We start from the raw sequence: 144,179 nt of genomic DNA on the forward strand, positions 1-144,179 counted from the left end.
CAATTTCCCAATAAAATCACACATGCTATTATGAGCATGAGGGAATTTGGAATGATACAGGGAGGTATAAAAATCTTGAAATGATTTGTTTATCTCATAATGGTTAACTGACAGATCCCCATTCTGTTGACGGATCTTAGTAATTTGACGTTTAACCAAAGCATTCTTCAATTGACTAGCTAACAGTTTACCCAATTTATCACTATGTATATAAAAATCAGATCTGGTTTTCATTAATTGATTTTCAATCGAAGATGTAAGTAATAAACGATGTTCCGTTTGAAGTTCAACTTTGTTTGTAAAGCTCCTTACTAGGAGTAATCGAATATTTCTTGTCAATCTCTTTAATTTTATCAACCAATAAAAGTTTCCTTCTTAATGCATTTTCTCAGACCAACAGAGTAGGAGATAATCTGTCCATGTATATATGCTTTAAAAGTGTCCCAGTGTTCCGCAAGAAATATCATCTGTGGAATTAGTTGAAAAGAAGAAATTGATCTGTTCCTTCATAAATTTAATAAAATCCAGATCTTGCAGTAAGGTAGAATCAAATCGCCATTGTCTAGCACTAGAAGCTGTATCCGTAAATTTAATAGAACGTTTTAATGGAGCATGGTCAGAGATGGCTATAATATCATAATTACAACCAATTACCGATGGAATAAAACAAGAGTCAATAAAAAAATAATCAATTCTCGAGTAGGAATGATAAACATGTGAGAAAAATGAAAACTCTTTGTCCTTAGAATGCCAAAATCTCCAAATATCAAAAATTCCATTATCAAACAAAAAAGAGTTAATACAAGTGGCTGACTTATTAGGTAAAGTCTGAGTAGATACAGATTTGTCCAACAAAGGATTTAAACAACAATTAAAGTCACCACCCATTATTAACTTATATTAATTTAGATTAGGTAGAGAAGTAAATTAGGACTTTAAAAAATCGGGACAATCCACATTTGGAGCATAAACATTAACCATAGCAAACTTTTTGTTAAAAGGTAAGCCAGTAATTAACAAAAATCTACCATTTGGATCCGAAAAGATATCATGTTGGACAAATGCAATAGAGGAGTCAATAAAAATTGAAACTCCCTTTACTTTAGCATTCGAATTCGAATGGTACTGTTGATCTCTCCAAAACCGAAAAAAATGATAATTATCCTCTTTTTTCACATGAGTTTCTTGTACAAAAATAATATGAGCATTAAGTCTTTGGAATACTTTGAAAATCTTTTTCCTTTTAATCGGATGGTTTAAGCCATTAGTATTCCAAGAGACAAAATTAATGGTCTGAGCTATATTTCTGAAATCATCCCTTTGGTATATAAAGGGTTAACCAAATTATGAACTCATGCACCTGGAAGAGGAACAAAAATAAGGGGTGGACCCGGAAGTGACAACATCATGGACATTTTGGTAGTTTAAAATCAGCGCAAATGAAGAAACTAAAAAAAAAACTGATGTAAGGAACATAAGATCTAGAAAAAAAACCCACCCTCCACCCAAGAGGAGAAAAGACCAGTCCAGCCAGGAAAAGGAGAAATAAAACTAAATCTACCCCCATATCAGCAGAAGACAACTCCGTATATAAAGGATAAAAAAAAAGATCCACCCAAACTCTAAAGAAATAATAATCACTATACTAAAACCAAACTTCTTAATATAATTGGTAGTAAAAAAAAACAAAAAGAATATAATCACTAGTAATTTATAAATCGGGTTAAAACCCAAACAAACCAAAAAAAATTTAAACTGTGATAAGAAATGCATTATAGGAAGAAGACGAGAGAAAAAAAATGTCGAAATCGAAAAAAAGCGAAAAATATATTTTAGAGAAGAAACTGCCATCTTAGTACAAAAAATTCACCTTCGAAGGATTAATAATAATGACCAAAGATAAAGTACAGTAGTTGAAGTAAGTAAGATAAAAAGATTAGTATGTTGAAAAAAAAATACTTTAATTAGAGTATAAAATATGTAGTAAACCTACAACAATAGCCAGAAACAAAATCTGGTTTTTGAAACAAAAACCATCTTGCATGATCAAAATCACTCATTTATTAGAGATGAGAATCCGTAGCAGTAGGGAAGTTCTCATTCAGAAAGCTTCTCACTTCAGATGTAGAAAGGAAAGCACGCCGTGGTGCATTTGGAGGCGAGATTCTGAGCTTCGCAGGGTATAAGAGTGCAGGTTTTAGATTTTTCTCATAACATTCAGACATCAGAGGTTTAAAAAGAAGCCTTGCCTGCATTACTTCTGGACTAAAATGTTCCACTAATTGAAAATTGTGATCTTGAAATTTGACCATCCCTACGCGCCGAGCCACATGAATAAGTTGCTCTTTAACATGCACTTAATGAAATCGGACAATTACAACCGGTGGTTTAGCTGAAGCACTTGGTGATCGACGCATAATTCTGTGAGCGCGATCGAGTAACGGAGGATTGTCTGGGAATACAGAAGGGAACGCATCCTTTAAAAGTTGAGCAAAGTACTTCGAGGGGTCCCCTTGTTCAATACCTTCTGGGAGACCAAGTATGCGTAAGTTCTGTCTTCTGGACCGATCCTCAAAGTCGACACTCTTGGCTTTAAGTGCTTCCCACCTGTTTAATCGTCGAAAGTGATTTCTGCTCCAGTTTTTCAATTATCAAGTCTCGCTTCCGAGCATCCTCTTGCAAAGTTGCGATTAGAACTTGCTGCTGGTTAACTACTGAATCCGTCTTATCCATATAATCTTGAAAATACTTTATATCTTGTTTGAAAATTTGTCATTGTTCTTCAAATTTTTCATTTAAAACCTCCAATAATATTTCATAAGTCAATTCAGTGCACTTAGGATCAGTCTTTTTCTTCTTCCCGTTCCCGTTAGGATCCTTCCCAGGTTCTCGCCCTTTAGATCTAAGAGCCATTTCTGTATTCATTTCTTCAAAAATTCACAATAAACTCTTAAGGATAAGTCCAAAAAAGTAGCAAGAATCTTTTGGTGTAGGTAAAAGTAAGTTAAATAAGGGTGATCATAGGTTAAGAAAAGTAAAGGTTATGGAACGAATCTGAAACAGTGCTCACTCCATGAGCATCTCCTGCTGACCCCGTAAGTTACCCTAATGGCAAATGTGACTCATTGATATTGCTCAGCACTAAATTGTCCCTACTGCGCTGTATTTGGGTCACACCTCCTCTATATCTCCTGACAGGATGAATGAACCAGCAATTGACCCATCAGAGCTTGCTTCCCTAAAGGATGCCTTAGTTGACATGAGCACATGATCTAGAAGCAGCTGGTAACCATTGGCCATCTGCTCTCTCATTCAACTCTCTATCTCACTTCAGCAGCCCTGTGCCAATCATTGTGCTCCCTAGGAGCCCTGAATCCCACTGTTCATAGGCTTCTATGGATCCTAAACACAATGCCACAACTTTACATCCCAGCGCTTCTTACTTTTCGAGCTCTAGCCATGTCTGTACGTTATGGACCAAAGCAAGATTGCTTTCATCATTTCTCTCTTGATTGGGTAATCTCTGACTTGGGCTCCTGCTAACTTGCGACAATAAAACCTGCATTTGCAACCAATATGAAGATCTTACTACTGAGATGCACTGGGTTTTTGACCAGTGGAAGGAGGACAATGGATTGGATACTTTGCCTGCGCCAAAGCTCACACTCAGTGCTGGATTACACCATGGAATTCTGGACCTTTGTGTTGGAGTGTGGCTGGAATGCTGAAGCGCTGATCCCCGTTACCATCACAGCCTCTTGGAGCACTGGAAAGTTGAGCTGTTCACCTGGGTGATGCCCAGCACCCTGGCCCTCCAAACTGACAAGCATCTTACGGAACGGCCCGCCGTATCATCAGCCAGAGCCATTTCAGGCTGCAAAACTATCAACAGCAATGTCTCCAGAACCCTGGTGGTTAGAGAGAGCTCCCTTAACACCTCCCCCACCCCCAAGACTGTGAGCATAGGTGGAGAAACAACTTGTGTGAATATTGTAGAGTTGCTGATCACCCACACACCAACGTCACTTTGTCTGGGAAAATGGCACTACCAGGTAGAGACAAGGGACCATCTATCTGGTAAACTCTCCTGGTCCCTCGTTCCAGCACCAAAACCCAACTCACTCTTCCTGTACTCCTCCGAACATCAAGGGCTTTATGCGCACAGGTGCTCTGGTGGGTTTTGGCACAGCAGGCAACTTCCTGGATTGCACTATCTCTCTGCAGCTTGGACTCACTGTTTCTCATTCCTGTGCACGTGAGTGTCGGAGAGCACTGCAAGTCCATCGAATTCCTTCTCATCAACTGATCCCAAAACTCCTCTCATCTTGGATAACCCCTGGCTCTCCACTCATGACCCTCACCCCACCTGAACATTTGGTTCACTCCTGAGCTGGGGATCCACCTGCCAGACTACGTGCCTGCAACCTCAGCTGACTGCACCCCGTAAAGCTGTGGTGACTGAGGAATCGCTTGATCTTAGCGAACTCTCTCAGGAATACAACAACTTAGCCATCGCTTTTATTAAAAGGGAGGCCTGCACCCTGCCACTTCACAGATCACATGACTGTGCAGCTGATCTCTTCCCGGGGAACACCCCTTCCCTAGGTTCCCTGTTCTCCCTCTCCCCTCCCGAGACCCAAGCCATGAATGACTACATTGCTGAAGTGTTACAGCATGGCTTCGTTCAACCATCCAGTCCCTAACCAGTGCAGGATTCTTCTTTGTTGAGAAGAATGATGGACTGTTTTCAACCCTGCACTGAATACTGCGTACTCAACAAAATCGCCATTAATATCCACTATGATCTCTCCTTGATGGATTGTGCATTTTAAAAACTCCACGGGGCCCAAATCCTCATCTAACTGGATCTATGGAGCATGTACAATCTGATGGGGAATGAGTAGAAGATGAAGTTCATAACACTCACTGGCCTCTACGAATACTTTGTGATGCCTTTTGGGCTTTTCAATAGTCCAGCCATTTCCCAAGCTGTCATCAACAAGACCCTCCAAGACTTGTAAGTGTTTGTTTACCTTGACAAAATCTTTATCTTCTCCAAGGACCCCCAGGCCACATCTCAAATCACATCTGATAGGTCCTTCAGCGTCCTCGAAAACCAAATATACTGCTAGTTAGAAAAATGCTACTTCCACACCCAGTCATGCCCTTCCTAGGTTACATCCTTTCACCCCAAAACATAACCATGGATCCAGAGAAAGAGAGTGCTGTCACTGAATGGCCCCGACTGTGCTCCCTCAAAGAGAATCGGAATCTGTTTCTGTATCATTGACACATGCCATGAAATTTGTTGTTTGCAGCAGCAGTACATTGAAATACATAATAAAAACTATACATTATTAAAAACAAAAAATAATAAAAACTATTAAAATAGGTATATATAAAAATAAATTAAGTAAGTAGTGCAGAAAAGTTTTAAAAATGCTGAGGTTGTGTTCATCGTCATTTAAAATCTGATGGCAGAGTGCAAGAAGCTGTTCCTGAAATATTGGGTGAATGTCCTCTGGTTTCTGTACCTCCTCCTTGATGGTAGCAATGAAGGAGCGCACGTCCTGGGTGATTATGATTCATAATGATGGATGCTGCCGTTTTGAGACATTGCCTTTTGAAGGTGTCCTGGATGCTGGGGATGCTAGTGCCCAGAATGGATCTGGCTAAGCTTGCAGCTTTCTGCAGCTTTATCCAATCCTGTGCAGTGGCTTCTCCATACCAGACAGAGATTCAATCACTTAGAATGCTCTCCATGGTACATCTGTAGAAATTTGCAAGTGTCTTTTGTAACATACCAATTCTCCTCAAACTCCAAATGAAATATAGTTGTTGTTTCATCTTCTTTGTAATTGCACCAATATGTTGCGTGCAAAATAAATTTTCAGAGATGTTGACACCCAGGAAACTGAAACTGCTCACTCTTTACGCTGCAGAACCCTCAATGAGGACTGGTGTGTGTTCCTTGACTTCTCCTTCCTGAGATTCACAGTCAATTCCTTGGTCTTACTAATGTTGAATGCAAGGTTTTTATTGCAACACTACTCAACCAGCTGATCTATCTCACTCTGTACACCTCCTCATCACTCGTTTAAATTCTGCCAACAATATTTATAGATGGCATTTGAGCAGTGCCTGGCCACACAGTTGTGGGTGTAGAGAGTACAGCAGTGGGCTAAGCATGCATCCCTGAGGTGCGCCAGTGTTGATTGTCAGCGAGGAGGAGATGTTAATTTCAATCCACACAGACTGTGGTCTCCCTGTGAAGAGGTCAAGGATCCAGAGGAGATACAAAGGCCCAGTTTTGGAGCTTGTTGGTTAGAACAGAGGGGACGATTGTGTTGAATGCTGAGCTGTAGTCAATAAATAACAGCTATGTAGGTATTGCTAGTATCCAGGTGATCCAAGGCCGAGGGGAGAGCCAGTGAGATTGCATCCACTGTAGACCTAATGTTGCTTAGTCTGGAGCTCATTGTAGCCATGACCAACCTCTCAAAGCACTTCATTACAGTAGATATGAGTGCCACTAGTCGATTGCCATTGAGGCAGCTCACCTTGGTCTTCTTGGGCACTGGTGTGATTGTCCCGGTTTTGAAGCAGGTGAGAACATCTGACAGCAGCAGTGAGAGATTGTGGGTCGAAGTGCCTGTATTGTGCTGTAGGTTTTCTATATCCATGAACAGTCTTGCCAGTTGTTTGGAACAGGCTTTTAGAGCCCCACCAGGTACATCATTGGGGCCTGCTACAGCTACAGTGCTTCTTTGGCATCTCCAACTTATACTGCGGGTTCATCAGAAACTATAGTCAAATTGCTTTTACTTCCCTCTCCAAGTCACCGACCTCACAAATAACCTGTTTGGCTGCTGCAGACTCACTTTCAAGGAGCTCAAGATGCTTCACCACCATTCCCATTCTCTGCCATCCAAACCCCTCTAGACCATATAAGGTAAAGGTGGGTGCTGGGGCCATCCTCTCCCAGCAAGGACTGTACAGGAAGACACACCCTTGTACTGTCTTCTTGTACAAGTTCAACTCCACAGAGTGCTATTATGGAGTAGGAGACAGGGAGCTACTCACCATCAAATGGGCCTTGGAAGAATGAACACATTGGCTGATGGGAAACTCCGAGCTTCTGACCACCAGAACCTCATATCCATTCAACAGAGCCACCAACTCAACTCACATCAAGCTCGGTGAGCCTTCTTCTCCGAGCAATTCAACTTCACCATCTCCTACTGACCCGGCTCTAGGAACACTAAGGCAGATGCCCTGTCCTGATAGTTTGACTCAGATTAAATGGAGATCTACACTTGGCCCATCATTCCATCCTCCCAGATCATCCCAATTCCCTAGGATTTTGATTTATTTCGGACCAGAGCCCACAACTTGTCTCCCTCTTCATGCGAGCCTTCTGCTCCCCTGTCTGCATCTCAGCGAGTTTGCCATTTTGTCACGGTCCTGACTGTTGATTCTTCATATTCTCCTAATTCCCTTTTCCCTGTTTTCTCCCGGGCTCCTTGATTGTGACACACCTGATTCTCATTTAAACCTGCAGCATAAATACCCCGGCTTTGCATCCACTCTTTGCCAGATTGTTGTTTCAGCCAGTATGGTAACTCACATTCCCGGCCACTTAGGTTTGTTTATTCTAAGTTTTTTTTCAGCACTGTGGTTTGCCTGTGGCAACTCTGTTTCTCCGTGTCAAGAGAAGCATTGCCTACCGCCTGCTTTTCCGTTCATCCTCCTGTTTGCTGTTCAGTTCCAGCCATGCTCCTGCCCTCGTCTGCATCCCAACTCTGTTTCCATGCCAGTGGCCTGCGTTTGGGTTCACCCGTTCTTCGCAACACCTTTGGCTATCTTCTGCCAATCGTTGGGCTATTAGAAAGAGCAAATCAGCAAGTGGAGATGTTCCTCTGTTGCTTTGCCAGCTCTAACCCTTCCACATGGAAGAATTACCTGCTCTGGGCCGAACTGTCCCATAATCTACACACCTCTTCTACCATGGTATGTTGCCTTGTAAAGTGTTTCATGGCTACTTATCCTCATTGCTTCCCGCAGAGGAGCCAACTTCAGAGGTTCTGCCTGCCAGAGCCCTGGTTCATTGCTGCTGCAATGCCTGGAAGAGAGCAGAGAGGGGCCACCCAAGCCAACCATACCTACTGGCACTAGGCTAACTGAGGTTGGTGACTAGCCGGACTATGCCAGCCTGAAGGCTACGTCTGGCTATCCACCTGAGATCGGCCTCAGTGCCTTGACTTCCGCAAGCTCTCTCCCCATTTCATTTGCCCCTTCAAGATTAATCATTGCATCAATCCATTTACTTAACTTCTCCACCTACCACTGTCCCTCAGGATCACAACTCAAGCCCATTGTCCATGGTCCATTCAGCTCTTCTGAGCCTGCACCTCCGGTATCTAGGATGGTGGAATGAGGCCCTGGGTCCATGGTTCAAGGGTTGATGGATTCACATTGTTATGGATGTGGTGGGCAGTACCTGGTTGACTGGTAATGGTACGGCCCGGAGGAGAGACCTTGGGTGTTGTTCAGCTACATCTTGGATTTACAGCTCATTGAGGAGTTCCATTTGGATTGTCCTGGGACATCAGGGTCTGGCATATGGGGGAGATCCTGTCAGGCCTATACTTCAAGGTCCCTCCTAGTCTTCACACAGCTAACAGGGCTCACTTGCCACTCATTTCCAACTCATCACCTGCAGCCTATTTAAACTGAGCCGAGCTCTTATCCATAGTCCTTGTTTACACATTGAACCAGATGGCCTCAGCCAGTTGTTTCTAGCCTTTAGTTTCCTCATAACCTTGCTGTGTTAAGTATCTGTTCTCCTTTATTTTGCCAATCCTTGTGGCATGTTATTTTGCAGTTTATTACTAGAGTGATCACTCACTGCTGAATTGTCTCCACTGCACTGTTTTTAGGTCAAGCCTCCTCTTCATCTCCTGACACTCTGTGATTCTCTGGCACTAAGACAAGAGTTTTCTGCTTTTGGTGAGCTCCATGTTCTTGGTGTTGACCTTTGTTTTTAGGCAAGTGTGCATTTATCACTGATCCCAAATTGCCCTTGAACAGAATGGCCTGCTAGGTCATTTGAGAGTCAGCTAGTTGGGTGTTGTCTAGAGTCACAGAGTTCAGCTGAGGATGACAACTTTCCTTCACAGAAAGACGAACTTTTAATGAGAATATGGTACCGATAATCATAGCCAAGACTTGAGTATCTCAAATTCCAGATTAATAAGTGTATTATAATTCTGCATCTGAAATGGTGGGATTCAAATCAAGTTTCCTGGATGGTCAGTTGACAGTTTGCTTTATGAATCAAGAATATAGCCATCCAGTGCTGTACCATACCCTTCTGATCTGCAAAGTGCAAATCTAATCCTTTTGTCAAGTTCTTGCTCACTTACCTTCACAAAAGGGAACAAGAACAAGAGCAAGAACATGAAAAAACCTTGACACCTTCCTGCCACATTGGGCCCCTTTCAAGTTGCTTATCGTTCAGACTGGTCCCCTGATGATGCCACAGCCTTTGCACTCCAAGCCATCCTGCCTCACCTGGAAAATGGTGCCTCATATGCCAGGGTGCTTTTTATTGACTTCACTTTGGTGTTTAATACGATCATCCTTCAGAAGCTGGTTGATAAACTGTCCTTGTTGGGTCTCAATACCTCTCTCTGTAGATGCATCCTGGACTTCTTGACAGAAAGGCCACAGTCAGTCCATGCTGGCAGAAACATCTCCAGCTCCATCAGTCTAGGCACCGGTGCTTCCCAGGGCTGAGTGCTCAGCCCACTGCTTTTCATGCTGCTGATGCATGACTGCACTGCTAGATTCAGTTCAAAGTGAATCATCAAGTTCGTTGATTGACACAACAGTGGCTGGCCTCGTCAACAATGACGACAAGTCAGCACACAAAGAGGAAGTAGAGCAACTGGTAGAATGGTGTGAGCACCAAAACCCGCGTCTCAACAAGGCCAAAGAGATAATTGTGGACATTAGGAAGGTGCAGGCTGAACATTCCTTGCTGTACAAGAACAGTTTCTCCATGGAGAGAGTTAGGAGCATTAAGTTTCTGGGAGAGCATGTAACAGTTGATCTCACCTGGTCCCTCAACATCATCTCTTTGGTCAAGAAAGCACAGCAGTATCTCCACTTCGATAGGAGATTGAGAGAAGAGTGATGTTTCCCCTTCACCCCCTCCATTCTAATCCATTGTTACAGGAACATCATCAAGAGAGTCTTGACCAGCTGCACCAGCAGCTAGTTAGGGGATTGTAAGGCATCTGGCTGCAAGTCCTTACAAAGGATTGCAAGGACTGCAGAGCGGATCATTGGGGTATCTCTTCCACTCATCAGAGATACTTATCAAATATTTATGCAGGCCCCTTAACATTGTCATTGATTCCTCCCATATGTCCAACAACCTCTTTGATCCCTTCCCCACCACTGTCAGGCAGGAGATACCGTAGCATTAGGACAAGAACTGTCAGGATGGTAAACAGCCTCTTCCCCCAGGCAGTAAAACTGCTGAACACCCTGCTGCCACCCAGATCTCATCACACATGACGTGCATTACACTGCTTACTTTTTAATGTGAGTCATAAATGCATCCTTATGATTTGTTAATTTACTAGTGGTAATACTACTTTATGTGTTGTGCATTTGTGTGTTAGAGAATATGTACTCTGCTGTGCAACTTGGTCCAGAGGAACATTGTTTCGTTTGGCGGTAGATGTGTCTACATTTGAATGACAATAAACTGAACTTGAATTTAAGCTTGACAGCTGGTTACACCATGAGTTTAGAATAAACTGTCTGTCAAACTGATCTCACCTTTGAAAGTTTCTGAATGTCCTCGACTTTCCAAAACTATTAAAATATATTCAATAAAAAGATGATATAAAAATACTCAGAAACATTAAAAAAATAACTGAGGCATGCAATGCCATGTTCAGTCAGAGTTGCTAAGTGGTTGATCTGTCTTGGCTCTCCCAGGGATCATCTGGGAGTAGTAGCAATTTTCAGCAAATTGTATTTATTCCACATAACATGAAGGTGCAGTGAAGTCCTATGCTTCAATCTAGTCATATCTCTGGCCAAGCTGTTCCAGCGCAGGTCTCGGCTTGAAACGTCGTCTGTACTTCTTCCTATAGATGCTGCCCGGCCAGCTGTGTCTCACCAGCATTTTCTGTGTGTCAACTAATCATCACCCAGTCTCACTATAATGATGGAAGCTGTCATTGTTGATGTTATAAAGTGACATCTACTCACTGAGGCCCAATTTGGGATTCACTAGGATGACTCTGCTTCAAACCTCATCATTGTTTTGGTCCAAACGTGGATTAAAGAGTGAATTCCAGTGCTGAGGCGAGAGTGGCTCCCTTTGATATCGAGGCCCCATTTAATGAATGTGGCGTCAGAAACTTTGTAAAGTTGAAATCAGTTGCATCAAGGGGAAAGCACTGCATAGACTGGAGTGACAACTCTGCAAGGGAATGGAAGGTGGTTGTGGATGCAACTGGTCAATCCTCCCGACCCTGGGACATGACCCCTGGTGTTTTTCATGGCAGCGTCTTAAGACCAACCAGCTCTAGTTGTCCCTTCAATGAACTTAATTATTAAAAAAATCAGAAGCAGGGTCATTCGCTGCTCGTACAACGATCAACTCCATTTGCAACACTTCAGCAAATAAAGCACCCGTCACTCATGCAGCAAGGCCAAGTCGACATTGAGGCATGGGCTAAAGAGTGGCAGTCAGAACTTGCACCACAGAAGTGCCTTCCAGTCATCAAAAGAGAAATTTAACCTTGTACCTTTGAATTACCAATGCCAAATTTAATATTCTGGGGGTCACAATTGACGAGGAAACCAGTGACCAGCTATATAACTCCAATGGCAACAAGAACAAGTTAGAGGCTGTGTACCTTATGGAGAGGGACTTGCCATCTATACACTGAAGTCTTTCCACCAATTATAAGACATAAGACAATGGATGATTTTAGGTCCAACAACACTCAAGTTCAATACAATCAGCCCATTTTGTTGATATCCCATATTCAACTGTTGCCCCCACACCGGCTCGTAAGCGAACTTCACTTGTTAACCAGCTCTGCTGACAGCCACGTGACCAGTGGTGAGAAGGCCACCTTTCCTAAACAACACATGTCTAGGGTCAGTACGATTTGGGGTTCAACCAAACAGGAAAATCACGGTGGCCCGATTAAAGAAACCTCAATTTGAGCGAATGCTGTGTAAATACTGCTGGCAAGAAATAACGGATCGTACATCATATAAAATTATAAAGAAAGTATATTTACTAATTTCCACTTTATCAAATAGATATTAAGAGAAAGAAAATAAAGAAAAAAATAGAAGAACCCATAACATTTAAACCAGTCTAAATGTGCACACAGCATAGGAGCTCGTATCTTCCAAAGCTGGGTATTCGGGGGTGTTTCTCCAACTCACGCTCCAGACCCACGGTCTGTGTGAAAACACCTACCACTTTTTTGAATTCCCCTTCAAAACATCTCAAGCAAGCGGGCGCTCTCTTTTTCAGGAGTATTGGCCCTCCTCCTTGGAGTTATTCATCTGCTCAAAGTACTTCTAGTAACAGGAACTCTCCTTCCCATGGCATTCTGAAGCATCTACCCCCCCCCCCCCGGTCCTCTCTATAGCCCCCGCCAAAAAGACCCTGAGCCAGACTACTATCCATCATGAATCTCTCTCCACCCCACTCTCTCCAGAACATTCTCCCAATTCCGCCTTCCTGATTGGCTGACAGAACATGACATGATAGATGACATTCCTAAGTTGAACAGTAGGACTTCTTACCTTGAGCTGAAACCAAAACATTCTACCAGCAGGACACATTTCCTTTGCAGAAAACTATTAAAATGAAATATCTACAACATAGCAGTAGAAATCTGAAGCAGGGCATGACATAACATTGACTCCCTCCACCACTGGAGCAGTGAGTGTACTGTATACCATCTTCAAAAAGCACTGAAATTACGCTGAGACTTTATGAACCGTTTGCCTGACCACACTTTGATTATTGTGATCCCTTATCTGTGAAGAGATGTGCTGGCTTTGGAGAGAGTCCAGAGGAGGCTCACAAGACTTAATACGGTTCAAGACACATTGATACTTTACTGGCAGCAAGCAAATCTTCTAACTACTCTATTAATTGTACTTTTTCTCAACAATGATCACTGCAATGATCATGCCTGTAACTTCCATTTTGGTGTTGTACTGTTGAACCGCCTGTATGACCTGGCATTTTTGCAGTGTTCTGGGGATTTGATGAACTGGAGTTTTGAAGGTGCAGTGTGGTTCCAATGGTGTGGTGGTTACAGGCCAATTCAAGGTGGTAGGGCTTGGGCCTAAGAACGAGGACCGAGCTGAAGTTTGGCCATTGCATGGACAGACCTGGGACTGAATCAAGGTGCCAGGGCCTGGGCCTGAAAGCGAGGAACGTGCTGATGTTTGGCCACTTTCAGCAGAAGGCCATATTGAAAATGTCGGGATGTCAGGGCCAGTGGCGAGGGATGGGCTAACGTTCAGCTCGCTGCTCTGTGAGGTGTACTCATCTCTGAATTGAGGCTGTGGCCTGCAATTGACGGACTCCTGGATCAGCCACAGAAGTGAATTAGCATCGTGGTTTACTCTCAGTTTTGTGAGCTTTTATTCTGAGGGTTATTTGTTTACTTTTTATTGCTTTTATGATTTGTTTTTATGCTCATTGCATCATTTTTAATGGGTTCTTTTGGGTTTCTTTGCTTTCAATGCTGCATGTATGAAGGGATATTTTAAGGTTAGTATGTATACTTTAATAATAAATATACTTTCTGTTTTGAAATTTGAACAAGAATCATTCTGCGAATTAAAGGTTTAAAGTATGAGTAGCATTTGATGGCTCTGGGCCTGTGGTTTCGAAGAATTGTGGGATAGGTGATCTCACAGAAACCTAAAAAAACACTGAAAGCCTGGATAGAGTGGATGTGGAGAGGATGTTTCCTGTAGTGGGGGAAATATAGGATCAGAGGGCACAGCCTCAGAATAGAGGGTTGAACCTTTAGAACAGAAATGGGGAAGAACTTCTTTAGCCAGAGGTTGGTGAATCTGTGGAATTCATTGCCACAGATGGCTGTGGAGGCCAAGTCATTGGATATATTTAAAGCAGAGGCTGACAGGCTCCTGATCAGTGAGGGCATTAAAAGTTACGTAGAGAAGGCCAGAGAATGGTGTTGAGAGGGGTAATAAGTCGGACGTGATAAAATGGTGGAACAGAACCAATAGGCCCAAAGGCCTAATTTTGCTCCTGGTAGCATCTCCTAGAGTCACAATTGATTTCTCCATGAAGCACAAGGGTTTCAGGCAGATTCCCTTTCAAGATGCAAGTCACCTCAGGTTGGAAGTATATTCCCGTTACTTTATTATTGTTGGTTCTAAATCTTGGAACTCTGAAAAGACACTGTATGAGCAACTTCCCCAGGAGGACAGCAGGGTTGAGGAGATTTGTTCACCAAAAGCTTTTCAAGCGTTTAATGAAAGGCAATACTTGTTTGACTTGCCTACAATGTTCAGTGTGCAAAACTGAAATATTTAAATGCTTCATTAATCACCATTTGATGTAGGCAATAGAGTAGCCAATATACACTTAAGTGGCCACTTTATTAGGTACACCTGTGCACCTCTTCCTAATGCAAATATCTATTCAGCCAATCATGTGGCAGCAACTCAATGCATAAAATCATGCGGACCTGGTCAAGAGGTTCAGACCAAACATCAGAGTGGGGGAAGAAATGTGATTCTGACCACTGAATGATTGTTGTTGCTAGAAGAGGTCATTTGAGTATCTTAGAAACTGCTAATCTTCTGGGATTTTCATGCACAGTAGTTTCTGGGGTTTACAGGGAATGGAGCAAAAATGGAAAAGAAAAGCATCCAATGAATGGCAATTCTGTGGGTGAGAAGGCCTTGCTAATAAGAGAAGTCAGAGGAAAGTAGCCAGCTTTGTTCAAGCTGACATGAAGGTGACAGTAACTCAAGTTAGCAGCATGGCAGCAGTGATATGCGGAAAAGCATCTCAGAATGTATGACACGTCGAACCTTGAAGTGGATGGGCTACAGGAGCAGAAGACCACGAGCCTACACTCAGTTACCACTTTATTTGATGCAAGAAGTACCTAATAAAGTGACCACTGAGTGTAACTTAAAAAAATACTGCAGTTAGGGTCCATCAATAAACTGAGCCTGGGAATTTCAATTCTGTAAGTCTGACAAAATAATCTTTCTCACGTACCTATTGGTGCCAGAGATTCCCCCTACATCTCAAAGGCATCCAGATTGATAGATAAATTAGCCACTGTAAAGTACTTCACTGAGTAAAGTGGTTACTGGGTCTATATACATCCAGACTACACATATAAACATTAGACAGGTAGCCTGACATAGAAATGTGGGATGGGAGGTAAAACTGACAAGGTAACAGGCATTTAATTCTGCCACTGGATCTTTCTTTCTACTGAAGAGAATGGTGGGTTGAATCTTTTCTCTGAAAGGTAGAACTGACAATACTGTGCACCCTCAAAATTCATACCCTGATGGTCAACTTATCTGGATGTTATTGCTGATGTACATAACTAATCCACTGGCCAGGCCTGCTTGATTTGGACTTGTATGGGTAGTTAATTTATACGCAGCTTAATTAATCATAGATCACCAGAGCTGTTTCCCAACAGGAGGAGTTTAAGCATTGCAAGTCTTGCAGAGGCGTACTTATGGTGCAATGTGCTTGCACACCCTTAACACTATTGCATACACTTTTTTACATTACTGAGTGGGCTTGGTTCCTGATTGCACATCCCTGGTGTCCCCAGCACTGTTACTTGATGTTTAGATGCATGCTTGCTTTTGAATATCAATAAAATTTTACTGAATTCTAGAAAATGACAGTTTCCTCCAAAACCTCATGTTAAATGAATAAACTTTAAAACGTCTTTAATAAAACATCAATGCCTTCCACTGAAATTTTGACGAAGCCCTTCATGTGAAGGCGAATGTTTTTCTGTTCCCACACAATGCCATTGTTTGACAGTACATCCCAAAAGGGTCACAGCTTTATTATACAATCATGAATTCCTTTCCAAAACCAAGTTTTTGGCACTTCTGCAACGTCAAAGTGTTTTGCATGTGAAGGATACTTCTGACCAACCTCACTTAAAAAATCTAGATGAAAGGCTCTGCATGATGTTGAAAAAAATATTTCTGAACTAACTCTCTATTAAATTACCTGGAGAAATGGGTCAGTCAGCCTGAAATATGACCATTTTAAAATAAAATGACACTTAGCTATGTCACGCAAACACCTTGCAGCGTAAACTCCACAGCTGCCTACTCCATCATTGCAAATTTGTTCTAATTCTCTTCCCCTTGCTTTGCTCCCCCAAAATTGTGAACTAATACTACTTGAACATAAAGGCTGTCAATCTGCTCTCACAGTGATTCGATTCCAGCTATGAATTAAGAGTAATCTAATGCAGCTCTTTCTATCAGATTTAGTTAATACTCTTCTGTAACAAATCATGAGCAGAAATTGAATGCAGGTATTTGATCCATTTTTTTATGCTAAAGCCCTGACGTAACCTTTTTCCCTCCTACTGATCTACTCAGTTTCCCTCCCCCCCTCTCTCTCTCTCTCACACACACACACACACACACACACACCTCCCGCCCATCACTGTGTTTCTTTCCTCTCACTGCCAGGACCGACATACTAGGTCCCCTCCTCCTACTATTCCCAGCAAGCCACTTCACCTCCATTAATTTAGTTCCACGTTTCACTTTCCTTTCCCATCAGATTCCATCATCTGCAGTCCTTTGTCGCTTCAACCTGTCACCTCCCAGAGTCTTATCACTACTTCCACTCTTCCCTCCTCTATTTGCCTATTACACCTCCTCACCTGGATCTACCTATTGCGGTCAGCTCTTGCTCCACCTGTTCTCCTCATGGTGGCATCTCTGCTCTATTGTTCAGTTCAGATGCAAAGTTTTGTCCCACATATCAACTGTCCATTTCCCTTCAAAGATTCTGCCTGCTTCACAGATGCAGTTCATTTTTTGTTTCAGTTTTGATTGTCTGCAGTCCCTAGAATCACCCTAGCCCATCAGCCCTGTTTTCCCATCAAGACCATTCATCCCCCAGTTGAGAAGCACTGTTGGGGAATGATAGTTGTCAATGCTTTCTCAATGTTTTAAAATTATATATTTGATCTATAAAAATGCTAAACTATATACAATCACGAGGCAGAAATAGGGTAGATTGTCTTTTTCCCATGGTAAAAGAATCATATATTAGAGGACACAGCTTTAAGTTGCAAAGTTCAAAATAAATTTATTATCAAATTTCATATATGTCACCATATAAAACCATAGAAGCATAGAAACATAGAAAACCTACAGCACAATACAGGCCCTTTGACCCACAATGCTGTGCCGAACATGTACTTACCTTAGAAATTACCTAGGGTTTACCCATTGCCCTCTATTTTTCTAAGCTCCATGTACCTATCCAGGAGTCTCTTAAAAGATCCTGAGTTTCATTTCTCTTGCGAGCTTACTCAATAACTCCATAGAATAATAACCATAAACAAATCAATGAACGCCCTCACCAAGTTGGTGTGGTCTAAAGGGCAAAGTAAGGAGGATTGCTATAATTTTTTTTACAGAGTGACGGGTATCTCGCACACACTGTCACGGAAGTTGGTGGAAACAGATTGATAGCAATATTTAGGAAGCAGCTAGACAACATATGAACAAGCTGGGACTAGAGGGATATAAATTATGTGCAGGCAGATGTACAGTTGTCCCCATAGCTGGCACAAGGCATTATTGGTTGAAGGGCCTGTTTTCATTGTTCAAGTGCTGATTAATAAATTAGCTACTTGATGCTCAGCATGGGCATGTAGGCCAAAAGGCCTGTTTCTGGGCTGTATTAACTCTAGGTCTATGACATCAACCCTTGAACTATTTGTCAACGGCGAAAGAATGAGATATCAAAAGCAGCAACCTTGTACACTTCAGAACTCAATGCTGAATGTATATTCCACCTGAAGATACAGAACCAGATTTATTTTTTCACCACAATTGTAGTCTCTGATAAAGTGAAGACATAATTTAGGGCATGATATAAGGCATCGATTGTTGTAAATGGTCAGTCATTTTGTACACACGAGTTCCTTAACATGCCCAGCATGTGAAGTGGGATATAGTCCATTAGGGAAACATGCATATATGAATCTGATTGTTGTGAATTTCCCAGTGTAAATTTAATTATCAGTTTCAGATTATGAGCTTTAAGTACACGTTTTTGAGTAGGTAAGTGGGGTGTGATAATGAGATAAGTTTGTACTATTTTGTTTAAATAAATCGTAGAGTCATAGAAAGGGACTTGTGAATGCTGCAGTGATTTAAGATAATGCTACTGTTATGTCAAGTCCCTGCATTCTCCAGTGCCACTCCCTCCACCTCCTGATTGGCACATAACTATAAGTAATATCGTGTAGTAGTGCCCTCTAAGGGCTGCAGGATATGTTCTGTGCTCCCAAGGTTACAGGGTTCCATTCCTGAGAGCAGTTTGTAACCTGGACAGTGTGGTCATGAACCAAGTTCCCAAGTGGCGGGAGATGCTTGCAGACCCCCAACTGCCGTCAAATCCACAGCAACACACAAAAAATGCCGGAGGAACTCAGCAGGAGAGGCAGCATCTAAGGAGGGGAATAAATAGTCGATATTTTAGGTCAAGACTCTTCATCAGGACTGGAAAGGAAAGGGGGAGAAGCCAGAACAAGAAAGTGGGGGGAGGGGGAGGAGTGCCAGCTGGCAGGTGGTAGTTGCAGCCAGCTGAGCCATCAAATCCATCCTTCTAGTCTCCAGAATACTCATTCACATGTACGGGCTCCAAATAAGTGTTCGTAACGTGTGGAGGACCTTCAAAGTTTCAACGGTTCATTTATTATCAGTGTATACAACTCTGAAATTCTTCTTCTCCGAACAGCCATGAAACCAAGGAAGAAAAGAATGGCAGCATAATTATCAACCCCAAAATCCCTCCTCCCAGTACAAAACATGACAAAAATGGAACAGGCCCATCAACCCCCAAAGCCTCCTACCTCACACACATAAAAAAGAGAAAGGTTGGGTGAAAGACATTGAATATAACAAACCAGAAGATTGAAAAAAAAGTCTACAGTCCAAGTCCACATCCAAAATGCAGAAAACCTGGGGAACACTCTCCAGGCACAGTGGCAGGCCTTTTCCTCTCCGGCAGCGGAACAATCTCCCAGTGATCAAAAGGAAGTCTCCCCTCTCTGGTAGCAGAGCGATCCCACCAGTGATCAAAGGGTAGGCAGCCAGTGTTCACCTTCCGCATTCGCCTCAATGTTCCAATCTCCTATGTTAATTTAATTGGTGAACAATGGAAGTATTAATCAGCAAAATGGGTTTGAACAACAGCTCTCTGCCTTCTTGCCATGCGGTTCGCTCACACTGCTTGTGTCTCTAGGAATCCTCTCGGAGACTGCGGAGTGCTGGAACACCCAAGCTGTCTCCAAACTGCAAATCCCGGGCTCCAACAGTTCCAGGGTCACGCTCAAGATGAAAAACAAATGTAAAGGATATTAAACGAAGTGAAATATATGGTTTCATATATGGTCTGTCCAGAAGATGTCGACCGAAGGAGCATTGTCCGCAGGTGTCATCTTGACCGGAAGATCGGAAGTTAAGACCCATATTAACACAAGTGATAATGCACCCCAGGAAAATAGCACAGGAAGGAAAAACCTGAATAGGTACCATCTGTTCTTAGGAGGAAATTAATGTGAGATTTTAGATTGTACCTCAAGACACCATCTTGGATTTGAGAAACTGTCCTGCAGTTTATGACATCATTAAGATCCCTGACATAAATTGCAGCTTTGCAAATCCCCATGATAGATCTATGATTTAATTAATTATTTCCCTGATTATCAATGGGTGCTTATCAAATAATGATCTAGTAATGTTTAAAAGAGAAATATTTGCTTATCTAGTGAAGTAATCATTAAAGTGAAAAGAGTTGATATGAAGGGTGTAGTGAGGTGTGGGGGTGAAGGTGAAGGAATTTACAATCAAGCAGAAGTGTGCCTATGGAGAAAAATGTGATTCTTTTGTCAAGGAGGCTCTGTTTCACAATTGGTCCCAATTCATGAATCTCATCCATCTTCCTGAAGCTATTTACACTGGAGGATTCTGTCACAAGAAATCCAGCTCTGACATTCATTCGTTCTTGGAATGAGGTGTGTAGTCTTGGTCCATTTTTCTCTGGAGGTTATCATACATGGCTCATTCACTTGCATTAGCCCTGCACTAACATTACAATATTGCTGAATTCTAACAGCTTCTCCTCGCACGATTATGACCTCTGACACCACCAAGACGTGTTGCTCAAAAATTACATTTAAATGCTTTCTCAGCTCCCCTGTCCATTTCCCAATGCAATTCCTGCAGCTTATTAGTATCTTAATGCTTCCATCTTCCTTAATTTACCTCCTTGATGCAAAATAAATGCAATTATTTTAATTACATTCATTGTCTGTGTACATTATTTGAACAGGGTTTGGCTGGAGATCTTCGCTTCATTTAGAGCCCTGCGATTTTTGGAGCTAAAAGGTACTGAAGCCGAAAAAAAATAAGTCAAGCCTTGATCAGGAGATAGAAACTGGAGGGATATTGGTGAGACCCGATGTAGATTGGGAGACCAATTTGCTGAGCACCTATGCCAGAAAAAGCAGGATCTCCTGGTGGCCACCTGTTTTAATTCCACTTCCCATTCCCATTCCGATTTGATTAATTTAGCCTCCTCCACTGTCATGGTGGAGGAACAACACCTTATACTCTGTTTGAGTAGCCTCCAACCTGATGGCATTAACATTGATTTCTCAAACCTCCAGAAATGCCCCCATCCTCTTTTCCCTCTCTCACCTTATTTCCTTGCCCACCCATTGCCTCCCCCGGTGCTTCTCCCCCCATTTCTTTCTTCCATGGCCTTCTGCCACTTTCACCAAACACAAGGCCATCAATTCCATTATGTAAATCATTGTAAAACAACGTGGAAAAAAACGGACCCTTGAGAAACACTATTAATCACCTGCGGCCAACCAGAAAAGGCCCCCTTTATTCCCACACACTGCGTCTTGGCTGTCAGCCATTCCTCTATCTTTCCTGTAATGCCATAGAATTTTATCTTGTTGAGCAGCCTCATGTGTGGCACCTTTTCAAATGCCTTCTGAAAATCCAAGTAAATGACATCTACAGCCTCTCCTTTGTCCACCTTTCTTGTCACTTCCATGAAGAATTCTAACAGATTCATCAGGCAAGATTTCCCTTTATGGAAACCATGCTGACTTTGACTTATTTTATCATTAGTCTCCAAGTACCCCGATACCTCATCCTTAATAATAGACTCCATGGAGGTTAGGCTAACCGGCCTATAATTTCCTTTCTTTTACCTTCTTCCCTTCTTAAAGAGAGGAGTGATGTTTGCAAACTTCCAGTCCTCTGGGACCATGCCAGAATCAAGTGATTCTTGAAATATCGTGACCAATGCACCCATTATCTCTTCAGCAACCTCTCTCAGGATTCTGGGATGTTCCTCTGGTCCAGGTGATTTATCCACATTAGGACCTTTGAGTTTGCCTAGCACTTTTTCCTTTGTAACAGCAATGACACTCACTCCTGCTCTCTGACACTCACAACCTCTGACACACTGCTAGTGTCTTCCACAGTAAAGACAGATGCAAAGTACTCATTAAGATCATCTGTCATTCCTTTGCCCCCATTACTACTTCACCACCTCTCCCGTGGTCCAATATCAACTCTCACTTACCTTGTAATCTTTATATAACTGAAAAAAAACTTCTAGTATCTTGCTTTATATTATTGGCTAGTTTGTGATACATACTGTATATATCCACCTAATATTCAGGAATAATTCTTTAGATGATGAAGGTGAAATTCAACTTTGGACAAAAGTGCAAAAATGAATAACATTTTTTCCTATTGCTGATCAGAAACCCTGCCTAATATTCAGTTCCACTGAAGTAAGTGTACTTCATTTTGCACAATATGTGGGTCAAATTCCAGTTTTGACTCTCTACTGATTGGAATTAACAACGTTCCTTCTAACTTTTTTCTACAGCTGCGCAGACCAACTATTGTCCTAAGCAGGAAATTTTATACAGCCTCAAAAATAGTATGGCACTTTAAATGTTTTTTTGTAATATGCATGCTATGAATATTAAGAATAAAAATTGAAAAATCACGTATTTATGACTTGTAATTTAAGACTATTATAAAATATGGTACAACAAAGAAAACCCTTCATGTTTCATAAACTTTTTCTAGCTGCATCCAATTCCAGCTGTGAGGAAACAAAGGCCAGGTGTGTGGGAGCATTTCAGTTATGGCGTGGCTGCACACCCACACAGCTTAGAGGGATCAGTGGGAGTTACTATTACTCAGACAGATTAAGCAAGGCTCCGTACTATAAATGTATCTGAAGTGAAGCAAACATTAAATTCTACCCCATGATGTAATTGATTCCATCTTGTCTTGCAGCCTGCAGTTTGGTACATTGTTTAGTTTTTGCCGAAACGGGGAACGAATTTACAAACATCTTCACAACATCTGCGAACGAGCCTCAGCCTGCACACGTGCTAGGTTTTCCGGAAATCCTCCTTCTTCTGCAGCTGCAAAACTAATTAATTGCTGCAGCAGAAAATAAATAGAATTAATTTAATAAAAGCCCCTTTGAGAAATGAAGTGCCACTTGAGAGATTTTACATACCACATTCAAATTACTTTTTCAACTATTCCTGTTATCAACTCTTTAAAGCAGAAGAGACTTCTAAGGTTTACTGCTGCAGACACTGCAGTAACCCTGAGCAACACACACAGAATGCTGGAGGAGCTCATCAAGTCATGCAGCATCTATGGAGAGGAATAAACAGTTGACATTTTGGGCCGAAATGCTGCCTGATTTGGTGAGTTCCTCCAGCATTTTGTGCATGTTGCTTAAGATTTTGAACATCTGCAGAATCCCCTGTGTTTATCATCTGCAGGAACCCTGTACAATTTTGGAGTTTTCACTGATTTTGTTCTTTCATGTGTGTTAACCCTTCAGCTCAAAAAGTTTCTAAGGAAGTTGGGAAAATGGTTGTACCATAGAGAATCATAGAGCTGTGTACAGCAGGGAAACATGTTCTTTGAGTCAGCACTGGCCATCAAACACCATTGATGCTAATCTTCCACTAATCTCATTTAATTCTTCCAAAGACAGGTTCCCCTTGAGATCCTCCAGAATCCAGCACTCACCTTAGCATTTTTGAGAAGATGGGAGGGATTTTATAGTGGCTAATTAATCAATCAATCTTGATATCTTTGAGATGTTGGAGGAAACTGGAGCACTGATGGGACTGTGAGAAAGATTATTTTGTCTGACTTACTGAATTGAAATTTCCAAGCTAGGTTTATTGATAAGCCCTAACTGCAGTATTTTTGGCCACTTTATTAGGTACTTCCTGAAGCTAATAAAGTGGCCACTGAATGTATGTCCATGGTCTTCTGCTGCTGTGGCCCATCCACATCAAGGTTCGACATGTTGTGCTATCGGAGATGCTCTTCTAGGTCTCGCTGTTGTAATCATTGAAATTGTTATTTTAATTACTGCCACCTTCCTGTCAGCATGAATCAGTCTGGCCATTCACCTCTGTTCTCTCTCATTAACAAGGTATGCTTGCCCACAGAACTGCGTTCACTTGATTTTTTTTTTGTTAAACTCTAGAGCCAGTTGTGTTTGAAGATCCCAGGAGATCAGTAGTTTCTGAGATACTCAAACCACCCTGTCTGGTACCAATAATGGTCTGAACAACAACTGAACCTTTTACGCATTATGCATGCTTTTACGCATTAGAATCAGAACCAGAATCCGGTTTAATATCACTGACATATCTCATGAAATGTCTTGTTTTGCGGCAGCAGTACAGTGCAATCCATAATAATGAAACTATAAATTGTTACGAACCCCGTAACTGGGTCACTTACCAGCAAAGATAGAGACGTCCGTCAAAGTCTGACGGTACTATTTTTAACAGTATTTATTGATAAAATACACAAAAATAATATCAATGCAAACATACAGATAATATACGTCATCAATACTAAATCTAAAGCGCGGGTATAATAATAATCAATAAGAAAAAGCTCTATCGTTGTCTAGGGGATAATGTATTGTCCGATGGAAATATAAACGTCACTGTTAGTTCCGTCAAGCTGTAGGCTGCAGCCTTTGGTTGGAGTCAAGAGAGAGAGTTAAACTTGCCCATTACTTTCATGAGGTCAATCCTTCGAGAGTCGGTGGGGGCTGAATTTTCCTTTGTTGCTAGCTAAAACCGTTCTTCCGTGGCAAGACCCACCAATTCCGAGGCAGATGGAAAAGGACGCACGTGGGCTGTTTCCACCGGCTTTCGCTATTACGCTGTTACAGGAGTTCTAGCGTTTCTTCTGGTGCATCTGAGGGGCTGTTCCCCAGAACCTCTTTTATCCTGACTCACAGGGTCTCAGATGTCAATCAGGTTGGGATGATGCAATCCCTCCACCAACCCCGCCCCCTCGTTTCATTGCCTGGGGGCTTCGAGGCATCGTACAGTATTCAATCCACAATTCCGTCTCCAAGAGACAATAGCTGTTATCAATGGTTCCGCCTTTTGGAGGCCAGGACACATTCCAAACTCTTTGTGGATTCTGCATGTCTTTCTCTCATTTCCTGAGTCTCCTGAACTGACTTAATAGTGATCTTGCGAATCTCAAAAAGGAGGGGGCCATGGACGTAACACACCCTTTCTTCAACGCATTTTTTACTATCGGAAAAAAACGAAGTAATACAGAGTCTTACAGGATTTTAGAATCTAACACAACACCAAAGTTTTTTTTCTACAGAGTAATACAGTTATACATTCAATTCAGTATCTAGATGGTTACCAATTGCATTGTCACTTCCTTTAATACCTTAACATCCTGTACCTTACTAAAGTCTTGTAGCATCAGACTCCAATTTAGTAACTGATTATTTGTAGGTCCTATTTTTCTTTAGCAAACAAAAACTAAAGAGTTGTGATCTTAACTTACGGGTATACTACCAAAAGTTCATGCAAATACTAATCTTTATGTTGCTTTCAAGCTTAACAGGCAGGCTTCCATGGGGAAGCCTTTGTTATTCACATGCTTTGTCGAAATCCCGTAAAACCGGCTTTTGTTATTTAAAAATGGTGTCCCCATTAACCCTTGCCTCTTTTCCGGTTAATTCCCACGTGGGGAGCTTAGGCACCCTGGTGAAATATGCTTTCGTCCGCTCCTTCCATAGGAGTTATTTTATCAACAATATGTCCCAAACTTAGACCATCTTCTGAATTTCCACCCAATTCTTTAATTTTACACAAGTTGCTAGTTTTCTCTTCAGGAGCCTTCAGGCTATTAGTTTTCAGTTCGAACTCTTTGTTCAAACAGCATTTCAAATTCTGCCTTCTCACACCACTCTCTGGAATAACAATAGCGTGTGGGGCCCCGTCACCTTCCAACTGAACCTGTAAGTGATCCACAGGCTTTGTGGTACCACACCATTGTCTCTGTAGCCTGGTTGCTGCCTTTGATATCAATCCAGCCTTTAAATTTTCTACATTCAATTTGGGAACTATGTATTTCCTCTTTCCTTCAATAATAATATTCATCTCCCCACTTTTGATCTCTGCATTAACTTTTAACACACCTTCGAGCACAAACACCTGGGAACTCTCACTTCCCACTATTACCAAGGTTAACCCTTTCTTCACTGAACCAAGTCCATCTGACCCACAAGGACTGCATTCCTTTTCAACTGAATCAAATACCTGAGACTTTTTCTGAGCTCCATTACTAGGTTCAGTACCATGTGCATCCACATCTTGGACACACTCAAATGGGACATTTGCCTCTTCCAGGCTTTCAATACCCGTACCCGGTCCAAATTCTAAATTCCCCTGATTCTCCCAGCTACTCTCTGGGCAACTCCCTTCTGGAGTAAACTCAACCCTGCAGGCTGAAACAACCTCATCTGCCAACCCAGCAGACTTCTTCAAGGTAAGGGCACCCTTTTCATCTAGGACTGCCCTCATTTCATTATTGGGAACACCTTTAGAATTTTCAACTTCTTCAAACAGTTCTGCCAAACCAGACAGTACAGTACAGTTACGTACAGTACTGTACGTCAGAGGGTAATTCAAAGTTAATAACAGAACTGTGATCCTGAGCTGACCACGTAAACATTCATTCCCCTGAGAAAGGTTAACTAGTCGGACGGGGTTTATCACTCTCTGATCATGACATGGCCATCGTTACTGAATCTCCCAGTTGCAATTGTTGAGTTTAAACACATCTCCAGGATCAATGGCACGGAATATTTTGCAGATGCTGGAAATCTTGAGCAGCAAAATCATAAGATGATGGAGGAACTCAGCAGGTCAGGCTGCACCTATGGAGAGGAATACACAGTTGATGTTTTGGGTCTCTCTTCATCAAGACTGGAAAGGAAAGGGGGAAGAAACAAAATGAAGAAAGTGGGGAGAGGGGAAGAAGTACATGCTGGCAAGTGATTGGTGAAGTTATGTGAGGGGGAAGGGCAGTAGTGAAGGTTTCAGCCCAAAACCAGCATTTTTGTGTGTGTTCACCAAGGATCAGTGGTCCATTTGGATTACAGATCCATTGCTTTCAGCCAAAGTATATTATTTAGGATCTTGATAGAAGACATAGAAACATAGAAAACCTACAGCTCAATACAGGCCCTTTGTCCCACAAAGTTGTGCGGAACACGTCCCTGTCTCAGAAATTACTAGGCCTCAGAATTACCTATAGGTCTCTATTTCACTAAGCTCCATGTACCTATCTAAAAGTCTCTTAAAAGACCCTATCGTATCCGTCTCCACCACCATTGCCAGCAGCCCATTCCATGCACCTACCACTCTCTGAGTTAAAAACTTACCCCTGACATCTACTCTGTACTTACTCCCCAGCACCTTAAACCTGTGTCCTCTTGTGGCAACCATTTCAGCCCTGGGAAAAAGCCTCTGACTATCCACATGATCAATGCCTCTCATCATCTTGTGCATCTCTATCAGGTCACCTCTCATCCTCCGTCGCTCCAAGGAGAAAAGGCCAAGTTCTCTCAACCTATTCTCATATGGCATGCTCCCCAATCTAGGCAACATCCTTGTAAATCTCCTCAATTGCAACTGTCCAACTCTGGACCTTTTAACAACTCTACCTGTTTCTCATCTTTAGTTCCTGCCTCTAGAACTTTTCTCCTCGCTAAAGGCAGGTCTACCTCCTCTCCCTTACTCTCTTTCACTTTCCTACTCTTCGTTTTACCACTCTCTAAACCCTCATGGTACAGGGTCGGTAAAAACGTCTTGGCTAAATCGATACTGGCCTGATTTAAACTGCTCTCTGTCTCAGCTGCCTTTCTCGACATGCTGCGAGTGATTGCGCATGCGGGATAGATCTTGGAATCTAGGGGCAGAGCCTCAACACTCACAGGCTGTTTTGTCAGCGTCATTGCTGCCCAAACCTTACCACCGGCTAAATCATTACCAAGAAGGACATCCGCGCCAGTTCTTTGGAATTCTGATCGCACCTCCGTTTCAACTGGTCCAGAGACTAGTTCACAATTCATAATGACCCTATGCAAGGGCACCATTTCCGTCCCTTTGCCTATTCCTTTCACAGCTACTGTTCCTGTCTTGCGACCAAACATCTAGTACCTTACTGCTGATCAATGATAGTTCAGCCCTTGTGTCTCTCCAGATCCGTACTGGAACTGGTGTGTCTCCCTCCCTCACAGACACGGTTACGTTTGACATACAAGTCTCAGACCCTTCCCGTACTCTGTCTACCTGGGGATCTCTTGTCGATTTACTGATTATCACGGCACATCTGATAGGGACCGCTGCTTTCCCTTTTCCTGTCTCTTTCCTCGGAGCAAAGCACCTAGATGCAATATGCCCCCCCCCTTCCACAATTAAAACAGGTCAAGCCTGGAAATCTCTGGCCGTCTTGCCTTTCCCCCTCAATCTTATCACTAGCTCCCGGTGGGACCTCTGCCTCAGCCGGCGGACTTTCTCAATCGTTCCCACGGTCTCTCTGGGAACTTTTATTCAAGGAAAACTTTGTCTTGTGGGTTAGGGCGTATTCATCTGCGAACCTAGCAAATTCTGAGATGGACTTATTCGGCTTCTCATTCAAATACATCTGGATATCCTCCGAAACACAACCTTTAAATTCCTCAATCAGAATTAACTCCCTGAGACGCCAATAATCCTCGTCCACTATTTCTGCTGTACACCAACGGTCCAAGAGCACACCCCTCTCATAGGCAAACTCGGTATACATCTGATTCCACCCTTTCTTTAAATTTCTGAACTTTTGTCTATACGCTTCAGGTACTAACTCATAATTCCGGAGAATGGCCACCTTTACTTTGTCATAACTCTCCTCCTCTTCCTCCTCCATGGACAACGCCGTATATGCTCATTGTGCCTTCCCTTTTAACACACTTTGTAACAATGCCACCCACTGCTCTTTGGGCCACTTCTGATTCACCTTTTCAAAAAGCAAGAAATAACTATCAATATCCTTCTCCTCGAACGGAGGTACTAACCTCAACTCCCGACTAACATTAAACTGCTCCTCTCGGTCTGACCCTTGAACTCTCTGCCCTTGCCTTAACTTCTCCATGTCCAAGTCATGTTTCCTCTGTTTCTCCTTCTCCTTCTCCTTCTCGGCCCTCTCTTTCTCTTTCTCAGCTGCTTCCAGCTGTTTTAACTGAATTTCATGCTCTCTTTGTTTCTCAGCTCTTTCCTGCTCCCGTTTCACCTCTAACTCCTTTAGATGGAGCGTATGCTCCCTTTCTCTCTCGGCCCTTTCTTTCTCCTTCTCAGCTCTTTCCCTCTCTTTCTCTCTCTCTCTCTCTCTCTTTCTCTCTCTCTCGGCTCTTTCTTTCTCCTCTCTCTCTCTCTCTCTCTCTCTCTCAGCTCTTTCTTTCTCCTTCTCAGCTGCTTTAACTTAATTGCATGTTCCAACCTTAATTTCTCCAACTCTGAGCCGTCCCACTAGCTGGTACCTTTTCAGGGATATTTTCCAATACCTCAGCTGCAAACACATTCTTCCCAATATAATACTGAGTTATTGCCCTTCACACCTCCCGCTTTTTCATGGACAACCTCACCTCTGCGAGGTTTAGCCCTTTCGTCAGATTTATCAAGTCCGATTTGATGGCCGCCTCTAGCATCTCTGGAGTCGGGTTTTCTATAAATTCATCCACGTCCATCTTTGCTGGTTTCCCGTCTGGCTACCCGTGTAACCAGATCCAAGTTCGGACTTACAAGCCCGATTCACTGGCCTTCCAATTTGGTGTCAAATTGCGGACGAGCCCCTAACTGTTACGTACCCCGTAACTAGGTCACTTACCAGCAATGATAGAGAGGTCCGTTGAAGTCTGATGGTACTTTTTTTAACAGTATTTATTGATAAAATACACAAAAATAATATCAATAGAAACGTACAGATAACATACGTCATCAATACTAAATCTAAAGCGCAGGTATAATAATAATCAATAAGAAATAGCTCTATCGTTGTCTAGGGGATAATGTATTGTCCGATGGAAATATAAAAGTCACTTTAGTTCTGTCAAGCTGTAGGCTGCAGCCTTTGTTTGGAGTCAAGAGAGAGAGTTAAACTTGCCCATTACTTTCATGAGGTCAATCCTTCGAGAGTCGGTGGGGGCTGAATTTTCCTTTGTTGTTAGCTAAAACTGTTCTTCCGTGGCAAGACCCACCAATTCCAGTGCAGATGGAAAAGGACGCACGTGGGCTGTTTCCACCGGCTTTCGCTATTACGCTGTTACAGGAGTTCTAGCGTTTCTTCTGGTGCATCTGAGGGGCTGTTCCCACGGACCCTCTTTTATCCTGACTCACAGGGTCTCAGATGTCAATCAGGCTGGGATGATGCAATCCCTCCACCAACCTCCCCCTCGGTTCATTGCCTGGGGGCTTCGATGCATCGTACAGTATTCAATCCACAATTCCGTCTCCAAGAGACAATAGCTGTTATCAATGGTTCCGCCTTTTGGAGGCCAGGACACATTCCAAACTCTTTGTGGATTCTGCATGTCTTTCTCTCATTTCCTGGGTCTCCTGAACTGACTTAATAGTGATCTTGCGAATCTCAAAAAGGAGGGGGCCATGGACGTAACACACCCTTTCTTCAATGCAACAAAATTATAAATAGAAGTGTATGCATATAAAAAAATATTAAATTAAATAAACAGTGCAAAAAGAGAGGGGGAGAATGTGAGGTAGTGTTCATAATTCAGAAATTAGATTGTGGAAGTGAGAAGCTGTTCCTGACTGATTTTCTGCATTGAGTTGCTGCCACATGATTGGCTGATTACATACGAGGGGCAATTGATAAGTTCGTGGCATAAAGTAGAAGGAGTCAATTTTAGAAAAACTAGCACATTTATTTTTCAACATAGTCCCCTCCTACATGTACACACTTAGTCCAGTGGTCGTGGAGCATACGGATCCCTTCTTTGTAGAAGTGGTCAACGGCATGGGGTGATTGATAAGTTCATGGCCTAAGGTAGAAGGAGATGAGTTATTAACTTCAAACTTTCTGCATTATCACTCAAAGAGTTGAACTGCACCTGCCTGTAACGAGAGCATCTTGGACCTCCAGGTGGTCCACACCAGGGGTGATTGATAAGTTCGTGGCCCAAGATAGAAGGAGATGAGATGTACAGCTCTCGTTACATGCACATGCAGTTCAACACTTTGAGTGAAAACTCAGAAAGTTTGAAGTTAATAACTCATTTCTTTCTACCTTAGGCCACAACCTTATCAATCATCCCATGCTGTGGACCACTTCTGGAGGTCCAAGACGCTGACTTCTACAAAGAAGTAATCTGTATGCTCCACAACCGCTGGACTAAATGTGTCAATGTAGGAAAAATAAATGTGCTAAGTTTTCTAAAATGGACTCCTCCTAACTTAGGCCACGAACTTATTAATCACCCCTCGTATTTACATTAATGAGTAGGTGTACCTAATAAAGTGGCCATTGACTGTACCTATATTATGATTATGATCCATTGAAGACTCAGCCACTGCAGTCTTCCAGTGTAACAAACAAGAGAAATATCTTATAAATTAGTCGCTGGCACCCATTCTCAGACAGACTCTAATCTGCTGGAGCTCAGAAAACATGACAAGTGTGCTCAATGGAATTGTCATCTTTATGTTAATGTTTTAGTGACATGTTGTGTGTGAAAGGGAACACGCTGGAGTGGTAATAGATTCTATTCCTGCATTTATTTTCAGACACCCTGGGATACTTTTACTAAAACTGTTCCCACAGTCAAATCCCCACTGAGTGTGAATTTACCTCAGGAAACAGATGCTACAGTGGAAGTGTTACAGCTTTCTTTAAAGAGAAGCAAATTCAAAATGCAAAATGGTAGTAGACACCCGAGAGGCAGTGGATGGCCTAATCTGGAGCAAAGGAAAACTGCTGGAGGAATACAGCAGATGAGGCAGAATCTGTTCATGGAAATGGGGAGAAGGTTTTGGGTTGAGCTCTTCATCTGGAGTGAGAGGAAAGGGGAGATAGCTGGAATGAAGTGGGGAGGGGTAGGGGTTTGAGAGAGCTGGCAAGTACCGGGTAGATTCAGGTATGGAAGGGTTGATTGGCAGATGGAAGAGTGAAGTAGTGACAGACACTGGGAGGTGATATACAAAGACTACAAGGAGCTGTAGATTACAGAGTGTGACAACAAATGGAAGTTTAGAGCGGGACCATTCAGTGTGAATTAGATGCGGTGGAGTGGACAATAGGAGGAGTGCGTGGGTGATGGTCAGATAGAGCAGGTCGGGGAGGGGAAAGAAACTAGGTGATGGGCTGGAGGATTGGAAAACAAGATGTGAGTGAGAGGACTGGGGAAGATCAGAAGGAGAGAGAAAGAGACAGAGGGGAACAGGTTGCCTGAGATTAGAGATGTCAGTGTTCTTGCTGTCTGGCTGTATTCTACCCAGGCAGAATATGAGGTGCTGTTCATTAGATTTTGTTTGGCCTCTCCCTGGCATTGGAGGAGTGATGGAGAGGACTGATCTACCTAAGTCCCCCTATGCGCTCCCTTCATTCCAATATCCTCCCCAACACTTTGTTGGAATAAAGTAGATGAGCTTGAGGCTCAGTTGGAAATTGGCAAGCACGATGTTGTGGGAATAACAGAGACATGGCTTCAAGCGGACAGGGCCTGGGAAATGAATATTCAAGGATATACATCTTATCGAAAGGACAGACTGACTGGCAGAGGGGGTGGGATGGCTCTGTTGGTGAGGAATGATATTCAGTCCCTTGCGAGGGGGGACATAGATCTGGGGATGTAGAGTCACTATAGATAGAACTGAGAAATTCTAAGGGTAGAAAGACCCTAATGGGAGTTATCTACAGGCCCACAAACAGCAGTCTGGATGTAGGGTGTAAGTTGAATGAAGAGTTAAAATTGGCATGTCGCAAAGGTAATGATACAGTTGTCATGGGGGATTTCAACATGCAGCTAGACTGGGAGAATCAGAATGGTACTGGACCCCAAGAAAGGGAGTTTGTGGAGTGCCTCCGAGATGGATTCTTAGAACAGCTTGTACTGGAGCCTACCAGAGAGAAGGCAATTCTAGATTTAGTGTTGTGCAATGAACCAGAGTTGATCAGGGACCTGGAGGTAAAGGAACCATTAGGAGGTAGTGACCATAATATGATATGTTTTAACCTACAATTTGAGAAGGAGAAGGGAAAATCAGATGTGTCAGTATTACAGTTGAACAAAGGGAACGATGGAGCTATGAGGGAGGAGCTGGCCAAAGTTCAATGGAATAATACCCTAGCAGGGAAGACAGTGGGCCAACAATGGCAGGTATTTCTGGGAATAATGCAGAAGGTGCAGGATCGGTTCATTCCAAAGAGGAAGAAAGATCCTAAGGGGAGTAAAAGGCGGCCGTGGCTGACGAGAGAAGTAAAAGGCAGTATAAAAATAAAAGAGGAGAAGTATAACATAGCAAAGATGAGCGGGAAACCGGAGAACTGGGAGGCTTTTAAAGAGCAACAGAAGATAACAAAAAAGGCAATACGTCAAGAAAAAATGAGGTACGAAGGTAAACTAGCCAAGAATATAAAGGAGGACAGTAAAAGCTTCTTTAGGTATGTGAGTAGCAAAAAAATAGTTAAGACCAAAATTGGGCCATTGACGACAGAAACTGGTGAATTTATTATGGGGAACAAGGAAATGGCAGACGAGTTGAACAGGTACTTTGGATCTGTCTTCACTAGGGAAGACACAAACAATCTCCAAGATGTAATAGTGGCCAAAGGAACTAGGGTAAAGGATTAACTAAAGGAAATGTATATTAGGCAAGAAACAGTGTTGGATAGACTGTTGAGTCTGAAGGCAGATGAGTCCCCGGGACCTGATGGTCTGCATCCCAGGGTACTTAAAGAGGTGGCTCTAGAGATCATGGACGCATTGGTAATCATTTTCCAATGTTCTATAGATTCAGGAACAGTTCCTGCTGATTGGAGGGTGGCTAATGTCCCACTTTTCAAGAAAAGAGGGAGAGAGAAAACAGGGAATTATAGACCAGTTAGCCTGATGTCAGTGGTGGGAAAGATGCTGGAGTTAATTATAAAAGAGGAAATTATGACACATTTGGATAGCAATAGAAGGATCAGTCCGAGTCAACATGGATTTATGAAGGGAAAATCATGCTTGACTAATCTTTTGGAGTTTTTTGAGGATGTAACCATTAAAATGGACAAGGGAGAGCCAGTGGATGTAGTATACCTGGACTTCCACAAAGCTTTTGATAAAGTCCCACATAGGAGATTAGTGGGCAAAATTAGGGCATATGGTATTGGGGGCAGTGTACTGACATGGATTGAAACTTGGCTGGCTGACAGGAAACAAAGAGTAGCAATTAACGGGTCCCTTTCGGAATGGCAGGCTGTGACCGCAAGGTTCGGTGCTGGGACCGCAGCTGTTTACAATATACACTAATTATTTAGATGAAGGGCTTAAAAGTAACATTAGCAATTTTGCCGATGACACGAAGCTGGGTGGCAGTGTGATATGTCAGGAGGATGTTATGAGAATTCAGGGTGACTTGGACAGGTTGGGTGAGTGGGCAAATGTATGGCAGATGCAGTTTAATGTGGATAAATGTGAGGTTATCCACTTTGGTGGCAAGAACAGGAAAGTAGATTACTAGCTAAATGAAGTCAAATTAGGAAAAGGGGAGGTACAACGATATATAGGTGTTCTTGTACTTCAGTCAATGAAAGCAAGCATGCAGGTACAGCAGGCAGTGAAGAAAGCTAATGGCATGCTGGCCTTTATAACAAGAGGAATTGAGTATAGGAGTAAAGAGGTCCTTCTTTAGCTGTACAGGGCCCTGGTGAGACCCCACCTGGAGTATTGTGTGCAGTTTTGGTCTCCAAATTTGAGGAAGGATATTCTTGCTATTGAGGGAGTGCAGCGTAGGTTCACAAAGTTAATTCCTGGAATGGCGTGACTGTCATCTGTTGAAAGAATGGAGCGACTGGGCTTGTATATACTGGAATTTAGAAGGATGAGAGGGGATCTGATTGAAACATATAAGATTATTAAGGGATTGGACATGCTGGAGGCAGGAAGCATGTTCCAACTGATGGGTGAGTCCAAAACTAGAGGCCACAGTTTAAGAATAAGGGGTAGGCCATTTAGAACAGAGATGCGGAAAAACTCTTTCACCCAGAGAGTGGTGGATATGTGGAATGCTCTGCCCCAGAAGGCAGTGGAGGCCAAGTCTCTGGATGCATTCAAGAGAGAGTTAGATACAGCTCTTATAGATAGCGAGGTCAAGGGATATGGGGAGAGTGCAGGAACGGGGTACTGATTGTGTATGATCAGCCATGATCACAGTGAATGGTGGTGCTGGCTAGAAGGGCCGAATGGCCTACTCCTGCACCTACTGTCTATTGCCTATTGTCTATTGTTTCTTTCCCCTTCGATACATACTCCATCATGCACACCCTCTTCCAACTGGAATCCCTCTGTCCCTCCCCTCACTGGTCTCATTTGCCCACCATTTACCACACTCCATGATCTGCAGCTCTTTACAGTCTCCACATCACCTCCCAGCCCTATGGCTATCTCCACCTCTCCTCCCCCATCTGCCAATCAACCACTCCTCACCTGGATCCACCTATCACGTGCCACCTCTCATCCTACTTCTTCCCATCACCTCTTTATACTGGCTATCTACCCTTCCCATCCCCACACTCTTTAAAGACCAGATGAAGCTTTTCCAGCTGAAAGGTTGACTGTTCATTTCCCTACACAAATGTCACCTAACCTGCTGAGTTGCATTATTAGTTTGTGCTTTGCAGAGTATGAGGTAAGGGATTTGTCTTTACACTACCTTAGGAAGGTTTCCCAGTTATTAGCTTCAGTGTAAATGGTTTTGTCATATAGAATGATTGCTTATGGAGAATCTTTGGGAGTCTGTTGATGCTTATTTTGTAATCCGAATTAATCCTTGCCTTTAGGGGAAGAAAAGATTGGAAATAGAAGAAATGTCTTGGTAACTGATGTTGGTTATAATAAAAAAAATACACTGATAGATAAAGAGAATGTTTTTTTTATTAATTTAGAACACATGACAGAGCTTCAAAATCTACGAGGGCTTTCCACTGCTGATGAAATAGGATGAAACATTAAACAATCCTCCCTGTCCAAAAGCTTGCCAAGGCCCTAAAAATTGTAAGCATTGTCAGTCTGTTTATGACTGCAGCAAAGATTATTTGTAGCAAGCAAAAGCTCAAGTCTAAGGAACTGCATCTCTGAGACTTTCCTGAGTATTGTGGCCATGGGTCCTGGTTTTCAGAACCCTCTATATTGAGCACAATAGTATGAGACTATCATTGCTATCATACTGGCGTATCAGACTATCATACGCCAGTCATGGTGGGATAGCCCCAACATTCCCACATTCCTCTGGGGAATTGCTACCACTATCTGGCAAGAAGTGAAACCCAGGACAGTATCAGAGACCCCCTTGACTTCATTGAAAACCGGAGACCTGTAGGTGAAAAGGTAAAGAGGATGGAAAGCTTTTTTAAAAAATTATTTTGCTTTTGTTTAATGTTTTTGATTATTTATGATTCGATGCACTATAGTTAACAGTATCACTTTTTAAAAGGTTTTATTCTTTGTTGTTTTAATTATTTATTTTAAAAGTTTTTAAAATAATTTTACTCATCACTGACTTGCCCATAATGATAAAGGTGAAGCCTCTATGAATATGTTCAATAAAAACAATTTTATACAGATGAAAATTGTGTTAATATGGCCTTAATTAAGTTTTTGTATGTCACTACGCCTTAGTGCCCATAAGCTGTTGTTGGAAAGATTTTGTACACCTTAGTGTTGGCTTTGTATCATCTGTTTTGTCCAAATGAACTCAGTAGTGGATCAATGTTGATTTTAACTGACTGCTTCTGTTCACTGATAGAAGTAAAAACTCTCTGCAAACAAACTTTAATTGGACTGGGATTCCATTCATCACACCCTCGAGCTGTTTTGATAGTATACAATTCAAAATCAAAAGACAAAAATGCCGGAAGACTGCAAAAAAAAGTGATTCTGTGTTCAATAGATCAGAAATTAGTTACAAAAATGAGGGCACCTGACTGAAGACCTATCATCACTTCACTATTTTTCCTGTCTTTATTCTTCTTGCAGTTCTGACCCCAGGAAGCATACCCTACCTACAGGGTCATACCATAGCCCAGACAGCAATATCCCAACCACTGGAGTGCTCCCAAGGAATGGGTGTATATTACAGTGATGAGCTAGTAGGAATGTAGGTCTTCCCAAGAGGCTAGAGAAACCAATATAATTTTTGAAGAACTTGCATAGGACTTGCCCATAATGATAAAGGTGAAGCCTCTATGAATATGTTCAATAAAAACAATACCTAAGTTCTCCTTAGGTATTCACTAAGGAGAAGGATATTGAATTGTGTAAGGTGTGGGAAACAAGTAAGGAAGTTATGGAACCTATGACAATTAAAGAGGTGAAAGTACTGGCACTTTTAAGAAATTTAGAAGTGGATAAATCTCCGGATCCTGACAGGATATTCCCCAGCACCTTGAGGGAAGTTTGTGTAGAAATAGCAGGAGCTCTGACGGAGATCTTTAAGATGTCATTAGAAACGGGGATTGTGCTGGAGGATTGGCGTATTGCTCATGTGGTTCCATTGTTTAAAATGGGTTCTAGAAGTAAGCCTAGCAATTATAGACCTGTCAGTTTGACATCAGTGGTGGGTAAATTAATGGAAAGTATTCTTAGAGATAGTATTAATAATTATCTCTATAGACAGGATCTGATTAGGAGTAGCCAGCATGGATTTGTGCGTGGAAGGTCATGTTTGACAAACCTTATTGAATTTTTTGAAGAAGTTACGAGGAATGTTGATGAGGGTAAGGCAGTGGATGTAGTCTATATGGACTTCAGCAAAGCCTTTGACAAAGTTCCACATAGAAGGTTAGTTAAGAAGGTTCAGTCGTTAGGTATTAATGCTGGAGTAGTAAAATGGATTCAACAGTGGCTAGATGGGAGATGCCAGAGAGTAGTGGTGGATAATTGTTTATCAGGATGGAGGCCGGTGACTAGCGGGGTGCCTCAGGGATCTGTTTTGGGCCCAATGTTGTTTGTAATATACATAAATGACCTGGATGATGGGGTGGTAAATTGGATTAGTAAGTATGCTGATGATACTAAGGTAGGAGGTGTTGTGGATAATGAGGTGGGTTTTCAAAGCTTGCAGGGAGATTTATGCTGGTTAGAAGAATGGGCTGAATGTTGGCAGATGGAGTTTAATGCTGAGAAGTGTGAGGTTCTACATTTTGGCAGGAATAATCCAAATAGAACATACAGGGTAAATGGTAGGGCATTGAGGAATGCAGAGGAACAGAGAGATCTAGGAATAACAGTGCATAGTTCCCTGAAGGTGGAGTCTCATGTAGATAGGGTGGTGAAGAAGGCTTTTGGAACACTGGCCTTTATAAATCAAAGCATTGAGTACAGAAGTTGGAATGTAATGTTAAAATTGTACAAGGCATTGGTAAGGCCAAATTTAGAATATTGTGTGCAGTTCTGGTCACCGAATTATAGGAAAGATATCAATAAATTAGAGAGAGTGCGGAGACGATTTACTAGGATGTTACCTGGGTTTCAGCACTTAAGTTACAGAGAAAGGTTGAACAAGTTAGGTCTCTATTCATTGGAGCATAGAAGGTTGAGGGGGGATTTGATTGAGGTATTTAAAATTTTGAGAGGGATAGATAGAGTTGACGTGAATAGGCTGTTTCCATTGAGAGTAGGGGAGATTCAAACGAGAGGACATGATTTGAGAGTTAGGGGGCAGAAGTTTAAGGGAAACACGAGGGGGTATTTCTTTACTCAGAGAGTGATAGCTGTGTGGAATGAGCTTCCTGTAGCAGTAGTAGAGGCCAGTTCAGTTGTGTCATTTAAGGTAAAATTGGATAGGTATATGGACAGGAAAGGAGTGGAGGGTTATGGGCTGAGTGCGGGTAGGTGGGACTAGGTGAGATTAAGAGTTTGGCACGGACTAGGAGGGCCGAGATGGCCTGTTTCTGTGCTGTGATTGTTATATGGTTATATGGAAGCACCCTCCTTATGTAAAGGGCCCAAGTTGCCAGGGAAGCAATGGTAGAAACATGACCTCCCTCTGTGAATGACTTCTGCAATGCAAAGCATTCAAACAGTTCTCCCAGAGGTAAGTGTACAAGTCGCACTTGTCAAAAATAGGACATTCGTCCCTTTGCCGAGAAGCAGTACTCTTGATTTTGCAATGGAGCCCCGAGCCGCAACATGCTACTTGTGGCACACATCATGGAGACAGCTGGCAATAATTCTGAGCATAACTTTGTGAGTGACTTCGATTTTGATTTTGAGAACAGTGTGGACTCTGGTGTTTGTTTCTAATTGAGGTTTCTCTGTGGCCTTAGGAAACTTCTAAGCTCTTTAGTGTTGGGGAAGGTGCTAGTGTCATTTTACAACTGGAAAATTGGCGTTGACAAACTCCTGGGTCTTTACCTCCTATCTGACCTGCAGTTTAATCTTTTTTCCCTTTTCCCAATCTTTTCCCTTGATGACATTGATTGGTTGCTAGACCTCAATTCTGTGAGCACTAGGAGTTGTATAATGCTGTTCCTAAGTGGCTGCTCTTCACAGTAAGCTGTGTCAGGTTATGTATCATTGCCTAGTTGGAATGCAATATCCTTGTAGCTGCCTTTATCAGCAGGGCCACTGGATAATGAACCACATTACAGAGCATTGCTACATGTTCTTTTCTCATCCGGAAGATACTAGCTTCAATTGTTAGATCCTTAATATATTATTGGCTTAGTTTGTCTATCTTGATACAAATTGAGTTTCGGACATGGCTATTTAAAGTTTGCAATGTGTAATAACTGTCTACTGTGAATACATCTACAGTTGTGATAAAACGCGGAGTGAACTGATGAACTAATGTGTTATATGATCTTATTCCTGTACAAATGATCTGATGATAACCAAAAATTTTAAAAGAATCTTTGCATCAAACTGGAATAATTCTGAATACATAAAACACCTTATTTATATACAGAATGGTACAAATAAGCTCTTGAAGCTGCAAAGGTGACACTACCTAAGAAATAACTATCAAGGTTTCACCTTTATAATCTGTATTTAATTTATGAGTAACTCAAGGATGTAACTGCTATTTTTAGTCCGGCAGAAATCATACGCTATCTAACCTTATAGGATTCACAAACAGAAAATAGTACAAATGGGAACTAGCACAATAGCACACACACTACCATTTTATGTAACTCTTTTTATAACTTAATTTACGTATTAACTGGTCAATCAGCAGAATTTTCAATTCTCTCTTAATAAAGAGATGATGGCAGTATAGGTTCTGATAAGTCTGTTTCTCAGTTGGTCATGTGTTCTCCAGTCATCCAATGTCATGTGCACTCTATCTCTTCTCCCTTTGCATGCAGCTCGAGTGCAGAGGGTAATAGAACATCTGTTCATTTACCTCTAGGGTGTCCCTAAGAACATCTGTCGGCATCTGCCCCCTTTCATCCTCTCTGACAATGGGAAGGAATGATCAATTGTTATTGTACAAGGTTATTTTCCAAGTGCTGCTTGGAGTTTTAGTTCCAGCAAAAAGAAAATCTTTCCCTGCAAATCTGAGACCTTAACCCCCAAACTCAGTTGACATAAACACAAGGGCAGTTACTGCATGACAGGCTGATAATGAGACACTGGAGCTTTTAATCTGGACTTTCTCTCTACAACTGGGAAACGTTCTCTCCCAGGGAAGATACGGGTGGCAGTAGGTGAACCTGACATCAAACTGCTCTGATTTTCACTGAGCATTGATCCATCAGTGAGTTAATCTGTGATTTGCTGCTGATTACTCACTGAGGTAAAACAGAATATGTTCTTCTATCTTTCTGTTGCAGAGCTCTGGATTCACTTGCAGGCTGTGCTGATTCCGTTCTCCAGAGGAAGGGTTCCCAACCTTTTTTATGCTATGGACCCCTACCAGTAACCGAGAGGTCCATGGACCCCAGGTTGGAACCCTTGCTTTAGAGTGTGATCAGTACTTATAGCGGGGTTTGTTTTAACCATTAGTGTCTGGGTGTGGAATGTAATAGAAAGGAAAGTCTAACAGGAATTTTGCACATCAATAAGAAAGTGTCTGATTCTTCCCCGAATTAAAGGGGAAGGGTGAGAAATGCGTATATTCTATAAAGTTTTCAAAGGTAGAAAAGATGAAGCATACTTTTTTTTTATTCAGGATGTGTAAGAAGGTTGCAGAGTGACAGAGCATTGAACAATATGCTGCATTGTCAGGAGAACAGACAAGGACAGAGCCAATGCTTGCTTGAGAGCCCACGGATTTGTTTGAATGTTTTATTCATCTACCAGGTGAGGCTAGTCAGCTCAGCTTTTATTGCTCACCCCAAAGTACCCTTGAGAATGTAGTGTCGAGCTGTTACTTTGAATGCTGCAGTCAACATAGCCCAGTATAAGGGTCAAAGTTTGGATAGCAGTTCCAGGATATTCAGCCACATCTCAAGAAGCAGTGTGAGGTGGAAGTTTGGAGCTTCCTCATACCTGCTTACCTTGTCCTTCCAGCTTGAGGGATGTCACAGGCTGGGAAGATGCCGAGAAAAAAAGACTTAGTAACTTGCTGCAAAGCTTCATCATACAGATTTTCCAAAGGGTATACTTAGCAAGTGTGGTAAACTCATCCAAGTAAAGGCTATTACATTCGGTAGGCCATCTGACAAGGATGGAAGTTGATGGCAGAATGAGGAACTGTGGGAGGGAGCAAGAATAATGCGTTGCCATAATCAATGTTATAAAGATGTACGCAAGTAAGATATAAAGACACTTGGAATTGAACCTGGCTGATGTGTTTCTTCTGACAGGGCATCAGAGGCTGTGACAGGAATTGGCTCTCACCGTACTGGGAGGTACACTTGGACTGTCTGATCAAAAGGCATGGTGAACCATTCATATCTTCAGCTGCAACATCCACCATCACAGTCAGATTAAAAATTGTCTGCAACAACAAAGCAGAAGTCCTAAACAAATGAACTACTCTGTTCTGAAAGGGGTTTAGTTTCTTCGGAGCATTCATCCAGGCTAGGGAGAAGTATTCCAGCACATCACAGGCATTGCAGATAGTGGAAAGACTTCAAAAGTCAGGAGGTGAATCACTCACTGTAAAATACTCAGACTCCTGCAGTTACAGAGTTAGTTCACTTAAACAGCTGGTCATTAGTGATCCTCTAAATCTATTGGTCTGAATGTCAACAATTGTAATGTCATTGGATGTCAAGGGAGGTGAGGGATCAGATTCTTATTGTTAACATTATGCTAAGGTACTTGTATAACACAGCCATTAATTGCCATTTATCAATCTAGATGCCGACCAGATATGTGAGGAGTTACCAACAGAACTGGATATTGTATGATAATCAGTGGACATTCCCATTTCTGACCAAAATGGTGATGGGAAGGTCACTGATGAATAAAATGAAGGTAGATGGGCTTGGAGATTTGTACAAGGGCTTCTGGGAGTTTAGATCATAAGACCATAAGACATAGGAGAAGAATTAAGCCATTCAGCCCATCAACCCTGCCCCATCATTCCATTATGGTTGATTTATTATCCTTCTCAACCCCATTCTCCTGCCTCATCCCCACAACATTCTATCACCTTTACTAATCAAGAACCTATCAAGCTCTGCTTTAATTATACCCAATGATTTGCCATCCACAGCCAACAGTGGCAGTAAATTCTAGCAGATCTGGCTGAAAAAAAATCCTCCTCATCTCTCCTCTAAAAGAACATCCTTTTATTCTGAGGCTGTGGCCTCTTGTCCTAGACTCCCCCACCATAGGAACCATCTTCTCCATGTCCACTCTGTCTAGGCCTTTCAATATTTAATAGGTTTCAATGAGATCCTCCCTTCGTTCATCTAAACTCCAGTGGGAATAGGTCCTGAGCCATCAAACAATGCTCTACACAAACTGTTTCAATCCTGGGATCATTCACTTGGTGTTGTCCTGGTTTTGAGATGATGGACTTCCAATAAATCTCGGCCACTTTTCCTTGGAGTGAATCATATTCCAGCTAGTAAAAACTACTTCACAAGGACTCCTTCTCATGTAACTTTATAAATACTAATTGAGCCCTAATGAAGGATCATGGCCCAAAATGTCGACTGTACTCTTTTCCATTGGTGCGGCCTGGCCTGCTGAGTTCCTCCAGTATTTTGTTTGTGTTGCTTGGATTTGCAGCACCTGCAGATTTTCTGTTGTTTGTGATTGGAATACTATTTGCCACTTGTGTTGTTGCAAGTGCAACATTGGCATCAATGTGGGTAATTGCCTCGGTATATCATTTCTATCTCACCCATGGCATTCAGTCAGGATTCAAGAAATTAGACAGTAAACACAAGCGATTTTGCCGATGCTGGAAATCCAGAGCAACGCACACAAAATGCTGGAGGAACTCAGCAGGTCATGCAGCATCTATGGAGGGGAATAAAGAGTCGAAGTTTTGTGCAAAGACCCTTCATGAGGACAGATAAATGTTTTCGGACTGAAACGTAGACTGTTTGTCCTTCTGCATAGATGCTGTCTGACCTGCTATGTTGCTCCAGCATTTTGTGTGTGTTGCTTTTGATTAGACTGTGTTGAGCGTGATCTTGTGCATGAACTCCAATCGTGCAGATTATTGATAAGTATCTGGTAGTCAATAGCAATGCTGGTGACTCTTTTTATTATATTCGCAATGATAGTCTTGGAAGCAATCATTATCTGGTGAACTGGTCTCTGCAACTTCGGCCTGCAGACAGATACAAGATATAAATCCAAACCAAGGCAGCATGCTTACTGCTTACATGTTTAATGTTAAGGCTTGTAGGTGCAAACTGAATGTTCCAGACTGTTTGCGAAACTGCTATATTGAGTGAGAAGCGGGCTCGCCACAATATCAGCTGTCAGGCTTAGGCACAATAAAGCTTAAAGCTACATTAGAATTATTCTTTTGCTGGCAAGACATACCTGGCTAATACACTGTACATGGAGCAAGAGGGAATTAATTCAGATTCGGTTTAGTTTATTGTCATATGCACCAGAGTGTGATGAAATTCTTTGTTTGTGTGAAATCCTGGTGTGGAAATCCTGAGCACAATCCCACAATGTTTTTCGGGCTACAGATTTGTTTGTTGTTGTCCTAAAAGTGGAATGTCATAGACCCGCTGAAACATTTCACATCTCAGCACTTTTTGTTATAACCTCAATTACAGCATCAAGGATCAGTACTGAAGGAGCATTAAGCAGATGCGGTGGTGCTTACAATAATAGAACAAACTGAAGGGAGGAACTAAGCCTTACGAGAGAAAGACATAAAATTCATATCAAATTTTGTTGGCGAGATGCACCCTTAACATAAATCTCAGGGTTGTATATGGTGACATATACATACTTTAATAATAAATTTTCTCTGAACTTTGTACTTTTTAATTAACATATAATCTGGGCTATCTAAATTTAACAGTAGCACAGCCAGCTAGCTTTTGTTATAGGGCAAATAAGATTCATATCAAGGTCAATCAGTACTGGATGATAATATCATTGGTAAAAAATTATAAAGTCCACATGCTCATAGTTTTTAAAAGCCTCATGTGTAGGGTCAGGAAGAAGAATCCTAGATACTATTTCTCCTTCCTCACCCACAGTTATTGGGACCCACTGTGGAACATCAGTGGTGATCCAGCTCAACACTGCTTATCAACCTAAACTCGGGATCTTCTGGTCTAATTAGTCTAGTAACACCAGATTAACCATTTACTCCTTAAACTGCCTGTGGACCAGCATAACACCACACACTAGCTCTGTTTGTACAGAAACAACTGTTTGCAAACCTTAACACCTTCTCTGGCAATAGATATCCAAAGAGTTCATGCTTATTCACAATACAATGCACTTACTACATACCTGTTTGAGCATTAAGGTATTAGAGTCTAAGACTTCAAGAAGTTTTTGACTTAGTGGAAACCGAATCTTCCACACAGTTGGTGAAACAGAGTGAAAAGCAGACCATTACATGACTCAACTCCTGAATAGAATATGTCTCAAAATGTTGAGGTAGAATGAGTAGTTACAATTTACTTCTCAGTTTCTGTTCTATTGACATGAATGAAATCAACTTATAAAGTTCCAAGTAAAGTGTATTATCAAAATACTTATATGTCACCATAGTGAAAGATTCACTTTCTTGCAGGTATACACAGTAGAACAAAGAAATACAATGGAAGCAATGAAAAACTGCGCATTAAAACTAACAAACAATGAGCAAAAGAAGACAAACTGTGGAAATATAAAAATAATAAATAAGTAAATAAATATTACTGAGAACATCATTTGTAGAGTCCTTGAAAATAAGTCCATAGTTTGTGGAATCCAATGGTTATCCAGTGAAGTTATCCCCTAGTTAGGAAGCCTGATGGTTGAAGGGTAATAAATGTTCCTGAACTTGGTGGTGTGGGACCTAAAGTTCCTGTGCCCCTGTCCTAATGGCAACAGCAAGAAGAGAGCATGGTCTAGATGCTGAAGATCCTTAATGATGGATGTTGCTTTCTTGGGCAGTGCTGCTTTTAGATTTGCTCAGTAGTGGGAAGGGCTTTACATTGTCGCAACCACACTTTGCCAGTTTTTCCACTCTTGGGCATTATTGTTTCCATACCAGCCCATGACGCAACCAGTCAGGATACTCTCCAGTGGGCATTTATAGAAGATTGTTAAAGTTATAGCTGACATGCCGAATCTACGCAAACTTCTAAGAAAGTAGAGGCCCTGTCACACCTTCTTTGTGATGGCACTTTGCTGGTCCCAGGATAGACGTCCGATATGATAATGCCAAGGAATTTAAAGTTCAAGGAATTTCGGAGGTCGTATTCTATGTTCCTGGGCTAAATGTGCAGTTTTCAACTCAAGGCGTGTGGACTGCCTCTGGCTCAGTACTGTAGCCCATGTCCCATCAGAATCAAAGCGTGTTTTTTTAAGTGGATGCACAAAAATGGATACAACTCATACTGAGAGCAGGTTGCATGGACCACTGTGACACAAATGTGTCGCTGCCTTGGGTAAAAGATCATAAAGTTTAACACACACTACTGAGGATGACTTTGTACAGCGACATTTGCTAGGAATTGGCAGGAATTACTGTTTGATTGACAACATTTTGATATTTTTCTCAATCAGTACGTTTTGATTGTGGCTGATGATTCGTGCAACATCAGATTAAAGAGGCTGATGTGCTGAGCACTGAATCAAACGCAATTGCATGTGAAATGTAGGCAGCATAGGACTGTGACAGAGTGTGTTGTAATGATCTTCACAGCACTCTGGTGGAGAGAGCCCTTGCTGGGAAACCTGACAAAGATAAAATGGCTGTTGTAATCACTAACATAGCATCGCCAAGCACACAAGAGTTGAAATCCCCAAGATCCATGGTGTTGAAAAATATGGTTATGGTTTACAGATTCCAGCAGTATGCTTGTGCTCCTTTTCACAGGGAAATAGGGATGAAGATCTTTTTTTTTGCTTGTGGCAGACCTGGGTTCCTTTTACACCTCATGAATTCCATTTGTTTCCTTTGGGTGGCAATCTTAGAACATAGTGTGAGCTCTTGCATAAATTACTAAAACGCTGCAATCTGCAATGAGAAGTTGTTTCAGGTGGCTAAACAAATCTGACAGCTACTCTTATCATCCTCTGACAGTTTAGGTTAAAAAAAAAGTTCTTGTGTAGTTTGTGTGTTAATTGTAGAACATTTAGGCACTGCACATAGTGATTAAGAGGATGATACATGTTTGCAGGCTTACTTTTCTGGCAGAGTTATTTTGGTTCACAACAGGATTGCTCCTCTGCCTCAGTGAACAATCGCACCCAGAAAACACCGCAGTGCTTGTAGATCTGTTATGCCAATGCCCCGTAGTTTCTGTTTGACGGCAAGGATATCTTAACATTCACCACACCTCATTATCCTCTCCCTATGATATCTACTTGCTTCAGAACTCACTTTAAAATTTCCTTTTTAAACTCAGTATGATTGGTTTCAGGAGTTGATATATTGCAAGAGTTAGGGCTTCCTGTGCCCAAGTTACTTGAGGTGGAAAATGGTGTGCAACAGGCACACCTCATAATCCTGCTTGTTAGAAATAACAGGCTTGGACTTTATGCCATGATGGTGTCCGCAAAGCCCTAAACTCAAAAAGGTGGTTTTAAGCCCTATCTGGTATAGAAATCTACAGTTACCTTCAACATGAGGGAGTTAAACTGTGTCAAACTTCTCTTCAAAGACCTGCTTACTTCCCTGTCTAGACTCTCGTGAGGTTCAGCTGTCAATACTCACTATATGAGTGGAGGGCTCCCCCTCCCTTCCGAGGATCGGATACTTCCAGCTATCAAAGGAGTTTAAACATAGTTTTTTTTATTTTTAATGAGGTACATCTGACTTTAAACATGTAGTTCTTAACAAGCATTTAAAACTCACAGTGGATTTCTCACTTATGAAAGATTTCCGAATTCCAACAGATTCATAAACTACAAAGGGTGGCCACATATTCAATTCTTATGAGCTTAAAGAACATACCAACAAGTTGCAGGTGTCTCAGAAGCTTAAGGCTGAGAATGAATTCCAGTTCTTCTTTCAGTCAACCTGCCTTCCTGTTATTTTTCTTGTCATTCCCACTTACCTCCAATGTTTCTAAAGTTTATACTCTTTTAAAAAAAGTTATATTGTTTGGATGTGATGTTTTTCAAGTACCTTTGCTGGGACAAAGTAATTCAAAGGAAGGTGAAGGGCCAAATCAAAGTTGGTGATGAGTCAGCATATAGGAGGGAGATTGAAAATCCGGCCGATTGGTGCCACAATAACAACCTCTCACTTGATGTTAGCATGACCAAGGAGATGATTATTGACTTCCGAAGGAGGATAGTGGAAATTCATGAGCCAGTCCTCATCAGAAAATCAGGGTTGGAGAGGGTCTGCAACTTTAAATTCTGCAATGGTATTATTACAGGGGATGTGTCCTGGGTGCAGCACATAAGCGCCATTATGAAGAAAGCATAGCAGCAACTCTACTTAGAAATTTGCCAAGATTTGGCATATCATCTACAACTTCTATAGATGTATGATGCAGAGTATATTGCCTGGCTGGAATATTGCCTTGTATGGAAGTACCACCAATGTCCTTGTACGGAAACGCCTACAAAAAGTAATGCACGCTGCCCAGCGAGGAAAGCCCTCCTCATCACAGAGCACATCTACATGGAGGACTGTCACAGGAAAGGAGCATTCATTATCAAGGACCCCACCATCCAGGTCATGCTCTCTTCTTGCTGCTGCCATCAGGAGGAAGGTACAGGAGCCTCAGGACCTGCACTACCAGGTTTGGGAACAGTTATTACCTCTCAACCATCAGGCTCTTGAACCAGAGGGGATAACTTCAATCAATTTTACTCGGTGCCATCACTGAACTGCTCCCACAAGCTATGGACTCACTTTCAAGAACTCTTCATCTCATGTTCTAGATATGTATTGCTTATTTAATTATTGTTATTTTTCTGTTTTGTATTTGTATAGTTGCTCTCTTTTGCATGATGGTTGTTTGTTCTGAAAGACTGCTTAGCCCAGTTACAGAGGTGCTGACGGATATGGAACTTTCTGGTTCTGTTGGTTGTGTAAGTCTAGGAGAGGCAAACCCTGACCCTGCCAAATGGGTGAGATTGAGGGGCAAGTCCGCTCTGAAACCCCCCTGTTTGTGTGGATGTTGCATAATTTGTTACCCTGTTACAAATCAGTACCTCAAAATAACAGACACCGCATACAATTAAACGATTTAGCTTTTTAATTCTTAATTTTACTGTAGGGTTAGTGAAGAAAAAACAAAAAAAAAGAAAAAAGCCCATTTTAATGAACTGGTCTAATGTGCACAAGTTGAAGCTCACAGCTTCCCCTTCGCTGATCCATCCCCCTGGCCCTCATTGGATTATGGCTCCGCTCCTGGTCGAGTCCTACGATCTCCCTCTGGCGTCTCCTCTCTTCATCTCCCGCTGAACTAGAGACCCAGATCACCCTCCCAGCATTGGACAGCTCACATTCCAAAACACCTATTACCACTAAGCACAACCCAAACACTGCTTCTACAGAAAGACCATTATTTTAGCAGTGAAACCTTTCCCAGTGTGTTACAGAAATGTTCAACATCTCTCTGGAACAATCCATTGTCACCTTGGATTTCAAGCCAGCAACCATCATTCCAGTGCCAGAGCAGGTGACAGTAACCTGCCTCAATGACTATCGCCTGGTGAAACTAACATCAACCATTATGAACTGCTTTGAGCGGCTGGTCAAAGCAGTTTGAAGCGCATTAAGGTCTTTCTCCTGGCTACATTGGACCCTTTCCAATTTGCTTATCACTCAAATCAATCCACTGAAGATGCAATATCTTCTGCCCTCTGCTTCGTCCTGTTCCACCTGGAAAATGCTGTTTATCCTTCAGGTTAGTCCTGACGAAGGGTCTCGGCCTGAAACATCGACAGCACTTCTCCCTATAGATGCTGCCTGGCCTGCTGTGTTCCACCAGCATTTTGTGTGTGTTGATGTTTGAATTTCCAGCATCTGCAGATTTCCTCGTGCTTGCTATTTATAGACTTCAGTTCGGCATTCAGCACCATCATACCCCAGAAACTGATGAGGTAACTGTCTTTGTTGGGTCTCAACACCTCCCTCTGCAATTGGACGCTTGACTTCTTAACAGGAAGGCCACAGTCAGTCCGTGTGTGCAGCAACGTCTCTAGTCCCATTACACTGAGCATCAGCACTCCCCAAGGCTGTGTGTTCAGCCACTGCTGATCATACTGCTGATGCATGATGGTGTCACAGGATCCAGCTCAAACTGTGTCATCAAGTTTGTGGTTGGCCTTATCAAGAATAATGATGAGATGGAGTATAGAGAGGAAGTGGAGTGGCTAGTGGTTTGGTGTGAGAAGAACAACACAAGCATGAGCATGGAGAAGACAAAGGAAATCACTGTGGACTTCAGGAAAGTGCAGATGAACCATCCCCCTTGGCAAATACATGGCTCCTCCATAGACAGAGCTAAGGGCACCAAGTTCACATCATGGATGACCTCACCTGGTCTCTTAATATCACCTCCCTGAACCAGAAGGCACAGCAGCGCCTCCACTTCCTAAGAAGATTGAGGCAAGCAAGGCTCCTCCCCTATCTTAACTACATTTTACAGGAGTACCACTGAGAGTGTCCTGACTATTTGCATCTCTATCTGATGTGGGAGCAGCTGAGCATTGGACCCAAAGTCCCCACAAAGAACTGTGAAAACAGCTGAGACAGTTATAGGATTCCTACCATACATTGGGGACATTTATCAAGAGTGCTGAATATGCAGGGCTCTTATTATTATTAAGGATCCCATCCATCCATCTAGCATTTAGCATCCTCTTTGACTTTCTACATTTAGACAGGAGACTACGATACATAAAACAAGAATGGTCAGGATGAGAAACAGTTTCTTTTCCCAGGTCATTGGGTTTCTGAACTTCCTGCGCATTCATATTCAAACTGTCACTGGTTTATCTGTTTTGTACCTTTTGATACATAATATTAATACACTTGATTTTGTTATTTATGTGTGATTTATCTGTAGATTTTATCCTTAGCTTCTTAAATTATTGTGTGTTATGTGTACTACTGTGCTTTACACCCTGGTTTGGAGAAACATTGTCTTGTTTTTATATACCTCATAGAATTTTGTGTCAATTGCTTTGGATTTCTAGCATCTGCAGACTTTGGGTCATTTTTAAGGTAATTTGATTCCAATCAATTGGTTTATTGATCACTACAGATGTCTCTCTGGTGCTTCCCGCTCCCTCCCCTCTCCCTTCTCCTTTTCTCAACCATGATTCCCCTCTCCCTGCCCTCTTCTGATTCTCAATCCACAATAGAGACCCATATCAGAATCAGAATGAATTGGGAGAAATTGTTATGGGAAACAGGGAAATGGCAACAGAATTTAATGCATACTTTAGATCTGTCTTCACCAGGGAGGACACAAGCAATCTCCCAGATGTATGGATGGGCCAGGGTCATAAGATATCAGAGGAATTGAGACAGATTGACATTAGGAAAGAAACTGTGATGAGTAGACTGGTAGGACTGAAGGCTAATAAATCCCCGGGTCCAGATGGTCTGCATCCGAGGGTTCTAAAAGAGGTGGCTCAGGAAATTGAGGATGCATTGGTAATCATTTTGTGGCTCAGGAAATTGAGGATGCATTGGTAATCATTTTGTGGCTCAGGAAATTGAGGATGCATTGGTAATCATTTTCCAATGTTCCTTAGATTCAGGATCAGTTCCTGAAGATTGGAGAGTGGCTAATGTTGTCCCACTTTTCAAGAAGGGAGGGAAGGAGAAAACGGAGAACTATCGCCCTGTTAGCCTAACGTCAGTCGTGGGGAAGATGCTTGAGTCCATTATTAAGGACGAAATAGTGGCACATCTAGATGGCAGAAATAGGATTAGGCCGAGCCAGCATGGATTTACCAAGGGCAAATCATGCTTGACTAATCTGTTGGAGTTTTTTGAGGGTGTAACAAGGATGTTAGATGAGGGTAAGCCAGTAGATGTTGTGTACCTAGATTTTCAGAAGGCATTCGATAAGGTGCCACATAGGAGATTGGTGAGTAAAATCAGAGCTCATGGCATTGGGAGCAGGGTTTCAACATGGATAGAAAACTGGTTGGCAGATAGAAAGCAAAGGGTAGCAGTGAATGGGTGTTTCTCAGACTGGCTGGAGGTGACTAGTGGGGTACCACAGGGCTCTGTATTGGGACCACAGCTCTTTATGATTTATGGCAATGATTGAGATGAGGGCATTGAAAACTATATCAGCAAGTTTGCTGACGATACTAAACTGGGTGGCAGTGTGACATGCGAAGAGGACGTTAGGAGAATACAGGGAGACTTGGATAGGCTGAGTGAGTGGGCAGATGGGCAGATGTCATTCAATGTGAATAAATGTGAAGTTATCCACTTTGGAAGCTGGAACAAGAGGGCAGAGTATTGTCTTAACGGTGTCGAGTTAGGTAAGGGAGAAATGCAAAGAGACCTAGGAGTCCTAGTTCACCAGTCAATGAAGGTGAATGAGCAAGTGCAACAGGCAGTGAAGAGGGCAAATGGAATGTTGGCCTTTGTTACAAGGGGAATTGAATACAAGAGCAAGGATGTTCTTTTGCATTTGTACAGGGCCCTGGTGAGACCACACCTGGAATATTGTGTACAGTTTTGGTCTCCAGGTTTAAGGAAGGACATTCTGGCAATTGAGGAAGTGCAGCGTAGATTCACTAGGTCGATTCCTGGGATGGCAGGGCTGTCTTACGCAGAGAGATTGGAGAGATTGGGCTTGTACACGCTGGAATTGAGGAGATTGAGAGGGGATCTGATTGAAACGTTTAAGATAATTAAAGGATTTGATAGGATTGAGGCAGGAAGTATGTTCCAGATGTTGGGAGAGTCCAGTACCAGAGGGCATGGATTGAGAATAAGAGGTCAGTTATTTAAAACAGAGTTGAGGAAGAGCTTCTTCTCCCAGAGAGTTGTGGAGGTGTGGAATGCACTGCCTTGGAAGACGGTGGAGGCCAATTCTCTGGATGCTTTCAAGAAGGAGCTGGATAGATATCTGATGGATAGGGGAATCAAGGGATATGGGGACAAGGCAGGGACTGGGTATTGATAGTGAATGATCAGCCATGATCTCAGAATGGCGGTGCAGACTCGAGGGGCCGAATGGTCTACTTCTGCACCTATTGTCTATTGTCTATTAACATCATTTACATATGTCATGATTTTTTGAAGCAGCAGTACAGTGCAATACATAAAATTATACAGTGCTGTGCAAAAGTCTTAGGCACCCTAGCTATATATATGTGTGCCTAAGAGTTTTGTGCAGTACTGTAAATGAATCGCACCATGTGCCACTTGTAAGATTTATTCATACTTCAGGATTTATTGTTTGTCTCTAATTCCCTTTGAGGACATTGTAGAAAGTTGTCTTTTTGAACCCTTCAGATGCTCTGATGAATTGGGAAGATAAGTGTAGGAATCAGGCCCAGGGGTGTTGTAGGGCAGTGGTGTATTTCCGAATCTGGAAGGTATGCATTGTGGAGGGGAACCTGGAGAGGTGGTAGCTTTCCCATGTTCCTGCTGCCAGTGTCCAAGTGAGTAAACACAATGCATTGTATAAACGGTGGCCATTGCTGCAACATGTACCCATGCTGGAGAGGGGGAGAGTGAGCCTGTTTGACAAGCTGCCAGTCATACAGGCTACTTTGTCCTGTTGGTGTCCATCTTTTTGAACATTGTTGGAGCTGCATTCATATAGGCTTGAAGGATTGTTATCTCTGGAGGCAAGTGTCCAGGGTCAGGGAGGCGGTGAAGTGAAACCCCAAGAAAAATTAATATTGATTTTACTGGAGATGTAGAATAATCCTACTGAATCCTTGAACAATGATCTGGAAACAGATTTAGGACTCCTTTATGGAGATGCAGGTATCCAATTTGCAAATTCCCATTCTCCAAGTTCCTATACTCATAGCTGATAGTATTTGCGATGATGATAGTGCTTTATCATTGTTCAAGTGTTCTCAGTAGCCTTCAGGCACAAACACGTTATAGATTCACAGGAGGGGGTAGGATTTTTGTAAACAAGCAATGTATGCAGAGATCTACTTCAAACCCAGATTCTTTAACTCTCCAAATGCACTCCTCAGTGTTCATCTTGTAATCTCATCACCTCTGTTTTTATTTGGCTTTTGTTTCTGGTATTAAACTTCCTGAATGATTTTCTCTCCCATTTCCAAGGGCAGTTCTTTATCTTCTAGTGACTGATTCTAATGAGTTCTGGGAGGCATCTTTCTCTCTCTTGCCTCTCGATATTCCAACTTGTGCAACTCCTCTCTGCACCAAGCCTGACATTGAGTACACTGATGCAGGATATTTTTTCCTGAACTTTTGCCAATATTAGCCAGAGCTCCCATTTGTTTCACAGTGCACCTTATTGTGCAGTACATGTTGCAGCTGTGTTTCGAGAGCACACACCAGGCAATAAAAGTAAGAGACACAAGCTTGGAAGTATAATTGTCTGTGCAATGATAGACCGCATAAGTTTCGGCCTTAATCTACCCTGTGCAATATTATTGCTCGGTGTTTTCACACGAAATCCCTCTGTCTTTTAGTTTAACAGAAGAGTGAGCCCATTTATTTCAGGTGAGCTGTAACTCTCCTAAAACAATTGTCTCTCTGGTTTGATACAAGTGCTCTAATGGGATAGGTTCAATGTTGTCAGAGAATCGGCTAGATTCTGTGAAGGTCAGAAGAAAAGCAACATACTCTATTGCCAGGGCATTTCTGGTGAGCTTCTTGTAAGCATAGATTCTCAACAGCAGTGTAGGTTCACAGGCTTATCTCTTAAAACTGCACATTGCTTTAGTTTCTATATGTCAAATATGAATTGCATTTTTTAACTGTACCATTGAAACCCTGAGAAATCTGTCAATGTATTTTTAATAGAATTAACTTCAGCAATCTCATCTTCATTAGAGGATTGACATGCATCAACAGCCTCTCAGAAAATGGCCCTGAATTTAAGTATTGTTGCAGGATATCTTCAAGATTCAATGCAGCTAAGAACTGAGTCAAACAACAATGTTTAATGTTTGTCATTAAATGTCTGGACGTTAAAAGCCTACAGTTATTGAAGGCGGTCAGGAGTCCCACTGAGTTATTAAAGTCTTAATTTTCAAGTTAAGGTGACAAAATGGTTAGATTTACTAAAACATCTGTAAGAAGCTGTGAAATCTCTCTCTACCTCCGCTTGCTAAAACAGCAATGATACATGCACTTAGACTTATTGTCAGTGAAGTGTCCCAGAATTTATAACTGTTATTCACATGTGAAATGTGTCCAATCCTTTAGTATCTACGGTGTGTCATGCATGCTGTGTTGTTGGATTGAGTGAGGAGTGCAGATGATTGTCCTGCTTCTCAGCTCCAGTGGCTGGGGTTCTATTGTAATGTCAGGTGCTGTCAGTAAGGAGTTTGCAAAATCTCCTTCCAACTCTGCTTCATAGAGCATTGAATATTATAGCGTTGTGCAGGCCCTTTGGTCCACAATGTTGTGCTACCTTTTAACCTATTCTGAGATCAATCTAATCCTTTCCGCCAACATTTTTCTATTTCCCATTTGCCTGTTAAAGTGTCTCTGGAACGCCGCCAGTGCATTTGCCTCTCCCACCACCTCAAGCTGCACATTCCATGCAACCTCCACACTCTGCGTACAAATAACCTACCTCTGACATTTCCCTTGAGCTTTCCTCCTCTGAGCTTCTTACATTATAAAGATGTGTGTGTGTGTGTGTGTGTGGCATCAGTTAGTCTCGCAAGACCCTGGATCTGCGCCCTCTCCAGGACGCAGGCCTGGGCAAGGTTGTATGGAAGACAGGTAGTTGACCATGCAGCGAGTCTCCCCTCTCCATGCCACCAACGTTGTCCAAGGGAAGGGCAATGGCCGATACAGCTTGGCACCAGTGTCATCGCAGGAGTTTCCAGAACGAGGTTGAAGGAAACGTCGGACTGCCTTAGGGACTCCAGCTCCGGATTTGTCCTCAGTGTTTACTCCTGAAGCCTTTCACATGAGTGGGTAGGGCCGCAAGGCAGCAGAGGTTTGAAGTCAGAGTTTTCCCTCTCTTACATGGACTGATGAGCTCCATCTACCCGAAGCACTGGTTTTACGGCACCAGGACCTGCCTTCACCCCTTCTCCTGTCAGTAGAAACGGTTCTGCCGGGCTTAAAGGCTAAACCACATGAGAAGGTGGAAGGAGAAATATACAGGTAAAATAATTGGTGTTTGTATATTGCCCCAAAGTGGAAGGGTGGCAGGAGAGTGGGGAGCTGATGAGCATGTTGGAGAGAATCAAAGTTCAAAGTACATACAGTACTGTATTTGTCAACGTGGAATGGAGAGCGAGTTTGTAAATCTGGCGGGAGTAAAGGATGTTGGGAATGGCGAGGTGGGGTGCAGAGGTGGGTTGAAGTGTGGGATAGGTGGTAGAGAAGGAGTGTCAGGGGCAGGGTGTAGCATGAGTGCAGACACACTCAGCCTTGAGACATCAAGCATGGTCATTTGATTCCAAACAACTGGTTTATTGATCATTACAGAATGCCTCTCTGGTGTTCCCCACTCCTTCCCCTCTCCGTTCCCTTTTTCCCAACCATGATTTTCCTCTCCCTGCTCCCTTCCCACACTCAGTCCACAATAGAGACCCTTATCAGAATCAGGTTTATTATCACTTACATATGTCACAAAATTGTTTTTTTCTTGTACCTGTACAGTGTAATACATAAAATTACTATAGTACTGTGCAAAATCTTAAGTATCCTATCTATGTATATATGTGCTTAAGGCTTTTGCATTGTATTTTATGTCACTATATACAACCCTGAGATTCATTTTCTTTAGGGATACTCAACAAATCCAATAACCACAAAAGAATCAGTGAAAGACTGTAAGGAAGTCAGAAGGAAGTAAGTAGGTGGAACAGAATTGATGGGATTACACAGATAGCCAGCATTGACTTGATGGGATGAATCACCTCATCTTGGTTAAAATGTTGAGATTGTGGTACTTCTTAGTGTATATTCTTGATTGAAGTTGGCCATTCTCATAATAAACTGCAGTGTCTTGGTTCCAACAATGTATCAAGGTCATTCCATAGGACACATTCGGTTGTTAAATATACACTTACTATAGATACTGTACTGATTTACCTTTAAAAAGTACATTTTTGAAAACCATTAAATATCTACATATTCTACTTTCTGTTGTCAGTTAATTATTTGCATGCATGAAAACATAAAATTATCAAACAAAGATTTGCAACAAAGACATCAAATATTTTCATAGTCTTTCGTAAAGAGACTTCTTATGACCTCCTTACGGTCTTTCATTGACTCTTTTGTGGTTATTGGATTTACTGAGTATGCCTACAAGAAAATTAATCTCAGGGTTGGATATAGTGACTTAAAATAGCATGTGTATATATACACACACACATATGTATATATATATATATAGCTAGGGTACCTAAGATTTTTGCACAGTACTGTAGTAATTTTATAGAGTTCTTTCCAGTCTTGTCCATTCCTGGCATTTTTGCCATCCCACGAGTCAATGTGGGTGTTAGATTAGTGTCAGTTCCATCTTGAGTTCTGTCATTCGATAATCTTTCTGCCTCATTTGGAGTAAATGGCCCTATGTTTTGCTGCGCCTGTGTGTCCTTCAGGATAAAGATAACCATGGTTCATCCCATAGGTTCCTCACATTGGCTCCTTTCTAATGTTAAAATTGCAGTCACTTCATCCTCAAATTTGAGAAATAACCCAAGATTCTAGGTCAATGTAAGAGCCAGGAATTTTAATTTGCTTGAAGACGTTGCTGACATTAGCCAGCCTCATTTTATGCAGAAGGTATTTGACAAACTATGTCCTGCATTTACTCCCTGGGGTGAATTCTCTGCTGCATATCTCATTAGTTTCTCTACAGTTACTGGAGCAACTGGAAACTTCATATGGAACAGTTTCTTCAACTTCGCTGTCTTTCCCAAATGCTGGTACTTCTCTTTAACTTTCTGTTCTGAAACATGGCCTTGCCTTGAAACCCTTCTCTTAAACCTTCTGTCCAGCTGTTGACTGCTTCGGCGTGTCACAAAGATGTACTATTTCTCAATGAGCCTTCCAGGTCCACCAGATGTTTAGCTTATTTGTGCAAATCATTACCAAATTATCCGAAGGCATAAACTTTTCGATATATTTCCTATAGATCCGCTCCTTGAGAAGTTGCGTTGTTTTGTTTTTTTATCTTTTCCTCCCTTGGGTAATTTAACTGTGTTCCTTACTTAGCTCATTGGAACTACAGCTTATACCTGTGGTCTGTAAATGTCTATGAGCTCTAGAGTTTTTGGCTCCTCCCAAGCCTACCTGACAAGTTGTCTGCCCAGACAAAAGCAGCACACTCCAGAGAGAGAGGCTTCTCTACATCCCTCTCCTCAGGACTTCTAACATTACAAGATGTCAATTTGAGTGATATGATTCTGTCCAGTGCCATGACTGCTGGCAGATATTCAAGCACAAAACTACAACAAATAACTTTAGCTATGTGTCCTTGCTAGACAACCAGCAATTTCGCTCACACACCACTCCATCTAGATTCATTATAGCTTGATAAAGCAACTGCTCTGCCCGTAACCACAAGAAACTACTTTGCGGACACAGCACAGCACAACACAAATGCAATCTTCCCCTCCACGGATTCTGCCTATACTTCTCGCTGACTCTGTAATACAACCTGTAATCCAAGACCCCGAGACCATACCCACCTCAGCCATTCTCTATTCTCCCCTCTCCCATTGGACAGAAGATACAAAAGCCTGGAAACATGTACCAAGCTCAAGGACAGCTTCTATCCCTCCATTATTATCATCATTATGTGCCTTGCCATATCGTTGTCAATCTATGACCATGACTGTTCTTGGTAAATTCTTTTACAGAAGTGGTTTGCCATTGCCTTCTTCTGTGCAGTGCCTTTACAAGACAGGTGGCCTCAGCCATTATCAGTACTCTTCAGAGATTGTCTGCCAGGCATTAGTGGTTGCATAATCATGACTTGACATATGCACCAGCTCCTCAAATGACCAACCACCACCTGCTTCCATGACTTCACGTGACTCTGATCAGGTGCAGCGGGGGGGGGGGGGGGGGTGGGCACGGTCATTTGTGCTACATCTTGCCTGATGCTGACTTGTAGGCAAGTGGAGGGAAGGAGTGGCTTATACCTCCTTTGGTAGAGACATCTCTCCTCCCCTCTGTTATGTCCATTAAATGGTTCCCTAGTACGATAAGAATAACCTTGACCTCAGAATTTAGCTTGTTATAATATCGCACCTTATTGACTAACAGCACTGCATTTTCTGTGTAGCTTTGGACTGTGTTCTGCATTGTTTTACAGTGTACTACCTCAGTGCACTGTAATGATTTGATCTGTATGAACAGTATGCAAGACAGGCTTTTCTCTATTGCTCAGTGTGACAATAATAAGCCGATCGTAATTCCAATTCCTCTGAGGGCGTCATCTATATAGGTGTAGAGCAACATCTAAACCATCTTACAGGAAAGTGGTGGAAATACTCTCAATGTGCATTTTTTCCAATCACAGAACATCTCACTGTGGTATCAGTGAGTATATTAAAACTCACTCCATCAATAGAGATGATGATCATTTATATTATCTTTATCTTCAGATGTAACATTAAGTATTTCTCATTTCAACCTCTTTAGCCTCAGACTTCACCAGATGTACAGGTCTGTTCCACTTACTGTCTTTAAGATATATGGGAGCAACCTTCCTTATTGGCCACTAGCTTGAAGACCTTGGTTACCTGTGCCCTGTCCTGTGGTAACTGTAACACCAGGTCAATTTCAATGATGTCCTGAGAAGGAGTGTTTCATGGGAAGGCTGCCTCCCTCTTCTATCCTTGCAACCTGTAATCTCCCCAAAGCACTCATGTGACCTCCTGGTTTCTTGCAGCATTCAGGCATCTCGTTGGTGTTGTCATTTTTGTGGCTTGTTTTCCGTCTGTCCTCAGAGCTCCTGAATGAGATTACCTTACAGACTCTCTACTGGTGGTAATCCCACCAAACCCTTCCCCCCAATCACCCCTGAACATTAAGCCCACTTCATCTGTGCACATATCTTGAACTCTCTCAATGACCTTCAAGGCATTGGATTGTAATGCCCCTTAAAATCTTTTACAATGTTCGCAAAAGAGTATTCATCTGTGTTTCATAGTTTATGGTAGACGTTCTAACATCCTATACATCTTTGATCCTACCAGCAATATAGTTTTCTTCTCCTTGTGTATCCGGTGCTTCTTCTCTTCACTGAGATGTTAATGATATCATTCACTGGAGAACAAATCAACATGGTCTTTATACAGGGCAAATAACAGGGCAGCTTATAAGATGATGAGAGGCATTGATCTTGTGGATAGTCAGAGGCTTTTCCCCAGGGCTGAAATGGCTAGCACCAGAGGGCATAGTTTTAAGGTGCTTGGAAGGAGGTACAGAAGAGATGGCAGGGCTAAGTTTTTTACACAGAGAGTGGTGAGTGTGTGGAATGGGCTGCCGGCGACGGCAGTGGAGGTGGATATGATAGGGTCTTTTAAGAGGCTCCTGGATAGGTACATGGAACTTAGAAAATTAGAGGGTTATGGGTAACTCTAGGTAATTTCTAAGGTAAGAACTTGTTCGGCACAGCTTTGTGGGCTGAAGGGTCTGTATTGTGCTGTAGTTTTCTATGTTTCTAAGTGCCTGAGACTCCTCATACACTTCAATTCCCTAAAGTATTGAGCACTCTGCTCCTAGCCATCCTCACCACCCATGCTAAATCTCAGACCACTGTCTATCTACCTTCACCAAACTGGATCTGCCTTCCATTACTCTCTCAAACAGACACAGTCAATTCATTACATAGAGCTTTGAGCTAGAATAAGGTAGAACAATAGTAATGTAGAATAAATTGTAACAGCTACTGAAAAAATGCAATGCAGGTAGACAATAAGGTACAAAGACATACGGAGATAGATTGTGAGATCAAGAGCCCTCAGTGCATCATGTAGTCATGAAAAGAGACATTGAAAATGCAAACAATTGTTTCTATTTCTTTGTTTCTGCAGTGATTCCATCATATCACAGGTGTCCACCAACTGAAGTGTCAGCAAAGTTTTGGAAAGTTCTTTTCCACGAACTCACAAAACTTAATACATGTTAGTAAGTCAAACTTGTCAACAATGTAATGTTTGCAGATGTTGCCACAAGCGCTATCATTTGGATCTAACAACATTTATTTTAATGAAGACATTCTCAACGAAACATCCTTGTGTGGCAATGCTTTAAGGTCAGATTTTCTGAGACACTCAGTCCTTACATGGACACCAGCCTTCATATGTTACAGGAAGGAGTTAAGTTCTTCCCCACAATCCTTGCTTATAATGAGCTACAGAATCTTTGAAGATTGACATACTGCACTAAATGCCCTTCGGCCTATCAACTCTGTGCCAACAATCAAGCACCCATTTACACCAATCCTAAGTAATCCCATGCTAATCTGCTCATTTTTATGAACATTCCAGATTCTACCACTTCCCTGCACATTAGGAGAAATTTCCAGTAGTTAATTAACCTACTAATCCACACGTCTTTGCGATGTGGAAAGAATAGCTTCTTCCCCATCACCATCAGATTTCGGCACGGTTCATGAATCCGTGACAATATCTCACTGTTTTGCTTTCTTCATGCACAACTTTTTTGGTTATTTTTCAAATATTTCTTATTGTAACTTAAAATATTTTCTCTGTATTGCTGCAGCAAAACAACAAATTTCATAAAATATGTCAGTGAGAGTAAACCTGATTCTGAAATTGGAGTGCCCAGAGGAAATCCATGCAGTCCCGGGGGAGCACACTAATATCATATAAAAAAAAACCCACCAGAAGTTAGGATTGGACCCAGGTCACCAGAACTGAGGCAATGATCTACAAGGTGCCTCACTGTGTCACATTTCCATTTTCTGATAATACTTATTACTGTGTCTATCTCAATATTTTTTGTTCAATTTTATTGCCTCAATTTGAAAAACAAAAAGCATGTTCAGTCATCTTCAACGATTTTTGGTTCAGTAGTCCTGGCTTTCTCTGTTCCTACTCACCATTAAAATTAAAAGATTTAAATGCTATTGTATTTTAACTTAATGTATCATTTCATAAGAATCAGCATTAAATGTTAACTGCTATGGATGTCCACTTATTTCCTCAGCCTTGGTTAGTATACTCATCACTGCTTACCTTGCTGAATCCTATGATTTATCCAAATAGTTAAATTAATCTTCATGTACAGAGTTCTAAAAGCAGATTTTGGAGGAGCATAATTGTATACAGCTTTCCTCCACTCCAAGAAGAAACACTAACTCTTCTTTCTTTTCCCTCAGGTGCTGCCAGACCATCTGGGTATTTCTGGCATTTTCCACTTTCATGACAGATTTTTGCAGTTTTCTTTATTCTAATTTGATCTCACTCTGTGCTGTCTTTCCTGGCTTACCCCATATCCAAAAAGTAACTGCCTTTACATGGACAAGAAACTATTAATGGGAAAATCAACAATTCTGGATCGTTCAAAAAGCTCAAGATGCAGAAAATTGTTTAAGTGTTTTCTCTAGGTTTTCCCATCTGGTTGTCAGTCTAGCTGTCTATTCAACCACAAGACCATCTCATCCATGTGTCTTAACTACTTTCAGCTTCCCAAGCATCTTCTCCTTAGTAATAGAAACTATACTCACTTCTGCCTCCCGACACTCTTGAGTTTCTGGCATACTGCATTAGATAGTAACTTGTTGTAGAAGATCATAAGGGAGCAACCAATAGCAAGGGAGATACCATTGCTAAGGCTTTTACTTAACCGTGTTGATGTAGGGGGAGATGTTTATCATCTGCAATTCATTACAGTGGAGTAGGGACCAGAGATGGTAGTTTAATAGGAGGTCAGGGTTGAATGCAGGCGTATTTATGGGAATGGTTTATTGGCAAACATTTTGGACCATTTTCCTTCTCTGAAAGCACTGAATTGCCGGATTACTCAAGGATCGGGAAACCAATTGACCACGGTTAAAAGAGAAACCACCATTTTACACAAAGGTTTTGTTGGAGGGCTTTAACAGGTGACTTAACACCTATGTGTAGATTGGGTACATGTATTCCATTCTGCCTCTGCTTAACCTAGCAATGAGTGGTTGGTTGGTTTCTAACTTTAGAGTTTTAGCTTTCTAACTGTTTACCTAAGGCAAACTCACCAGTTATAAGGGGTTAAGATTCTCCCAAGTGCTTCAATTTTTCCCAACACTTGTATTTTCCTTTGTCAGGCCCATTTACGCAACATACTGTATGTAACAGTTCTCATCAAACAATTCAATCAGGTTAATAAAATACTTTCGTAAACTTGTTCTGACCTTCATATATTAGCATACACTTCCCCAAAACCAACTTATTTAGGGTTCCAAAGCTTAAATGCTTGTAGCTGAACAATTTATTGTACTGGCCATTTCTAAACATCTAATATTTTGTCAATTTCCACCATTACTTTCTTCAGTCATTTAAAAAAGATCCCCATGGGACTGAGAAACATTTCGAGCTATGGGGTGGCACGGTAAAATAATAGTTAGCATAACACTATTGCTGTGCTAGCTGTAATGTCTGGGTTCAGTTCTCGCTGCCGTCTGTAAGGAATGTGTACGCTCTCCCTATAACAGTGTGGGTTTCCTCCGGGTGTTCTGCTTTCATCCTTAATTCCAAAAATATACGGGTTAGAGTTTCTGAAGCAGTGGACATGCTATAATTGGCACCAGAAAGGAGGCAACACTTACAGCTGCTCAAAGCAATCCTTGCTGATTGCATTTGACAAGAATGATGCATTTCACTGTTTGTTTCAATGTACGTGTGACCCATAAAGCCAATCTTTTATAAAATAATTTTTTACTTCGAAAACTGCCAATCGTTAAGTAAAGCTGCCTAGACTTCAGAAGGTATAAAAGAGAATACCGAAGGACTTCACTTGAGTGAAGAGTTTGTTGTTAAGGCAGAAAAATTTTAAAGGGAAGGAGGGATGGCAAAATCGTGAACAGTTATGTTGAAATAGAAGAAAAATAAAAAACTGCTTTCAGTGGTGCGGAGGGAGTGTAGCCAGAAGACATCAACTGACCAAAATGAGATTCAGAAATGAGAAACAAGTGGCAATCTGAATGCTACAAGGACTGGGAAATTGAATTCAATAGTAGCTTTCTAAGTTAAAGGTCCACTGAATTAGAGCAAGTGAGCTGGATCAGTATCTACTGCTAAAGGGTTGGTTCTACCACAATGGATCTCCTCTGTTTCTTGTTGTCCATTTTTACAGCTTGTGGCACATTTGTGTGGCGTTTCTGACATTTCCATAGCATTTGACTATTTTTTAAAAGTGAGTTGAGTTGCGAGTTCGATGCTCAATCCAGCACGGATGTAAAGCGTGCAAGGAGCCGGCCAGAGGTGGACAGAGGTGAACTAAGGACCATTCAGCTCGAAGTCCAGTGCTGATGCTACTAAATTACTGGTGTGTGTGTGTGTGTGTGTGTGTGTGTGTGTGTGTGTGTGTGTGTGTGTGTGTGTGTGTGTGTGTGTGTGTGTGTGTGTGTGTGTGTGTGTGTGTGTGTGTGTGTGTGTATTTACTTAACATGTATTAAAATAGTTACACGAAACTCAAGAAAAAGTGCCTTCCCAAACATTGCTAACACTTCAAAGTTTGCAGCGTCAGGGAAGATAGTTTGTTTGCCACCAACTGGTGAATACCTATGATATGATGGGATCACTGGCAGAAACAAATAGCAAGAATTGTTTGAATTCTCAGAGTATCTTTTCATGATCATAAGACATACCGAAGAACTTCACAGACAGTTAAGCACTTTTTGAAGAGTAGCTAGAGTTACAATATAGGAACTACAGTTCAGAGAAGAGGGTAATGCATCAAATGGATCAACAAATGCTAATAGCTGTGGATATTTCCTAGTAGTTAATTAGATTCATAGGCTAATAGGAGCACAGTCTTAACCAGATAAATATGGGAACAAATAAAATGCAAGAAATGGAAATGAAATTCAAGAGTTAATATTCTCCTGTTTCTGAATTCTAATCCCACTTAGTGTAAAACAATTTATCTCTGTTGCTGATTTTACTACATACCTTTATCATTTAACTTAGAAATGTTGCTCTTGCAGAATTCACTGAAATCAAAACACTGATACATTTATGCCTTATAGCATAGCTCTCATGCTTGTAAAATTATAATTTAATCTCCCATTTGCTTTATGATAAGAGAATGCTGTGTGGCTTGACAATTTTTTTTAATATAGTCCAACAAAAGATAGAAGCCTGATTGCAGCAGTAACAGCTCTGCATTATTCATAGTTCTGTCACATTTGCCAAGAGTAGTGCAGCCCTGGGAGATTATATCAGTTGTTCTGTGATTTGTTCTATGCCTATCCATTATTTATATCACAGGGCCTTTGAGAAATTGCAGGGGGTGTAAGTTACACGCACGACATTGGTTGAAGTGCTGCGACATTGCTATGAAAGCCATCCATCACAACACTTGAATCTTATTACCATGGATGTCACAAGGACTACTTATGACAGGCACTATGCATTCGCTCTGAATTTTAAAAGTACAGCCTGGTCTCTGTGGCTTAAGATCCACAAATGGGAAAGGATAGGGTTGCATCAAGAATGGTATGAAATGGGGACAAGCTCTTTGCATGTTTCGAGATTCCCAGACTCATTGAGTCAGATGTTACAGCACCAATCTGTGTGTAGCAGGAACTTCCTGTTAAATTAGACAGAGGTTGCCTGTAATGTCCTGCCTTGCGTATCTTTATGGAACCCTTGTCATCAATAATTTCAGAATGCAGATAAATCATTCCAGATAAGTAGTTTTCCAGACTGCATTTCGATTACACCTCCTATCTTCCCTAACTCTAAGCCTCAGGAACCTGATATTAAAATTCAGCTCAGTATAGCTGCATGCCAGAAATCGGAAAACTATGAAATCTTGAAGTTAAAAAGTTGAGAGAAGGGAACAAAATATAGATTCGAACACCATTATAAAGGAGAGCAATGGCACATACAGTATATAGGAAATCTGGAGTCATGATGGTGCTGATGGACCCTGGAGGCTTCTTTGCTCCCTGGGAACTCAAAATAGCACTCAAGTCCTGTCACAAGATGGAGACATAACCCTTCAGGTGATAATTGTAATCCAAGACACTCAGAGAGAAGAATATGTCTTGAGTTGCCCTTCAACAGGCAATCACGTTTCTCCAGCTGAGATGTATGAAAATGCTGGTAGTTTTCCCTGTGATTTTACACTTGCCCTTTCTGTGATACATTGCAGAGCAGCTAGTGAAACACGACTCATATATCATCATGTACAGGGTTTGTGAAAGTTAAGTGCCCAATAAATTTGCAATGCCTGTACTTACAGTGTCAAATTTATGTAAATTTTTGGGACGCCTTGTATATCTCGTTTCTACCCTCAAACACGAGCAAGGGTTGAAGCTTCCCAGGTTTGCTATTGTACTTGCTTGCCTTCAGCAAGAGTTAAAACCAGTTATTCTACCCACTTGGCTCTTGGGTGTCAGAGCTTTAAGAAAACAAAATTATTTAACCTGTCAACAAACATTAATGCATCCAGAAATTCTTCCACATTGATAGAAATAAGTGTTCTGTTTAGCAGCACAAGTGCTTTCTAAGTTGTTTCTAAGTCCTCTTGGGATGGACTATTGACCTCACAATCTACCTCCTTATGGCCTACACTTATTGTCTGCCTGTACTGTATTTGCTCTGTCCTACCTCAATACACTGTATGTTGACGGCATACAAAACAAAGTTTATCACTCTGCCTCAGCTCATGTGTCAATAATAAACTTATTGTAAATTCATTCAACAGAGAACACCAGGTTTAGAAACAGTTATTACTCCTCAACTATTAGGTTCTTGAAACAAAGGTGATATTACACTTACCCCATCACTGAAATCTTCCCACAACTTATTTACTTAGTTTCACAGACACTTCATCTCATGTTTTCGGTATTTATTGTTTATTTATTTATTTATTTATTATTATTCCTTCTTGTATTCACACAGTTTGACATCTTTTGCATATTGCTTGATCACACAAGTAGGTGTGGTCTTTTGCTGATTCTATTATACATTTATCTAGTATGCCCACCAGAAAATGAATTTCAGTGTTGTATATGGTGACATATAGGTACTTTGATAATAAATTTACTTTGAACTTTGAACTTTGCATTTTGGAAGCAGAGTACAAAATGCCAATAACATGGCAGATAGTTGAAGAACCTTTAGGGCATGGTGATTTAAGTTTAGAAGTCCATTTACATGATTTCCTCTTAACAAGAGGAACAGACATAGGGTATGGTAGTTTAATAGTAAGGTACTAGATGAGTATATTGTGTATCATTAATCCCAAATGCACAATTCCAAATCTTGTCATGGTGGTTGAGCAATCCCAATTCATGTCAAGTCGTAAAAAAGAGGATCATCTCAATGTCTGTGACAAGCCTGTCTCATTCATTAATTTATGGTGATACGGGACTCAAGGCAAGTCCAGATACAATTAAGCATTGAAATCTGGACGTTGATGATGTAATGCGCCTTTGAGTCATAGAGGCATATAGTTTGGAAGTAACTCATCAAGACCAGACCAATCAGCAAGCAACCATTTACACTAAATATTCAATAATTCCATCTATTATCTCCACATCCATCTTCCAGATTTGATCACCCACCTACACACTCAGGGCAATTTAGAGTGGCCAACAGAGCTATTTAAGATGTGGGAGGAGACTGGTACATCCAAAGAGAACACAGGTAGCCACAGGGGGGGCATGTAAACCCTACACCGGCTGCACTAGAGGCCAGATTTGAACCTGGGTCTGTGGAATGAAAAGGCTGTAGCTCCACTCACTGAGCCATTGTATACCCTCACTGTCTCTATGTCAGTGTTACTCATCTCTGGCACACAGGAATATCATGCAACACTGACATTGTAAATATTAAATAAACTTGATACATATAGTTAAGACACTTCATTGTAAGCACCTGTTTGGTGGTATAGATAGTCCTAATTTTTGTGAAATTTAAAAAAAGACATTCTGGTGCTGAAAGTAAATTTGAATGCTCATGCTCTTAACTATTAATTATTATTTTAAATTTTATTTTAAAGACTGAATTATTTCAATATTTTTTCCCTTTTTCTTGCTCTTAATTCAAACCTTCTTTCACTGTTAGCTTGTTATCCAAATGTGGTGGTATTAAAACTACAAATTTGTCACTTCCCACAGCTGATTCTGCTTGGTTTTCTGACAGGTCCCAGGTAATTTTCAAGCAGTCGAGTCACAAGGGACTGTAGATATTGGGATCTTGAGCAACAAACAAGAAAATGGAGGGACTCGGTGAGTTAGGCAGCATCCACGGAGGCAAATGGTTCATCATTGCTTTGAGTTGAGACTCTTTATTTATCCAGGTGAAGAGCCTCAACCCAGAATTTTGACTGTCCATTTTCCCCCATAAATGCTGCCTGATTCTGAGTTCTTCCAGCTCCTTGTTTGAATTTCTGAAGTGGTTGGGCTGTTTGGATGATCCACTGATATCATGGAATAATTTTGCCCAAAATAAAGGTCTAACAAAAGGCTAGAATCACTCTTTCTTACAGAACACTCAAATTTTAAATGTAATGGAGTGGTATCAACATTTTTAATTAGTTGTAATTCCATTTCAAATCAGTACCAAACTGCATTACATTTAAAGGACATTAATCTTAGTATTAGGACCTTTTATGGCTATCAATCACTGTTTTTGAATATATTATTCATTATTTTAAGAATATATGGTCCTCTTTATGTGGAGTAACTTGCACTATTCTTGGCAATAGTAGTTTTTGCTCTTGAGAATGTTATCCATTAATTTTAAGGATATCAGGTGTTAGTTTTGCAGATATAAATTGCTGCTTCGTTGATATCAATCATTTTTTCAGTCCAGTTTTTACTGTTCTTTAGAATATCAATCACTCTAATTTTTTGAGGTATGAACCAGTATTTTCTTAGGATAACAATTGTTCCTATTTCCCTCCAGACTGTAATTACCTGTGAGATTGTCAGCCGGAGAATAGATCGGTGTATATATATCTTTTGTCCATAATGCTGGAACTATCATTTTCTGCTGAGCCAGTAAATGTGCTGATGTATCTTGCCTGAGGCAGATTGTCCACACAGCTGCAGAAATTCAGTGAAATGACAATTATATTGAAAATGCCCAAAAAAAAATACAAACAATGGTCAGAAAATTGGTCACAACACAAAGGCACAGATCAATTCTTGGTTAGCTCTCCCTGACCATGCCTTGGGTGGGGGAGGGGTGTGATCAAGGGGGAAATAATAGATGGAAGTAATTAAATAATAATCACCAGACCATTTCAGGAAATTTCCTCTGCAATTCCTTACGTTGAACAAAAGGTGCACCAGATGATTATGCATCTGCAGCATTGTAGCATGCACGTTAGATTCTGCAAAACATTGAATGAATGTCTGTCAGGTCAATGACAATTTAACTCTTTCTGAAACTTATAGCATGTGAAGCCTCTTGACATCTATAGCTGTCAAAAAACAGCCATAAAAAACCTGGGGGCATTTTTATCCTGCTTCATTCCATGATAATGATCCTGTTTGACCAGTTCAGAAACCTGAAGGTTCATGGTGTATGACCATTGATTATCGCTAGTTAAATCGGTTTGCCCTGCTGCTGGCCACAGCTGTTCCAGATGTTGTGATCCTGATTGAGGACTTTTCTAGTTATAATCCTGTCATTAATTTGGCAATTGGTTTCTTCTCCATCCCTGTTACTTCTACATGGCATGGACTTCAGTACATGTCTGCACAGCTTCCATAGGGATAGGTCTATAGTCCTACTATTAGCCATAATTTGGTGGCATGGGGATGTGTCCTATTCCCAGGCATTAAAGTACCTCACTATATAAGTGATCTGCTAGTGTAGGGCTCCTCTGAAGAGGAGGTTTCTGAAGCTATTAGTGCTTTTATAAATCACATGTGATTGAGGGGATAGAAAATTAACTCTGACGAAGTACAGGCCAAGAGCTACAACTTCATTTTCTGGGAATACAATGGACTAAGGACCATAGGAGAATTCCCAATAAGATCAGAAATAAGAACCAATGCGTAGCACCCCCTACGTCAAAACAAGAAGTCCAGCACTTTGTTGGCCTTCTGGGATGTTGTGAATGTGGGCTGATGACACAACAATGCTATTAATACCTGTAATGATGTGTTACTAAAACATAAAGTAGTCCCTTATTATACTATAAGCTACATGGTACACTCCTCCCGTTTTATTTTAATAGTGTATCAACTGTTTTTATTACTGCGGCACTATGGTAAACAAATATGCTTACCCTTAACATACAAACGCCTACCATTTGTTTACTTAGTAACCTAATAATATCAAATTATAACAAAGTAATGTAATAATATCAAATTATAACAAGCTTTTTTTCACTTTTTGGTCTAAGACCCATTTATAACTCAAGTCTCTGGCGGGAGTCTTCTCTGCCTCCTGGGTAATGTCTATCAATAATTTGTTTGTTTTAATACAGATTTCCATATAAAAGTCATGAAAAGTTGATCTCTGAGCATAGGGAGTTAAAAAGATGTGTGCCTCCAACTTGCTAAGAGTTCTAGGCAGCAGACTGCCTCCATGTAATGAAGACTCCTCTGTGCAGCTGTCCTAGATATATACACATCTTTGTGCTATTACTTGTCTTCTTTACCCATATCTCATATGTTCAAGCTGAGCTAATTACACACCCATATTCGTATTCTCCTTAGATTCCAAATAGATAGCCTAACCTTTATGATACCATCTCTTTACATAATATAACTTTCCATCTTTTATTCATACTTCATACCTATGTGCTGGTGATTCAGCAGGAGTGCTGGGAAGATGCTCAGGAGAAGAGAGAGATGTTGGTCTTTTTGGAGATTTAAGCTTATTGAGAATTTGCAGATCTTCCATTATCCGTTTATCTGTTAACAAGTACATAGTTTAACTGCACAGGTGCTGGTTTTCATCTTTGTCTGTAATTGGAACAGGGTCATTAGGTCTCCTCCTTAGTTTTCTAGTCATTATTGGCTTTACTTCCATAGAATCTCCTGTGAGTTCCATTGTTAGCCTCTCATTCTCAATCATCTTTTTCTTTTCTTCTAATTTCTTCACTGCTGCTTTCTTCTCTTTAGCATAATTCCTTTCCACTTGTTCTGCCTCCAGTTGCAGAAAAAGCTCTGCATTTTGTATTCCTTCATTGTATTGTCGATCTAGTTTCTTCTTCCCTTTCTGATACTCCTAAGTGCCTTCCTGTAACTGCTGTAGCTATCTTTTGAGAGATGTCTATTTCTCCTAGTAAACCTGTTCTTTTATTTCCAGGTAGTCTTCAACATTGTGCCTATTGGCAATATCTGTTTCCCTTGCATCCTCTGTATCTTCATCTGAGTTTCGTCTGAATCACTTTCATCAGAACTGCTTCCTTCCATTTTGTGTACATTGTTCCATTTTCTGTTCTGGGGTTTCTTGTTTCTCTGTAATTTGTCCTTTTTCTGTGGTTTACTAGCTTTGCATACTCTGCCAGTGTGGCCCTGTTTGCCACAGTTTCTGCATTCTGTGTCTTTAAACAAATAGTCATCAGGGTCATGTGACATGTTCCCACAATGGTAACATTTCTTCCCTTCATTTCTGTTTGGTGACATTTTATTCGTAGCGTATTCCAGAGATTTTTTGTTGTATCTCTGAAGCACCCCATGTTACTATTACTGTTGATATTGCAATGTTCAGCATCTTCTCTAATGTAAGGACTTTTTCACCCAGGAGCAGCTTCTGTGTGGTTTCACAGTACATGCCACACACTAACCTATCCCTCAATGCATCCGATAGATCAGCTCCAAATTGATAATGTTCTGATAATTTGTGCAATTCAGCACAATATTCAGAAATGCTTTCATTTTTGCTACGATTCTGCTTGTGAAAGTTAAATGTTTCAGCAATGACCAGTGGTTTGGGATTTAAATTTTGTTGGAGAGAGTCTACTGTTTGTTTGAACGTATGGTCAGCTGGCTTTTCAGGGGTTAACAGGCTCCGTAGCAACCTGTGTGTTTTTGCTCCCATAATACTGAGTAAGACGCTGGCTTTCTTTTCATCCTTAACACCGTTAGCCTCACAATATAACTCCACTCTCTCAATGTAACTTGCCTAGACTTCAATGCTACTATCAAATGCAGTAATGGTTCCAATCATCGCCATCTTTGTTATGTTAATTTAGCCCCATTTTCCCCTTGCTTTCTTTTTGACTCACATGTCCATTTTGCTAGCGCCAAGAGCGCACTCCGTCTAGATGTGTGTGTACGTGTGTGTGTGTGCGCGTGCGTGCGCGTGTGTGTGTGCGTGCATGCGTGTGTGCGTGTGTGCGCGTGCATGTGTGTGTGTGTGTGCGTGCGTGTGTATGTGCGTGCGTGCGTGCGTGTGTGCGTGTGTGTGGGTGTGTGTGTGCGCGTGTGTGCGTGTGTGTGTGTGTGTGTGTGTGTGTGTGCGTGTGTGTGTGTGTGTCGTTCCTTTTTATTTCCGTTCTGAGGCAGGCAGACTCTCAGCCCCTGGGGGTCAATGCTGGCTGTGGTCTCACCTGGACGTGCTGTGGATCTGACTGTGTCTCTTGATCTCCCGACGTCCCCGACCCTGGCTGTGCTCCCGCTTCCTTTCAGACTCGCAGCCTTGCTCTGCCTCTTTCTCCCGCTCCCTGGCTCATTCTTTGTGCTCTTCCTCCAAGTGTCGTTATCAATTAAAACATGGTGTTCCGATACGATGTAGGTTCATTAACCTCTTTAATTTATTGTGTATGTGGCCTGTTTACACAACTATATTATTAATAACAACGCTGGAGATGGGAACCAAGGCTACGCCCACATTACACCGGATAAATCCGTAACCGAAGCTTTTACTCTTCGTTTTTACCCTTTGTCCACACTGAAATGGCATTTTCGTACCCCGAAACTGGAGTTTTTCAGAAACGCTCTCGAAAGTGTTTATTTTTGAAAATGCCGGATTGGCCGGATCAATGTGGAGACTTCTGAAAACGCTGTCAGACGGCAGCACGCTATTTAATTGTTTTCTTGAATGCAACCTAACAATTTCAGAATGGACAGCAATGGAACTGACGCCAGAAGAGTTAGAAATGTACTCAACAAATGCTTTGACCCATAACTTCCTGAATAAATAAGTATACTCACTTTACTCTGTTTTCTGTCCTTGCTCGTATGAAGGTGGTTTACCTATTTATGCAAGTACTTCTCTGACAATAAATGTATAACAGCCTAATGTAACATTGTATGGAAATACAAGATAACACTGATGCAGACATGGTTTATACATTTAACAGGTGCTTTATTAATGCAACAGAGTTAGTCAGTTTTTCAATGTTCGTTATCAGCTGGGTCAATCTGTCCGTGAACTCCCTGTCGGTTGCCTCCATACGCTCCAGTATTTGTTTTATTTTACTTTTAAGTTCTCCTGCACGAAAGCAAACAGCTGTCTGTCGTTTTAAGTTTTTCTAGTCTGCAAGTTCACAAACGCACACTTTTACGGCGAAATTCGACACCAAATGTGTGGCTTGTTTTTGGTAGATGTGTCCTGCGCATGCGCAGGAGGAGGATATTTGCCGAAATCTCTGTTTCAATGTGGATAGAGATATTTTTAAAAACACATAGTGTGGATGTCTATTGTTTCTACGCAAAACCGGCGTTTTCAAAATTATCCGGTCTAGTGTGGACATAGCCTAAGTTTCATGGTTCTTTACCTGTAGAGTCTGAACTTTAACACACACGTGCAGATCAATATGCACCTAATAACATATGCTCAATATGCGCCTAATAGCGCGTTCAATGATGTGTTATTAAAACGTAAAGTAGTCCCTTATTATACTGTAGGATACACTACACACTGGATTTTGGCAGCACCACATTCCGCTTTGACTATGCTACTCAACCCTTGTATGCTGTGATCAGAAAGAAATTTAATTTTGTATGGGACCCCTCACAACAATCAACTTTTGAGGCTTCAAAGGAGACCACTGCCACTGCCTTACTGCTGTTTCCTCACTGAGAGGGCTCCCCTTTGAACTGAAAGTTTCTACTAAAGATGATGTAGGTGTTGGGAGCCTATAGCAGAATAATGGAGGGAAGAATACGCCAATGGGTTTTCAGTCCTGAAAGTTTCCTGACGCTGCCACCAGATATATTGTATTTGAGAAATAACCTCTTGCATGCTACTTTTTAGCTGAAACACAGATGGGGGTTTCCTTCATCTCTCTCGGCCCTGAACTCCCCATTATGGGATGGATACTTTCTGACACACTCATCCATAAATAAGGGTGTGCACAGCAGAGTTCAATTGTCAACTGAAAATGGTATATTTCTGAACGAGCATCAAAGGGACCGGATGGAATTAATAAAATACATGAACTGGTTGTTGAGTCCCCTTAGGCTATGTTACTTATGCCTGAAGCTACTCCAGTCAAAGCCTCGCCTGTTCCCTTTGATATCCTGCTAAGCATCACCAGCCTGGTTTACCAACAGGTCTGTGATATGGAAGAATGGCTGTCGCTGGAAGGCAGCTGCCTTTAACCCTCTCATCAAAGTACTTCTGCAGAAGGAAGGCTCTGCTGGGTCAAGTCAAGATGCAGAGCTTGGAGTGGTGCAGGCTGTCAATATGTATGAAACTAAGGAGCCCATAGTTATACCTTGTGCTGTTGCTAATAGACTTGCTGTATGGTTGCCTTGTTGGAACCAACGGTCTTATACTGCTGTGGGGCGTCCCTTGAGGGGAGTGGAGTTGTGGAAGGATAATTGGACCTGGTCATTGAACGCTACTGCTACAGTTTGCTATGTCAACACCCATTTGAGAGTTGATTCACCAATAATCAGATTTAACAATGTTGCTGACAAACTCACTTGCATTGTCATAGTGACATCAAGGACATTTAACCCTCAGTCTCAAATACCATTATTGCCACTTGCTTGGAGGCCCATCAATCTTTTGGTCATTGGGAAATACAGGATACCATGGAGTTGTCTAGGCAGCGGGGATTATTCCTTTCCAACGATATAATTCATACAGTGATCGAGAATTGTAGACTATGTTTAGAAATTAAGGACCCACAGCTTTTAAAAAAACCCTTGGCTGCCATTCGCCGTGTGAGTACCCCTGCTCAGATTTGGCAAGTAGATTATATCAGAACCCTTCCTTTACAGAAGTGATTCCTGACCTTACTCACTATAGTAGTCATTGATTCTGGTCTCTTGATGGCAATCCCTAGAGTTGAAGCTAATCAGGATGGTGCCCTTTTGGAGATTAGAATATCCTGTTTCTGCATATTGTGATCTTCTTGAAATTTAATCTGAAAACCTCTTCCACTTTTCGGGTTCCGGGTTACAAGAGTGGGCTATACTTAACAATGTATGGTGGGTCTTCCACGTCACCTATTATCCTCAGGCCGTTGACCTGATTGAGCGAATGAGTGGCCTATTTTCATTGTTGTTTTGTATGACAGGTGTTTTACTCTTCGCACTTCTAATTGGTTTTGGTCAAGCCACTCCTCCAACTCATGGCCGCATTGATGGACCACTACAAAGCAATCTTGGATCTTGGTGAGAGGGCATGTTTGGACCAAGTGGAGGACGTCCTGGATTGGGGCATCCCAGGGGCAAGCTGTGCCTTTGTCAGGTGCCCCTTTGGTGTAGTACTTGCGCTGTTTTGGCAAGTCGACTTCTGGGTCTATTTGCATCTGTCCAGATTTTTCTGATAGCTGCAGTAAAGCCTGGGAGGAGCAAGGTGGCCTATTAAACCAGAAAATTTGTTTACTTATTCCTGTTCATGCCTTATCTGGATGTTGACCTATCCTTTCCTGTGCTTTGTTTAAATTGTACAATCACCCCTTGAAAGGAGGTACTTCCTTTTAATTTCCTTTTTACAGGGCAATTTATTTATTTTGTTCCTGATGGCACAACTGAATGTGCTGATAAAGAGCTGACTCAGTTCTGCAAAGGGCGTAAAGTATGGGTGACAGACTCATCCTCCTCTCCAGTGGAGGGTGAGATTATTATCGATGGACGAGGAAGTGCACAATGCGTGATGATACGAGGACAGAACCATCCTGCGTGTGTGGATAAGAGTAAACTGACTAAGAGAGAATGAAATCATTTCGAACTGTCTCTCCCCTTCTGTTTTTAAAGGTTCCTGCTGGAGCCTTTTGTTCTGTTTTAATGCTTTCCTCATGTTGTGTTGGATGTTGGGCTTCTGTTGAGATGCGACAGGCCACTGACAACCTTGCGATTTATGAAAATTATACTATTGCTCTGGGCAAAGGTGTACATTATATGATATGTGCTAAATGGGCCTATGAGTGGGAGGGAATGCTGTAAACCTAGAGTGACTGGCCTCATACAACTTTTCTTTTGTGAAACAAGTGCCAGATTGTTTGTAATTTGTCTCTTGCATTTCTGATCACAATTCATGTTTGCAAATCTTACTCATTCTGTTTGAATTGTAGACAAGACATCGTCAATGCCCCTCCCTCAAATATGCAAAGGATATGGCCATTTATATTTTAGTGTGAATGTTGAGGAATATCCTCGGATCTTTATAATTTCATACATTTTAACAATCATGATAACAGTACTTTTAATACTCCCAAGGATATTGATATGTATTCTTTGTTTCAAGTAGAAGGAAGAGTTTTATGTGTCTCTAACCTGACAGATGTTCAAGTGGTGGATTGTAACTGCACATTAGGCTTTGTAAAATATTGACTGAATGTCTTTTATGTCAATGACACCTTAACTATTTCTGAAACATGTAAAGTCTGTTTATGTCTGCAGAATGTTTATTGATAGCTAGATTCTTCCTTAACTTGTACAGTCATAGACCAGCTGCAGAAAAAGCCACTATGGATGGGAATGAAAGCACAGGGACAGTGGAAGCTCCAGTCTTCAGCGTGCCTGATCTTCCTCCTATGCTTTGAGTCCAATGTAACGAGGGCCAGCCATATCTCATTGTGATGTATGACTGATCAGTTTGTGAGACATCACATCTTGCACTGAGCTGTACAACAAAGAGATGCTGCAGGCGTTGAGGGAATGTAAAGCGCTACTTCTGCATATGTACTGAGCTATTAAAAGTAAGTCTGATTTAGGTTTGACCTGCTGTGCGCAAAAGATAATAAATTAAAGATTGATGACATATCAGGGACATTTTAATTCAACTCTAAATTTGCCCATCTGGTGCAGGTTTTGCCTCTCATTTACAGTCACCTGAATGCACTAATTTAGATCAGTAATCCTGGAAATGGCCACTGTGTGATTATGTCATTAACTGCATGACTGACTTCAAGCAAATGTCAACGACACAGTGAGGTATAGCTCATAAAAATCCCCAAGCCCAATTTCCCAGTAGGTGCTAATTGAACTGATTTGTACAGAAAAGGACACGTGCCAATTTCACTTTCAAAGAATACATTGATCAAAAAAAAACTGCGGATTTTACAAATCTGAAATAAAAACTGAAAATGCTGGAAACAATGGGTCAAACAGTATATGCAAAAAGAGAAACAGTTAATATTTTCGGCTGAAACCCCTTCTTCAGAACTAGAAAAATAACACATAAAAACATTTGTTTTAATTTGTGAAAAAATCTTTTAGCGGGTGGGGGAGGAATGAGTTTGACAAAGGGATAACATGAAGCTAAGATTGGTCAGGGTGAGGATCGCAAGTGAACTCGTGCAGAAATCACAGTGACTTCAGCAATTCAAACAAAAATTAATATTTATTATATACATTCAATAGAAAAACTCCCAGGAGCTCAGGCAAACGATATAGAGTCTATGCGAGCAGAAATCACTGACGATACACAGAAGATCTCAGTCTGAATTTCACTTGACAAGGAACCACAACGACCCAACAAAGAGGGGTTGGCATGCACTGTGGAGCATGTAGGAATTCCAAATATTGACATTACCATGCTAATTAGACTCAGAATCAGAATCAGGTTTATTATCTCTGGCATGTGTCATGAAATTTGTTAATTTAGCAGCAGCAGCTCAATGCAATACATAATATAGGAGAGAGAAAAAAAAAGTAAAACTAAATAAATAAATTACAGTATATGTGTGTGTACATATATGTATGTGTGTGTGTGTATTGAGTAGATTTAAAATAGTGCAAAAACAAAAATAACATACATTAAAAAAGTGAGGAAGTGTTCATCGGTTCAATGTCCATTTAGGATTTGGGTGGCAGAGAGGAGAAGCTGTTCCTGAATTAACCCAAATTGAGTACAAGTGATGAAAGCAAGAAGTTTAACAATCCCCATGATCCCAAATGAGGTGCAAAACATTGCAAAAAAGCAGAGCCAGTGCAAAGACAAACAACTAGGCATCAAAGCGAAATAATCCAAGGACAATGCATAGCCACAAGGAGAAATAGAGTGAAAAAACAGTCCACATACTAACTGACAAAAAACTTCTTTTTTACAAAACGATCCGTGGCTGTGACAATAAGTGGTTGGTGCTGCAGGTAGTAGCTGTAATTGCAGAGTGTAAATACATACAAACAAGTTAAGAAGTTGCAGAGTGAGAGACTGTTTGACGTGCTCAGCAGGTCACATTGCATTAATGGTCAGAGAAAATCTGAGTCAGTGTTATAGATGTGACCATTGCATGGCACGGACTGATCACTTTTGAAGATATCACTGCAGCTTGGACTAAGGTAGACAACAGAGATGCTGCATTCACTGAGGAAACATCAAGTTCTGCTTCTTTAAGTCATTCTGATTTAGGTTTGACCTGCTGTAGTTAGTAGTAGGAGCCGTCGATCCGAGGGGATCATGGGTTTGGGCCTCTGGTGGACTGTGTCTTCTCCAGGGTGCAAGCCTGGGTGGGAAGATTTGAAGAACCAGCTGTTGCCCACGCAGTGGGATCCCCCTCTCCGTGTCACTGATGTAGTCTAAGGGAAGGGCAAGCGCCAATACAGCTTGGCATCAGTATTGTCGCAGAGGTTGCCAGAGAGAATTTGTAAACAACATCAGACTGCCTTGGGGACCTTGACTCCGCATTTCTTCCTCAGTGGTTGTGGCTGCAAGGCAGCGTAGGTTTAAAATCAGAGTTTTCCTTCTCCTAGGCGGGCTGCCGTCCAAGGCTGATGAGCCTCACCTGCCCAAAGCAACTGGTTTTGAGGCACCAGTGGTCTGCCTTTCCTCCTTCTCTTGTCAGTAGAAAGAGTTCTGCTGGACCTAGTACCTAAGCCACACGTGAAGGCCAGGAGTTGGACTTGGTTGTCAGAGGCTGTTAGACACACGCCATTTGGAGCACTTTATCGGTAGTGGGAGCTTATCCCCACTATCACCCCCGGCTATGACAACCTTAGGAACCGCTGTACGTATGGCTAATGACTCAATTAACCATTGATGTTACATCTGGGGGACCTTTAATTCAAGTCTAACTTTGCCCATCTGGTAGGAACACCAAGTGCCACAGAACTTGCCAGTTCTGATCCAAGCAACGAAAGCAAGCTGCCAAAAGTTATAACGTTTGATGCTGAGTCCAGCAGATGGAAGGTTGTGGACTGTTCCTGTAGCTTACATTGAGCCTTCTTCTAACAGTGTACAAGGTCACAGACAATTAGACCAGAATTTATTGGGTCTCCTATTTCATGACAGTGCTGTATCTATGTTTCATCACACGTAGACTTCTCTGCTCAGAATCAAATTCCACAACTTCATGTAACTCGCTTTCTGTTATGAAAACTGGCAAGTGCTGTTTTGAACCATCCATCTTTGCTGTAGGCTCAGTATCCTCTCTTTCCATTAGCACAGACTGATCTTTTCAACATGTTCTCCGCTCTGCAGTTTGCGATATGTCACATTCCTTTGTCGTATTGCTGACATAAGACCGTTGGTCAGCATTTATCCCCATAGCAACCATGGCTTCACCATGGTAATCTTCCCCTTTGTAGAAAAAGTATAGGGGCAAATTCTCTGCAGTCCGTGGGATCACTGGGTGTCTGGTCTAGGACATATTTCAGGCTCACTACTATCAAATTTGTCACTGTGGATCTGATGTACTGAATGCTGCTGGGAGATCTGTAAAAGCCTGGACTGGCCTGATGATTTCGAACACCATAGGGGCAACAAACAGCATGGCAGAAATACTGAGTGAAGGACAGCACTGGGTTTCAGCACATTCAGAAAGAAATGCAGATAGGGTCTGCAGAAGGACCAGTGCTTAGGCAGTGGCCCTGTCCAATGTTTCAAGCTGATTTCATCAGACAAGTTTCTCCATTTCTCTCTGCACAGATGCTGCCTGCCTTGCTATGTATTTCCATCATTTCAGATTCCCAGAATCCACAGCACTTTGTTTTTCCTTCTCTTGAATCCTCGATTGATCCTAATCATGAAAGGAAGGCCCTGAAGTACCAGTCCTTAGTCCAGAAGTGTAGGGACAAAGGATGGCAGACCTGGCTGTTCCCCATGGAGATTGGCTGTGCAGGGTTTCCGGCAAGGTCGTCATGGAGGTTGCTGTCTGTCCTGGGCCTTGATGAAAAGAGCAAGAACCAGGTAGGCCGCAGGATGAGTGGGGAAGCAGTAAGAGCCTCTTGCTGGGTGTGTTGCAGGCGAGAGGAGTTGCGTTGAAAATCAGGAGCAGATGGGCAGTGACTTGGCCACCACTGCTGACCCGACAGCTGGAGAGTGCAGTGGTTAAGGGTTGAAATACTCTCTGAAGGTTGGGCACCACCTGATGACATCTGCCCCTGGCCAAAGGCTACGGTGACCTCATCAGTAACTAAGGAGAGCACCCAAGTGTATGATGCAAGCATTTCTACATTGGCACTTAAAGCTCAATATAAAATTAAATCAGAAATCCATCCTTCCCACAATGTCTTCTTTCTCTTCTTCTGTAATTCTGCCAACCTGATCCTTCTCCCTCCCTGGCTTCAAACTCCTTTATCCATCTCTGAAACAACAATCCCTCACTTTCCAGCCCATTTTTTTTTTTTACCTAGTGTTCACTTTTCTACCCTGAAATTATTTACTGCTTGCTTCATATACCATCTTATTCAGTCTATATTACTGTTGCTTTAATCTGGGAGCTACTGAAGTGCAAATAGAACCAAGTTTTTTTCTGCAAGATATTTTATTTCCAGCCCTCCTCAGTTTATACATCAGCTGCAGGAAACATATATCACCCAGAAAGCCCACAGATGGCAAACAGTATTTCAATATGTAATTTGTAATCAAATCACATTAAAATGGAGAAGAAACCCCGTTAATGAATAAAATGTGCTCAGTTCTGACCAAAGTGAAAGCAGCCTGTAAATTGTTTTGAGAGTCTGATGTGTATGGCTGGAAGACTCTGCTGAAACAGCCCATTTTCTGGAATTTACAGGAATGAGTTTACACTATCCTTGCAGTCAATAGGCTTCCATTAGTCATTGTAATGCTATTGTTTATTGCCCAGAGTCACTGAGGTGTTTAATAATTCAGTAGAATATCTTGTTGTTAAATAGAATTTGGGTTTTACAGGAACTTGAGGCTCTGCGGAGGAGCTCGTCCGTTGCAGAAAGCAGCGATCGACTGACTCAATAGCCTGAAAAGGGAATGCAAATCTTCTGCACCATTGCTTCCCTGCTTCAGCACACTTTATTAGCTTAGTATGACCGCCGAGGCCCCTCTGCATTAAAATTAAGATTACAATTAAGCAATGCTTGGTGGTCTTCAGGTTTCTCCCAGTTTGTTCTTCCGATCATTTCGAGCAAACCGAGGGGAATTTCTCTAAGGAAACAAGAAAACAACGGATGCAGAGAGATCATAGAATTCACTCAACAGGCATTGTACCTATGAGCTGTGCTACAGTTCTAAGTTGCAAGTGCTTGGATCTATTTCATACTTTGGCTTCGGTTAGTTCTTAACATTTAATGTACAGTCAAATGAACACTTGGCTGAAAAAATAGGTTAAGAGGCTTTCTCTTCATTTGGAATGGGAGCAAGAGAAATTTCAAACAGGAAGAAAGCTTTTAAAGTAGCTTTGAGAGCAATATGCCTTTATACCTTCAGCAAAGTAAAATGTTCAGAAGTGCTTCAAAGGTAGTGAGAGGAGCATTGGAAATAACATTCAGAATGGGACATTTGTAAGTGTAATGAAAGTAAAGTTGGCAATGGGTGATATCATTGCTTTTCCAACATTGTAGTAATGTTGGGATTTTTATATACAGTCCTGAACTGGAGATGAGGTTTAGGTTCAATTTTCTACAGTTTAAGTCTTGCAATGTAAGACCCTGTCCCCTGTCAGAACGTGTATGGACAGTCCATTCTTGGAAAGGAGCTTCATGCAAGAACGTGGACATTTATAAAGCACATCAGACAGGCAATATGTTCAAAAAAGTTTTCTAATTTGTTTATTATCTGTTCTTAAAGAACCTAAGAAATAAAAGCAGGAATTGATCTTTCAGACCCTTGTATCTTCTCTGTCATTGTACAGAGTTTGTAGTAAATTAATTATTAAAGTAAATATATGTCACCATATACTACCCTGAGATTCATTTTCTTGTAGGCATTCATAGTGGAATGAAGAAATGCAATAGAATCAATAAAAAATAGACACAAACAAAGACCAACAAGCAACCAATGTGCAAAATCAATGTGCAATGTCAATAAGGTCATGGCTGGGTTTTTACTTCAGTGCCATTTTCCATTCCTCTACTGCTCTTGAGGAGGGAATTCCAATTATTCAAGACATTTTTTTCTCATCTCAATCCTGAGTGTCTAACATCTCACTTTGAAATTGTGATTTTTCATCCTTGATGCTGCATCCTAGGGAAAACTCCAACTTCATATCTGCTTCATAAAGGAAACAGCATTATGAAGGACCCCATGCACCCCTCATACAATCTCTTCTCCCTCCTGCCATCTGGGAAAAGGCTCCGAAGCATTCGGGCTCTCATGACCAGACTATGTAACCGTTTCTTCCCCCAAGCTATCAGACTCCTCAATACCCAGAGACTGGACTGACACCTTGCACTACTGTCCTATTTATTATTTATTGTAATTCCTGCACTGTTTTTGTGCACTTTATGCAGTCTGTAGTCTAGTATAGCTTTCTCTGTGTTTTTTTTTAAATTACGTAGTTCAGTCTAGTTTTTTGTACTGTGTCATGTAAATCATGGTCCTGAAAAACGTTGTCTCATTTTTACTATGCACTGTACCAGCTGTTATGGTCAAAATGACAATAAAAGTTGACTTGACTTGACTTGACTTGCTTTGAAAGTATTTTGATTACTTCAATGAGAAGTTCAACCTTTCCTTCTAAAATGATTGGAACACATTGAACTATTGTATACATTTATGCTTGCTGCACTAACAGTGGGATATGGTTATTTTTTTTATTCATTTACAGGATCTGAGCATCACCAGCTAAGCCAATATTTATTGCCCATCCTTAGTTGCCCTTGAGAAGGTGGTGATGAGTTGCCTTCTTGAACTGCTGCAGTTGCTGAGGAGTAGGTACACAAACAGTGCTGTTAGAGAGGGAATTCCATGATTTTGCCCCAGCAGCAAAGAAGGAGCGGCAATGTATTTCCAAGTCAGGATGGTAAGTGACTTGGGGGGCAATTTCCCAGGTAGCAGCTATTCTTGACCTTCTAGATGGTAGTGATCATGGGTCTGGAAGGTGCTGCCTTAGGAACACCTGGAAGGTGTGTTGTTGGAGTGCATCTCATAGATGGTACACACCGCTGCAACTGTTCATCGATGATGGAGGGTTTGGATGCTTGTGGAAGGGGTATCAATCAAGTGGGCTGCCTTGACACTGGATGGTGTTAAGCTTCTTGAGTGCTGATGGAGATGCACTCATCCAGGCGAGTGGCGAGTATTCTATTACACTCCTGCTCTGAGCCTTGTAGTTGGTGGACAGGTTTTGGGGAGTCAGGAGGTGAATCCTGTGCTGCAGGATTCCTAGCCTTTGACCTGCTCTGGTAGCCACGGTGCTTATACGGTGAGGCCAGTTCAGTTTCCTGTCAATGGTAGCCCCCAGGATGTTGATAGTAGGGGATTCAGTGATGGCAATGCCACTGAATGTCAAGGGACGATGGTTAGAACTCTTCTTGTTGGAGATGGCCATTGCCTGGCACTTGCGTGGCTCGAATGTTAATTGCCACTTGTTAGCCCATGACTGGATATTGTCCAGGTCCTGCTGCTTTTGGTTATGACCTGCTTCATTACCTGAGGAGTCACAAATGGTGCAGAACATTGTGTAGTCATTTGCGAACATCCCCACTTCTGACCTTATGATGAAAGAAGGTCATTGTTGAAGCAGCAGAGTATGGTTTGTCCTAGTTCACTTCGCTGAGGAACTCCTGCAGTGATGTCCTGAAGATGAGCTGATTGACCTCCAAACTCTACAACCATCTTCTTTTGTGTCAGGTATAATTCCGACCAGCAGAGAGGCTTTCCCTTAATCCCCATTGACTCCATTTTAGCTAGGGCACCTTGATGCCATACTCGGTCAAATGCTGCCTTGATGTCGATTGTGCTGGAGATTCACCAGAAAGCTGCAATTATGGGGAGAGAATGGACAGTCTTCCTTGGAGCAGGGGTTGCTGAGAGGTGGGTGCATGGGAGGGGGGAGGGCGCCAGCCAGAAGGTATATATAATTATGAATGGAAAGAAAACTTTTCCCCACATCACTAGTATATAAGACCAGGGTGTAAATGTTTATGATGTGGAGTCAAAGGTTTAGATAGAATCTGAGGAAGGACTTCTTTACCTGAAGGTTGGTAGTCATCTGGAACATAATGCCCAAGAAGCTGGTGAAGGTAGGTATTCTCTCAATATTTAAGTAGTATCTGGACTCACACCAGAGTTACCATAGTTTAGGAAAGTATGTTGGTAAATGAGATCAGTATAAGTAGGACATGATGAGTGGTGGGGACATGGTGGGCTGCAGGATTTCTTTTTGTACTGTAAAACTCTATGACTAAACTGCAGACAGCATAGGCCCATTAGGCTTAATGTCTCCTCCTGGGACAATCTTCCTGTTTTGGAAACAATGTGATGAACAGTTGATGGACATTGTCCTTCACAGGATAACTTCACTCACCTCAGCACTGAATTGATTCCACAATCAATGGACTCATTTTTAAAGACTCTACCACTCATGTTCTCAATATTATTTATTTATCTATTTTGTGTTTGCTCAGCTTCTCTTCTTTTGTATACTAGTTGTTTCTCAGTCTCTGTGTGCTTTTTTCATCGATTCTATTGTATTTCTTTGCTCTACTGTGAATGCCAGCAAAGAAATGAATTTCAGGTAACATGCTTGTACTTTGATAATAAGTTTTACTTTGAACTTTCAACTTCGAGATATATTCTTCCTTAGGTAAGGAGAAGACAATATTCCAGATTCTGTCTCATCAGGAGACTAATTATTGGGACCAAGACATCTTCACGTTTCCTCTCAAGACCTTTTGCAATCATAGCTTGTGTTCTCAATGGGCTGCTATACGTGCACATAATTTAGGGACAATAATACCCAGATTCATTTGAACAGCAACTCCTTTCATTCCTGCATGATTTAAAAATACTTGTTTCCTTAACTTTTTCTCATATAATTATTGCCCTGATTTATTTCCATTATTTAAAATTTGTTTGGAAATATTTGTAAGTATTCTAAAAGTTTTGAAAGTATTCTTAACTTGCTTGTTTTTGATTCAATAAGGCTTTAAACATCTCTGAATGTTTTAAGTGCCTCAGAAACACTCAGTGCTTTTAACAATTTGACAATTTCAGTTGTCTGGAAGTTTAATCTAACTGATTCTACTCATTTTGTAAGTTTCCCTGTATGATCTGGGAACTCTTTTCAACAAAAAGGACAGACAACAGACATACAGGACTTTGCCATAGAAAAAAAAGGGCAGAAAATGGTAGATATAATTTAATGCAGTCAAGTGTGAGGTGTTGCACTTTGAGAGGTCAGACCAGGTAGACTTTAGACAATGAGCGGTAGGACACTATGGTGGGTTGGGGTTGAACAAAATTATCTGGGAATAAAGATCTATAATTCCTCCAAAGTGGCATCAAAAACTCTTAAAAAGAGTTTTTGGCACATTGGCTTTCATAAATCAGAGTATTGAGTACACGAGTTGGGATGTTATGTTGAAGTTTTATAAGACTTTGAATTTAGTTCTGGTTACTACCTACAAGAAAGATATCAAAAAGCATGAAATATTGTCGAGAAAGTTTACATGAAAATGATGACCTGAATTAGAGGATTAGGACTTTATTCCATGGAGCAAAGGAGAATGAGAGGAGATCAAATAGAGATATACAAAATTATGAGGTTATATAAATAGATAAGGTATAGGGGGTGTAGATATCCTGAGGTTGGGTGAAACTAGACAAGGGGTCATATGCTGAGGGTAAAATGTGAAATGTTTAAAGGGAACCTAACAGGGAACATCTCAACTTAGAGGGTGGTGAGAGTGGGGAATGAACTGACAGTGGAAGTAGTAAATAAGGTTTCAATTTCAACATTTAAGAGAAGTTTGGATAAATACATGGATGGAAGAGGTATGGAGGGCTAGGGTCTAGGTAGAAATTGATGGGACAAGGCAGGATAACAGGTTGCCATGGGCTAATGGACCCAAAGGCTTTTATCTGTGCTATAGTGCTGGATGACTCGAAACTCCATCCAAGTTTCCTTGAGTTACTTCCAGGAGGTTCATGAAAATTATGGGTCAGCTTTCTGTTCTTTTTTGCTATCTTCCTCACCAGGACAGGTAGCTAAATAAAGGCCAAAGAATAGAGAGCACAGGGAGAGTTACAGACACAAAGAGTTCTCAGGAAACTTGATAAAGTGGAGAGTGGTGTAGAAGTGCGCAATGACGCAGGTACTAGAGCTGCTGCTACACGGTTCCAGGAGCCTTGGTTCATTTTTGATTTCCAGTGCTGTGTGTGTGGAGTTTGTACATTCTTCCTGTAACCATGCGGATTTCCTCTGGGTACTCTGGTTTCCTCCCAAATGCCAAAAATGTGTAGGTTTTAATTGGTCATTGGAAAGAGCCCCTTCTTTGTGGATCTGGAGAGAGCTGGGGAATGTGGGAAGAATTCTTGAAAAGGGATTAGTATAAATGGATGTTTGATGCACAATGCCGATTTTACGATGATTACAGCCGACAGAAGAGAGGAATTGAAGCGGGCATGCTCCACTGTGGGCAGAGCGGCTTGATGTCCAGGCTGGAGTTGATGCTGCCCCCCAGTGTTCACTCGGCAGAAGACAAGCTGTATTACGGTAAATTGCAGATTTCTGTTGCATTCATGGCTTTGGTCTGGACTATTTTATTTTGCATTGCTGTATCTTACCAATGTCTTTATTTGCTTGGTAACTTGTACGTAATATGCTTATTTTGTGTTGCGTGTGACTGTTGGTACTGTGTTTTGCACCTTAACCCCAGAGTATATCTGTTTCATTTGTCTATATTCGTGGGTATTCATGTATGATTGAATAACAATTAAACTTGAATTGAATTGAATGCAGATGGTGTACTCTAAAGGATTTGTTTCTGTACTGTATGCCTCAAGGAAATTATTTCCAAAAGTGCAAGGTGAATAGGTTTGGAGAAGAAATGGCAAAGGTTAGAGACTAAATAATGAAATATTGGCTGCAAATAGCAGGGCAATGGAAGGGAAATGCACAAAGGTCCAAAGCTGAAGAACTGTAGAGCTGAAGAACATCGGAAAGAGAGGGAGGTGTAAGGGGTTTGCACACAGGAAGAAAAATGAACTCAGTTTCTAGTAATATTTCTTGCAACCTGTTGGAAAAATTTCCCATGTTTTAGTAATCTTATAAATAATACATGCCTTTGTAGAAAAACTCAAGGGATTTAGATATTTGCTCATTACAGTAATGCTCAAATGAATGATAAATAAATTACAGAAAAGGTTACTTTATTTGCCAGAATGAAGTATTTACAATTTTGCTACAAGCCTGACTCAGCCACCCACAGAGAGAGCAAAGCAGGGAAGTGTAGGTTCAACAGTCCATCATTTTCCAATGTTCATTTTAATAATCATCAGGCTGCAGTCCTGTGAATGCTTAACCTGCAATCCTTGCTGGCAGGAACAGAAGGCAGAATCTAAAATGAGCCACCTCTGTGGTGAGTCAACTTTAAAAAGTGTAGACAAGGAAATTGCCCCCTTGTTTGCTTACCAATTATTGTTGCTGGAGCTACAATTCATTTGTTCTGGGCTTTTCTCTGATTTCTTTCGTTATTTTTTTTCCATTTTAAATAATAGCCCATTATTGTGCTTTCGGATCCATATAATTCAAATTACATCTGCCACCTGTCTGCCAATTCACTACCGTAATCAATTCCTCATGCATCTTAGCTCAGTGTGTTTTCTTCAGCCTCCTGCATTATTTTTGTGATACCTAAATTCAGATTATTTATAAATGCATGAAACAAAAGGTATCTGAGATAGACTGATGTGAGATAGAAATAGAAAATGCTGGAGCCACTCAGCAGATTGGCAGCAACCGTGGAAGGAGAAATGGTTAACATTTTAGACCTGGGACCCTTCAGCAGACTGGGAAAGGGAGAAAACTGGTTAGTTTAATAGAGTAGAGAAGGCAAGGGAAGATGGCAAGAAGAAAGAGAATGCTTCTGATAGGATGGGTTCATGTGGATTAATGGAGACATTTCGAAAGGAAAATAAAATGGTTGTGAAAATGGACCTTCCAAATGGATTAATGAGAACAATGGCAGATCATAAGGCTAGATTAATAGCTACACCTGAACTTATACTTTTTAGTTTCCATTGATCAACTAATTCTATTTCCTTTATGAAATACTTCTACTGAAATTAGTTTTCATTATTTGTGTTGGCAATCTTTCTAGACTATTGTATTAAGGACTTCACTGAAACTTTACTTCTCTATATCTATTACTCCATCTTCTTTGTCATATGTTCAGGAAAATATCATGTCACATTACCAAAAGATTTTTTTATGGAATGTATTAAATTTTTTTTTTGATATGGTTTCTATGCAGATGCACCCAGGCCTTATCTCTAACAAGGGTTATCCAGAAAGAATATCAAACTGGAAAGAAGAATGTAGCTAATTTAAAAATAGGAGTGAAACTTGCCATTTCCCAGTCCTTAGTGATTCTGAGATCACCATTGCTGAATCAGTCCTTTAAATAAATACTTAGATTATGTTGAAAAGCCTTAAACTTCACTTTGTTCTGATGAAGGGTGTAGTGTTCTCGCACAGGTGTAAAAGAACTCTGAACTAAACACTGAGGTAAACCGTAGTCAATGAAGACAGGATCGCAGTGAGATTAACCGTTTACTGTTCACTCTTCCACATTAACGTATGGTGAAAACTGTTGATAAAACAATACAAAATATATACAGTATTTGTTTCCTTCTTGATATCACATTTACATCGTAAATACTTGCAAAAGTAAAACTACAACAACTATATTACATTACAGTGCAACATACAGTCAGAATCTGCCTACGCCATTGACTGCTTTAAATACACTTCAACACAAACTATCCACAACTCTTTAAATAACAAGAACATAAACCTTATCAACTGTCAATACTTTTAACAGAATCAGCATTAACACTTTTAATTCAACATATCGATTATCTCATGAACTTACGGCGTTGCTTCACTGATGTTTCTAGTGCGTAGAAAGAAAACATTTCTTGCGCTGATCCTGCACATGTGAGCCCCCTCCTTCCCATTTCTCCAAACCGGTATTTTCCCACAAGACGCGGCAAAACCGGGTGTGACGTCATCGCATGCCGCGATATATCACAGACAATGAATTTACTTTAAACAATCTTAACTTTAACTAGCAAACAATAACAAATGAATTACTAAAGCGAAAATATAATAAACTAAACAAATGCCATAAAGGCAACACAAAGTGTAATTGAACCAAAACATCCACTCTGTTTCTTCATTGTCGCTGACTATCCTCCTGAGTATTTCTATTACTTTCTTAATTAAACTATAATTAATATTTGTCTGGTGTAAGAGCAAAGCCGACTCATTTTATGAAGGCTATGCATGTATTTATCCTATCTATGTCCCTCATAATTTTGTAAACTGTATCTCCCTTCATTCTCCTATGTTCCAGAGAATAAAGTCCTAACCTATTCAAACTTACCCTATAACTCAGTTCCTCAAGTCCTGGTAAAATCCTTGTTATGTTCTCTGCATTCTTTCAAATTTGTTGATATTTTTTCCTGTAGTTAGGTGATCAGGCCTGCACACAATACTCAAAATCTGGCCTCACCAACATCTTACACAACTTCAACATAACATCCCTACTTCTGTACCCAGTGCTCTGATTTAAGAAGTCAATGTGCCGAAAGCTCTCTTTATGACTTTATCTATCTGGGACACTACTTTTGAAGAATTTATTTATTTTGTCAATTTTTTATTTATTGAGATACCGTGCAGAATAGGCCTTTTCAGTCCTTCAAGCCGCGCCACTCAGCTATCCCCCAATTTAATCTGAACCTAATCATGGGACAATTTACAATGACCAATTATCTTACCAACCGGTACATCTTTGGACTGCGGGAGGAAACTGAACGAAACCCATGCAGCCATGGAGAGGTCTTACAGGCAGCGACAGGAAGTGAACCTGGGTTGCCTGTACTGCAAATCATTGTGCTGACGACTACCCTAGAGTGCCACCCTATATTTAGTACTATGTTATTAGAACATTGCAAATGTGCTGTTCAAATATTTTCTGAATGTATAATGGACAGCCCTCAGACAGATACTCACGGAATTGAGGATTTTTTTCCCAGATCCTGTTGTTCAATCACATGCCTCAGTCTTAAATTTGTGGTTGTAACTATTGAAATTTCAGTGCATTCAAACTGACTGGAAGGAACGTGGCAAAGTTGTTTTCCATGGTGGGGGAGTCTAGTATGAGAAGACATGACTTGAGGGTGCAGGACGCCCATTCAGAACAGAGACGCAAACAAATTTTTTTAGCCAGAGGGTAGTGAATCTGTGGAATTTGTTGCCACAGGCGGCAGTGGAAGCTAAGGCAGGGGTGGGCAAACTTTTTGACTTGAGGGCCACAAAGGGTTCTAAAATTTGACAGGGGGGCCAGACCAGGAGCAGATGGACGGAGTGTTTTGGTAATACACCTCATAAGAGAAAATAAAATATCATGGGATATGTAGAAAACATGTGCTTTAATTTCAATTGAAAATGAACAAATGCATTACAACAAAATATCTGTCTTTGAAGTCCCATGGTATTTAGCGATTTATTGAAATGACTTTTAAAACACTGAAAATTAAATGAATAAAATACAGCTTTTTTTAATAGTAACAGTTATTATTTTAAAGCACTGAAAATTCTGTTATCCTTCAAGATATTATCATCATCACTCTCCTCCTGACTGTCTTTATTTCAAAAACGGTAGGAGATGTAGGTCTACTTGTCCTGCTCCTTCTTATTCAATAGTCCCCTGTGCCAAAACTCAACAACGACCCGCACAATGACAAAGCAGGGAGAGTGCGCCTGTATGCGGAGCTCTGTGCTCGCAAATCCCCGCAGGCGATCTCTCTTAGCCGGAACGCTGGCTAATTGTGAGCCGGTTCAGATGTGCCAGGAAATGGGTCGCCACAAGGTCACAGAAGTAAAGCGCACATGTGGAGTAATACGCTGCACCTCAACAAAGGTCAATGTATATAGAGTGCGTCATCTATTGGGAAAACGCCAGAATTGTGGGGAGAAAACGTTAACAAGGTTTATTAATATAATTTCATCAAGTTCTGCGGGCCGGATTAAAAAGCATAACGGGCTGCATATGGCCCGCAGGCCGTAGTTTGCCCGTGCCTGGGCTAAGACATTGGGTGTATTTAAGGCAGAGATTCATAGGTATCTGAGTAGTCAGGGCATCAAAGGTTATGGTGAGAAGGCGGGGGAATGGGACTAAAGGGGAGATTGGATCAGCTCATGATGAAACGGCGGAGCAGACTCGATGGGCTGAATGGCCGACTTCTACTCCTTTGTCTTACGGTCTTATGGAATAATATAACCTCCATACGGTGGTGGGGGGGGGAGGGGAAGAAACTGGTATGGTATCTTCAAACAAAAACACAGCAAGAGTGAAAGGGACCTTAACTCTGTACAATAACTAAGTCATCATTGATAATAGCGACTCCTTATTTGACCACAACATTCAGTTGAACATCATGTGCAGTCTGTGCAAACCACTTCCCGACAACATGCTAAGAAAGCCCTGCTGCTGAAAGCAGGCTGCTTCTAGGTTCCCATCTGATCCCCTTCAATATTGTTTTGAACAGCAGCCATGAGAAAACACACGCAGCACCAGCCACGCGAGTTGCGGAGATGTACTGTAACATGCTTCTCTGCTGCTGGAGCCTGTAGCCTTGCCAGCAGGGAAGAGCAGAGATTCTGATGATTACTCCTGAGGTAATTAAACCGACAGATGTTATAATTAACAGAAGATTCATCTCATCATTGCGAGCAAACTCCTGCAACGGACCCATTTGTGTATTTAATGTTTCACTTCTAGTAAATTAACTTTTGGATACAACACTGCAGATAAATGGGAAAACATAGCAGGACCTTGTTCCCTCTGTTTTGTCATTGTAATTGTCGCAGCTTTCCACCCTCGTTTAGAGTATTTCTTCTCTGAAGGAATCAAGATTTTTTTCCCCTGTAACCAAATAAAAGCTCCAAGCAAAGCAGTGTTGAAATTGTGTGGAAAATCCATTATTATATATGAATATCTCTGTCATTTATAGTGGCCATTAATCATTGATGACTGAGAGTAGATATTAAAGTGATAAACCACGTTGTGCCCAGGATTAGTGTTGGAAATATCCCCAGGCATCTAGATAAATACTGTAGTAAGATTGAGCTGCTTAATGGCTAGTTGTGCCCAGGTTATTCCCAATGTATTCCTTAAGTGTTGTGGTTTAAGACTTTCTTATGGTGCACATAAATCAAAGTCAAAGCCACTTTTACCAAAATGAATCCAGTTTGCGAAGGAAGCTGTGACTGGTTTGTTTACATCGATTTGCTCAAATAAAGAATATACAATGGCCCCTTAGAGTCTCAAAGATTTGTTTCATTGGTAATATTTCTTTCTCATTGAAATAACTGCTGCAATGCATCCTAACAATTGGATTTGGAACTTCTACTCCAGTGAGCAGTGATTTTTCACTATTATCATCACAAAGCCCACATGACTTATACTGTTTATTCAAATGGCCAACTTTTGGGACCAATTCGAAAGCACAAGATAAGATTTCATATTAACATTCATAACAAAGCCCCAATTTATTTTGCAGTATCTTGGCTCTGCTCCAACCCTGACTCATCTACTGCTGAAACATTCACATATTGCTTTTGTACCACTAAACTTGCTTATTCAAGTTTTCCTGCCTAGCCTTCCATCAACTACCCTATAAGAAGTTGTACTCCCACAGCTTGTGCCTTACCTCATTAGAAGTGTCATTCACCTGGCAACCTGTGACTGTTACCTTGCACTAGACTTACTGCAACAATGGGATCTGGGTTAAATTCTCCAGCCTGGTTTTCAAGTTCTTCCTGACCCCAAGAAACCACCCCTCAGTTTCTGCAGCCTTTTAAAAACTTCAAAAACCTGGATTCCTAAACAATCTGTAGATGTTGGAAATCCAAAGCAACACACACCAAATGCTGGTGGAACTCAGCAGGTCAGGCAGCGTCCGTGGAAATGAATAAGTGGTCGATGTTTCAGCCTGAGACCCTTCTTCAGGATGAAGAGCAGTTCTATTCCCCGCTGTTCTGCTCTCCCTCTCTCTCCCACCACTCACACCAAGCACATTTCTCGAGTCAAAATGTCTCCTGCTTACTTATTCCCATAGATATTGCCTGATCTGCTGGGATCCTCCAGCATTTGTGTGTTGTGTTCTTCTGGATTTCTGTTTTCAGCCAATTCTGGACTTTTCTGCATACTAGATTTTAGCCTCAACACTGCTGGTAGCCATTCTGTCAGCTGTCTGGCCCTTCACCTCTGGAATTCCCTTGCTAAGATTTTAACATGCTGCCTCTTGTCTTTCAAGGAATTCCTGAAATCCCTCTTGACATACAGTAGGTCTACAGACTCATTTGGCTTTTATAATTATACCTTCTCAAAGCATGCTTCCTATCATGCCTCCATTCCATTCTCACAGTTTCTACTGCTCTATCATTCATGCTCTGATACTTACCACATTAGTAGCTCCAAGATGACTCCCATTTTCCTTACCAGTGGTATCCCATCCATCAAAGTTGACAAGTGTATGTATCGCCTAGGTTCTCTCTCTCTCTCTCTCTCTCTCTTCCTCCTCCTCCTCCTCTTCCTCCTCCTCTTCCTCCTCCTCTTCCTCCTCCTCCTCCTCTTCCTCCTCCTCTTCCTCCTCTTCCTCTTCCTCCTCTTCCTCTTCCTCTCTCTCCCCCCCCCCACACCAAGCACAGGGACCTCCTTCTCATCATCTTCACTTTTCACACACAGTAGATGATCCTCCTTTATTTCCATAACATTCAATATGATGCCACCATCTGATGAATTTTCCTCTCAATGCTCTTTGTTCCGAAAGAATTCTTCCTTCTGCAGTTTCCTGCTTTACTCTTCCATCTCCACTAACATCATCCCCATTCCCATGCAGCTGTCAGAGATGCATCACCATTTATAACTTCCCTTCCCACCCACTCAAATACTCCTTCAGTGAGAAACAGTGGCTCGTTTGCACTTTTTCCAACTCCCTGCTCACTCACTATGTAGCCTCTACTACTTTGGACAGACCATGTACTGATTGAGTGGCCATTTTGAAGAACACAGCCGTGCAGTATGCAAAGTTGAGCTTCAACTTCCAACTGGAGACACTAAGAGAATGCAGCTATTAGAATCAGGAAAAAGTACTGCTGAAGGAAGTCAGCTGGTTGAGCAACATCTGTGGGGGGGAAAGAACCATTGGCTTTTTCAGTCAAAACCCAACATCATGTAACTTCATGCTTGTTCCATCTGAATGAAATCATTCGGGTTTTTCCCCAAACAGAAGCCCTGCATGAACAACGAAATCAAGAAGTTGCTGAGAGCCAAATCAGAGGTATTCAAGTCTGGAGATCAAGAATGCTATTGAGGTGCAGATCTGATCTCTGGAAAGCCATCTCATGGCGGAAGTGGAGATTCTGGACTAGACAGGAGTCAATGAGGGATGCTTGACAGCTGTGGCTGGGTTTGAATGCCATAACCTACAAAGTTAAACCTTGCAACTTAGGGGACAGCAGAGCTTTGCTTCCAGATGAGCTCAATGCCTTCTATGCTCGCTTTGAGCACTAGAACAAGGAGGAACCATTGCGTACACCCTTGTTCCCCGATGATCCTTTGGCCTCAGTATCTGAAGATGAGGCGCAGGCCTTCAAGAGAGTGAATCCAAGGAAAGCATCTGTTCTGGATAGACTACCTGGCTGATGGCTGAAGATCTGTGCTGCCCAGCTGGCTGGTGTATTCACGGATATCTTCGCCTCTTGCTCCAGCAGTGTGTGTGGTACCCATCTGCTTCAAGCAGGCTTCTATCATACCAGTGCTTAGTAAGCTGTCTCAATCACCCAGTGGCACTTACATCCACATTGCTGAAACTTTTTGAGAGGCTGGTGTTGAAACACATTAGCTCCTGTCTGAGTGGCAACTTGGATCCATTCCAGTTTGCCTTCTGCAGCAACAGGTCTACAGCAGATGCTATCTCGTTGGCTCTCCACACTGCCCTGGAACATCTGGACAGCAAAGAGGCTCTCATCAGGATGCTGTTTATTGATTAAACCGCAACATTTAATACCTTTGTCCCCCTCAAATCTAATCAGTGAACTCCAAAACAAGGCCTCAACACCCCCTTGTGCAATTGGATCCTGGATTTCCTTACTTGTAGACCCCAGTCAGTTTGGATTGGAAAAACATCTCCTCCGCAATCTGAATCACAGGAGCACCACAGGAATGTGTGCCTAGCACCATGTTCTACTCGCTTTATACCTATGACTGTATGGCTGAGTCTAGCTCCAACACCATTAACAAGTTTGTTGATGACACCACTGTTGAGGGCTGTATCAAAGGTGGTGGTGAATCAGGCTGAGTGGTGCAATAACAACAACCTCTCATTCAATGTCAATAGGACCAAGGAATGGATTGTGGACTTCAGGAGAGGGAAACCAGAGGTCTATGAGTGGGCAATCATCAGAGGTGGAGAAACATAGAAGCACAGAAACATAGAAAGTCTACAGCACAATACAAGCCCCTCGGCCCACAAGGTTGTGCCAAAGAAGGTCATTAACTTTAAATTTATGGGTGTCGCTATCTCAGAGGACCTGCCCTGGATCTACCCTATAAATATAATTACAAAGAAAGTACAATAGCACCTCTACTTCCTCCGGTGTTCAGGGAGATTTGGCATGTCATCAAAAATCTTGGCAAATTCAAAGTTGTGTGGTGGAACGTGTGCTGACTGGTTACATTATGTCCTGGTATGGTTACACAAAGCCTTTAAGCAGAACGTCCTTCAAAAGGTTGTGGATTCAACCCGGTACATCATGGATAAAACCCTCCCAACCATTGAGCACATCTACAGGAAACTTTGCTGTAGATCCTCACCACCCAAGCCATGCTTTTTTATCATTGCTGCCATCAGGCAGAAAGTACAAGACTCTCAGGACTTGCACCACCAGGTTCAAGAACACAGATACTACTCAGCCATCAGGCTCTTGATAGAGCATAACTACACTCATTCAACTTCAAGTGTTCCCTCAACAAAGAGTATCACTTTAAAGACTCGTTATCTTGTTATTTCATGCCTGTTATTTATTGCTATTTATTTATATTTGCATTTGTACAGTTCGATATCCATTGATCCTGTCTACAGTTTACTGCTCTATTGATTATTCTAAGTATGCCCACAGGAAAAAGAACCTCAGGGCTGTATGTGGTGACATGTATGATAATAAATTGATAATAAATTGTACTTTGATTTTGCTTTAATCCCATTCTCACTCTGAACTACGTATATGTCCATGGTCTTGTGGCGACCCATTTCCTGGCACATCCGAACCAGCTCACAATTAGCCAGCTTTCCGGCTAAGGGAGATAGCCTACGGGGGTTTGCAGGCACAGAGCTTTGGAGCCTCTGCACCACGGGGGGCAGGTTGAGGGAGGCTTAAAAGTGAGGCTGAGGATTTCGAATAAAGTTTTTCCTTCGACTGTAGTTACCGACTCCGTGTCGTAATTTTAGCACTGCATGTAGCACACCACTACAATTGGTGACCCCGACGGTCCAAAAGATTTTTGGACCAGAAATGACCGACGCTGCCTCTGTTCATGCGGTTTCGTTGAAACTGCCGGGTTTCTGGACACAGCGACCGAACCTATGGTTCCAGCAAGCCGAAGCCCAATTCCACGTTCGCCAGATCACCTCAGAGGACACCCGCTACTACTACGTGGTGAGCTCCCTCGACCAGGACACAGCGGCCCAGGTCGTGGAGTTCATACAGTCGCCCCCGGCAGAAGGCAAGTACACGGAATTCAAAGCCCTGCTCCTCAGGACTTTCGGACTCTCACGGCGCGAGCGGGCTGCCCGTTTACTGCACCTGGATGGCTTGGGCGACAGACCTCCATCGGCTTTAATGAATGAGATGTTGTCTCTGGCCGACGGACACACACCCTGCCTCATGTTTGAGCAGGCATTCCTGGAGCAGCTGCCTGAGGACATACGCCTGCTGCTGTCCGACGCGGATTTCAGTGACCCCCGGAAGGTGGCAGCCCGGGCGGACTTGCTGTGGAACGCCAAAAAGGTGAGCGGGGCGTCCATCGCACGGATCTCCCAGCCACGATCCCGGCAGCAAACCAGTCCACGCCCGGCCACAGAGCCCGCCAACCCCCGGCCCAATGAACACTGGTGCTTCTACCACCAGCTGTGGGGCGCAGAAGCCCGCCATTGTCGCCCGCCCTGCAAGTTCCCGGGAAACGCCAGGGCCAGCCGCCGCTGATGGCTACGGCGGCTGGCCATCGGGATAGCCTCCTGTATGTGTGGGACAGAAGGTCGGGACACCGGTTTTTGGTTGACACTGGTGCCGAGATCAGCGTTTTACCTCCGACGAGTTATGACACCCGCAGCAGGGCACCGGGTCCCCCCCTGAGGGCCGTGAACGGCAGCACAGTAAGGACCTATGGCACCTGTCAGGTGCAGCTACAGTTCGGCTCCAGCCAGTTCACGTGGGACATTACACTGGCCGCCGTAGCCCAACCGCTTCTGGGTGCGGATTTTTTGCGGGCTCACAGCCTACTGGTCGACCTGCCCAGGAAGAGACTGGTCCACGCCGAGACCTTTCAGACGTTCTCCCTGGGAGAAACCCAGTTGCCAGCCCCTCACCTCGGCTCCATCACGCTGTCCAACAACGACTTCACCAGGGTCCTAGCGGATTTCCCATTGGTTCTGGCACTGCAGTTCACAGCGGCCATGCCCCGACACAGCGTACAGCACCACATCCTGACCCAGGGACCACCCCTCCACGCCTGCACTCGGCGGCTTCCCCCGGACAAGCTCCGACTGGCGAAGGAGGAGTTCCAGAGGATGGAGGAATTGGGGATCATCCGGCGGTCCGACAGCCCATGGTCCTCCCCCCTGCACATGGTGCCGAAAGCGACGGGAGGCTGGAGACCGTGCAGCGATTACCGCAGGCTGAACGAGGCTACCACACCGGACCGCTACCCTGTGCTGCACATTCAGGACTTTGCAGCAAACCTGCACGGCGCACGGATCTTCTCCAAGGTGGATCTCGTCCGGGGATACCATCAAATCCCGATGCATCCTGACGACTTCCCCAAAACGGCTCGCATCACCCCGTTTGGCCTTTTCGAGTTCCTCCGCATGCCGCTCGGCCTGAAGAATGCCGCACAGACGTTCCAGCGGTTAATGGACGCGGTGGGACGGGACCTGAACTTCGCGTTCATCTATTTGGACGACATCCTCATAGCCAGCAGCAGTTGTCAGGAGCATCTGTCCCACCTCCGTCAACTCTGCGCCTGACTGAGTGAGCACGGTCTTACAATCAACCCCGCCAAATGCCAGTTCGGACTCGATACCATTGACTTCCTGGGCCACAGGATTACTAAAGACGGGGCAACCCCTCTGCCCGCTAAGGTAGATGCAGTCTGCCACTTCCCCCAACCCACCACGATCAAAGGCCTTCAGGAATTCATAGGTATGGTCAATTTCTACCACCGCTTCCTCCCTTCAGCTGCCCGAATCATGCGCCCCCTGTTCGCCCTGATGTCGGGTCCGAGCAAGGACATTACCTGGGATGAGGAGTCCGCCGCCGCTTTCGTTCAAATGAAGGAAGCTTTGGTGAACGCCGCAATGCTAGTACATCCCAGAATGGACGCCCCTACCGCCCTCACAGTGGACGCATCTAACACGGCAGTCGGTGGGGTGCTGGAGCAACTCATCGCAGGTCGCTGGCAACCCCTGGCGTTTTTCAGCAAACACCTGCGGCCACCCGAGCTCAAGTACAGTGCTTTCGACCGGGAACTGTTGGCGCTCTACCTGGCAATCCGGCATTTCAGGTACTTCCTAGAAGGTCGGCCCTTCACCGCGTTCACGGACTACAAACCGCTGACCTTTGCGTTTATGAAAGCGTCCGACCCCTGGTCGTCCCGCCAGCAACGCCACCTGTCCTACATCTCTGAATACACGACGGAAGTCCGGCACGTCTCGGGTAAGGACAATGTCGTGGCAGATGCGCTCTCTCGCCCTACCGTTCATGCCCTTTCCCAAGGGGTAGACTTTGAGGTACTGGCAGAGGCACAGCAGGCAGATGAGGAGATTCCGAGTTACAGAACCGCAGTCTCCGGTTTGCAGCTCCAGGACCTCCCCGTAGGCCCGGGTGAGAGGACCCTACTCTGTGACGTCGCCACCGGCCAGCCCCGTCCTGTCGTCCCGACAGCCTGGCGGCGCCGTTTTCGACTCCATTCATAACTTGGCGCATCCCTCCATCCGGACGACTGTCCGGATGGTTTCCAGCAGGTTCTTTTGGCACGGACTCTGCAAACCGGTCAATGAATGGGCCAAAACGTGCATGCACTGCCAGATGGCCAAGGTGCAGCGGCACACCAAAGCCCCACCGCAGCAGTTCCATCCCGCCCACCGGCATTTCGACCACATTCATGTGGATATCGTGGGCCCCCTGCCAGTGTCGCGTGGAGCGCGGCACCTCCTGACTATCGTGGACCGATTCACAAGATGGCCAGAGGCGGTCCCGCTCACCGACACCACCTCCGAATCTTGCGCCCGATCCCTGATCACCACCTGGATATCTCGCTTTGGTGTATCGGCCCACATTACCTCCGACAGAGGCGCTCAGTTCACCTCCAGCCTGTGGTCAGCTATGGCCAGCCTTTTGGGGACTCAGCTGCACCACACCACTGCCTACCACCCACAGTCGAACGGGCTAGTGGAGCGTTTCCACCATCACCTGAAGTTGGCCCTCATGGCCTGGCTGCGAGGAGCCAACTGGGCGGACGAGCTTCCCTGGGTCCTACTCGGCATCCGCACAGCACCCAAAGTTGAGCTGCACGCCTCGTCGGCCGAGTTGGTGTATGGCGCGCCCCTGGTCGTCCCCGGGGAGTTCCTACCAGTCCCACGAGGGCAAGAGGAAGATCCCGCAGCAGTCCTGGGCAGACTACGCGAGAAGCTCGGTAACCTGGCCCCCATACCCACTTCACAGCACGGGCGGAACCCGACCTGCGTACCCAAAGACCTGCAGAACTGTAAGTTTGTGTTTGTATGAAGGGGCGGGCATTGGCCACCGCTGCAGCAGCCATACGAGGGGCCGTTTATGGTGCTCCGGAACAACGGGTCCACGTTCGTGTTGGACGTTGGGGGGAAAGAGGAGGTTTTCACGGTGGACCGACTCAAACCGGCCCATGTGGACCTGGCGCAACCGGTCGAGTTTCTGGCACCTCGGCGCAGAGGCCGACCTCCCAAACAGGTTCCGGCCCAGACTGTGGACATTGGGGGGTGTATCGCCGGTTCTGGGGGGGGGGGGGTTATGTGGCGTCCCATTTCCTGGCACATCCGAACTGGCTCACAATTAGCCAGCTTTCCGGCTAAGGGAGATAGCCTACTGGGGTTTGCGAGCACAGAGCTTTGGAGCCTCTGCGCCACGGGGGGCAGGTTGAGGGAGGCTTAAAAGTGAGGCTGAGGATTTCGAATAAAGTTTTTCCTTCGACTGCAGTTAACGACTCCGTGTTGTAATTTTAGCGCTGCACGTAGCACACCGCTACAGTCTCATACACTGTTTTAATAAAGCCCAATATAAGCTTGAGGAAGAGCAAGTCATTTTCTGATTAAGTATGTCATTGCTCACAGAAGTCAATAATTTCATATTATCAAACTTCCCAGTTTGCTTCAGAACTGTCCCGGTCCAATGTGAGGTCACTCATTTGTAATGCTATTTGCCAGCTTTCTCTTCTATTTCAGGTTTGCAACAGCTGCAGTCTTCTGTACAGTACCTCACAGTCCCAGGATGAGTCTTCCTGAAGTATATTCACCAACTTCTACTTCTACGTTCTCCAGACAGATCAGCTGCAATTAATTATGCTCCATCGTCCTCTTTCTCTCTCAGCTGGCAATTCCTCTTTGCAAAAGTAGTCAGTTTATGCTCTGCCTCACTGCCCTCCCCCACCCCTTCTTCAAGACTAACATTTTGATTTTTAACTTTTCTCAGCTCTAATAAAAGATCAACAATCTGCCCACACAACCTTGCTCCTGAATGCAGAATATCTTCAGCATTTTCTGTTTTATCCCTTAAATCATTCTCTTTCATCAAACCTCTCATCATCTGCCCTGATAATACTTTATGTACCTCAGTGTCAAATATAACTAATGCTTACTTCATTAAACTCCCTTTAAGTGTCTAGGATTATGTATGTGACCATGAAGGGTGTTATTATATAAATATGAGGGACTGTTGATCTGGAATTAATTGCAAATATGGCTTGATTTAAAGAAGACACAAAATACTGTGGATGTCGGGATCTACAGCCTGACTTTCAAAAGGTTTGTTTTCATGATTGGCTGTTTTTATCTTTCCCTTTGTTTAGAATTCAATTCAAATGTGAAATGACTAATTGATGAAGGGCTCTTGCAGTAATATTTTAGATTTTCTGAATCTGGTCAGTGCTGGCCTCTCAAATATGTCTGAGGAAGCTGAACTGGTTTTGAAATCTCCGTTGTAGTGAATTATGGAAGCAATGTGTTCTCCTTAATTTTGCTTCATTACTTGAATGTCGCTTGGTGACTAATTGCAAAGTTATGTTAATCTTGACTTCCAGTTTAGAAATTCAATAGCACCTGCGAGTGGACTGGTAGATGCCAGGTAGACATTCTGCCTGTACATTTGTGATGATGGTAGCCACATTAAATTGGTACTTCATTATAATGAACCACGTGAAGGTCATTTACAGTATATTCTTTCCCTAAAGGAAGAAGTTACAGAGGAGGATAATGGCATGAGCTTCGCTCTCAGGATGTGCTGCAATGTTGAAGAAGTTTAATGACATCCTCAAGGCTGAACGCTAATAGTCTCATCTCTTAATCTTTAACACCTTTACATGTACTTTCTTTCCTCACAAGACACTCCTCCGCTTCCTTTTGCCCTTCTAGAATTGTAACATCATTTGCTCTTTCTATGCTTGAACAGCTCCAAATCACAGCAATGCTTCCAATACAGCAAATGATAATTTTCTGCTTTTAGAACCTCCTAAATATGAGGGATACTCAGGCTGCAGACAGAATGGAGAGCACACTTAATGAGGCTGTTAATGTCTTGTTAAGGCATTGGTCAGACCGCACTTGGATATGGTGAGCAGTTTTAGGGCCCATGTCTGAGAAAGGATGTGCTGGCATTGGAGGTCCAGAGCAGGTTCTCGAGAATGATCCCCTTAATGACAGAGTTAACAATGAGGAGTGTTTATAGATCTGGGCCAGGCTCACTGAACAATGGGGGGGGGGGGTGAAATCTCATTGAATCTTTTCAAACAATGAAAGGCCAAGAGGATGTTTCCTTTAGTGGGGGAGTTTACAGCCAGAGGACATAACATTAGAATAGAAGGCCCTTTAGAACAGAGATGAGGAGGAATTTATTTAGCCAGAGGATGGTGAATCTGTTGAATTCATTGCAACAAACAACTGTGGGGGCCAAGGCATTGGGTATAGTTCAAAGGTTCAAAGGTTCATTTTATTATCAAAGTATACAACTCCAAAATTCTTCTTTTTCAGGTAGCCATGAAACCAAGAAGGGAAAGAAAAGAATAGCAGTGTGAACATCAACCCCCAGATCCCTCCTCTCCACACAAAAAAATGAACAAGAATGGAATAGGTATATCAACCCCCAAAATCCCCCTCCCCCGCACACAAGAAAGATTGGGCAAAAAACGCACAATATAAAAGAAACTATAAGACTGAAGAAAGTCTAAGTCCATATCCAAAACACAAAAAACCAGAGTAACGTTCTCTGGCCCTAGCAGCAGACATTTCCCTCTCCATAACAGAGCGATCTCACCAGCAATCAAAAGAAAGGCAGCCAGTGCTCATCTTCTGCCTTCACCTCGATGTTTCAATCTCTCTCGTTGCTTTAATCAGCGAACTGGAGTTAAACATGGGCTCACATGCCGTCCCACAACCTTCTCGCGGTTCACTCCTGCTGCCTCTGCCTCCCAAAATCCTCTTCGAGACTGCAGAGGTTGATAGGTACTTGATTAGATAGGATGTTAAGAATTTCAGGAAGAAGGTGGGAAAATGAGGTTGAGGGGGATAATAAATCAGCCATGGTGGAACGGGGGAGCAGACTCGATGGCCTAATTCGGCTCCTGCATCTTATGGTCTTATGGTGAGTCTGAGAAACCTCAAATACTTCCCTTAATTAGGAGATAACGCTTGGCAGTGGCTGGCGTTATTAAGACAGGATCTGGTCAATTGAGAAAAAGAGTGTAAAAGATCAAGATGTTAGACCTGGTGTGAAGTTTTACAGTGATCCCTGCCTTTCTCTGTGCTTCTGAGACATGGACTATCTTCAGCAGGTATCCCATGATACTGGAAAAAAATTTTGCTAATGCTGCCTCTGCAAAATCTTGCATATTCACTGGAAGGACAAGTGAACCAAGTTAATACCCTTGCCCAGGCTAACATCCCAGGCAGTGAGGGTCTAGCTATTCACAGTATCTAACTACATTGGGCAGGCCAAGCTACTCACATGTCCGACGTTAGGCTCCAAAACTGAACGGAAGAGGTTAGCAGGTTGACTGGGGAAAAGATTCAAGAATATGCTTACAATTTCTTTGAAGAAATTCCAGTTGATCCTCGGGAGCATCTGCCCCTCAAGAGTTTAAAGTGGGAAAGAATATTTTGGATGGTTTAAGGACCTTGAGGTCATGTTTCCAAAACGCAAGAGCCTCGGTGTAAGTGGCAGAAAGAGTGAACCACCTCATATACTACCCAACCATCCACATCATCAGCCTCTTCCTCTACCAGATGTAGCAGTATCTGCATATTAGTCTCATTTCATATTGCACTAAACTGGAATGGAATAAAGTTAAACTGGAGCCCAAGTGATTGCCTAAGGAGCAAAAGACCACACACACACACTCTCTCAGTGGCCACTTTATTAGGTAATCCCTGTACCTAATAAAGCAGCCACTGAGTATATGTTAGTGGTTTTTTGCTGCTGTAGCCCATCCACCTCAAAGTTCGATGTGTTGAACATTCAGAGGTGTTCCTCTCCCCATCACTGTTGTAATGGATGATTATTTGGAGCTACTGTGATCTCCCTGTCGACTTGAACTGGTCTGGCCATTCTCCTCGGACCTCTCTCCTTAACAAGGTGTTTTTCCTCATGGATCTGCCGCCCACTGGATATTTTTGCTGCTCATACTACTCCCTGTAAGCCCTAGAGAATGTTGTGTGGGAAAATCTTGGGAAATCAGCAGTTTCTGAGACTCTCAAAAACCAACAATCATTCCACAGTCAAAGTCACTTAGATCACATTTCTTTCCCGTTCTGATGTTTGGTCTGATCATCAACTGAACTTCTTAACCGTGGCAGCGTGCTTTTATACATTGAGTTGTTGCCACATGATTGGCTGATTTGATATTTACATTAATGAGCAGGTGTATAGGTGAACCTAATAAAGTGGCCACTGAGTGTATGCGTTAAAGGAGACTGCAGACTCTAAAAATCTGGTGAAACGCACAGAAATACTGGAACCCAGAAGCCAGGCAGCACCTATGGGGTGAAATATCAGTTGACGTTTCGGGCTGGCACATTTCAACAGGACGGGAAAGGAAGCGTGCAGAAGCCAGAATGAAAGTGTAGGGGGGAGGGGGAATAAAATGAGTTGACAGGTGAGATAGAAAAGATAGATGGGTGGGAGAGGAGGGAAGGGGAATGAGGTGAGAAGCTAGGACAACATTAGCTATCCTCTAATCCACTAGCACCTCACCCAGGGCTAAGTAAGCTTTAAATACTTCTGCTAGGGGTCCTGCAATTTCTGCAGTAAGCTCCCACAAGGTCTGATGGAACACCTTGTCAGGCTCAGGATTTATCCACCCTAATTTACCTTAAGACAGAAAACACCACTTCCTCTGTAACCCATAAACGGTCTAAGACCTTACTGCTGTTTTGTTTGACCTCTATCTTCCAAAAGAATAGAGATACAAAAAATAAGCATTTAATCTCTCTCCATCTCTTTTGGTTTGATGCATAGATGACTACACTGATCTTCAAAACGGCCAAATTTTTCTCTTGTTGTCATTTTGCTATTAATATATCTGGGGAAGTTCTTGGGATTCTCTTTCACATGCTCTGCTACAGCAATATCGTGCCTTCTATAAGCCGTCCTGATTTCCTTCTTGCATTTTTTAAATTCTCCTCAAGTATCTCATTTGTTCCTTGCTACCTATACTTGCTATGCAGCTTCTCCTTCTTCTTAACCAGGGCCTCAACACCTCTCGAAAACCAAGGTTTCTTAAACCTGTCACACTTGCCTTTTATTCTGATGGGAAGATACATGCATTACTCACAGAATTTCACTTCTGAAGTCCTCTCTCTTACCAAGGTGTAGGGAAAATTGTTCCTTTTTAGGGCCATTGCTGAAGATAGCGTCTGAGCATCTTAAAGGTGTAGCTTCAAGAATTAGACCCTCACTAAACCATTCCAAAGCATCTCACAGACGTATCTCTACTTTCTCCCCTAGGTACACCAGAGCAGAGTACTGTGCCACAGTATGGAAAAGCAAATGACATTGTGGTAGTATGAGCAGTGTCTGGAACACATTCGACAACACCATCACTGTGAATGCCGGTGTTTTCAAACGTTGCTCCATCATATATCATAAGTGGAAAATTTGATAGTTAGAAACTAATCCGGATCTGGGCATCTATCTGGACTGCAACAAAGTCCCTGTGCAGTTTTGAAGACCCCCTATTATCTTTATTTGTCACATGAGCATCGAAACATACAGTGAAATGTGTTGCTGTTGTCAAATCAAATCAAACCAGTGAGCATTGCGCTGGGCAAACCGTATGTGTTGCCGCGCATCTGGCATAAACATAACATGTCCACAACTCTCTAGTCCTAACTGTACAACTTTGGAAAATGGGAGGAAACTGGAGCACCTGGAGGAAACCCACAGGGTCACGGCGAGATCATACGGACTTCTTACAGACGGCAGTGGGAATTGAACATCATTCTTACAGCTGTTACGCTAATCGCTATGCTACTGGGGTGACCCAAGTGATGAAGGCTAAAGGCTGATTTATACTTGTGCATACAGGCTACGCCACAGCTTAAGCGGTAGTACTGATTTTCACTTCTGCATTGCTCTACATCGTAGCGAGCATGTGTTGGTGTGTGCCACACGCTAGTTGGCGGTGGGGTTTCTATGCCACTGTGTTGAGTTTCTTCGTGAGACACATGGACGAGGAAATGCATTTCAAACATTTTCGCATGTTGCCAGGTAGATTTGACGATTTGGTTCATCTATTTCGCATCGGTGTACAGACATGGCGGAGAAGAAGCAACCAAAAATGTGTAGGAGGAAATGCGATGCTACCAAGTGGACCAATCACAGTTGTCGCGGTCTGCGTCACCGCAATGCGTGAGTTACTTGCTTGGGAAGGTGCTCGTCACCCTATGGTGTAGGGTACGTGGTACCTACGGCGTAGAGGCAACACACTAGTATAAATCAGCCTTTAGACAGTGACATCATGCAGTCATTATGCCAGCTCTGACCCTGTTTTGGACTTGTGTCGGAGTCGGCTTTCAATAAAGCATTGCTGCAAATACTCAGGCATGCAGTCTTCAATGTTTCCGCCAGCATGGAATTGCAAATCACAACGAATGAGTTAAGGCAACTGTCACTCTCTTTGTAATACCTGGCAAGAATTACCTCCTGCATTTCACACTCTGCCACTGGCAGTGGATGAAAGGGAATTTGGATCTGACAGAGACATTGACTATCAATTAAGAGATGCATTGTTTACAACAAAGGCAGTGGGTGACAGCACACACAGAATGATTAATAATCTGGAAGATTTTTGACACTGTGAAGGATTAGCGTAGCCATTTACAGGATTAAGTAAGCAAGCAGGTATAATGAACCATCATTCTAAAAATCACTTGCTAATTTACTTTACAAATTAGAATTGTACTCAAAAAATCATCTAGCCAATTAAGCAATGTAGCAAACCTAATTAGGTTTCTGTACAGAAAGACAAAAAATATGTTCAACTTTTCTTGCTTGGTTCAGGCCGGTTAACAATTTACAGCTTTCCTTCAATAAGGTGAATCCATTCAAATAATTTTGAATAATTGGGATGGAACAATGGAAAATGACAAGTTTGTACATTCTTCCCATTACTGTGCAGGTTTCCAATTCGTGTTCTGGATTTCTCCTACATTCCAAAAGACATATGAGTTAGGGTTAGTAAATTGTGGGCATACTATATTGGTGCTGGGAGCATGCAGTTCTCAGCCTAAAATGTTGACTGTTTATTCCTTCCATAGATGCTTTATGACCTTCTGAGTTCCTGAATGCAATCTGGGCATGGAACGGCAGCCATTCCTTATCTTAGTATAACAGTGATCTAGTGCGATGGGACCTCTGATGCCATTTGGGCAGGGTTTTCTTCAAACAAGCCTGACTGAAATCCACAACTATGATTTGAAATACTTCGGGACGGACTGTTTCTTGTTTGGAGACGGCATCATGCAGTATCTCAAGCGCTTAATTACAGTCAGCCGCTGGTGGTATATAAATTGCAATCAGAATTACAGAGGAGAACTCTCTGGGTAAATAGAACAGTAAATAGAATATTTCTCTTTATAATCAGCAACCAGTTCAAATGCCAGCACAAAAGCTCTTTGTTGATGATTTCCCTGAACGCCCTCTGATGCTGGACTCCTGTGATGCACAAAGCTAATGTCATTCACCAGAACTGACATGAGGAATCCGCTGGTTGAGTTCAGGCCAAAATGATCGTCGCACAGGGTCGGCAAGTTTGTTTCCTTCATTGAAAGGAGCAACGACAATGAACAGAAGTTAATTTACATATTTTTCAATTAATTGAGTTTAGCTCAATGATATTAACTACTTTAACAGTTTCTAGTTAAGAAATTTACTGACATGCAAAGAATTTTGATGGTTTATCGAATTTGTTTTTTTTAATCAATGATTTTCAGAAACATTTCGAAACTTGAAGAATTTCACAGCTAGTTAAGCTTAGCCATTGGTCAAAGACCCTCAATTATTACAGTATACCTACCCATAGGCCACATGAGTGGCAACAGGGCTATGGATGTGTTGGAATGTAATAGAACAGTATTGAAAGCATCGACTGTGATGTAAAGTTTATTGTAAATATTTTATTATGGGTAAAGTTTGCTTTGTTAAAAAAAACTGCATTATGATTGTTCTAACCAGTTGCTCAAGTCTCCTCAAGTCTCTACAACTGGGAAAGGGGATCAACACAGAAGAAATAAAAGCAGTTCTTACACCTGTTCCAAATTCAATTGGATCAGGACTAATCTTTTACCATAATGCCATTGTTCTACATTAAATCCATATTACACAATTTCTTTAAAAATCTATAAACTTACTGTATTCTTAAATGTATTTTGCAACCAGGTCTCTGCATCACTCTTGGGTGGAAAATTCCAGGCATTCATAACCTTCTGCAAGAAAAAAGCTGTAAAGAGTTGTAAACTTAGTCAGCTCCATTATGTAGCATCCGGGACATCTTCAAGGAGCAGTGACTCAAAAAGGCAGTGTCCATCATTAAGGACCCCTATCACCCAGGTCATACCTTGTTCTCATTGTTACCTTCAGGAAGGAGGTGCAGAAGCCTGAAGGCACACACTCAATGATTCAGGAACAGGTTTTTTCCTTCTACATTCTGATTTCTGAATGGACGTTGAACCCATGGAGACAACCTCACTACTTTCTCATTTCCATATTTTTGCACCAATTATTTAATTTAACTACTTGCTGTAATTCACAGATCCTTTTTTCTATTGTTATTTATTGCGTTGTATTGTTGGTTGCATTAAGTAATCAGAGAAAAGTACTGGTAGATATGAAGCAGCTTCTTTATTCGACAAAACAAGGTACAGCAGGCATCATATTGATCGGAAAGTCTGGCTGGCTTGATACTTTATGCGTAAAACATCAAAGGACAATTCCATATTTACAATGTATCACAATGCTCTCTTTAAAGCTACACGCAAACTACATTCCTCCCGTTTCATACCCACACCACAGAAATCTATATGAATTTTAATCAGCATAGTCTAGTCTGTGATTCAACGCTTTAGGAGCCCATTGTTCAGAGCTGCATTGTCAATTAAGTCTACAATATCTGGAACAATCCTCTCAGCCAAAAATAAATTTTTTATCAGGAATGGCCAGCTTTAAGGAGGATCTACTCAAACAGGGCAGCAAAAACGCCCTGCCTCAGAATTCCCCCGCTCCAATTATTTTATGTGGACCTACGTCTACCCTATCATCCCTAATCACTACCTACAAAATGCTAAACAGAGCGATTGTTCCAGAATTTTGAACAATAGTCCTCAGAAATACAGCTTCGTTCATATGCCTGTTGGCCAACTGGAGCCTAATCACATTCCTCGTCTTCACCCCTTCTTTCTCTGGTAGCTAAAACTCTCTTTCCAGGAGCACCAGCAAGGTAAATGCATCAGGCTCTCAGGCCCTCTCAGCAATGTACAGGAAAGGGTTGGGGTGGTCTCTATTTGAATGAGAGCAAGGACCTCTCCCTGGTGGCAGCCCCTTCTGAACTGTCCAGTCAATCGCTAGTCTGACTGCTGAAAGGGCTCAGCTCATTTGTATTTGCCCCCCCCCCCATTCAGGCTGGGGGGGTGAGAGTCTTTCGATGTCGTGTGCAATCTTTCTCAGCCTGCCATGCTTTCTAAGTTGTGGAATCTGCTCTCCCTGCTTTAACTTAAATCCCTCCCCATCTATTTTCCCCGAGTATCTTTTCTATTCTCTGCAATTCAACTTATCATCTACCTTCAGCAACCAGCCTTCATTACAGAGTACCGTCACCGTCACACTTCAGCATGCTATTCACGGGTTTCTGCCACGCTCTCAGTGTCTTCTACCTTCACATTTCCTGTGGTTATGTTTCCATCAACTGTGGTCAGGTCTGGGGGAGCTGGCTGGTAATCAGCCTTTAGGGACCCTGTAATTATATGGTTACTGAGTACACTTGAACCCCAGCTCTGTCTGTGGGAGCAACAGGAGATGAGTCGTATGGTTTAAACCAAGTCTCCACTGGCTGCCTCGCTGAGTCTGCACACAGAGGCAAGTGTCACTTGATAAAAGAACCATTCGTGGTCCTGTCCATCTGGGAGCAAACCCTGCCCTTTCAGGCAGCACCCCCACCATGACGGTCACCCATCTGTGACCCATCTACCTCCATTCCCTTTGGTTGTCCTCAATCAGCAATATGCTGCTGTTGTTTTGCTCGGTCCTTCAACATTTTGAGTTGGTTACAAAGGTCTTTCACACACTGTGGTTTTCTATCCCTGTACACCCCAGGCTCACTGCAGCCCCTAATTACCCCATAAGGGAATCGCCTTGCTTGCCCGATCAATAACTAAACACGAGGAAATCTGCAGATGCTGGAAATTCAAGCCACACACACACACAAAATGCTGGTGGAACGCAGCAGGCCAGACAGCATCTATAGGGAGAAGCGCTGTCGACGTTTGAATCTCCTACTATCTTTCCTTTCAGTTAGTCCTGACGAAGGGTCCCGGCCCGAAACATTGCATCAGGTAATACATCAACTCGTGCTTTTCCCATCTCAGCTATAGCTTTGGCTAAGGTGTTCTTGATTGTTTGGTTTATCCTTTCTACCATTCCTGAACGCCGAGGCTGGTAGTGTACTTGGAACCATTGTCAAATCCCTATCAGTCAGCACAGTTCCTTCATTACTTTCCTTGCGAAATGTGCTCCCTGATCCCAGTACATCTGGACCGGGGTTCTCCACCTCGGGAAGAGTTCCTGAACTAGAATCCATGCAGCGGTGCAGTCCCTTGCTGGGAAAGCCTCTACTGCTGGGTGAAGTGATCCATAATTACTAGACAGTAGCTTCTCCTCTTTCTTTCGGCAGGGGCCCTGGGAAGTCAATCTGGATTTCATCCCAGGGTCCCCTTGGTTTGCCAGCGGTGGCTTTATGTCCTTATCAGGGTTATGCTGGGCACAAATGGTACAGCGGCAGCAGAATTTCTCTGTGTCCTGCCCATCCCTGGCCACTACCAGCCCTGCCAGAGGGCTCTGCGTTCCTTAATGCTGCACCCCATGACTTAATTTCAGTAGTATCTGCATAATATATGGTGGTGTCACCACGACTCTTTCCTTCCTGAGTGTCCAGCTCCCATCTGGCCCATCCCTTGTTCCATTTCTCCTTCTCTTCATAGAATTTTACTAAATTGACTTCTGTCGTTTCTTCCTGCACACTTGCAATTTCCACTGGCTCTTGTTTCTCTTCACACCGATGTCTGCCCAATCTATTCCTTTCTGGTGAGTTTTTACTTTAATTACTGCCACCTCTGGTGTCAGAGCCACTGCTTCTAGCAGTTGTTGTATTAGGTGTCTATGCTGAATATTTGCCCCTGTTGAATTTGCAAATCTTCATTGTGCCCATGCCATCTGATAATCATGAACCATCCCGAAGGCATATCAGCCATCGATATACATATTTATTTGTCTGCCTTTACAGAAGTGCAATCCTTCTATCAGGGTCTCTGAAGCTAATTCTTCATCTGTTTCCTTCACCAGGGCTCATCCTGTCCATGACTTCCCGTCTATGTACCTCTGAGACCCCTTGATAAAAATTGTGTTGCCTTTATGGCAGTTATTTAGTTTATAATATTTTCGCTTAGTAATTCGTTTGTTAGCATTTTCTAGCTAAAGTTAGGATTGCTTAAAGTAAATTCGTTTTCTGTGATATATCGCGGCATGCAATGACGTCACATCCGGTTTCGCCGCGTCCTGTGGGAAAATACCGGTTTGGAGAAATGGGAAGGTGGGGGGCACACATGTGCGAGTCCAGCGCAAGAAAAGTTGTCTTCTACGTATTAGAAACATAGTGAAGCAACGCCGTAAGTTCATGAGATAATCGATATGTTGAATTAAAATGTTAACGCTGATTCTGTTAAAAGTAATGACGGTTGATAAGGTTTATGTTTTCGTTAGTTAAAGAGTTGCGGATAGTTTGTGTTGAAGTGTATTTAAAGCAGTCAATGGCGTAGGTAGATTCTGACTGTATGCTGCACTTTAATGTAATGTAGTTGTAGTTTTACTCTTGCAAGTATTTACGATGTACATGTGATAACAAGAAGGAAACAAATGCTGTATAAATCTTGTATTGTTTTATCAACAGTTTTCACCATACGTTAATGAGGAAGAGTGAACAGTAAACTGTTAATCTTACTGCGATCGTGTTTTCATTGACAACGGTTTACTTCGGTGTTTAGTTCAGCGTTCCGTTACACCTGAGCAAGAACACTACAAAAATTTTCTCAGCTTCCCTTTCCAGAGGTGTTTCCTTCTCACCAATACCTTCTTCCTGCTTTATTTCCATTTTCGTGCCTCGCCCTCTGTTAGAATGGTGCTTGCAGGATTCATCCTCCTTTCCTTAACTGTCGTTCCTGACTTGTCCTTGGGAATGGCGACTGCCTGCCAAGCCTTTGGTGACCACGCTCAGCCTCCCCATGTTGAGGAGCTCTACAGTGGTATGGGGTGTGTGTTGTATGAGTTGTGCCATCATTACAATTGGTTCGCCTAATTGCAATGCCCACATGGCACTGTCTAAAGTCGCTATACAATGTGGAAGTCTCATCTTGCTTTCTTCCGCCAGAAGGGGCTTCCCTCCTGTAATCAAGGCCTGTATCAGGGACACTTGTGCTGAAAAACCTGGTATGTAATTATGGCCGTAATTGAACGGACCCATTACCTTTCTCGCTCCCCTTATGTTTACCAGGCAGGGCATGACACTGACTGGCAAACATCTGGCATCTGATATGTCCTTCCTCCCCTGGGAAATGATGTAGCCTAGATACTGTATGGCTTGCTTTCCTGTTTGAGCCTTGTGTGGACTGATTTTAAACCCACATCTTGCAATATCTCTAAAACACTGGCTATTGTCCCTAATTGACCTGCTTCATCTTCCAAAGCAATTAGCATATCATCTGCATGTTGTAAGATGAGTGATAGTTTGAGCTTTTCCAAAACCTGTGCCAATGACCTCACCAAAAATATCTGAGCTATTGTGGAATCCTTGGGGGAGTCTGGTCCACATATACTTTCACCCACAGTGAAAGCAAATCAGTCTTGGTGCTAAGGGGAGCCCCCAAAAACTGTTAGTAATATTCAGGATTTTTAAAAAAACATTATGTTCTGGAGAGAGGCCATTCAGGATTGTTGCAGGGCTTGCCAGAATGGGATGCAATCTTGGTGTGGTCTTATTAAGGGCGGTATAGTCTATTTTTAACCAATATGATCCAATGGGCATCTTGCCATATAGGTGAGTTAGTAATTGATGCAATCTCTCTGAGTATTTCCCTGGTGTTTTAAAGGTTCAAAATGCTCTCAGAGGTTCATTTTATTGTCAAAATAGGCATGTACAATACAACGCTGATATTTGTCTTCTCCAGATAGTCATGAAATACAGCAAGACCATTGGAGTGGATGAAAGAAAAGACATCAACCCCCCCCCATCAGCATGAAAGAGAAAAGAAACAATACTTGTAGACCCCCAAATCCTGCACCCCCTCCCCTTGCGAAAGACAAACAGCCACAATAGCATCAAATAACCACCCCTCCCCACAGAAAAAAACAGCCACGATAACAATTCCCAACGCTCTCACTCGCAGAAAAGACCAGTGACAGTAGTTCAAAACCCCGAAACCCCCTCTTACACACAAAGATTAAAATCACCCACCCGCCGATCGGCCACAAGAAAAAACACATTGAAAAATTGAAGGAAACTAATATAAAGTACAGTCTAATAATCATGTAAATCTCTGAATATTGGATACATCTTTTCTTCTGCATATGAGGAGGGCGGCTGCATGAACTTGGTGACTCTGTAGAGAGTGACGGGCAACCTGGGTCTGGGCACTGCTGATCCAGATCTGAACATGCCAATCCAATTGCTGACCATCGCCCTGTTAGTCCATCTGATGCTTCAGTCTTCCTCGCTGCTTCAAGATGGATTGTTCGTCAACTTGCAGCTCGTCTTTTTGGACTTTTCCAAGAGTCAACCTGTGTTCTTGGTCCTTTTTGCCCCCCCCCCTCCCACCGTCTATAACCTCCATGAGGCAGCTCTCTGGGTGCAGCAGACCACTGGATCCTTTGATCGAGCTCCAAACTGTACATCGCAGGTTCCAGCAGGTTCTGTAACACAATCAAGACAAAACGAACAAGCAGAAGGTGTAGAAAAAGTGAAATAATTGGAGAGGATTGCTCTGGAGGATGTTGCCTGAGGCATCGTTGTTCGCTGGTGTCATCTTGACCAGAAGTTCCCATAGTGATTCCTTCATTACACCCTGAACAGCTGTCAGTGCATCAGTTTTCATAGGATATTGCTTATGGGGTTCTTGCAGGCCCTCTCTATCTTAACCAGATTTAACTTTACTCAACCACAGTCTTCTTTATGTCTCACCCACTCTGCTGGGAACTGATGTCAAAGTAACCCAGATATCTTCTTGCCCCCAGTCCCTGATGGTTGGGGTAGCTGCAGCTATGTTGGCCAGGATGGTGTACTCTGTTGGTTGTACATGTTTGCTGCCTCTGACTTGTCCATATTATTTCTTCCTTTTCCAAATCTATAAGGCCCCTCCTTTCCTTAGGATGTCTATTTCAAGGATAATAATCATCATTTGGACAGACCCAGAAATACATTGGAATGCACTACGTCAATTTGGAGTATTTGCGACTTGCTTCTTTCACTGTTTTCCCTCTTACATCTGCAATATAAATAACCTGTCTGGCTGTTGGCAAGGGTGGGTCAGTTATAGATACTGATGCCCCTGTGTCCACAAACATATCACATTGCCAGCCTCCTAACAATGCTGTTGTGTACATCCGTGGGTCAACAGCGCTGGCAAGGGAGGCTGCCGCCACATCTTTTTCTGACCTAGAAACCCTCTTGGCCAGCTCTCTGATCTGATCGACAGTCAAATTGGTCAGACTGGGCACTGACAGGGCGACAGATTGCATGTCTGCTGTGACTTTCACTTGTTTTCCTTAACTCTTTTTTGGACACTGCCTCCATCAATGTCTCGATAGGCCACAGCTGTAGCATAACAACTCCTTTACCCTTCTACGTCTATTTCAGACGTTCCTTGTTTTATGTCCTGGCTGCCGGCACATAAAACAAACCTTCTGTGATGTCACAGCAGGGTCATCAACTATAACCACTTTACGATTTCTGGCACACTTCCTTTAGTCTATCTCACTAGCTCACAAAACTGTCTCAGAGTAGGTCAACCCCACTACTAACCCTAAATCTAAAACTTCCTGGTGGGCTGAGCTTAGGCCATCCTTCATCATTTTCAGGAAGACTGGGTCAACCCTCCCTGGATTACCAAACCCTGAATACTTCTCATATGCTCGATATTTATGTTCTGCATAATCTATCTCATCAGCTCTTTGAATCACTGCCATTATTGTTCCCCAGTTACTTTCACCTCTCCTCAGTCACTGCCTCACTTCCCCTTTAAAAGAACTATATCTTTCTTCATTGCTGACATTCCCAGAAGTTGCCTATGTACCATACCACACACCCTGTCCCACATATCTCTCAGGCACTTTGCTTTTACCAACATGTATATGTCTTTTAGGGTGCAGCTGGTGAACTTCAACCACTTCCTCAAGCTGCCAGTTCATTCTGTTGAACAAGCTTGGCAGTGGACGAACCCAAGTGCAGCACAAGGGCGCGGAGACAGAGTCAGGAGGCGTTATTGACGTAGTGAGCATGGAATCAGTATCCAGGAACGATGCTAGACTTAGAACTAACAGTCCTAAGAACCAGGAAACCAGGTTACTCACACCAGAGTCAACCAACAAACTGGCAGCTCCTTGTTGTGATCACAGGGTCTTTATCCTGCATTTTCTGATGGAAAGCAGGTGTTTGTAGTTAGTGGAATCTGGGAATTATTGGAAACTAAACAAGGGGATTGAGGCCCAATTCCTGAAGTAAATAGCAAGGTGGGAGATTGCCAGAATGGACCATAACAACCAGTTCATCTCTGTGTTTGTGTTAACTCGTGTTCCTATGTACCACCAACCTGAATAGATCCAAGTGTGAGTGCTAATTAAAAAAATACTCCCCCACTTAGATTGCTAAGATCGCTGGCTACATGATGAGTCACACAAAGGTATCCTACTCCTGACACCAAATGTTGTGTGGGATTACGTCACCAGGGAAAAGTACTAGTAGGTATGAAGCAGCTTCTTTATTTGACAATACAAGATATAGCAGGCATCATATTGAAGCCCTTTCAGTGGAAAGGTCCAGCTGCCTCAATATTTTAAGTGGACATCAAAGGACAATTCCATATTTACAATGTATCCACAATGATTTCTTTGAAACTACACACAAATTTCACACCTCCTGGTTCACACCCACACCAAAAATATCTAAATGAATCTTAATCAGCGTTGGCTGGTCTGTGATTCATGCCTTTTAGGAACCTATTGTTCAGAGCTGCATTTTAAATTAATCCACAATTTATATTCAGATTTGAAGATTCATGGATAAAGTCATTTGCTAAACCCAAAAATTGCTGTAACACATTGTACTGCTGCTGCAAAGACAACTAATTTCATGACATATGCCGATGATACGTATTCTGATTCTAATTCTTATTCTGAATAGTTGATCCATTTTGTTTGAGACTGATCACTGCTTGTACAATCCCATACAGGGAAATAATGATTCCTGAATTCTCCATGACAGAAACTGGAATAATTATACATTAAGATGAGGACAATTCACATTCATCCACACTGAAGATTGCACAGTCTCAATACCTTTACATTTTCTTTCTCCGACACCGACCCCCGTCCCAAGAAATCAATCTGATAAAATTCTGCCCTCTTTTACAGCAGGTGTTTTATTCCCTAGATGTGGAGGTCTGAGCTATAGGCAATATGTCAGCTTTAGTTAACCTGGGCCTTATATAATTGAAACAAGATGTCTTTACTCTTCCACACAAATTTCCTTGCAATATATCACTCTTCCTTATTAGTTGCTTTATGTGTTCTGTAAAATGATCCTCATATCTTTTTGAATGCTTATACCTTTCAATCTCTAGCCATTTGAAATATATTTCACTTTCTTTTTTCTATTGATAAGTACCTATAACTTTACAATTTCCCACATTTACACACTATATTCCACCTGCCTTGCCAGTTGAAACCAGAATATTTCTTTTATTGTTCTTGTGTGTCCAAGGTGAATTCTCTTTCACTGGGAGTGTCCAAGGTTCAAGGGCTCCTGTGATGTAAGAATGGCTTTGGGACATTGCCAAGTTCAATTTGAACTTGGCAGCAGAAAGAACCTAGAGCAAGACAACTAACCCCAGACAACAGCTCTTAAAGCTATGGCTGGAATTATTTTTATAGTGACAGGAAAGACAGAAGTATTCCTTTGACTCCACCATACTAAATTGGCTTACAGAACTATCAGGACTTCTGTCCTGCTGGCAACCCAGATGAGCTGACAATAGTGGACCTAAACTGCAAGTTAATATCTCAACATCCCTCCATCACTATAGATCACTGGGCTTAGCATGAAGCCAAGGACTGAACTCATGGCAACCTTATCTCTGGGAAGCTACCATTTGGCCAGTCACCCAGAAACAAAAACCGAACTACAAAACTCATTCTTACAACCACATTTTCATAACGTGATTAAATAAAACAAACACAATGTAATGAGGCAGTAATAAAGGAATTCTTCCCAATTAATATGATCTAAGTCACTGTTTTTGATAATGAATAAACAGTATGATGTTTTTCTCCTTAAGTGGTAAATTGGATCAGCAAATTTGCTGATGATACAAAAATTGGAAGTGTAGTAGATAGTGAGGAAGGTTTTCAAAGCTTGCAGAGGGATTTGGATCAGCTGGAAAAATGGGCTGAAAAATGGCAGATGGAGTTTAATGCAGACAAGTGTGAGATATTGCACTTTGGAAGGACAAACCAAGGTAGAACATACAAGGTAAATGGTAGGACACTGAGGAGTGCAGTAGAACAGAGCGATCTGGGAATATAGATACATAATCCCCTAAAAGTGGCATCACAGGTAGATAGGGTCGTATGGAGAGCTTTTGGTACATTGGCTTTTATAAATCAAAGTATTGAGTATAACAGTTGGAATGTTATGGTGAGGTTGTATAAGTCATTGGTGAGACCGAATTTGGAGTATTGTGTGCAGTTTTGGTCACCTAATTACAGGGAAGATATTAATAAGGTTGATAGATTGCAAAGAAAGTTTACAAGAATGTTGCTGGGACTTGAGAAACAAAGTTACAGAGAAAGGTTGAATAGGTTAGGACTTTATTCCCTGGAGCGTAGAAGATCGAGGGGAGGTTTGATAGAGGTATATAAAATTATGTTAGGTATGGATAGAGTGAATGCAAGCAGGCTTTTTCCACTGAAGCTAAGGGAGAAAAAAAAAACAGAGGACACGGGTTAAGGGTGAAGGGGGAAAAGTTTAAAGGGAATATTAGGGGGGGCTTCTTTACACAGAGAGTAGTGGGAGTGTGGAATGAGCTGCCAGATGAAATGGTAAATGTGGGCTCACTTTTAACTTTTAAGAAAAACTTGGACAGGTACATGGATGAGAGGTGTATAGAGGGATATGGTCCAGGTGGAGGTCAGTGGAATTAGGCCAAAAAATGGTTCGGCACAGCCAGGAAGGACCGAAGGGCCTGTTTCTGTGCTGTAATGTTCTATGGTTCTATGGTTCTAAATGATTAAAGTTCAAAGTTCAAAGACTATAGACTGTTTGTTTGTAGTCAGAAAGGTTGTTATAGCCAGGGGTGGTAATGGGGACAAGCTCCCACACCTTTTAAATGCTCCCAATGCTGCGCACCTCAAATAGTCTCTGACAACCAAGTCCAGCTCTTGGCCTTCACATGTGGCTTAGTAACTAAGCCAGGTGGAACTGATTCTACCGACAGTAGAAGGGGCAAAGGCAGGTTTCTGGTGCCTTGGGTAGACGGAGTTTGTCAGCTGTGGTTAGTAGCTCATTTAGGAGAAGGAAACCTCCATTGTCTACTCATGGGAAAGGCTTTGTGAGTAAACCCCGAGAGAAAAATCTGGAGCTGGAGTTCTTAAGGTAATCCTACAATGAGTTCAATGCTGATAGGCAACTCCTGCTAGTACCGTACTGCATTGGTCTCTGCCGTTCCTTTGGGTTCATTGGTTGTGTGGAGAGGTGGAGCTTGCTACATGGGTAACAGCATGGTCTCCATTTTGTACTGCTCAGGTAGCATATCTAGACATTTAGGACATGATACTGCAGCTGACTCTGACCGATGCAAGAGCCAGAGAGATGATCAGTAGATCTTCCTGGTGTCCAAGAACTTTGGCAGCCAAAATGAAGTGAGGATATTTCTGTGTAGGAGTTGGTTACCGTTCTTCTTCCTCTTGAAAATTGATCTTAAAGCTGTCACTGTAAAAGCAGTATGCTAACAGTTACTCTACTGTGCCATGCGATGTGCAGGTTTTTAGATCATTTGTTCATTTTAAATTATCTCTAGTGTAGATCATGGGGAGAATCGGTCAGGGGAAATTAGTGGGTGAACTGGATTTCTCTGTGAGGTGGCACAGACTGGATCCCCTTCCATGTTGTAAGGAAGTATGGAAATAATGCTTTGTTTCAAAGGAATGTTAATGATGCCACTTAGTGGCTTACTGTTGAATACTTAGTAGGAGGCAGGACCAAGGAACTTACTGGAAGGAGAGTGGACTAAGGATAGTGAATAGCATCTTATAAGAGAGGAAAAAAACTTAGTCCTTGGTTTATCCAAACTTCCAGTTTACCTTAAAGTGCTGGGTCTCACTCGGTTCTTGGGAATTCACCTCGACCGAGGATTGTGATGGATAGGTGCCTAGGATGGACCCAGGGATTTCTCACAAGTCAGAATTTGGTGTTCCCCCAACAAAGGAGACAATCAAGTGGAGTCTAAGTATTGTGAGCACTGAGATCTTGGTGGAAATCTTTGTAACTCAGTATATAGTATTTAGTGTGGTTTATTTGTGCTTTCTGTTTAATGATAATACACTCGGCTTAAGTACTTTGTTGTGCTTGTACGCTTATTACCTAATTTCCTGGACACTCAGATTGGTTTGGGTCTGTTGGGTCTGATCAACCCAGCTCATTACAACCTCATAAACTATTGTTTCTCAAAAATGGACACAAACCTTAAGGAGAACAGATTGTTTGATTATCTTTAGAAGCTCTGGATTATAATATGATCACAAAACATTTGGGTTAATTTAACTGCATATATAGTCCCAAATGCTTCAAAACATGAAAATTAGAGCCATCATCCTTTCCAGAAATGAGCGTAAGAGAGAAAAAAAGCTTTTCCCACAACACGATCATCTTAAAATTGCTTTGACATTTGGTTAAGTGCACTGACAAATTTAAATACTGCATTGTTTAGTAACAGTCCTTCAAGACAGCCATTAAATAGTTTCAAGTGGAAGATTTTTCCTTCTGTCATAATTAATTTAAAAATCCTAAAGCTGACTAAAATCTCCTGGTATTTAGCAGTCTGATTTGAATAGCTCCTCGGGCATTGAACTCACAGAGGAGCAGAAAAGAATCGTGGTTTTGGCATGAATAATGCAGCTCCATTGCACCTATTTTTTGATAATCAAAAGCATGGAAGACAGCTGTGGTACTGTAATTAAATCTGAAAAGGTTTCTCTGTAAATTATAATTGATGAGATTCCTTTAATCCAGTCACCAGAATAGTAATTATTTAGTAGAAAAATATACCTTGATCTTGATTTTCTTGCCCAGAAGTTTTACTTTTCTCTTTGCAAGAACACTATATAAAGTTTAGAAATATTATTAGCTCTATGCCTGCTTGTTACAATAAAGTTGATACAAGGACAATGCAAACTATATATTTCACAGTTAAAATTGCATTTTGATAATGAAAAATAACCATGCAGGGACACTTCAAGCACCAGGGGTAGAAACACATAAATGAGTAATGTGATTAATAAGTTCCAGCACAGGATTCTCCTATTTACTGAGAGGAACTACAATACTAACTGTGGCGAGGTGCAAATCTGTTAATTGTTTTACTTTTCTCACATGTATTTGAAAAGCGCGTATTTGAATTAAAACACGTATTTGAGTCATTGAAAAGCAAATCCATACAGATCCATTTCAAAATCTAGGTACTTTGAAGCAGTACAAAGGCGTGCCAGAATATAGTGTTACCATTAGTTACAGAGAAAGTGCAGCACAGGTAGATAATAGGGTTCAAGGGCCATGACAAGGTAGATGGTTGGGTCAAGAATTCATCTTTATCATACAAGAGGTGCACCCAAGAGCTTTATAAAAGCAGTAAACCGGTTTCCTTCAATCTGGTGGCATATGTTATCACGCTTTTATAGTTTTTGCCTGATGGAAGGGGAAGGGAAGGGATAGAATGTTTCTGTTGGGAGAGGTCTTTGATTCAGTTGGCTGCTTTGCAATGGTAGCAAAATGTAAAGACAGAGAGCTTGAAACATAGAAACATAGAACATAGAAAATAGGTGCAGGAGTAGGCCATTCAGCCCTTCGAGCCTGCACCACCATTCAGAATGATCATGGCTGATCATCCAACTCAGAACCCTGTACCTGCTTTCTCTCCATACCCCCTGATCCCTTTAGCCACAAGGGCCATACCTAACTTTCTCTTAAATATAGCCAATGAACCGGCCTCAACTGTTTCCTGTGGCGGAGAATTACACAGATTCACCACTTTCTGTGTGAAGAAGTTTTTCCTCATCTCAGTCCTAAAAGGCTTCCCCTTTATCCTTAAACTGTGACCCCTTGTTCTGGACTTCCCCAACATCGGAAACAATCTTCCTGCATCTAGCCTGTCCAATCCCTTTAGAATTTTATATGCTTCAATAAGATCCCCCCTTAATCTTCTAAATTCCAGTGAGTATAAGCCTAGTTGATCCAGTTTTTCTTCATATGAAAGTCCTGCCATCCCAGGAATCAATCTGGTGAACCTTCTCTGTACTCCCTCTATGGCAAGAATGTCTTTCCTCAGATTAGGGGACCAAAACTGCACACAATATTCTAGGTGCAGTCTCACCAAGGCCTTGTACAACTGCAGTAGAACCTCCCTGCTCCTGTACTTAAATCCTTTTGCTATGAATGCCAACATACCATTTGCCTTTTTCACCACCTGCTGTACCTGCATGCCCACCTTCAATGACTGGTGTACAATGACACCCAGGTCTCGTTGCATCTCCCCTTTTCCTAATCGGCCACCGTTCAGATAATAATCTGTTTTCCTGTTCTTGCAACCAAAGTGGATAACCTCACATTTATCCACATTAAATTGCATCTGCCATGAATTTGCCCACTCACCTAACCTATCCAAGTCACTCTGCATCCTCTTAGCATCCTCCTCACAGCTAACACCGCCGCCCAGCTTCGTGTCATCCGCAAACTTGGAGATGCTGCATTTAATTCCCTTGTCTAAACCATTAATATATATTGTAAACAACTGGGGTCCCAGCACTGAGCCTTGCAGTACCCCACTAGTCACTGCCTGCCATTTTGAAAAGGACCCATTTACTCCCACTCTTTGCTTCCTGTCTGCCAACCAATTCTCTATCCACATCAATACCATACTCCCAATACCGTGCGCTTTAAGTTTGCACACTAATCTCCTGTGTGGCACCTTGTCAAAAGCCTTTTGAACATCTAAATATACCACATCCACTGGCTCTCCCCTATCCACTCTACTAGTTACATCTTCAAAAAATTCTATAAGATTCGTCAGACATGTTTTTCCTTTCACAAATCCATGCTGACTTTGTCCGATGATTTCACCTCTTTCCAAATGTGCTGTTATCACATCTTTGATAACCGACTCTAGCATTTTCCCAACCACCAATGTCAGACTAACCAGTCTATAATTCCCCTGTTTCTCTCTCCCTCCTTTTTTAAAAAGTGGGGTTACATTAGCCACCCTCCAATCCACAGGAACTAATCCAGAATCTAAGGAGTTTTGAAAAATTATCACTAATGCATTCACTATTTCTTGGGCTACTTCCTTAAGCGCTCTGGCATGCAGACCATCTGGCCCTGGGGATTTATCTGCCTTTAATCCCTTCAATTTACCTAACACCACTTCCCTACTAAAATGTATTTCCCTCAGTTCCTCCATCTCACTGGACCCTCGGTCCCTTACTATTTCTGGAAGATTATTTATGTCCTCCTTAGTGAAGACAGAACCAAAGTAGTTATTCAATTGGTCTGCCATGTCTTTGTTCTCTATGATCAATTTACCTGTTTCTGACTGTAAAGGACCTACATTTGTCTTGACCAATCTTTTTCTTTTCACGTATCTATAAAAGCTTTTACAGTCAATTTTTATGTTCCCTGCCAGCTTTCTCTCATAATCTTTTTTCCCTTTCCTAATTAAGCCCTTTGTCCTCCCCTGCTGGTCTCTGAATTTCTCCCAGTCCTCAGGTGTGCCACTTTTTTTTGCTAATTTATATGTTTCTTCTTTGGACTTGATACTATCCCTAATTTCCCTTGTCAGCCATGGGTGCACTATCTTCCCTGGTTTATTCTTTTGCCAAACTGGGATGAACAATTGTTGTAGTTCATCCATGCGATCTTTAAATGCTTGCCATTGCATATCCACCATTAACCCTTAAAGTATCATTTGCTAGTCTACCTTAGCTAATTCACGTCTCATACCTTCAAAGTTACCCTTCTTTAAATTCAGAACCTTTGTTTCTGAAATAACTATGTTACTCTCCATCTTAATGAAGAATTCCACCATATTATGGTCACTCTTACCCAAGGGGCCTCGCTTGACAAGATTGCTAACTAACCTTTCCTCATTGCTCAATACCCAATCTAGAATGGCCTGCTCTGTAGTTGGTTCCTCAACATGTTGGTTCAGAAAACCATCCTGCATACATTCCAAGAAATCCTCTTCCTCAGCACCCTTACCAATTTGGTTCACCCAATCTATATGTAGATTGAAGTCACCCATTATAAGTACTGTTCCTTTATTGCACGCATTTCTAATTTCCTGTTTAATGCCATCCCCAACCTCACTACTACTGTTAGGTGGCCTGTACACAACTCCCACCAGCGTTTTCTGCCCCTTAGTGTTATGCAGCTCTACCCATATCGATTCCACATCCTCCAGGCTAATGTCCTTCCTTTCTATTGCGTTAATCTCCTCTCTAACCAGCAATGCTACCCCACCTCCTTTTATTTCCTATCTATCCCTCCTGAATATTGAATCTCCCTGGATGTTGAGCTCCTATCCTTGGTCACCCTGAAGCCATGCCTCTGTGATCCCAACTATATCATATTCATTAATAACTATCTGCACATTCAATTCATCCACCTTGTTACGAATGCTCCTGGCATTGACACACAAAGCCTTCAGGCTTGTTTTTACAACACTCTTAGCCCTTATACAATTATGTTGAAAAGTGGCTCTTTTTGCTTTTTCCCCTGGATTTGCCTGCCTGCCAGCCACTTTTACTTTTCACCTTACTACTTTTTGCTTCTACCCTCATTTTACACCCCTCTGTCTCTCTGCACTTGTTCCCATCCCCCTGCCACATTATTTTAAATCCTTCTGGACAGCAGTAGCAAATGCTCCCCCTAGGACATTGGTTCCAGTCCAGCCCAGGTGCAGACTGCCCTGTTTATACCGGTCCCACCTCCCCCAGAACTGGTTCCAATGCCCCAGAAATTTGAATCCCTCACCCTTGCAACATTTTTCAAGCCACATATTCAACTGAAATATCCTCCTATTTCTACTCTGACTAGCACATGGCACTGGTAGTAATTCAGAGATTATTACCTTTGCAGTCCTACTTTTTAGTTTATCTCCTAACTCCCTAAATTCACCTTGTAGGACCTCATCCCATTTTTTACCTATATCGTTGGTACCTATGTGCACCATGACCACTGGCTGTTCACCCTCCCATTCCAGAAAGTTCTGCAGCCGCTCAGAGACATCCTTGACCCTTGCACCAGGGAGGCAACATACCATCCTGGAATCTCGTTTGCGGCTGCAGAAACGCCTATCTATTCCCCTTACAATCGAATCCCCTATCACTATAGCTCTCCCACTCCTTTTCCTTCCCTCCTGTGCTGCAGAGCCACCCATGGTGCAATGAACTCGGCTGCTGCTGCCTTCCCCTGAGACATCTCCCCCAACAGTATCCAACACAGTATATCTGTTTAGGAGGGAGATCACCTCAGGGGACTCCTGCACTACCTGCCTACTGCTCCGCTGTCTAGTGGCCACCCCTTCCCTTTCTGCCTGTGTAGCCTTTACCTGCGGTGTGGCCAACTCACTGAACGTGCTATTCACGACTTTCTCAGCATCGTGGATGCTCCAGTATGAATCCAATTGCAGCTCCAGATGCTCAATGTGGTCTGCCAGAAGCTGCAGTTGGACACACTTCCTGCACACATTGTCGTCAGGGACACTGGAAGTATTCCTAATTTCCCACATGCTGCAGGATGAACAAACCACGGGGCCGATCTCAGCTGCCATGACCTACTCAATACTTGCCTTAACTTTTGAAACTTTTTCCTTTGAAAGGAACTTACCCGGCCTTACCTCACTTGGAGTGAAGCTCGTCCTCAGCCTCTTCTCGTCGAAGCCTCTCGAGTCAAAGCCTCAAATCTCCACTCACTCACTGGCCGCTCTGCTTGGGGTAATCCTCTATTTATTTGTTTGAGCTTTTCTGATTACCTTACCTGACCTCGATTGCCCAATCAGCTGCTTTCTGCTGAGTCTGAGCTATTCAAATCTTGATTGTCTAATCAACGGCTTTTCTGCTGAGCTATTCAAATCTTGATTGATTTGATTGCACAGTCCAACTGCCAAGACTGCCAGAATCTCTCAAGTCAAAGCCTCAAATCTCCACTCCTTCGCTGGCCCACTCACTCACTGGCTGCTTTTCACAGGTGAGGAGGCGAGGTTTTCTTTCATGGACTGACCTTCAACTCTCTACAGTTTCTTGTGGTCTTAGGCAGAACAGTTTCCATAGTTGATCCTGGAAATGAAAGGGGCCATATGAGGCTGAACAATAGCTCTGGGACTGTACTTGATGGAGTTTACAAGAATGAGGAGGAACTTTATTGAAAACTCCCAAGTCTTGAAAGGCCTAGATAGAGCAGATGTGGAGATTATGTTTTCTATAATGAGGGAGTTTAGGAGCAAAGGGCACTGTCTTAGAATACACAGACATACTTCTAGGACAGAGATGAGGAGGAATTTTTTTAACCAGAGGGTGGTGAATCTGTGGAATTCATTGCGTCAGTTGACTATGGAAGTCAAGTTATTGGGTATATTTAAAGGGTATCTAAGGTTTTGGCAAGAAGCAGAAGAATAGGGTTGAGAGGAAAAATAAATCAACCATGATTGAATGATAGAGTAAATCCAATGTACTGAATGGTCTAACACTGCTCCTATGTGCTGTGGTCTTATACCAACCTGCCAATTCTTCCCCTAGTGGTAAACCCTTCTGATATTCATATCTATTGATCAACACCATGGAAAATACTGCCTGTTACAAAGGAAGATACTAAATCAACCAAAATTTGTATAGAACTATTTGTAACTTTTCTCACCCCTGTAGCTTCCCTTGGTTCTCCTACAAAAATATGTAAGTCCTGAATTGCCATCCAATTCTCTCTGTACACCCAATCTTCTGTGGTCTCTAAAGTGTGACAATCTCATTACCCTGGCAACCCTGTCTTCTGCGGTCTCATTTTCAAAAAGGTCAAAGATTTTATGTCAGAATATCATAAAGCCTTGATCTCAGCATCATCCCCCTTCCCCAAACCTCCACTCTGGAGGGATCCATCATATTCAACAGAAGGATGGGAAGCTATTTATTTAAATTACTTATTTATAGCCTTCTATATGTTTCCACACACTGTATATAAGTATATACAACAATAAAGCCTCAATTCTTTCTTTCTTCTCTGACTATAAGAGTGGAGGTACTACAGGAGAATACTTCAACCCCACAATAACATATTACAAGTTAAAAAAGTATTATGAATGCTGCAAATCTGAAATTAAAAAAAGAAATTGCTTGAAAAGTGCAGCGGGAAAGGGGCATCAATGCACTCAATGTCAATAAGACCAGAGAGCTGATTACGGACTTCAGAAAGGGTAAAACGAGGAAACAAACACCATTTTTCATAAAGGGATCTGAAGTGAGCAATTTTAAGTTCCTGGGTGTTAATATCTCTGAGGACCTAACCTGATCCAACATATCAATGCAGCAATAATGAAGATAAGACAACGGCTATATTTCATTTGGAGTTTAAGGAGATTTGGTATGTCACCTCAAACATCTGCAAATTTCTGCAGATGTTCTGTGGAGAGCATTCTGACTGGCTGCATCGCTGTCTGCTATGGGGGGGGGGGGGTGGGTTGCTCCACAGAATCAACGTAAGCTGCAGAGACTTGTAAAATTAGTCAGCTCCATCATGGACACTTGCCTCCACAGCGTCCAGTATATCTTCAAGCAGCAGTGCCTCTAAAGGCAGCATCCATCATTAAGGACCCCCACAACCCAGGACATGTCCTCTTCCTTTTGTTACCATCAGGGAGGAGGTACAGAAGCCTGAAGGCACGCAATGTTTCAGGAATAGCTTCTGCTCTGCCATCCAATTTCTGAATGGACACTGAAGCCTTGAACACTATGTAACTACTTTTTTATTTCTGTTTTTGCACTACTTATTTACTGTAACTAATATATATATATATATTTACAGTTATTCAGTTTTTTTCTGTATTTATCAAGTATTGCATTATACTACAGCAACATTAACAAATTTCATGACATATGTTGGTGACATTAAACCTGATTCTAATTCAATGGAAGGAGAATCAAAAAATTTTGCTTCCTATAAATGCTGCCTGACCTGCTGAGTATTTCTAACATTTCCTGTTTTTCTTTCCAGTGTGAAATAATCTGGTCCAAATAAATAAATGTAATCACAATCTCTGTAAAGATTTGCACATTCTTATATCTCTACTAATTAAATTCATCTGTCTGTTGTCTCACATCTCTGAGTCTGATTTAAAGATTATTCAGTACATACATTGACAGCCATTATATTCTCACAGAAATAAATTGAATGCAAAAGACTATCATGATTAAATATAAAATAATGACATACAGTTGAAACTGGGGCTCACACCAGCAGAAGATATGAAAAGTAGCATTTCAGTTAAAATGACTTTGAGAAACTAAATCTCAGAAATCTCTAAGGATGATTCCTCATGTATGCAAAATGGAGAAATCTATTCTTAAACGAGATCAATATAAGAGTTGGAGTTAGTTTCTTTTCTTTTTCAATTTATTCCTTTTTGAACCTCTGGGAGAACTAAGTAAAATGGGGGAACAAAAAAACCCACAGAATTTTATGGAAAAATATCAACAAGATTAGGATCTGTGTATTTGAATATGTAATAGAGAAATGAAGGCATTGCTCATATACCTAAGGTAGTAATATGTGAAAGACAATGAATAATTCTTTGAAAATACGCTGCCATTTGGGAAATTTCTGACACCATTATTTATGAACACCTATAGCTGCTTTGCTTCTAACTAGAAACATAGAAAATCTACAGCACAATACAGGTCCTTCGGCCTACAGAGTTGAGCCGAACATGTCCCAACCTTAGAAATTACTAGGCTTACCCATAGCCCTCTATTTTTCTAAGTTCCATGTACCTATCTAAAAGCCTCTTAAAAGACCCTATCGTATCTGCTTCCACCACAGTTGCTGGGAGCCCATTCCACGCACTCACCACTCTTTGAGTAAAAAACTTACCCCTGACATCTCCCCTGTACCTACTCACAGAACCTTAAACCTGTGTCCTCTTGCAGCAACCACTTCAGCCCTGGGAAGGAGCCTCTGAATATCCATAATGATCAATACCCCTCATCATTTAGTACACCTCTATCAGGTCACCTCTCACCCTCCTTCACCAAGGAGAAAAGGCCGAGTTCACTCAACCTATTCTCATAAGGCATGCTCTCCAATCCAGGCAACATCCTTGTAAATCTCCTCTGCACCCTTTCTATGGCTTCCGCATCCTTCCTGTAGTGAGGTGACCTTTCAAATTTGAACTTGAATTTATTTAAATCTTACATCCATCCCACAACATGAGGGAGTAAAATTCTTTGCATTATGACTCCATCGCAATGTAGAGACATGTGAATTTATAAGACTAAAGCTTTGTAGAAAGAAGCTGTCATAGAAACCATAGAAAACTACAGCACAGTACAGGCCCTTCAGCCCTCCATGTTGTGCTGACCCATATAATCCTTAAAAAAAAGTGCTAAACCCACACCACCCCATAACCCTCTATTTTTTGTTCATCCACGTGCCTTTCCAAGTGGCTCTTAAATACCCCTAATGTTTTAGCTTCCACCACCATCCCTGGCAAGTCATTCCAGGTACTCACAACTCTCTGTGTAAAAAACTTACCCCTGATGTCTCCCCTAAACTTCCCTCCCTTAATTTTATACATATGCCCTCTGGTGTTTGCTATTGGTGCACTGGGAAACAGGTACTGACTATCCACCCTATCTATGCCTCTCATAATCTTGTAGACCTCTGTCAAGTCCCCTCTCATTCTTCTACACTCCAAAGAGAAAAGTCCCAGCTCTGCTAACCTTGCTTCATATGACTTGTTCTCCAAACCAGGCAACATCCTGGTAAATCTCCTATGCACCCTCTCCATAGCTTTCACATCCTTCCTATAATGAGGTGACCAGAATTGAACACAATACTCTAAGTGCGGTCTCACCAGAGATTTGTAGAGTTGCAACATGACCTCTCTACTCTTGAACTCAATTCACCTGTTAGTGAAGCCTAGCATCCCATAGGCCTTCTTAACTACTCTATCAACCTGCGCAGCGATCTTGAGGATGTATGGATTTGAACCCCAAGGTCCCTTTGTTCATCCACACTCTTAAGTAACTGACCAGTAATCGTGTACTCAGTCTTCTGGTTTGTCCTTCCAAAATGCATCACCTCACACTTGTCCGGATTGAACTCTATCTGCCATTTTTCTGCCCAACTCTGCAACCTGTCTATTTCCTCTTGCAACCTTCGACAAGCTGCAGCTCCATCCACAACTCCTCCAATCTTTGTGTCATCCGCAAACTTACTCACCCATCCTTCTACCTCTACATCCAGGTCATTTATAAAAATCGCAAATAGCAGGGATCTCAGGACAGATCCCTGCGGCACTCCACTAGTCACTGACCTCCAGGCAGAATACTTTCCTTCCACAACTACCCTCTGCTTTCTTCCTTTAAGTCAATTTTATATCCAAACAGCCAAGGTTCCACTTATCCCATGCCTCATGATTTTCTGGATGAGTCTCTCGTGAGGGACCTTGTCAAATGCCTTGTAGACCACATCCACTGCCCTACCCTCATCAATTTCTTTTGTTACCTCTTCAAAAAACTCAATCAGGCTCATGAGACATGATTTTCCCTTCTCAAAGCCATGTTGACTATTCATGAGCAGACTGTACTTCTCCAAATGCTCGTAGATTCTATCCTTAAGAATCCTTTCCAGTAGTTTGCAGACGTAAGACTCACTGGTCTATAGTTTCCAGGTTTCTCCCTATTACCCTTTTTAAACAAGGGAACTACATTTGCCATTCTCCAGTCCTCCGGCACTTCCCCTGTCCTGTAGCCTTTTAGTCCTGGCTTTAATGCTGTGCTACCATTTGCCAGACGGATGCAGCTAAAACAGTTTATGGTTAGAGTGACTGGTTCCCCCGATGATCTTCTTTAAGCAACTGCTGCTGTAAATGTCCTCAATGGAGGGAGGTTCACATGCATAAATATGCTGGACTGTCCATACCACTCTCTGCCATGCCACTGATCAATGTTGGTGCAGTTCCTGTACCAGGTGGTGATACAAGCAGTCAGGATGCTCTCAATGGTGCCTCTGTAGAAGGTCTTGAGGATTTGGGGGCTCATGCCGAACGTCTTCAGTGGCCTGAGGTAGAAGAAACATTGTTGTGCTTTTTTTTTGCCACATAGCTGGTGTGTACAGTCTAGCTGAGACCATTGGTGAGGTGTAAACTAAGTTATTTGAAACTACTCAACCACTCAACTGTAGTCCCGTTGATGTTGAACAGGGCAAGCCTGTCTCCATTCCTCCTATAATCCATGATCAGCTCTTTCGTTTTTTGGATGTTGAGGGAGAGGTTGGTATCTTGGCACCTTAACACAAAGTGATGGGCAGGAATGATTCCCCAACTCAATACATGATCAGGACCTTGTGAAGAAAGATAAACAATTCAAACTTTTTGAAAGTGACTGGCACGCCTTTAGAATTTTGCAAAATGCATTATGATGAATACCTTTGAAATGTTGTCACTTTAGTAAGGGCAGAAATGGGTTAGTGCTGAAAGTATGCAACAATGCAACCTCAAGCTTGGTCTGGATATGACATAGGCTGGAGTAGTAGTAGGCCTCCTTCCCGGGGAATTAAAAAAATTAGCTTGCACAGAATTCAACAATTCTGCTTTAAATATGCATGAATTATAGCTGACAATTTATGAAAAGCAATAGCTATAAGACTATAAGATATAGAAGCAGAACTAAGCTATGTGGCACATTGAGTCTGCTCCACCATTTCATCGTGGCTGATCTATTTCTCTCTCAGCCCCAATCTCCTGACTTCTCCCCATATCCTTTCATACCCTGACAAAAGAAGAACCTACCAACCTTTGCCTTAGATAGACCCAGTGACTTGGCCTCCACAGCTGCCTGTAGCAACAAATTCCACAGATACACCACCCTCTGGTCAAAGAAGTATCTCCTAATCTCCATTGCAAATGGGCATCCCTCTACTCTGAGTCTGTGTCCTCTGGTCTTAGACTTCCTCACCAGAGGAAACATCCTCTCCACTGCCACTCTATCAAGCTTTTTCAAAAGTCAATAGGTTTCAATTAGGTCACTCCTCATTCAACCATCAAATGCTCTGCGTATGATAAGCCTTTCAATCCTGGAATGATTTTCGTGAACTACCTTTGAACCCTCTCCAATGTCAGCACATACATTCTTAGAAAAGGGGCCCAAAACTGCTCACAATACTTCAAGTGGGCCCTCACCAGTACTTTATAAAGCCTCAACATTACATCCTTGTTTTTATATTCTAGTCCTCTTGAAATGAACATTACTCTTGCCTTCCTCAGCACCAAGTCAACCTGCAAATTAATCTTTGGGGAATCACCTTTGCACCCCAGGTTTGGAACAATACTAATCACTTTGAGCCAATTGGAAAAGGATCTTTTTATTCCTCCTCTTTGCTTCCTGCAAATCAGCCAATGCTTTATCCATGCTAGTGACTTTCCTGTAATACCATGAGCCCCGTAACTTTTTAAGTAGCCTCATGAGTGGCACCTTGTCAAACGCCTTCTGAAAATTCAAGTACACAACATCAAACGATCTCCTTTGTCAAACCTGCTTGTTATTTTTTTTTCAAAGAATTCCAACAGATAGCTATGAATTAAATAATCAGATAGTAATGTTGGGTCATGCTTCCATCTCTCCCACTCTTGAGACATCCCATGCCACTGTTCTGATGTTTATCTGAACGAGGCTTGGTTTGACATCTCATGCATGATGATGAAGCCAACACTCACCCTCAGCACTGCACAGAACTGTTAGCCTGTCTTCTGCTGCTTAAGTTGAGTCATCATCTTTCCAACTCAGTGATAAGGAGCAACTAACTTATCCAGGTTGATGCTTCTGCCAATATTGGAAAAATGTAAGCTGGAAGGGACAGATATTTAACAAAGGGGGCATGGTAGTGTACTGGTTAGCACAATGCTTTACAGTACCTGCGACCTGGGTTCAATTCCCGCTGCTGTCTGTAAGGAGTTTGCACATTCTCCCCGTGACCACGTGTGTTTCCTCCGGGTGCTCAGTTTTCCTCCCCCAGTCCAAAGACATACCAGTTAGTAGGTTAATTGGTCATTGTAGATTGTCCCATGATTGGACTAGGGTTAAAAATGTGGGTCACTGGGCAGCGTGGCTCAAAGGCTATATCCATGCTATATCACAATAAAAACCAAACATATATGTATAGACAGTCTTTGTCCAGCTTTGCATAGCTGTGGGCATGGTGTACTGCTGGGTGAAATGATTCATGAACCATCATCGTCAGCTCACCGATTGAAAGATTTTAGAAAAGCTTTTAGCTCAGTCAGAAAACAAGCAATTCAACAAGCAAAGCAGAACCAAGCTATTTAAAGGCCACAGGTGGCTGTTCAAGACTAACCAGGTGTGCAAGAATATACTTGTATATTTGATATCAACATAAGAAAAGTCTTCCAGCTAAAACATTCTCCACAGCCAAGGCAAAAATAGAGATAGATACGTGGAAAACTCTTGAAGACTCTTGAAGCTCTTGAAGACTCTATTGTATCTTGATGCTTTTGAGATCCAAAAGCTCTTCAGAAGTCAAGAATGAGGCATCATACTTGATGCTTACAATAATTTTATTAAGTGTTAGAAGTGCAGAGGAATAAGAAGATGTGTCGAGAGAAGAAAGAAAAGATCCAACTAAAAAGTAAACATGGTCTTTTCATGCTGAACTAGAGATGATAGAAATTGCATTGATAACTAATAACTAATAACTAATAAAGATACAAGGTACATGTAGCATGATGCCTGCTAATGAAACTAAGGAATTTCTAGAAAAATGCAGCGACAGCTGTACTGTAACTGTTGGAAAAATCACTGAACAATTACTTGTATGTAGGTAATTATATAAAGATATAAGCAAGCACAGGAAAGTTAAGCTACAAGAAAAATAACAACTCTACATCCCAATCCAACATTTCTTGTATGTTAATGATGAACTCTTAACCTCACAATCTACCTTGTTACAGTCCTTGCACCTTATTATCTATGTGCACTACACTGCACTTTCTTGGTAACTGTACATGTAGCATTATATTCCATATTTTTTATTACTCGTTCTTTGTACCATTTCAATATACTTCTGTTTTAAAATGATCTGTATGGATGGTTTGTAAAACTATGTTTTTCACTGCATCTTGATACATGTCACAAAATAAACAGAATACCAATCCCAGTAATAAAACAAAAGTTAGTATTGAACGAAAGCTACAAAAGTGAGAGGTTCAGGTTCTTGGACCACTGGCATCTCTTCTGGGGCAGAGTGAATCGATACAAAAGTGATGGGTTGTAATTGAAAATTTGCCTTGTCCCAACTTAGGATTTTAATTTGTGGACCAGTCCTGCCTCTTCCATTATTACTTTAAAACCAATAAATGTATACTTAATCTAAATTGCTCCCTTACTGACTTCTCTGTCACTTGCCCTGCTTCATTTCCCAAGAAAATGTCATGTGATCTTACTAGCGGACATAAGATTAAGCCAAGAGGGAAAAGAGTTGAAAGGGACCTGAGAAATAACTTCCTCTCACTCAGAGTCTGGTGGGTATGTGGAATGAGTTATTAGAGGAATCTGTGGAGCCAGGTGCAATTACAATGTTTAAAAGGCATTTGGATTGATGCATAAATAGAAAATAGTTGGAGGGATATAAGCCAAATGCAAGCAATAGGAACTAGTTCAGATAGACAATATGATAAGTTGGATTGAAGGGCCTGTTTCCATTCCGGATTCCTCTAAGACTCTTTGAGAATGGAAATAAGAATGCACCTGAGAGGTGTGTGCATTAAGGAGCAGCGAGGGAAAGTTAAGACTTCCTACTGCTGGCATGATATTATTTTTGTTGATATTATATTTATCAATATGTACATATAAAAAGGAACAACGAACAGCACAACAACGGGACCATAAACACAAGAAAATCTGCTGATGCTGGAAATGTGCAAGTCAACAGAGATTTACTTTGTAACGGATCTTCCCTAACATTATCAGAATTTAAAAACATGAAACTTAGTCTTTTTTTTTGCTTATTTTAAGTTCAAGAACTCTTATCTCAAACCCTGGGCAAGCCTGAAAGATTGTTCGAGTACAACCTGATTGATAGATTTTCCGTGTACTGCAGATGGCTTGGTAATGTGTTCAAAGTGAAGAATCTGTGGGATGAAGTTGGAACAGAGAAGTTCTTTCTCGTTGGCACTGAGATGTAAATGACACTGACTCATTGAGTCCTATTGGTGTATTCCAGAAATAGTCACTGGAATCAGACCAAGGTATATTGCAGTTCATTAGTAATGAACAACCAAAAGTGAAGACAGGTAAGAAAAGACTGAAATATTGAATGCTAAATATTCATAGCTCCTTTTACGAGCTGTTGAGACTGGTCATAAACCAGTGAATGTTGAAAGTTCAGATTATGAGTTTGGCAGTAAACACAATGATTTTGCTTGCATCTTATGAACTTTTCATATGCCAGAAGCACAGATGTTCCAGAGCATTCACAATGAGTTACTGTAGGAGCAAAGTGACCATTCTAATGAAGAAATTGTGGTCGCCTCAACTTTCCACAATTAGCTTTAGTGAAAATGTTTGATGGAAGATTATAGATCAGGACAGCAGCTTCTTCAGAACTGCTCAACTGAGAGTGAAAAGGGGACCTCATTTTAACATCTAATCAGGAAGTTGTTACTGCTGACAACATGACATTCTTTTGGTATTGCAACTGGATGTTCGTGCTTAGGTGTCTGAAGAGGGACAAGTATCCATTTGCCCTCTGACTCAAGTAGATTTGTAGAACTACTAGGACTTGATGTTTCAATCCCAATGATAAAGTCGGCATCTTGATGTTGGCAGTGGCTTGGAGTGGTGACAAGGAGGGTAGCTACCTCATCGGGGTCATCAGGTGGGCACCCTCCTTCGTTGATGCTTCATTGATAAGCCCACAACGTCTCCAGAGGGCTCAACGGCGCAACTGGGCGTCCCAGATACACCCCCCTCAGTTCCGTACTCTCCTGTCTTCATCTTGCAGCCCTGTTGTTGTCTTTCCTTTTAATCCAAATCCAATTGGTGCATTTGACAAGGACTTGATTGCTTGCTGGAGGGAGACATCCCTCACCCCAACCTTCTTCAATAGACTGGTCGTAGATGTAGCAACAAATCCCCTGCATCCCACTTCTACAGGGAAAATCTTGGTCTTCCAGCCGTTCTGAGCAGCTTCAGTTGCCAGTTCAGAGTACTTGGTCTTTTTCCTCTCATAATCTTCCACTGAGCTGGGTGCACGTCACAGGACATTGTCCAAATTGCATATAGGCTCAGCATGACCATATGAATAGCTGGACTGAACAGTTTGAGTACAGATCTACTATTAAGGATGGACTGGATGCAGGTTCAAAGCTTTGAAATGTAACAAGATGGCGCAATTGATCGTGGATAGAAGCTGACATACCCACCCAATAATTAATTACTGCAGACATCTTGTCAACATGAAGTAGAGCCATGTAGTCCAAGTACTACATAGGCAATGAACGGGCCTGTTTTTATAAATGTCGTACATCAATTTTTGTCCATAGGTCATTTAATGCATAACAATCTTGTGTGTGGCATTCCCACGCTCAATGGTCAGGGCATTGTGCATAAAAGTAAGGAAGTCATGTTGCAGCTATACAAAACTGGTTTAGACACACTTGGAGCATTGTGTGCAGTTCTGGTTGCCCCATTTTAGGAAGGAATTGGCGGATTTGAAAAGGGCATACAAGAAGTTTACTAGGATGCCGCCTGGATTAAAAGGTGTAAGATAGACTGAGAGTTTGGACAAAGTTGGGATGTTTTCTCTAGGATGTTGGTGGCTGAGGAGAGTTTCAATAAAACTTCACAAGATTACGAGAGGTGTGGATAGGATATTCCAATCAAAATAATTTATCCCAGGGTAGAAATGTTGAGGTGCATTTAAGACAAGGGGGGAAATTTTAAAGAAAGACTAGGTAAGTTTTTTTTATGGAGTGGTACAGGTAATGTTCTGTAATTTCAAAACATTTCAAAGGAAGACATAGGAGTCTGAAACATGTTTAGCTTCAGGTTTACTTTAAGCGCAGCGCGCACATATCACGTGATAGTGTGATGGCATATGCAATTTGCGTATTTATACACGTTTGTACATATAACCCACATTGAATTAATTAAACAAACAATAGCACTTAATTGGACAATATACTTACAAGATTACTCAACAATTATTGAAATATTAAATGCACAACAGTAGATGTCTGGAATAGGCTGCCAGAGGTAGTGGATGAAGTAGACAATTGTGGCATTGAAGAGGAAGTTTGGTTGCTGCATGAATGCACAGGCTTAGTTTAACTTAGTTTAAAGAAACTTAGTTTAATTCGTCACCACGTTTAGCATAGACATTGTAGGCTGTAAGGCCTGTTCCTTTGTTGTACTGTTCTATGTTCCATGTTCTAAACACTTGATATAGAAACTATACCACTACATCTTGTCATCAAAAACACAAGACAGTAAAGAATGAAAGTTGCTAAAAAGCTGAGAGTGAGAAGAAGCTAGTTCTACCATTCTGTGAATGTAGAACTATTGAACTGAGTATTGTTGGAACTTATTTTTATGTGCAGTGTCCATAAGTAAGGCATTTGTAACCTGGGGATGACTTGTAAACACCTTGTGCAACTTTTTTAGAAGTCTCAATGTGTTTGAAAGAGTACAAGGTCATGTCTATGGTGACATCAGATCTACCCAAGTGACTGGCAGAAAATTGGGTCAGATCACTTTGACAGATGGCTTATCCTTTCATATTTCATGGAGATGGCATAATTGCCTTTGCTACCACCACAAGATATTGGAGATGATCTGAAATTGATAGCTGCATGCCATCAAACACACGAGATAGTACTTTCAGCATATTGAACCTGAATCTAAAGCTCTGGACTTTGATACATTTTCAAAGCAAAAATAAGATTTTCATTTATGAGCAGCCCCAGGCAAGTTAAGCATAACAATGAGACCGAGTGCTGCCAACTATAAAACAAATGAGCACTCATGAAGTTAAAAGATTCTCATTTATAGATCATAATCCCCTAATAGCCTACTGATAAAGCTCCAGAGAACTGATGCAGACATAGAACCCAGAATAACACTTGTGTTCCGCAGTAATATGTAGTTTCAAAATCAACACTAAGAAATTATGAGCAACTTCAATGAGCCAAATCAACATGCAAGAAATTAAGCAGGGGATGGCACTTGCTGATAAAGAGAGTCACCATGGCTAGAGAATAGGAGATAAAGTTTTGAGAGAGCAAGAAGTACAATATGAGCTATCCACAGTCTGATCATTTTCAGTCCAGGTAACAATTGCAATATAGATATTTACACTGGCTTCAGTGACTTACTTATATTTTTACTATTATTACTGCCCATAATGCAATGAAGGTCTTTCATCTCTGGGGATGTTCAGGGCTTCCTTCAGCATGTCGGTAGGTTCCTTTTGGTTTTCACTACTGTCAGTCATTCAGGTCCCAAGACTGAGGACTCAGGAATACTGTTGCACTGAAATGTAGAAGGAAACTTCATTGCTGTTTCTGTAGCAGTTTTGCTTTACCGGTTAGAGTTGTTAGCCCTGAGCTGAACCCCCAGACCTAGAGGACCAGTGGACCACTGTTCGTCTGGCCTCTCCCCTTTGACTTGTTTGCATTGAGTGACCCAGCCAACATAGCTCTCTTGGTCATTGAGGCAAGCAAACCTCCAAACCCTACGCCTAGGTTGTGGTCCACTTGGAGGAGTGACTTACGTCACTGGAGACTTATTCCCAAACTGCAGTTTGTCAAGGTTCAAGCAAAGCAGCAGAGAGATCGGAATAGTTTGCCAGCTGCAGCACCACAGTTCAGGAGAGGAATTTATTTATTTAGGAGATTGTTTTTGCTATTGAAAGGCATCTACGTGTGGAGTTTGAACTCAGTCAGGGAATCAAAATTCAAAATAAATTTATTATCAAAGCACCTATATGTCCCCATATACTACCTTGAGATTCATTTTCTTATAGGCATTCACAGAAGAAATAAGAAGTACAATAGCATCAATGCATTCAAATATTGACAATCAATGTGCAAAAGAAGACTAACTGTGCAAATCAAAATGCAAAAATAATTAAATAAATAATAAATGGTACTGAGAACTTGAGTTATAGAATCCTTGAAAATTCATGCTTTGTTTTGGAATCAGTTTAGAGTTGAGGTGAATGAGATTATTTGTATTGGTTCAGGAGCCTGATGATTGAAGGGTAATAACTGTTCCTGAACCTGATGGTATGGGCTAAGGCTTCTGTACCTCTGCCTGATGACATCAGTGAGAAGACAGCATGTTCTGGATAGTGGGGGTCCTTGATGATGGATGCTGCTTTCTTGTGGCAGCGCCCCTTGAGGATGTGCTCAATGATGCGGAGGACTTTGTCTGTGATGGACTGGGCAGTATCCACTATGTTTCATAAACTTTTCCATTCTTTGGCATTAGTTCAAAAGTTTCAATGGTTTCGAAGGTTTTAAAGGTACATTTAATGTCAGAGAAATGTATACAATAAACATCCTGAAATTCTTTTTCTTCGCAACCATCTGCAAAACAGGACAGTGCTCCAAAGAACGAATGACAGTTAAATGTTAGAACCCAAAGCCCCCCCCCCAGCTCCCCCCTCCCATGCATAAGCAGCAGCAAAGCAATGATCCCCCTCCCCCACCAGCAAAAAAGCAGCGGCACCCCCCACCGAGCACTCAAATGTGCAGCAAAGCATCAATAAAGAAACAGACTTGCAGTACCCCAGTGACTACTTGTTCACCCGGTAATTCGACATACCACAGGCTCTCTCTCTCTCCCTAATAAGGGGGAAAGAGCTGTATCCGTTTCACACTGAGAGGGGAGACATAACAAACAACTCGCTGGTTTACGATGTTAAAAGTCCATTGCTTCCATACCAGGCCGTAATGCAATTAGTCAGGAAACTATCCACTCTGCATCAATAGAAGTTTATCAAACTTTTAGATGGCTTGCCGAATCTGCACAAATTTCTAAGGAAGTAGAGGAACTGTTGTGCTTTCTTTGTAATGGCACTTATGTGCTGGCCTCAGGACAGATCCTCTGATATGATAATGTTGAGGAATTTAAAATTACTGACCCTCACCACCTCAGGTCCACTAATGAGGTCTGACTCAGGGATATCCAGTTTCTTCCCCCTATAGCCACAGCTCTTTGGTTTTGCTGACAGTAAGTGAAAGTTGTTGTTGTGGCACAATTAGATACCCAGAAGATTAGGCTTTCCTCAGGCCCTGCTCTGTTTAATTAGACCACTTAATGATTATGTTTGTTATCTGCATTTTGAAATATGCCTTTTGATTTTGTGTTTTATACCTCATGTTTTTGCTCTTTTTTTTGTTGCAGTTTGCGCAATTTTTTTTTGTGCATGGGCAGGTGAATTGGAGGTTGATGTTTTTTCTTTGATTGGGGTCTGTGGTTCTCCTTTGTTATGTGGCTATCTGTGGAAAGACAAATCTCAGAACTGTATACTGCATAATAATTTGATAATAAATGGACTTTGAATCCTTTGAAGTCTGTTTCCCGTTTAGATTGACAGGATAGCTGGAATTGGGAGGACAAAGCCAGTTGTGGGAGAGAGTTGTGATCATGGAATCGTTGTTGCCGGGCAAGGAAAAATTTGAAAGTCAATGGGAATGGAGAAGAGAACGACGTAATGGCCAACACTGTGAAACTGACAAGGAGTTAGCACGTTAATTGTTGGATTTGAAAGGTGAAGTGGTGGGATGGAAGATGAAGGGCTGTTGTAAGCTTTGAGATTGCAGCTGATGGGCATTCAGTGGCGAGAGAGGGGAATTGGAAAGGGAGAAAGTGGGGGGGAGTCTTTAAGGTTTGAGAATCAAGTTTACTCAGCAAAGGAGCAAGGTGTTTAGAGTATGGTTTGAGGGTGAAATTTCTGTCTGAGATACGGTGAAAAAGCTGGATGATGGAAGAGAAATGCCCTCACTGATCTGATCACTGTACTGTAAGGACAGGATGGTGGGTAATTTGTGTGTGGTTTTGTCCTTGTGCCACTTATACAGTGTGCTTCTGATGCTTCAATGCAAGATTCTCAATGCTATCCCAAATGGCCTTCTCCGTTCTAAAGGTCACATTCCTGAGATTCGTAAGGATCTGTGAGACCATTTGCATTTTGTGGAGGAAACAATGATTATACAGACAGACAGACAGACATAATTTATTGATCCCGAGGGAAACTGGGTTTTGTTACAGCCGCACCAACCAAGAATAGTGTAGACAATATAGCAATATGAACCATAAATAATTAAATACTAATAGGTAAATTATGCCAAGTGGAAATAAGTCCAGGACCAGCCTATTGGCTCAGGGTGTCTGACACTCTGAGGGAGGAGTTGTGAAGTTTGATGGCCACAGGCAGGAATGACTTCCTATGACGCTCAGTGTTGCATTTCGGTGGAATGAGTCTCTGGCTGAATGTACTCCTGTGCCTAACCAGGACATTACGGAGTGGATGGGAGACATTGTCCAAGATGGCGTGCAACTTGGACAGCATCCTCTTTTCAGGCATCACTGTCAGAGAGTCCAGTTCCAACCCCACAACATCACTGGCCTTACGATTGAGTTTGTTGATTCTGTTGCTGTCTGCTACCCTCAGCCTGCTGCCCCAGCACACAGCAGCAAACATGTTAGCACTGGTCACCACAGACTCATAGAAGATCCTCAGCATCATCCGGCAGATGTTAAAGGACGTCAGTCTCCTCAGGAAGTAGGGACGGCTCTGACCCTTCTTATAGACGGACTCATTGTTCTTTGACCAGTCCAGTTTATTATCAATTCATATCCCCAGGTATTTGTAATCCTCCACCATGTCCACACTGACCCCTTGGATGGAAACAGGGGTCATCGGTACCTTAGCCCTCCTCAGGTCCACCTCCAGCTCCCTAGTCTTTTTCACATTAAGCTGCAGATGATTCTGCTCACGCCATGTGACAAAGTTTCCCACTGTAGCCCTGTACTCAGCCTCATCTCCCTTGCTGATGCATCCAACTTTGGCAGAGTCATCAGAAAACTTCTGAAGATGGCAAGACTGTGCAGTAGTTGAAGTCCGAGGTGTAGATGGTGAAGAGAAAGGGAGACAGGACAGTCCCCTGTGGAGCCCCAGTGCTGCTGACCACTCTGTCTGACACACAGTGTTGCAAGTGCACATACTGTGGTCTGCCAGTCAGGTAATCAATAATCCATGATACCAAGGAATCATCCACCTGCACCACTGCATATATTACCTGCATATATTACCTTGATCATATTTTTTCTATCTGCTGGGTAATCCTTTTCTATTAAGCACCAACTGCCCCATCTGTGAAACAGCTGCCACATTGGCCTCGTTTCTCACAGTCGTCTCAGGTCCCATAAAAGCAGAGTTAATAGGGAGTTAATAGTCCATAGGGTTGTCTAAGAAGAAGTAGAAAGGTAACCAACTCTTACAAAGAAACTTCCTCAATTCTTCATTTTGTCTGCAAAGTTTCATGGAGACTAAGAAGATCTACTGTCTATAGTCAAACATAAAATGGAGAAGAAAACTTTGAGCCTCAATGTACAAATGAGCTTCCCGGGAGCAGACTATTTTAACTTCATTGAACACCTCTATGAGAATTAAATAGGTTTGGATTTTTTACTTGTTTACAATTTACCTACACAGATCCTTTGCCTTTGGGGATATTAAGGTACATTCCATAACTAGAGAAAAAGATTAGTTCATTTAAAATTTGCACACAGGACATGGGCATCACCAGTAATGCCAGCATTTATTGCTCACCTCTGATTGCCCCTGAGAACACAGTTAAAGATTCATCACACGGAACCAACCAGGCAAGAATGGGAGATTTCCTTCCCTGAATTAGCTGGTGAACTATGTGTATTTATACAAGGGTCTGGCAGTGTGATGGCTATTGTTAGTGAGACTTACAGTTTTGCAAGATAAAATCTGGAATTATTTTTAATTATTTCATTTTAAATGCCCCAGCTGTCATGGTGGGATTTGAACTTATAATTCTGTATAATGGTACAGCTACGCTGGCTTTTTGTCCAGTAACCTGACCACTATGGTGTGGTCTATAAAATCAAGGGAAAACGGTCAGCAAACAAGGGAGGCATAAACTATTCTAAAAGTAAAGTAAGTGAATAGCTTCAATTTTGATAAGATGACATTGTATATAAGCCTGTATCGGAATTTAAATCAATAATTTTTTTGGAAGGGCTGTACCTGTGTCCTTAACATTAGCGAGAAATATATTGTTGTATACTGGACAACAAAGATTTTCCTTTCTGAATACTTTTGGGTGTATCTTTTATGGATTTTGGGCTGCCAATCATGAAAATCACCATGAAATTTCCCTATCACACACCATCTTTTGAAATTGCCTGTCTTTGTTATTTCTATTCACAATTCAAGTCAGAATAACCGATGCC

Source organism: Hypanus sabinus, chromosome 6, assembly GCF_030144855.1.
Source record: "Hypanus sabinus isolate sHypSab1 chromosome 6, sHypSab1.hap1, whole genome shotgun sequence".
NCBI classification, from domain to species: domain Eukaryota; kingdom Metazoa; phylum Chordata; class Chondrichthyes; order Myliobatiformes; family Dasyatidae; genus Hypanus; species Hypanus sabinus.